The sequence below is a fragment of the Hemicordylus capensis genome, chromosome 7 (assembly GCF_027244095.1).
Source record: "Hemicordylus capensis ecotype Gifberg chromosome 7, rHemCap1.1.pri, whole genome shotgun sequence".
In the NCBI taxonomy this organism is placed as follows: domain Eukaryota; kingdom Metazoa; phylum Chordata; class Lepidosauria; order Squamata; family Cordylidae; genus Hemicordylus; species Hemicordylus capensis.
The window spans coordinates 30,069,702-30,207,901 of record NC_069663.1 but is presented as its reverse complement, the minus strand read 5'-3'; the positions used below and the strand labels follow the sequence as shown (position 1 = coordinate 30,207,901).

General features: G+C 55.3%; 5 protein-coding genes across 8 annotated transcripts; all 5 read left to right on the top strand.

The window, feature by feature from the left end:
• Positions 1-51,459: 51,459 nt before the first annotated feature.
• CSF3R (colony stimulating factor 3 receptor) lies at positions 51,460-77,894 on the top strand. 2 transcript variants are annotated; one of them, XM_053268666.1, is made up of 16 exons: positions 51,460-51,701; positions 60,281-60,397; positions 60,665-60,967; positions 63,008-63,134; positions 63,798-63,985; positions 64,264-64,418; positions 65,054-65,204; positions 65,743-65,831; positions 66,493-66,712; positions 70,086-70,283; positions 71,916-72,017; positions 74,002-74,148; positions 75,595-75,735; positions 76,031-76,121; positions 76,752-76,833; positions 77,190-77,894. In XM_053268666.1, the coding sequence occupies exons 2-16, from the start codon at positions 60,307-60,309 to the stop codon at positions 77,754-77,756; spliced, it is 2,652 nt and encodes an 883-aa protein (XP_053124641.1). In that variant the 5' UTR covers positions 51,460-51,701; positions 60,281-60,306; the 3' UTR covers positions 77,757-77,894. The 2 variants fall into 2 exon arrangements, with proteins under 2 accessions (XP_053124641.1, XP_053124642.1); XM_053268667.1 differs by lacking the exons at positions 60,281-60,397; positions 60,665-60,967.
• A 233-nt stretch (positions 77,895-78,127) lies between these two features.
• Positions 78,128-87,936, top strand: LOC128333308 (uncharacterized). The gene is made up of 5 exons (XM_053268668.1): positions 78,128-78,264; positions 81,562-83,464; positions 85,208-85,344; positions 85,825-86,015; positions 86,634-87,936. Exons 2-5 carry the CDS (start codon positions 82,648-82,650, stop codon positions 86,923-86,925), a joined length of 1,437 nt encoding a protein of 478 aa, XP_053124643.1. The 5' UTR covers positions 78,128-78,264; positions 81,562-82,647; the 3' UTR covers positions 86,926-87,936.
• A 1,367-nt stretch (positions 87,937-89,303) lies between these two features.
• LSM10 (LSM10, U7 small nuclear RNA associated) lies at positions 89,304-91,251 on the top strand. 2 transcript variants are annotated; one of them, XM_053266792.1, is made up of 2 exons: positions 89,304-89,479; positions 90,708-91,251. In XM_053266792.1, the coding sequence occupies exon 2, from the start codon at positions 90,725-90,727 to the stop codon at positions 91,094-91,096; it is 372 nt and encodes a 123-aa protein (XP_053122767.1). In that variant the 5' UTR covers positions 89,304-89,479; positions 90,708-90,724; the 3' UTR covers positions 91,097-91,251. The 2 variants fall into 2 exon arrangements, with proteins under 2 accessions (XP_053122767.1, XP_053122769.1); XM_053266794.1 differs by lacking the exon at positions 89,304-89,479 and adding an exon at positions 89,489-89,911.
• A 1,727-nt stretch (positions 91,252-92,978) lies between these two features.
• On the top strand, positions 92,979-111,869 carry STK40 (serine/threonine kinase 40). Its single transcript, XM_053267745.1, has 11 exons — positions 92,979-93,134; positions 99,454-99,567; positions 100,090-100,175; positions 100,959-101,102; positions 101,664-101,891; positions 102,441-102,493; positions 106,452-106,567; positions 107,031-107,175; positions 107,325-107,444; positions 107,938-108,022; positions 108,950-111,869. Exons 1-11 carry the CDS (start codon positions 93,131-93,133, stop codon positions 109,169-109,171), a joined length of 1,317 nt encoding a protein of 438 aa, XP_053123720.1. The 5' UTR covers positions 92,979-93,130; the 3' UTR covers positions 109,172-111,869.
• Positions 111,870-113,389: 1,520 nt separating this feature from the next.
• EVA1B (eva-1 homolog B) lies at positions 113,390-126,664 on the top strand. 2 transcript variants are annotated; one of them, XM_053267747.1, is made up of 3 exons: positions 113,390-113,507; positions 123,323-123,415; positions 124,181-126,664. In XM_053267747.1, exons 2-3 carry the CDS (start codon positions 123,349-123,351, stop codon positions 124,609-124,611), a joined length of 498 nt encoding a protein of 165 aa, XP_053123722.1. In that variant the 5' UTR covers positions 113,390-113,507; positions 123,323-123,348; the 3' UTR covers positions 124,612-126,664. The 2 variants fall into 2 exon arrangements, with proteins under 2 accessions (XP_053123722.1, XP_053123721.1); XM_053267746.1 differs by lacking the exon at positions 113,390-113,507 and adding an exon at positions 116,858-117,184.
• Positions 126,665-138,200: the final 11,536 nt, after the last annotated feature.

Sequence of the window (138,200 nt, the reverse complement as noted above, 5' to 3'; positions counted from 1 at the left end):
AAGTCTAGAGTGACATCGCAAACAGGGGGCTGTCCAGCATCCCCCTGAACAGGGGCGTGGCCACCATTCAAAGAACCCAGGCTGCCGCCCTTCAGGGGCCACATCTCCTTGCCTCGACATGCCCCCTGCGTCTGACATCAGCGGCCCCACTTGCCCCGCCCCCTACAGCTGACGTCAGGCGCGAGGGGCATGGTCTGGGTCCCGAATGGGTCCGCGTGGCCCAGTTTGGGAGTCAGATCCAGACCAGCACTGCATTCGCGGTGTGGCCAGGAGCGGCTCATCCCTGCCTTAAGGGTAGGGAGAGCCGCTTCTGGCCTCGCTGCGCATGCAGCACTGGCCCCGATCTCCCTCCCCAACGGGGCTGCGCAGCCCCATTTGGGAGCCAGACCACACCCCCACCTCGGGGGTCAGACGTGGGGGCGTGGCTAACCCCCCGCATCTGACATCAGCCGTAGGGAGCGGGTGGGCAGGGCCGCCCCGGTCTGGCTCCGCTAGTGCCCTTGAAGACCTCCGGAGGGCAACCGGCTTGCCCAATCAGCCAAACGGAGAAGGGCCACGGGTGGGGATGGAGGCCAGCTAGTCCAGCTGTCCTAGAGCATGACTCCTACCAGTCCCACGGAGTGCCAGGGGCTGGCCAGTGGCAGGCAGAAGCGACTCCTGCGTGCCGGTGGGGAGATCCGTGGCAGGGCTGTCCGGGAGCAGGGAAGATGCAGAGTCACAAGCGGCCAAGGAGGCTGGGGGGGCTGGGGGGCCAAGGAGAACAAGAGGATTCAGGGCAGGTCCGAAGCGGCAGGCAACTTATTTCTACCAGAGGCCCTGAGGCCTGCCAAATGCACTCTCTGGGAACCACTAGGCTTGACTACTGCAATGTGCTCTATGTGGGGCTGCCTTTGTATGTGGTTCAGAAACGACAGTTGGTCGAAAATGCAGTGGCTAGATTGGTCTCTAGGGCGTCTTGGAGAGACCATATTATGCCCGTTTTGGAACAACTTCATTGGCTGCCACTTAGTTTCTGGGCAAAATGCAAAGTCCTGGTAATTACCTTTAAAGCCCTCAATGGCAGAGTGTCGCCTTCTGCATGATCCCCACTGCACATTAAGGTCGCCGAGAGAGGTCTGTCTCTCTGTATAGCGCCAGCTCACCTGATGGTTACTTGGGAGCAGGCCTTCTCGGTAGTTGCTCCTGCACTGTGGAATGTGCCCCCCGATAGATATCTGTGTCCTAACATCTTTGTTGCCCTCAAAAGAGCCCTTAAGACCCTTTTTTTAAAGCCTGGCTTTTAGCAATCTTTTGATGTTTTAAATTGTTTTAACTCACTTTTTTATTGTTTGTTTTATTGTGTTTTTATTGTATTGATGGTGGTGAACTGCCTAGAGCCTTCGGAGGCAAGCAGTAAATAAATAAATAAATGGCCAGTTCCAGACTCAGCATCCACCCACCGGATGCCTCCCAAGCCGACAGGGTCTTTCCAGGTGCACCCTGCCCATCTTCCTCCTCTCCTGCCTCACCTTCAGCCATGAGGGGTGGAGGCAGAGAGCAGTGCTGGAGCTACAGGCACTCTCTGGAAGCACTCCATGGGGCGGGGTGGGGAAGGAATCCCGCCCACACACACACACACACACACACAGACCTTGCAACTCTGATCTCTATGTTCAGTTTTCAAAAGGATTGTGCTTCTCTCTCAGACAATGATGTCTCCCTGCATCTTGACCTGCATAAACCGAGAGGTAATAGAATCCCATTGAAATAGACACACTTGAATCTTACAGACAGAGAGCTTTCCATGAGGTGTTCTCTTTGGGCTGCAGCTGCAATCCGGCTGGGCCTTATCTGTCTCATTTTTTGTACTCCTTGAACAGGATTAAGCACGTTTGGTGACTCCTGCCTCGAAGAGCATCGTGCGGGATACCTGATCTTCCCTCCTGATACCCAAGCAGACTCAACCTCAGAGCTGTAGCCTCCACTCCTGGGCTTCCCCACACACAGGCCGCATGTCGAGCCATTTCTGCCACAGCAAGTCTGCTATCCTAAGCTGCAAAACCAAGCCAAAAGCTGATGAGCTGGCAGGAACCATTTCTGAACGAGGGGAGTAAGAATTTATCATCCTCTTCCCTTGAATCATCACATCGCTTTTAGCTAAGCGTGCTTCACGCAAACTTCTCTGATGCCAATTCCCCAGTGTTGCCATATTTTTCCAAAGGGGTGAGAAGAAACCTGAAGGGGATATTGAACCAAAGCATTGTAGCGTTGGAGGCTCCCTGGAGCTCTTCTCATCCAAACCCTTGCTCAGTGCAGGAAATGGCCACAGCAGCCATGCGAAGGGGGGGCAGCCCTCTTGGGCAACCTCGGGCCCAGAAAAGGCCACCACGCATGAGGCAGACTGTTCCACTGTCAAACAGCTCTTACAGTTAGAACATGCCTCCTCATGTGGCACCCGGATCTGCTTCCCTGTCATTTCAACCCACTGGCTCTTGTCCTGCCCTCAGGAGCAGCAGAGAACAAGCCCGCTCCTCCTCCTTCTGCCATATTATCCCCACTTAGTCCTCTCTTCCCCGGGCTAAACATGCCTCGTTCCTCCCACCGTCCTTGTAGGGCTTGGCTCCCAGTCCTCCCACCATCTTGGCTGCCCTCCTCTGAACTGGGTCTAGTTTATCAACCTCCTTCTTACAGCACAACACTGAGCACGGGACACACAGTACCCCAAGGGAGACGTGACTGCTCAGGAGGCCTGTGCAAACTCCCTCCGGTTCCCCTGACACAGCACTCCGTGTCCTGAAGGCAAGTTACTGAGATGACCAGGGAGTCTCCTTCTCCTGGGAGCTCTTCTTCCTCACACCCCACCTGCCCTGCCAGTTGCTTTGGCCAGGCAGCCACTCCTGCTTCTCCTTCTTCTCCTACATGGTGTTTTTATTTGTTTTATTGTGTTAAATTTTATATTACTTTTTAGTCTACATTCTTTAAAGAAAGTAATTGTAGTGGATTTAACCCAGCCTTTGTCAGAGCCAGCCAATAGAAGGGGGAGAAAAAGGCTGAATCATCCACTCTTTATGTTTTCACCCTCAAAGGCTGTTCCTTTAAACTTTCCTGTACTTAGTAGCTTATTTGCTGCCGCCGCCACCCAATTAGTACAGAGCTTAACACTCCCCATCTGGATTTGGGTGGAATTCCAGGAAGATTCTCCTTCTCTTTCTATTGGAGAAGTACAAAAACCTTTCACGTGCAAGCTTACACGTGGTAAGAAACCTTGGTAGCTGAATGATCAAACTGAGATGTGTTTGCACCAGAGTAAACCCCTTTCCAGCCCCGCTTTCCTGAGTTAAAAGTCCACCCCAAGAGGCTGGTTAAAACTGCAAAGAAGGGGAAAATAAACTTTATTCAAAATACTACACAGTTTCTGTCTGAGGCTTTCTCAGTTTTTAGTTACAGGTAAAAATACTCAGTAGATTACAAGGTTCCTTCCAAAAAGCACTCCAGCAGATATTGGAATGGCACACTTTGAAAATCGTGGTTGCCCAGTTGAAAAGAATATGGATATGGATGTAAGAAAATACAAACGCACCCTTAAAGGTTTACAGAGACTCTTTCAACGTCCTAGCTGGATGGATGGGCACAGCTATTGCTTCCTTAGCTTAGTTACATTCTAGGTAAAACAATAATAGTCCAGTTGCAAGGATATACAGAGCACACCAAAGGAAAATAAAAGTCTAACGCAAACTGACTAACCAACTGTTCCCTAGGCTAAACTTCCAGAAGCCAAAAGCTCTGGCTTCCTCCCCCTCTTAAACTCACCCCAACCCTGATGTGAGTCAAGCTTCCTGCAATCCTGTCTCTCAAGGAGCTGCAGATGTCCTTCCATGAGAGGATTGACCATGAGGCAGCAAAACTCCATTGCTCCTCAATAAGCCTCCCACCCATCCTCTCACCTCCAGTCTAGCTGCTTCTGAACAAAGAAACCCTTCCCTTGCTGCCTCATGGCCCTCTAGGTCCCACCCACCTGCTGCTGATTGGCTGAGCACCAGCCAGACAGTCAGGACAGGGTACACTTCTGGTTCACTCTTGAGGGGAGGGGAGGGGCTGGCTGCTCCTTATAGTAATCTTATGAGATCACCCAGCACACAGAGAGAGAGAGAGAGTGTCCCACCCCCACCCACCAACTTCACAATGCCTGGACCAGTATTTAAGCAAACCGGGTACGGTTGTGGGGACACATAGGGACACCCCAATGGCGTAGTTTGTGATGATGTCATCCACCCCAATTCAAGATGGTGGACATGTGGATGTTTAAGGCTGAAGTGGGCTAACTTGGGGAGATGGTAATTATCAATTAAGCTCATAGTGAAAGGAAAGTAGGCAGATTAGTTCTTACCAGAACTTGTATTGTTTTACTCTTGTTAGCTGCCCCGAGCAGTATTGTATGGGAGGAGTGGGATATAAATATTTTAAATAAAGATAAATGACTCTCCTGCACAGGGGCTGGGAGGAGCAGCAGCCACTCTGTGATGGCCAGCAGGGCTGCCGGGCCACAGCCACCTCCACCTTGCTCTCTCCGCAGCCAAGGTGGGTCAAGCCCCTCCTTACCCTTTCACAGCTGCAAGGCTATAAATCAGCTGTTAAGGCGCCTCATCCGTTTTGCTGACACAGCCGTGGCAGACCGAACGCTGCTGCTGCTGGCCAGGGGATGTGCAGGACACTTCTCACAGCTCCAACCAGTGCTCTGCTGGGATATGGTTGGTTGTCAGCAAACTCCCGTTAATTCCACCAGACTCTGTTGACAAGACAAATGATGAAGGCACCCGGGCGTCAGTCGAGTCTCTGTCACTGGCTGCTGTGGAAGGCGCCAGAGTCCAGGGCAACCCTAGAGCAGTGGGGTGGGGGCGGTCTGCTTCCCTCTGCCCTTTCCAGGGGTTTCACCACGACTGCCAGGGCAGTCTGCTCTCCTCCAGCTGGGCTGGCCAGGTGGGATGAGCAGCCGCACTCTTCCTCGAGGCTGCACTGGCAGCTTCACAAGAAACACAAACTGAGCATTTGTCTCTAACAGGACGCACAATTGTGCTCAGATCTTTGGCAGAGAATCCTCTTTAAGTCTATATGTACATATTTCTTTCCAATGGACTTCAACTTCAGGGTTGTTTCAATGATGCCTATCTTTTGGCTTCAAATTTGGAATCTCTGGAAATAATGGATTGTCTTTGTTGGTTGGCTGGAGGAGGGCCAGTCAGACAATTTGGGCACTGGCCGAGGGCCACGGCCACCAAAGGACTGACTATGAGACCGTGATGCAAGAGGCAGAAGCCACCAAGAACTGTGCTAAGCCACTGCCACAACCGCCATGGCTTACCTTGGCAGGGGGCAGTGGCTCTGGGCATTCTTTGACAGCCATTACTGTCAAAGTGTCACATGTCGGCAGGAGAAGGTGGCAAGCTCTGCTGCCCGGGCTTGCAGTCCATGCTCTGCTCAGTGGCTTTGCCCCAACAGCTTGCAGGATGCCTATTTGCCCGGAGCCTTTTCGCACACAGCTTTTACCTCGAATCTCCACTGGGATGGGATATGCACATTCGCACATCAGCCAGATTTTTGCTGAAGTCCGTGCAGGATCTTGTGGAGCACCTCACATGCAATCCGGCTTTTTACTTGCTCATTGGGCTTGTCCCGATTTATGTCTGGGGCAAAAAAAATCCTGTGTTATAGTGGAGTTTCTGAATAAAGCAATAGCAGCTGCCAGTGAAAAGTGCCAAAGGCGTTGACTTGTAGAGTCTTCACATTAAGAAGTCAAGCTGTAGAGATGCAAATAGGGAACTGCCTTGCCAAGATGCAAATACTGGGAAAACCAGTTTCCAGAGCAGCAGCAAGCTAGGTTTTGCTCTTTGAAAGTATTACTTGCAAAACCTTACAAAACCTCTGTGTATGCGTGAGGCAACTTTTTTGTACAGTATGAATCTGCTTGCTGAAGACTTTTGCCACAATGCTTGTGGCATTAAACTGAGTTGTTTTCCCCCGGAAAGGCTAAAGGTCACTAGTTGGGGGGGAAAGGTTACAGAAGACACTACTGTAAGGCACACCACGCATGTGCCATTGGGGGGAAAGGGAGAGGCAGTGTCCCACCTCCTCTGGGAAACCACTGGCCAGAAGGAGCAAGCAGTGTGGAGGTACACAAAAGGAAAATTCCCGGGGAATGGAAAAGAGCCTGTGCCTGTGTGAGTGGCCCCATGAGTCCCCCCCCCCAGTTGAAATGCAGTTATTCTTATGCGAAGAAGTTCTGCTCACCAGATACACACCACCCTACAGCACAAGCTTGAAGCTGTGTGTGCAAAGGCAAACTGGGCCTTCTCCTGCCACCTGGCGGCCGCAGCACACACACCCCTCCACCCACCCCTCCCCTTTCAGGCCCAGCAGGAGAGAGAGTGAAATAGCTGTCATTTTCACAGCTGGGATTGAAACATGCTGTGAAATTTCCAGGTCCGAAGCATAAGCACCAGGGAGGGAACGGGAGGTTTCCGCTTCACTCTCTCTGGGGAATTACGCCTGGCTGGCTAATGGGCCTGATGTGGCAGCAGAAGAGAGAAGGCCGGGAGGAATGAGTTGGGAGGCCGGCCTGGCTCCTCTCCAAAGGGCAGCAGCAACGGAGAAGGAGCAGCACCCAGAAGCAGCAGTGGTGCTCTGGAAACAGACAACCCGTTCCCCACCCATATCTTGGAGGGGGATCTGCCATGCACAGGTGCCCCAATTCCCAATGGAAATTGCCCTGGGCAGTCCCTGGAGGAGTGTGGAGCCTGCACCACTGCAGGCAGGCAAGCCAAGCTCATGCCAGGCAAACCTTCCTGGCCCAATTCTAGCCAGGAGGGATGCCCCACACCTGCTCCAGCAGGGCCCACAGATCATGGCCCCTCTAAAGCTATAGGCCAGTTATAGGCCAGTCTCCAATCTCCCATGGTTGGGCAAGGTGATTGAGGAGGTGATGGCCAACCAGCTCCAGGCGGTTTTGGAGGAAACTGGTCATCTAGACTCATTTCAAACTGGCTTTAGAACTGAGAACTGGGGTCATCGCTGGTGGACTGAGTGACGTCTCCAGCTACAGGAGGGTGCTGCAGCCAATGCAGACACACCGCTATCCCAGGTTCCACGTTCCGGGCACAGAAAGCACATTCCCGACAAAGGCCTGGCTCTGAGGCCTAAACTGAATGAGCCTGATCTCGCCAGAGATTGTCTTGGCCCTGGAATTCCACACAAGCCCCACAACCACGTCAAGGTAGTGCCTCACTGGGGGTTGTTGTTGTTGTTGTTGTTGTTGTTGCTGTTGTTGTTGTTGTTGTTGTTGTTGTTGTTGTTGTTGTTGTTGTTATTATTATTATTATTATTATTATTATTATTATTATTATTATTATTATTTCTTGTTTACACAGTCAGACAGGTGTTATTGACTGGTTTGTTTTATCCAGACATCGAATCCTTCCCAAGGACCTGGGATGGCTGAATTTTATTGTAATTGTTATAGATATTGTCGCAGAATATAGGCTGTTCCCAGTAAAGCTGCTTTTTGTAATTGGCTGATGGTGATTTCTGTGGCCCCGATGGTGTTGAGGTGCTCTTCAAGGTCTTTTGGAACTGCACCCAGGGCACCAATTACCACTGGGATTATTTCGGCTTGGCGTGGTTGTGGGGCTTGTGTGCTCTGAGGAAGGTGAGAGCTATGCCAGAGGTCCAACCATACTGGACAGGTCTCACCAGAGGAGCCAGACAAAGAGTGCCTCTCCCATCAACAATATGGTGAGATGTAACTTTAATAAATCTATACCGGATTGGTCATCGCCCGGGTCAACAAGGACCGCGCCAGGTGCTATAGTCCCTGGACATCTGGTGGCAAGTGGGCAACCGGACTCAGGATCTTCAGTTGAGCAACCAGGGCTGAAGACAGCAAAGTTACTGGAAGAAACGTCGCTTAACCGAAAAAAAATATGAAAAATGCCAACAAGGAAATTATTATTATTATTATTATTATTATTATTATTATTATTATTTTACATTTATATTCCACTCTTCCTCCAAGGAGCCCAGAGCAGTGTGCTACATACTTAAGTTTCTCCTCACAACAACCCTGTGAAGTTGGTTAGGCTGAGAGAGAAGTGACTGGCCCAGTCACCCAGCAAGTCTCATGGCTGAATGAGGATTTGAACTCGGGTCTCCTCGGTCCTAGTCCAGCACTCTAACCACTACACAACACTGGCTCTTTTCGGCAAGAGAATCCCAAAGAGGTTTACACACAGCAAAGTGATAGGGAAATGGTTTGCTGTCCCCAAAGGGCTTACAGTCTAGGCATAACAACAAGCTAGGCAGTGTCAGCAAGAGCCCCTGGAGGGATGCTGGACTCAGGCTGGATCAGGCCAGTTGCTCTCCCCCTGCTGCCAAATAGAAGGTGCCTTGGCCGAGCCAGCAGGGGCAACGGGGTGCAGGGCTTGCATGCCAGGCCAGGCCAGGGGGCTCCACTCTGGGGCCACCTAGGGTGCCTGCAGGAGGCTCCCACAGCTCCCTTTGGGCCGAGAGGCTTCCCAATCCAAGGTTGTGGCTCCCAACATTGGCACCAGTTGGATGTCTGTGGAGAGATTTCAGGCATTGAGGGAAATTCACAGAAAAGTGCCAAGGCAGCTCTAGGACAGATCCAAGAGCTGAATTGCCTGGTAGGAGCTGTGACTCCCTAGACCCCCAAGATTTGGGTGCTCCTTGTTGGAAGTTAAGGACTTTGCGCTGTCTCTCATCTCAGACAGTGGAGGACAGACTAGTAAGTCAGAGGGCTAGAGGGTCAAGACATTGGTCATCCCTTCTCCACTGCTCTGATACTATCCCTTTGAAATGTAGATTGCTAATCTCAGGGACTAACTTCCTTCCTCTCCTCTCTTCCCTACCTGCCCTTCTACCTTGCAACATGCAAGCAAGCTCCTCTCCCTGCACCACATGTGCAGAGAAGATGCAGAATCCATCTGCATCCAGCTAGATAGATAGATTAGAGATCCTAACTCCTCACTTTCCTATCTAGAATGGAGTTCCTTAATAAATGCCTTTTATATTGATTGGAAACTATGAATTGGCTCCAAGTTACTTTACTCTCAGCATACACGCATGCCTAACTAAATGCCGCTGTGTTGTGCCTCTGTGCACTCTGATATAATGAGAAAGGGATTCTCTCACCACAGAGAATTTCCAACAGGTTATGGGAGCCCAGTATTTTGAGCTGCGTGTACTGCAACCAGAGAGTTAGGTTTGTTCCAGGAGATCCAGTGAGATCTAGCGTGGACACTTTGAATTGCTAATCTACAGCAATTGCTAATCTACAGCCTTTTGGAGCCAGTGAGGATGGCTACTTACCTAGAGGGAAAACTCAGGCTGACTATCCTGAATGCAGACAACTATTTGGAATGGAAAACCAGATTGAGGTTTGCACTGAAAGCAGAAGGACTCCAAAAAGTTACTGAGGAGGACCCCCACCCCCGCAGATGGAACCACAGCTGCTCAGAAAACTGCGAAAGAAAATTGGCTGATCAAGGATGCAAAATCTCAAGTCCTTATCGCAGCTTCTGTGAGTAACAATTACCTTTACACCATATGTGATCTTGGAACCTCAAAGGAAATGCTAAGCAAGCTAGATTCCTTGCATATGAAGAAGGGGTGGGCGTACACCTTTAACTTGAGAAAGAAAATGCAGGATCTCCAGTATAAAGATGGGGACTGTTTTGCCACATTTATGGGATTTTGGGAAGATTTCTGTTTTCAATTTAAAGAGGCAGGGGAACAATTTACAGAGAGTCAGAAGCTGGAAGCTCTGTTCCTAAGCATGCCCCCCAGCTATAGCAGTATAATTGGCCAATTGGAAACCTACACCAATCTAAGCTTTGAGGAAGCAGTACAAATATTATCTTCTGAAGCAAATAGAAGGAAAGTTTTGAATTGTCGCTATGAAAGTGAATTTGCAAGTAACTTTGCTCTTAAAGCAACAATTGGTCATTCCAGAGGAAACCCAAGGTGGGGAGGAAATGCTGCAAGAGGAAACCACATGGGGCACCCACATTTACATACAAAGAGGTCTGGCTTCATTGCCACCAAGGAAACTCAGTCCAGAGAGAGAGGTCACATGACCGCCAGCAGAGAGACTGCTCCTGAAATGAGGCCAACTGGGACGACTAATGCCTTTAGATGTTTTCTATGTAACCAATTTGGCCACAAGGTGGCAAACTGTCCCATGAATCAGACAAAGGATTTTAAGCACACAGAAAAGAATTCAAACAGGAATTTTAATCTTTGCTTGATGCAAAGCGATGAAAAGTTCATTTTTGATTCTGGTTCTTCTGTTCATATTTCAAATAATCTGGTTTTCTATACTGAACTGTTTGATATTCCTGAAGAGACTGTTTATTTGGGCAATAATACTACAATTAAAGCCAAAAAGAAAGGCAGAGGAATTTTGTATTGCAAATTGCTGGATGGATCTGTTAAACAATTTTTCTTAAAGATGTTTTGTATATCCCTGACTTCTCAAGTTCCTTTATTTCAATATCCAAGCTAGAGTAACAAGGCTGTGAACTGTATATTAAAAATGGACAATGTGTTGTTACCCAGAATGGAGAAGTTTGCCTTGTAGGCTCTAAATCCTAAGGTCTTTACAGTGTGGAAGAGCAATCTACAGACAGAGAAAGACCAGCCCAGTCCAAACCTGAGGCATACCAGCCTAATGAAGTGAACCTTGCTAAGTCGTGCCTGCATGAAAACTGCTTGCAACTGTGGCATAGACGCCTAGGACACAGGAGCTATGAGTCAATCCAGAACATGAAGGAAAAGGGATTAGCTAATGGCATTGATTTTGTACCCTGTGACATTGTAACTAACTGTGTTTGTTGTCTTGGGTCCAAAGCAGTTTACAAGCCATTTCCTAAGCAGAGTGAAAGGAAGACTGGAAGACCCCTGGAGCTGATCCACAGCGATATATCTGGACCACTACCAGCAACCATAGGTAATCAAAAATATTTTCTAACAATAACAGATGATTTCTCATGATACACGTGTGTATTTCTACTAAAGGAGAAATCACAGATGCTTGAGACAATGGACGAGAATATATATCCAACACCACACAGCAGTTCCTGAGAGAACATGGAATCGTGCATCAAACCACAGTAGCTTCCAACACATCACAGAATGAAGTGTCAAAGAACAGAAGTCTACTGGACATGGTAAGATGCATGCTTGCTGACGCACACCTCTCACAGAAATTCTGGGAAGAAGGCATCATGACTACTGCATACATACAAAACAGAACGCACACAAAGCCTTTAGGAACAACACCATATGAACTTTGGCATGGTCATAAGCCATCCATGACGCATCTGTGTGTCTTTGGAAGCACGGCTTACTCATACATCCCAAAGGAAAAAAGGACTAAGTTAGGGGCTAGGGCCACAAAAGGGATTTTTGTAGGCTACTCAGCACAATCCAAAGGCTACAGAATTCTGGATCCTGACACCTACAAGATAACCATAAGCAGAGCGGTGTATTTTGATGAGAATGAAAGAGCTACACCTTCAGAGGGGGCCTACACCGAAGCAAGCAACCAGACCAAACACCCTGATGACTGGATTATGGTTCCTGATCTCAGAGGAATTGAGGAGGAGGAGACAGCAGATCCAGATCCAACCACAGTCGACACAGAGACCCCCAGCGATCCACCAGAGGTAATGGGAGAGACCACAGAGGGTGAAGTGAGGCAATCAACGCGCTCAAACAGAGGTGTTCCAGCTCCGAGACTGTCCTACCTCACAAGAACGGCAGAACAACCAGAACCTTCATCATGGGAGGAAATATCCCAGCTACCACAACCAGAAGCCCAGAAGTGGAAACAAGTTGCAATTGAAGAGCTTGAGGCTCTACAGAGAAACAAAACCTGGACTCTTACTACGTTACCTCAAGGAAGGAAAGTTATAGGCTGCAAATGGGTTTTCAAACTCAAACATGATGCTGATGGTGAGATTCAGAGCTACAAAGCCAGATTAGTAGCAAAAGGATATTCACAGAAATATGGAGAAGATTATGATGAAACCTTTGCACCAGTGGTTAGACATACCACAGTAAGGACTCTGTTAAGTATTGCTGCTAGCAAAGGAATGCATGTTGAACACCTAGACGTGAAAATTGCATTCTTGCATGGCAAACTAGAAGAGGACATTTACATGCAACAACCACCAGGTTTCTTAGAGAAAGGCAAAGAGGACTATGTATGCAAACTGCAAAAGAGCATTTACGGTTTAAAACAGGCTGCCAGAGCATGGAACATAAAACTAAATGATATGCTGCTTCAAGCAAACTTCAAAAGAAGCAACGCGGATCCCTGCCTATACACGAGGTGCACAGATGGCAAGTGGACCTACATTTTGGCTTATGTTGATGATATGATTTTTGCCTATGAAAATCCAGATGACAGCAAGGAAATAATGCATCATCTGAACAGAGATGTGGAAGTCAAGCAACTTAGCAACATTGCACACTACTTGGGTATTCAAGTACAAAGAGAGAAAGATGGAAGTTTCCTCAAGAACAGAAAATTAAAGACTTGATAAACCTGCTCAGACTGGAAAATGTGAATCCTACACCAACTCCAATGGAAATTAACTACATAAAGCAAGAAGATCAAACTGAGCCACTATCTGACAACCATAGATATTGTGAAGCATTGTGTAAGCTTCTATACATTAGTACACTCACTAGGCCAGATATTAGTACAGCAGTTGGCTTACTTTGCAGAAAGACTGCATCACCAACAGTCAAGGACTGGAATGCAATTAAGAGACTTGTTAGGTACCTAAAGGGTACTGCACACTTTAAGCTCAAGCTACCAGCTAACAGTCAACCAAAACTAGAAGCATACGTAGATGCAGACTGGGGTGGAGACCTCACAGAAAGGAAATCCACCAGCGGTCACATAATTTTCTATGGAGATGGAGCCATAAGCTGGTCAAGCACAAAGCAAGACATAACAGTATCATCATCCACTGAAGCGGAATATGTATCAGCTGCACAGGGCTGTCACGAGATACAATGGCTGTGTCAACTACCGAAGGACCTAGGTACAGATGTACCACAGCCCATACCAGTGTATGAAGACAACCAAAGCTGCATTCAACTCTCCAGACACGAAGATGTAAAGAGGCGTACCAAACCTATTGATGTGAAGTACCATGTAGTGAGAAGTCTGCAGAAGCATGGACTAATCAAGCTGATCTACTGCCCAACAAATGAAATGCTTGCAGACATACTCACTAAGCCACTACCAGGACCCCGCTTTGAAAAGCTGAGAGAGAAAATGAATCTTGTGAACTGAGTCATGAGACATCGAGAGGGGGTGTTGGAAGTTAAGGACTTTGCGCTGTCTCTTGTCTCAGACAGTTGAGGACAGACTAGTGAGTCAGAGGGTTAGAGGGTCAAGACATTGGTCACCCCTTCTCCACTGCTCTGATACTATCCCTTTGAAATGTAGATTGTTAATCTCAGGGACTAACTTCCTTCCTCTCCGCTCTTCCCTACGTGCCCTTCTACCTTGCAACATGGCAAGCTCCTCTCCCCGCACCATATGTGCAGAGAAGATGCAGAATCCATCTGCATCCAGCTAGATAGATAGATTAGAGATCCTAACTCCTCACTTTCCTATCTAGAATGGAGTTCCTTAATAAATGCCTTATATATTGATCTGAAACTATGAATTGGCTCCAAGTTACTTTACTCTCAGCATTCACGCATGCTTAACTAGATGCCGCTGTGTTGTGCCTCTGTGCACTCTGCTAGAATGAGAAAGGGATTCTCTCACCACAGAGAATTTCCAACACTCCTGAGGATGAATCAAAGGGAAGGGCCACCCACAGCTGCCTCCCCCCTCCAGGCGAGCTGGCGTCCCAGCAACTTCTGAAGTGACTTGTGGGGCTGCTTTTGCTACCCGTGGGTGATGCCTGTCGTGAGCAGGAGGCAAGAGGGTGGCCCCTCGTGTACCCCAATCAGTGGCTTTGATCAATGGGCAAACTGAGAACGGAGTTGCAGCTGAGCGGGTCACAGTGCTGGCCTTCAGGGGGCTGTTGTTGGCCATCTCCTCTCGCCCCGCCACCCCACCCTCTCTCAGTCTCTGTTGTCCTGTTGTCCTCATCTCACAAGGACTCAGTTGTCCTCTTGTGGCTCCTTTTCAGTTCAATCAGCTGGAGCCTGCATTCAGGGAGAGTCTCCTCCAGGGATGAAGGAAGCCGCCTTAGACAGAGTCAAGCCCTTGGTCCCTTGAGCTCAGCAGCAGCTCCACTGACTGGCAGCGGCTTCTCCAGGGCTCCAGCTGGGAGACTTCCCAGCCCTGCTGGAGACCTTCAGCATGCCAAGCAGTTGCTCTGCCACTGAGTCATGGGCCCCTCATCCCCACCAGAGGACGGGGCTGCTGCAACCCACCAAAGCGGCTTCCATCGGGCTTTCCCTGCTCCTGGCCCAGATCTGTACAAGCAGGAGCAAGGAAGCACCACTGCTGAGAGTCCCCTGGCCACCCCATGGCGCACGCCAGTTCAGAACTTGGTAACCACCATACTGAAGTCCCACCAGAAGCGGCCTCTGTTGGGTATGCAGAGCGGGGAGGGGGGGAGGCAAAGGCAGGCCCCCAGCTGGCCTAACAAGGGAATGCTGGAGGAGCTATGCCTCCATTGCCAAACCACAGGAAAGGCCTGCAGTCAGTCCTGTGCCTGGTTGTCTGCTGCCGCCTCTGGGTGCATTGCACCCCCACCTCTCAGGATAACTAATAGCTCCCTTTTCACCTGAGTGGACCAGCAAGTCCAACAGCTCTCATTAAAAAGCTGTTTGGGGCACGTGAAGGAGGGAGGGAGGCCTTATGAGCAAGTGAAGATGGGCTGGGAGGGTGCATTCCGCTCCGTTCTTAGAGCAAAGAATTGTGACAAGACGCAGAAAGCAGACTCGCTGGGACGAATAACTTCCAAGATCTGTAATGTCGCTCGACGTCTCCTCAGCACGTGGCTTCAGTATGTTTTATTCATCCTTCTCTAAATGGTTTCCAATGTTTTGTCAGGAGCAATTTGCTGTCGTACAAAGCATCGATTACAGCTGCCATGGGAGTTACTGTTTGGTGTCACCACTGTGAAAGATTTAGGAAGACTCATTTAGTGAAGGACAGAGAAGTACGTTTGCCAGAACTATCAGCCTTTGGGATTGCAGCAACAAGGATCAGACCCAGATGACCCAAATGGCTCTCGTGGCCTCAGGGCTTCCAGACCAGTGTTCGCTCTGCCAGGGATTCCCAGACGTTGTTGACTACAACTCCCATAATCCCCAGCCATATGCCATCGCAGCTGGGGATCATGGGTGCTGTAGTCAACAACATCTGGGACTCCTTGTTACAGGAAACAGTTTCAAACCTGGGACCACGAAACCCATCAGAGTCATCCGGTTCTGATATTTGCCCCAAGTCCCAAAGGCTGATCGTAGCTCCAGCCACCTCAGCTCCTCACAATATGACCAGAGGAGATGCCTTTGCCTTCCTCCTCAGACTCAGAGGACCAGTCTGGGCCTGGGTGGAGGATTCCCAGCCTCGTGGGAGTCACCGCCTGAGCAACAGAGCACTGCCCCTTCAAGCTTGGGCACCTCCGGAGGGCGGGGCAGGCAGAGGGCAGAGGCAGAGACAGGCACTGCGGAGCAGAGCTACCTGAATGGAAGCATTTTGCTGCTATTGAGCTGCTAATCTGGAAAGCGCCCTGGCGGAGGCCCTGCACACAGCCCTGGGAGCTGTCCAAGTCCTGCTCCTGCCCTGGGAGCTGGCCTTGGTCCTGGGCCTCTGTCGGTTTCCTGCCCTTTCACGCCAGCCTCGGACTCCTGGAACCCTGGAAACTCCTGCCTGGAATGGGTCAATGGGCCACATTCTGTCAAAAGGAACACACACTGGATTCTGCAACCCATGTCATTTATGTGAAGCAATTGCGTGTACAGGGCTGACCTCCTTTTGCAAACTTTACTCTGCAATAGTTATCACTTTTTATTCGGAGGCAGAGCCACCATTGGTTGAATGGTTTTAAAGAACCCGGGCCACTGTCCCCAGGGACCACGCCTCACGGCCCCAGACATGGCCCCCACGACTGACGTCAGGTGTGGGGGATCTTATTTTGCTCCGGTTTTAAAGGCAGGGAGAGCAGCTCCTGGCGTCACTGCCAATGCAGCAGGCATAGGCGGAACTGGGGGGGGACAGGCAGGGCATGTGCCCTAGGCACCACTGAGGTGGGGGCACCATGCCAGTTCCTGCCACCCCCACCCCATTGCCCACCTGCCCAGCCCCAGGGCCCCTCAGCCACTTGCATCCAGCTCCGGCCTAGGATCAGAGCAGCCTGCAAACTGCAGAGCTCTTCTCTCCCCGCCTCTCAGCTGATCGGTGGGTGGGCGGGGCTTCCAGAGAGGCCTCCAAGTAGGCCTCCCTGAAGCCTGAACTCGGCAGGCCCCAGCAAGCCCGGAAGGAGGTTGGCAGAGCTCCCTGCAGCAGAACCTCACTGCAGCAGACCAGACCATCCAGCACAGCTTTTGCCAGGTAGGCTGTGAATTCCTTTTTGTGGTTACCCCCGTATATAGGGATCTGCTTGCCATAGGGCTTTGATATGGGTGGTGGGGCAAGACGGAGAAGTCTCTGAATATTTAATTTAAAACAGATTGAAAAATGTGCTGGCTTTAAAAACAAAAACTATCTAAGGCCTATAAGTGGCTTGTTTCATGTCAGAAAAATACAAAAACTTCTGGAACAAATATTTATTTATTCATTCTTTCTTTCATTGATTTATAAATGCACTTATGTTCAAGTTGTTTTGCAACCCAGAAGGTCTGAGTGAGAACTGTGAAGCATGTGTTGTGCTTTTATTTTATTTTATTTTTCTTGTGTGTGAACTGCTCTCCAATAACTTGCAGGCACTTCAGGGTAAATCTGGCCAACATGTGGATGCAGCACCTCCACTCTAGAGGAGATGTGTGTTAAAGCACTTTAGAAGCCTGATGTGAAAAACCTCCTGGAATCAAACTTGACTGAATTTGTTCAGAATTCTGAGAAAACAAGCATAGGCTCACCCTGCATGGTTGAAAGTCTCCTTTGCTAATCTGCAGCGAGGGGGCCATTTTAATAATTAGTGTTGCTAGTGTGTTCTAGGCACTAAAAGTAGCACAAATATATAGTACTCAATGTATATCACTATATACTGTGAAGTGTGCATGTGTGTATTCAGTGAAATGTATTTCCAGGCAGCATACTTATTTTGAAATATCAGACTTAAATCCTTGGGGGCCTGGGATGTGTGGAGGCCCTGGACTTTGAGGGGCTGGGGGCCCATTTTAAAATCTCATCTTGGCCCATTCCAACCCTGCTATGCCCCTGGCGGTCACTACACATGGGTTTCTGCACAACACCTGCACAGAAGAAACTTCCATGTAGAAAATGTGTCTCTTGTAAATTGACCCTGAATTTTCCATCCATGACTGGGATATTTGAGAGTTAGAGTCAATAATAAAAGAACAGCACACTGCTTGTGACAGGAAGGGGCAAATTACAACGATTTCTTAGTCTGGCAGGGGCTGGTTTTGGCCCTGGCAGAACTTGGCTGTCTGCTCCTGTTGCAAATGCCTCTGTCTAGTGTGGCAAACTAATGTATCCTCCTCCCTCTTGGTGTCAAAGTAAGCACGAGTGTGGTGAATGCACATATACCCCATCATGAGCCAACAGTCATCATAAGACAAAGGCTGGCAGGAATCATCCACTGGTTTATAGACCCACCACCACCACCTTCTTCCCCTATTTTGCTAGTGGCTATTTGGGTGGGTGATCCTCTAGGACAAAGTCATGTTTTTTAAAAAGAATGAGATGAGACAGAGAAAATGACTCTTGGAATCCTCACATAACTCCTGACTGTTGTTCAAGGTCTTTTACAGAGATGGCTCATGTTTTCAGGTTCTGATCAACAACCATGCCTAGATGGTACAGTGTTCCTTTTAAGAGGGATTTCCAGATATTGTTGACTACAAGTCCCATCATTCCTGTTTGGACAGGGGCGCAGTTTCAGTGCTTGCCCTAGGCGCTATTTTCCCTCGTTACGCCTCTGGCAGCAGGGCCAATCTCCCTCCAAATGGGGCCTTGTGGACCCGTTTGGGAGGGAGACCGTGCCCCCATGTCTGGCGTGACTAGCCAGCCCCCTGTTTCTGATAGCCCAAACACAGGCCACCACCAGCCTCCCTCCGCCACTGCTTTTATTGTTTATTTTGCTTTTGCTTCTCGTGGAGCTCTGCGGGGCACTGTAGCCCTGCTCTCTTTATGAAAAGAGGAATTTTTCTCTTTGGAAATATTTCATTCAACAGGGCAAGAGGCACTGTCTAGCTAGATAAGCGTTACATTAATTCCAATTTCAGCACAGATTCCAATGGGAGATTTTATGAGCATCTTCATGATGTTTAAGCACATTATGTAAATTTTTAGTGCCATCTGCTGGCCATCTGTTGACATTGTGTGAAAAGGCCATGCCTTTATCAAGTCAGAATAAAAGTTGTAGTAGATGGAGAAGTCATGAAGTTAAGCAAGTGAATACTGCTCTAGTGCTTGCCTCTTCTGTTGAGTCACTACAGGTGTCAGGGAGTATTCAGCTGGGATCACAAATTGTGGTGCAACACTCTGGCAAAGCGCTGGATCAAATCCCACCTCCCACCCCCGCAGGCCCTCCAAATCGCCCCTGCCTGCCTGCACACAGTTACCATCTATGCCCAGCTCATCTGGATTAGAGTTTCACTTGGGGGCCAAACCCCATTATGACAAAACTCATAAACAGTGTCATAAACAGCCAGAAATTGGGGTGTTCGGAGACATTGTCTGCAGTATTATTCAGAGCTGCTTCTTTGGAGAAGGAAGCAGATTCTGCTCCAGCTGCCCAAGTGGAGGGCGGCCTGCCTGCCTGCCTGCCTGCCACTTCGACAAAGCTAACCGCCTCCTTTTGAAACCACTAACAATAATCACCAAATATCCTGCCCTGCCTGGAATAAATAAATGCCAGCATTTTACTATTGTGTTGGGTATGTTTACTGGAGTGGTGTAAAAATATTAGCGTCCTTTGCTCCTGCAGCCCTGCCAGGTGCAGATTAGCGGCTGAGCCGAAAATGGATCCCCCCTGCAAACACAAACACAGCATCAGAAGTCACGGGGGCAGCATTTCCCGATTCTCAGTGCTCTCCCAAAGGCAGTGCCAGTGGCAGAATGGCTTTTCCTTGCCTTGCCAAGGGCAGCGTGGAAGCAGCCTTCTGGAGGCAACAGCAGCCATGCAGCAGAGTTCCTCAAAGTCCAGGAGAAGCAGGAACCATCCTAGGCGGCCTCTGGGGCAGGTGGAGACCACAGGCTCATCCAAAGGAATCTGAGAAGGGGGTTAGAGAGAGTTCAAACAACGCTAGTGTGGAACAAGTTATCTGCAGGTGAGATAACACTTTATAGTGCTACAAACAGACCTTCCCCTTGGAAACAAACATACCACCGCCTTTGTTCTCAGAACTCAGTCCTAGAGCATGCACACCCGGTGGCTCAGCTGGCACAGAGCAGCTGTTTGAAATCTCCAGAGTGCGTGGCTGGCCTCCCAGTCCTGCCTGCTCCTCACACCCGTGCTGCCCCTCACTCATCTCCTGATGGCCACCAGTATGCCAGCTCTTCACTTCTCCGGTGAGCTCCTCCTCCTCCTCTCCTCCTCCTCCTCTCCTCCTCCTCCACTCCTCCTCCTCCTCCTCTCCTCCTCCTTCTCCTCCACTCCTCCACACTACTACTCCTCTCCTCCACTACTCCTCCTCTCCTCCTCCTTCTCCTCCACTACTCCTCCACCTCCTCCTCCACTACTACTACTACTCCACTACTACTACTACTCCTCTCCTCCTCCTCCACGACACCTCCACTACCCCTCCACTACTACTCCTCTCCTCCTCTCCTCTCCTCCTCCTCTCCTCCTCCTCCTCCACTCCTCCTCCTCCTCTCCTCCTCCTTCTCCTCCACTCCTCCACACTACTACTCCTCTCCTCCACTACTCCTCCTCTCCTCCTCCTTCTCCTCCACTACTCCTCCACCTCCTCCTCCACTACTACTACTACTCCACTACTACTACTATTCCTCTCCTCCTCCTCCACGACACCTCCACTACCCCTCCACTACTACTCCTCTCCTCCTCTCCTCTCCTCCTCCTCTCCTCCTCCTCCTCCACTCCTCCTCCTCCTCTCCTCCTCCTTCTCCTCCACTCCTCCACACTACTACTCCTCTCCTCCACTACTCCTCCTCTCCTCCTCCTTCTCCTCCACTACTCCTCCTCTCCTCCTCCTTCTCCTCCACTACTCCTCCACCTCCTCCTCCACTACTACTACTACTCCACTACTACTACTATTCCTCTCCTCCTCCTCCACGACACCTCCACTACCCCTCCACTACTACTCCTCTCCTCCTCTCCTCTCCTCCTCCTCTCCTCCTCCTCCTCCACTCCTCCTCCTCCTCTCCTCCTCCTTCTCCTCCACTCCTCCACACTACTACTCCTCTCCTCCACTCCTCCTCCTCTCCTCCTCCTTCTCCTCCACTACTCCTCCACCTCCTCCTCCACTACTACTACTACTCCACTACTACTACTATTCCTCTCCTCCTCCTCCACGACACCTCCACTACCCCTCCACTACTACTCCTCTCCTCCTCTCCTCTCCTCCTCCTCTCCTCCTCCTCCACTACTGCTACTCCTCTCCTCCTCCACTACACCTCCTCCTTTCCTCCTCCTCTCCTCCTCCTCCTCCTCCTCTCCTTCTCCTCTCCCTTCCTTTCCAGCCTTCCTCAACTGCCTCCACCCTGCATTTCACACACTTTGGCAATGGTTGCTCAGTCCCTGCTGCCTGGATGCCCCCTCCTCTGACATCAGCCAAATTTCCAGAACAGCAGAGCCCCATCCGCTACCCTTGTTTGCCCCAATATTCCACAAGCTCCAGTTGGCCCCTTGACTGGCCTCATATGATCTGAAGAGAAACCAGGTTGACTGGGATATATAAACCTCCTTCCTTTCCAGGGGAAACACGGAGTCCTTATTTATACCTAATGTTCAACGTATCTACAATCTGTGAACCAGGCCCACACATTCATTCAACAGATGTACTCTAGTACACATGAGTTGTACTCTGCACCTTTTGAGGGATCCAGCCCCCACGTTAATGCTTAGAATTAATGCATGTGGTCATTCACACAAAAATGTGTCTCTTCTATAACATATAGTAGCCTTCCAGGCCTGGAGATGGCAGCCTGGCAAGGGTGTATCTCCCGCCCTCCCCTCGCTACTTTCCTCCTTTTGACCTGCTCAGCCCCCGACATCAAACCCGAGACCCAGAGGAATCTGGCTGCCCTGCTTATATGCTGCATCTCCCCCATGTCCCTCCCTGCCTCCCTCCCTCCAGGAACAGTCTTCCTGGAAAAGGAGCAAGGGGACCACAAGGAGAGCAGCCCGGTGTCACTTGGGAGTGTCTGCCCCAGTTGGGGTGCTGTCTCTTGGCTTGCCTCGAGGGTCCGCTCTGGATGGAAGTGGGCCTGTTTCTCTGAGGCCACTGCCTGTGGCCCCAGGAAACCAGCGAGAGCAACTGCAGCGGAATTCATCAGTTAGGCAAGCTTCACTTGCTAAATTCCTGCACTGGAGCCTGATATCAAGGCACAAGAGCTTAGCCAGAAAGAATACAAGCTTAGGTGCAGGGGAACAGAGGGACTTGGGGGTAAGTGACAAGGGGGTGCAAAGAAGGGACAGGGGCAACATTTCACATCAGAGTGTCATGAACCACTCAGATATTTGGCTGCAGAACTTCCATTGCACAATTGCTAACATGGTAATAATGAGCAACGGGCTTTGATAGCTTGTTTAGCTGTTTCACAGAGTGGCTTTCACAAGTGGTGGTGGAACTGCAATGACTTGCATGTTTAGCACGAAACAGATGGAAGTGTTGAACTGATGGGGAACAGAGAGTGCAGCGTTCTCAAGGTCCACATACACATATGTGGGCCGTTGCCAAGGAAGTCCAGCATGATCACATTTAATTCTAAAAAAGAAAGCTTTTCTTAAAATGAGGGGATGAGTTAAAAGGAGCTGAAATGAAAAGGCAAAGAGCATGAAATCCCTCCTTGCAGATTCCTTGCAGGTTAACTGTCACAAAACTAAAATTATGATGTTTGCAAAATCCCCTAAGAAGTTGAATTGGAGTACTGATGGATTTAAAAATGAGCAAGTTCATCGCTTTAAATCTTTAGGGATAGTTTTCCAAGCAAAAGGCAGTTTAACTGCGTAGAAAGAGTTTGTAATGCAAAATGCCCAAAGAAGTGTTTCAGCAATCCTGGCCCTTTTTTAATATAGAGCCGGTGTCAATGGAATCTGTTCCCAGGGAATTGGTAGGACCTTGAGCTACGTTTTAGGCTGGGGGAGGGGGCAGGGGGGTTAGCTAGCTTGGAATGGAACAGTCCCACCTTCAGAATAAATTGGCTCAAAACTTTGGTCGCGGAAAGTTCAAAAATAAAATAAGGTTTATTGAAGACTTTTGGGGATACATGAATGGTTAATGAGCAACAATATTAAACTAGCAAGACTAGCAAAACCAACAAGTTAAGTATGTTACAGCAGACAAGGAGGCAATTTGGCTTGAGTTTCTGAATTAAGTTCACCCAAGACTGACCAGAGAGAAACAGACAATTCTGAGTTTTAGGAGAAATGGAGGGAAAGGGAGAGTTTTGATAATCGGGGTTATAGACTACCTCATTCCTTCCCAGAGGGATGTCATGAACCCTTGCAGTTTGGTTGTTACCAAGAGGCTTATCTCCTCCGAGGCAGGCAGGAAGGCAGGAGTGAGAATCCAAGAACCAGGCAGAGGTCCAGGAGCCAGAGAAAAACCAAAAACGGAACAGAATCACACAGCCAGGAGTGCTGGATAGTCCGGGTTAGGAAAAGGTCTGGGCTAGAAGCAAAAGGTAAAGCAGGAGCGAGAGTCAAAGCAAGGCAAGATGGAGGTGCCTATGTCAAGACATAGGAAAAAGATGGTGGATCTGAGGAAGTATCGGGAGATGAGTGACCCCAAGACACACGAGACACAGAACATACATGGATTGATGGTGTCTTGACTTCTTATACAAAAATCCTTGCCCAAGGACATTATGCTGATCGCACCTTGCAAAAGTGGACAAGAGGGAGTAAGGACGGGGTACAACATTGTTCTATTCAAAAGGCTCTTCTTGGACAAAGGCTAGGGAAGGTCTGGAAGACCCACGTAGGAAGAAGCAAAACGAAAGCATCAAAGATGATCTCTCATGTCAAAGATGATCTTTCGTGTCTTTTCGGAATATCTGGGAGTAGCTAAAATGTAAACGAGCTAGCTTCCCCCATGGCCCTGAGTCAGCCATTAACATATTAATGTGAGTGAAGGAGAAAGCCTGTTGATTTTCTTATCACTCCTTCCTGAGAAGGTTCTATCTTGACCTGATCCGCTGTGCCAACAGAGGGAGAATACTTGGCTAATTCTTTAAAGAATAGCTCTTGATTAAACCATGTCTTCTCCAGCTTCCCACCTGTAAGTTATCATGGGGTGAGAGCACAGGGATATCCTCCTCCAGTCCTGAGCTCTGAACCTGACCTAAGAGTTCCTCCTCCCAGGCTCTAGGCATGGTCTCTCTTTGACAAAGACTGTTCCAGTCAGAGCAAGGCAGTTTGTATGATGCAAATAGTATCCTGAGGGCGTCAGGTGTTTCTACAGAACATTCGTTTCTTCTTTTAGTGAGTTGGGTTCAGTAGCTGCACCAAGAGGCCGGCACTCAGGTCTCTTCAGCCGCATTCACATGTACACTATGACCACAGTTAACCCAGACAGGGATGTAGCTATAATTGAGCGAAAGGGTTCAAAGAACATGGGCCCCCCCAGCTCCTGAGGGCCTTCCAGGGCCACCCCTCCCTATTTTCTTCATTATCTCCCTCACTCTGGGCGGCCGCCAGAGAGAGAGATGAACACGGGCCCCCTCCCCACTAGCTACGCCCCTGAACCCAGAGTTAAAATCCCAAACTCCAATGTGTGCTGCAGACATATAGCAAACCGCCGTTGGCCTAACCAGAGTAGAGGGAGAGAGGAGGAGCCCCTCCCTGACGCGCTCGGCCTCCCAGCCCAATCCCAGCCAGCTCCACAGCCAGACTATGGGCTAAGCCTCATCGCATCCGCTGCTCAGCCGTGACGGGCTATGGTCTCTAGCAGGGCGTGCCTCTTTGGAGCCCACCCTTGACAGGGGAAGAGCACTGGAAGCTCTTTAAATGCCCTGCAGCACCAGCGGTGCTTCTGCCACCGCCACCCCCCGCAAGTGGCCCTGCACCCCGGAAGCAGCAGGCAAATTCCAATTCCTGCAGGGTTTGGGGCCGGGGGATCCGCTTCTAGTTCACAGTTGCTGGGATGGGCTATGCGGGGGGGGGGAAGGATGGTGGGGGGGGTCTGCTCCACCATGACCAGGGAAGATGTCTTGGGGGGAGACCCTGGCAGAGCACTCCAGCCAGACCACTCAGAAAGCGGCAGCCCAGCTGTGCCCCACACTCCGGAGAGGCCAGCTCTCTGGGCCAGCTCTGTGCAGGCCTTCTCTCCCCACCCATGGACTGCGAGGCCACGATCTGAGCCGCCCACATAAGTGCCAGGGAATGCAAGGGGGCCCTGACTCTATTTGTCGAAAAACAGGGAGGGAAAGCACCCCAGCTTCCCTCTCCCCAGACCCCTCTGCAACCGAGGACATCCGCACACTCCATGTGCCACGGCCGGGCCACACGCACGGCTGGGAAATTGCACCCACTCACGTTTTGAAATCCCAGGTCCGGTCCATCCGTGTGCCATATGCAGATAAGTGGGTGTGGGGAATCGCGGGAGGGGGGCCACTTTTCATGGGCCCCTGCCCCGTCCCTGGGGCCGCTGGGTTGATGGCAGGCAGGGGCTGCAGGCGAGGGCAGCCAGGTGCAGATGGCCAGGCGGGGGCTTGTTTCCAGTTCCTCGGATACTCCCACTCCCCGCTTCCCAACACACGGCTACACAGCTCTGCTTGGACCACCCATGGCCTGACTCTCTCCTGAGCGGGCGTAGTCCACGTGGGCTTCCAAAGCCACCCTCATCACAGAGGAAAGACCCCTCCAAGAACTGCATTGATTCTTATCCTGCTGTCCCTCCTCATGAGTAAGCCAGGGTTGTAACCCCCTCCTCCTGGGAAGTGGCTCGGTCCCACTTCCCCACCCTTTCTTTGTTAAAAAAAAAATAGCGCAGATCCCCCTGAAACCTCCCCACACTCTTCCCCTGTGTGACCCTGTAAGCACCCAGAGAGCATCTAGACGCCCCCTTTCCCCTTGCCCTGGCATGTGTGCTGTGTTGGTGGATGGGTGGACATTGGTATGGACCTTTCCACCTATTCAGAATTCCCGGTCCGTCTTCCCACCAAATGCAGAGCTGAAGGTCCAGGGATGGATGGGAGAGGGGAGCCCCCATTCTCCAGAAACCACCAGAGATGAGGATGGCCGTTCCGGGGCACTGGAAAGGCTCCACATGTGCACATGGACATGCAGGCAGGCAGGGGCCCAGAATTGCAGCAGCTGGTCTGCAGCCCCCCAAACTAGAAATGTGACCCCTGGGATAGCACTCCCTGCAGGTGAGAGCCAGAAGCCATCCTTGCTCTATTCGGAGCACCCATGGCCTGATGCTCTCGTGAGGAGGGAGCTGTTAGGTGGGGAAGGGGATGGACTGCCCTCTTGGATCAGTTTGGCTGTTTCCGGCCGTTCTCTTCTCTCCTCTCCATTCCGACGGTCCATCCCATGAGCTGTCTGAGGGTGTCCCCATGGCCTGTCACTCTCATGCCCGGCCACTGAGCCCTGAGTCAAGTGGCTGGATCCCTGAATCAGTTGACCCAAGACTGCCGTCAGTGACCGGCCCCCCCTTCCCCAGCCTCTCTGCGGACTTGTCTGCTCGGGAATCCTTTGGGGGGGGGGCTGCCTTTCAGACCCTGCCAATAGCACCCCCACACAAACCCTTTGCAAGCATGGATGGTGCAGGCGGTGGGCTGCAGAGTGGACCCTTCCAGCCCTTTGCCATTGCTGGGCCAAGGCCAGCATTACGGCACATGTAGAGTTCCAGGCGCGGTGATTCCCCAGAGGAGAGCGCCCCAGTTTCCAGCTTCCCTGGGATGGCTGCATCGCCCCTGGAGGTCACGGACAGGAGTGCACATCTCCCCATTGGTGGGTGGCTTGGCAGGGCACCGGGCTTGGGAGTGGATTGGCGGCAGCCCTGACCCATGGGCCCCTCCCTGCACGGAGCATCCTCCCTCGCTCCCCTTCGTCTGCCACTCACCTGAGAGAGCGGTCCGTGGGGACCCCAAAAGCACACCCCTCACTCCTGTGGCATGAGTGGCTATTTGCCAGGATAGTGGAGGTGGGACCTGCAGGCAGAGCGGCTGTGGGCCCAAGGAATTTCTCTATCACTAGTTGAATGTAAGTGACCCAAAGCAGTTTACAAAGCAAATAATACCCCAACAATCCATAACCAAGAGCAATCAAAATTGGCAGCTAACAATTAAAACCAAGATGCCTGTGAGAATTTAAAATGTCTCCACCTGGCCCTGGAAAGGTAAGAGCAAATGTACCAGAGTGCTTTCCAGACTAGCGGCTCAATAGCAGCAAAATGCCTCCATTCGGGCAAGTCGCATTGAAAACATAAACAGCAGGGGGAGCAGAGTCTCACGGAAACCAACAACCCAAAAAACAGCAACTTTTTCACGCCAGATATACAACATCCTCGCTCTATATTGCAGCAATTAAATTTGAAACAAGGCATCAGCAATGTGAACAGCACCCTGCTGTCTGTGTAGGGACTGTGGTGTCACGATGCAGGAAGTGTGGAAGCACCCTTCCGAGATCCGTCCTGACCCCGTTGCAGGGTCTAGTCTGGAAAGCACCCAGGGGAGCCACCCCTCTGGCAAGGCGAGGGAGCTGCAGCTCTGGCGTCTCTCAACAGAGGCTTACTTATGGCCTATCACCGCAAGAACTCACCATGATGGGCTCTGACCAGGCCAGGCTGGTGGTCACCCAAAGAATCTTAGATGTGGAACATCAGACAGACCAAAGTTTCATCCCAAGGGGAGTCGTGCTGGGCAATCAAATCCTGAGCACACGCCCTGCTAGATGTCTTAACCAGATTACGTTGACCAAGTATCGCAGGGCGTTTACCCCAGCAGCAGTGCTTGAAGGCAGATTTAACAAGTCCCGTGTGCAGAGCGCTTTTGTCCCTGTGATCCAGGAGCTATAGAATCAACAGTGCATGCTCTGCTATATTGTAATTTTTATAGGGACATCCATAATATGCACATTACTCCATATTTGGTGAATTTTCCGGGCTGCTCCGATGATTTCTACATCTGCTACCTTTTATCATATCCTGATGACAAGATCTCTTATGCAGTTGCAGTTGTTCTGCCTAATTGCCAGCAGAATTCACAAGGCCAGGCTACGTAGCTGAACAACCAAGCATCACTATCTACCGAGGGTAGCTGTTAAAAACTGAGTCGGTTTTTCTCTTCTTGCCTTCCTAAAAATGATCTTATTTTTATTTATTATTTATTTTTTTACATTTATATCCTGCTCTTCCTCCAAGGAGCCCAGAGCGGTGTACTACATTCTTGAGTTTCTCCTCACAACAACCCTGTGAAGTAGGCTAGGCGTCTTGGTGTTTCCCCTCAATACGTTTGAATGTTTCTAGGGATTTTTAGGGATTTTATGTATATGTATTTTTATTTCCTTTTATTTATATGCTGGTCAGTGCCAGAATTAAGAATTACTACTACTACTGCCTCGACCACTGAGCGCGCCCCCCCCCCCGCAGCCAAGGGCGCAGTGGGCTCCCCCGCCCGGCCTGCTTCCCTGCCATTCTGCAACAGCCTGCCAGCTTTCATTACCCAGCAGGGAGAAGCCATTGCCTGTGACAGCCCTCGCTGACTTCCCACTGATCACAGGGCGCGCCTAGCGCCTGGCTGCCATCACCGCCTGCTGAGCGGCTTGGCTGGGCCTTTCACTGGGGACACAGGAAGCTGCCTTCTACCGAGTCAGAGCCTTGGTCCGTCTCGCTCAGGATTGTCTACCCAGACTGGCAGCAGCTTCTCCAAGGTGGCAGGCAAGAGTCCCTCTCAGCCAGGAGAGCTGGTCTTGTGGCAGCAAGCATGACTTGTCAAGCATGACTGTGGCCAGTCTGGGGATGATGCTCCATTTCCCCAGGGTCAGTTCCTGGGCTGACTGTGGAAACAAACCCATCTCCGTGTGGAAGGCAGAAGGGAACTCTCTTCCTGCACGCATCTCCCCAGCAGCCAGCAGAGCTTATCCTCTACATGTTGTGCTGCTCAGTCTAGAGATCTTGGGGTTAGGGTTGATCTGGCCTGCAGACCAGATCAAAGCCAAGCATCAAGTCAGTCTATGCAGGGCAGTCCAAGGCCAGTGTGGGACTAAAGGACTTTCCCCCTATCCAGACATCACAGAACCTGATTCAGAAGTACTAATCATGTGCTGTACTAACTAAGTGAAATGGAATGTCACTCTGTGCATGCTCAGAGGATCTCTCACTCTCCTTGGCTTACCTTAAACTGCAGGGAGTGAGAGGAAAGTCCTGGGTTATTCACAGTTTCCAGACCCCCTGGATGGACCACTGGATGACAAGGGAATTAAAGGTATGCTCTAGAAGGATAAAGAGATTGGAGAGGCTGAATTAATTCTTTGCATCTGGCTTCACTACTGAAAATGTAGGGCAGATACCTGTCCCTGAATCAGCCTTTTCCGGAAGGGAGTCTGTCTGAAGAACTGAGGCAAATGGAGGTGATGAGCGATGAAATTCACGCACTGGCCACTTCCGGCACGACGCTGACCAGGACGGCAAGGAGGCACGCTACTGCCCTGTGCCAGCAGTTTTGGACACATTCATGGAGAACATGGCTATCAACGGCCACTAGCCTGGATAGCTGCCTATTTTCCTCAGGATAAGAAGGGGCATGCCCTGAATTCCAGGTGCTAGGGGGCCCCAAGAGGAGGGGCCAGTTTCTCTCTTTTCCTCGCTTGTGAGCTTCCCAGATGCATCTGGTTGGCCCCTGAGTGGGGCAGGAGACCTTTGGCCTGATCCAGCAGGGCTCTTTCTCATGCTCTTATGTTCTCCCTCAGTGTTTTCTGGCATAATTTTCTGCAAGATTGCCTCCAGAGGAAGTTTCATCATTTCCTTGTGCTTCTCTTTTGTTCCCACTGTTCTTGGAAAATGAAGAACACCATATTGTTGTACAGGATTACTCAGAGGTTGTCTTTGTTTACTGAGAGTGCTGGGGTTGTCCTCTGATCGTAACCAGCAAGGCAGTGGCGGAAGCCGGGCCCTAGGCTGCAGGGGAGACCAGCTCAGCCACAGGCCTCCCGTGGGCCTTCTCTGGGAATCGCCCTCTCACGAGGCGGCACTCCCTCTCCCCCTTCTGAGCCCCAGCCTCTCCCGCTGCACCGGGGAAATCCGCGGAAGTGAGCCATAACGACTTCCGGCCAGGTTCACCAGGTCCTGCCACAATCCTGTCGCTCCATGCCACGGGAGATCCACCACACTTTCTTCCCATGAGTCAGTTGCTTGATGTTTGGAAATGTGGCCTGACCCTGCTGCCCCGCTGCCCTGCACAGCCCTCTTTGACTTCACCTGCAAGGGGGTCACGTCGGATCTCGGACGGGTGCTTCCACATTCCCTGCGCTGCGGCACCGCCGTCCCTACGCAGACAGCAGGGTGCCGTTCACATTGCCAATGCCCTGTCTCGAATTTAATCGCTGCGATATAGAGCTGGGACGTCGTATATCCGGCGTAAGGAAGTTGTCGTTTGGGGGCGTTGTTCGTTTCCGCGAGACTCTGCTCCCCTGCTGTTTATGTTTCAAATGTGACTTGCCTGGATGGAGGCATTTTGCTGCTGTTGAGCAGCTAGTCTGGAAAGCGCCCGGGAAAGCCATGCTGCTCTCCAGCCGAAGAAGATCCAAACGGGCATCCACGTTTTCCTGGACGGCATCCCAGTGGCTGACCTCTGACCAGCAGCTGCTCCAGACTTGTTCTTTAAGCAGCAAAATGTTAAGAACAACTCAGGTGAGGCAAAAGGTCCCCAAGCCTCTGACCTCTTGCCTCTTGCCATGGGCCAAGCTTCTGGGTTGCCACCGAAGGCTCAGACCTTCTCGCTGTTTAAGGTTAACATCATGCCAGCGAGGAGGCCTTGCCTCAGCTTGCATGGGGGCAGCATTGCCTGCGGACCTCCTGGGAGGGGAGGGAGGGACCCTGGGCTCTCTGGCTGGCTTCGCAAAGAAGAGCACGCCCACTCCTCAGTTCCTCCCCCGCCTCCACCAGCCCCATCCACTGGGCAGGCACTTCCTTCCTTCTTGCTCAGGCCAGTGCTGGCCCCAGGGCTGAACTTGAGGCGTTTGATGCTTGGAAGGAGGCTTTGGCGTCTGACCTCGTGATCAAAGGAAACAGACCTCGCACAGTGGCTACCATGCGGCCCCACTTGCCCCCAGCCTAATCCCATGCATGGATCCCGGCCACCTTGCAGCCTCTCCATGTTAAGTGGGGGGGAGATGACTGGCCCCATCCAGCCCCAGCACAGCAGCCTTCCTGTGGCTCTTGCTAGTGACTGCTTTGCATTTCTCTTTAGACATGAGTCCTTTGGGGACAGGGAACCGTCTCATCACTAATGGCAGGATTAATATTCTCCCCCCTGTAAACTGCTTTGAGAGCTTTTATTGAAAAGCGTCAAGGAGGGAGCAGCAGCCATCAGATGAGGCTGGCAGGGTTAGGGAAGCAGCCCCTCCCTCTCGGGTCCCCATTCTCTTTTGCATAGGTTGGCTTGCATGTTTTCCTTGTGGCCAATGGCCACACCTCCTGACTGTAATCAAAACACACACACCCCGCTGCCCTCCTGGCTCTGTTGAAGTCAACAACACACACACACACACCCCACCGGTCCCCAGCATGTCAGCCCTCCCGCCTGCTTTGGCAGCCGCCTTCCAGCTGTAAACTCTCACTCTGCAGCCCTAAGATTCCCCTTCTTGCATTTCTTTGGGCAGAGATGATGTTCCTTCCGGGTCTCTTCACTGGGGCAGGAGGACTTGCATTTTCTGAAGGGAGCCTTCCTCCCTTGTAGAGCTTGCAAAGAAATGCTCCTTTTCTGCAAGGAAAGCCTGCTGCAGACTGCAAGTTCTTCCCGAACCGCCCTCCTGCACAAACTGGCCCTCTCCACCCCCAGCACAGCACTTCTTCCAGCGACTGTTGCTGGTGTCTGTTTGATGTTTCTTTTTAGATTGTGAGCCCTTTGGGGACAGGGAGCCATCTGATTTGTTTGTTATTTCTCTGTGTAAGCTGCTTTGGAAACTTTTGTTGAAAGCAGTATATAAATATTTTGTTGTTGTTGTTGTCAAAGAGCCAAAAAGAGACCAACCCAACCTTTGCTTCAGGGCAGCTTTTGATGGGAAGACTTACATCAGTGCCTTACATTAATGTGACTTACATTAATGGGAAGACTTACATCAGTGCCTGCTTTGATTTATCTCCAAAAACTCCAGGGTAAAACAGACGAAATCTGGAAGAAAAAGCCTGATTTGTGGGGGGGGGGTGCTTGCACCCGGCTTCCTTCCGTGTGAACAAGCACCCTCCCTGCTGGAGACGGGAGGAGATTGCTGGCTGCTGCCCCACAATGGCGCTTCTGCCTGTCCCCAGCAGCCAGCCTCCCCTTTGGCTCAACAGCTGGCTGGATAAGGGGCACACTACGGGAGGGAAGTGGTACGGGGTTGCATGTGGCCTCACCTCTGGAAGCAGGCAGCTGTGCCGCAAGCGGGCCCAGTAGGAGAGGCGGCCAAACAAGGGGGCGTTCTCAGCCCCGCTGCTCCTTGGATGTGTGGTGGCCTGAACCCCAGAGCAACCAGGAACGGCCAGAAGCGGCACTGGGGGGTGGGGTGGGGCGGGGGGTGTTCTCCTGAGGATTCCCCTTGGGCCTTGCTGGGATTCCAGGGATTCTCCGGGGGCTGAACCAGGGTGGATACTGACAAAGGGCACGACGGGTGGGAAGAGGGCTAAGCGTGTGCAAACACAGGTCCCACTTCTCCCCGGCAAGCCCCCTTCCCTGTGCAGAGGCTTGTAGCCCAGTGACAAGCCCTACAAGCCCAATTCAGGGCTTGTAGCCCAGTGACCCAGTGAGTACCAGTCGCAGGGGAGCAACTACAGCAGGAGAGGGGGGACACCGTCATTCATCTCCTGGCTGAGTGGTTTCCCAGGGGTCCGGTGGGCCACCGAGGGAGGGAGGGAGGGAGGGAGGGTGCTGGACTAGAGAGTAGGGTTGCCAACTGTCCCTCATGACGCAGGATCTCCCTCATTTCAGGGATGAAATGTTGGTCCCTTGAGGGACTGCATTTGTCCCTCATTTATTCGGTAGCATATAATCCAATTACCTAGATGTCAATGATGCCCAGGCTCTTGATTACCACGGCATACACCTTCCAGTCAGCCCCCCCCTCCCCCCGCAGCCAGCCCCCACAAACTTGTGTCCCTCCTTCTGGCAGTGAAATGTTGGAACCTACTAGAGAGGCAAGTTGGGCCTGATCCAGCAGGGCTCTTCTGAAGTTCTTATGATTATACTGGACCCTGGAAGCAGCACAGGACTGAAATTCAGGGCTTGTAACCAAGTTCCCATCTTACTCTACCAAAAGCACAAGGAAAGATTCTCTTCGCCCAAAGAGAGCAGCCTTCCCATCCTGTTGGGACTCCTTGCAAAAGTGGGGGAGCAGCGGCCCCTAGTGGGCAGGAGCGGGAAGGACACGGCAAGGGCCTTCCTTGAGTCCATGAGTACCTAAAAGCCTCTTTCAGCGGCTTCTCTCTTCATGGGGCCCTGCTGACATTTCACCCCCACATGTCTTCTTGATATGGGAAGAGTTCCCAGCAACCAAGTCACAGATGAAGAGGTGCTTGAGGTATGGGGGTCCTCTTCTGTTTCAGGCGTGCCCAGGACAACTGACAGCAAAAAGGTGGGAACAAGTGACAACACTCCACAATTGTTACAGAGTCTGATGCTGAGGTGTCCAGCAGCTCCTCTTACGTGACGACCCTGGATCAGTTTCAGTTGGTGACTCCTGAGGATGTGGACAAGTTGCTCGGAATCTTGTAGCCTACCACCTGCCCGCTTGATCCTTGCCCGACATGGCTTATACTATCTGGCAGGGAGGCTGTTGTAGAGGGCCTGGTAGAGATTATAAATGCATCTCTGAGGGAAGGCAGGATGCCTCCTTGTCTTAAGGAGGCAGTTATTCGAATGCTCCTGAAGAAGCCTACCTTGGATCCCTCAGAGTTGAGCAACGACAGGCCTGTCTCCAACCTTCTGTGACTGGGCAAGGAAATTGAGAGGGTGGTGGCTTCACAGCTCCAGATGATCTTGGAGGGAACTGATTATCTAGACCCATTTCAAACTGGCTTCTGGGCTGGCTATGGGGTGGAGACTGCCTTGGTTGGCCTGATGCATGATCTCCAATTGGAAATTGACAGAGGGAATGTGACTCTGTTGGTCCTTTTGGATCTCTCAGCAGCTTTCGATACTATCAACCATAGTATCCTTCTGGAGTGTCTGTGGGGGTTGGGAGTGGGAGGCACGGCTTTGCAGTAGTTCCGCTCCTACTTCACAGACAGATTCCAGATGGTGTCTCTTGGAGACAGTTGTTCTTCAAAACCAGAACTTTCCTATGGTGTCCCTCAGGGCTCCATATTTTTTTTTATGTTGTTTAACATCTACATGAAACCACTGGGAGAGATCATCAGGAGATTTGGTGCAGGGTGTTATCAATATGCTGATGACACCCAAATCTATTTCTCCATGTCAACATCATCAGGAGAAGGCATAACCTCCCTAAATGCCTGCCTGGTGGCAGTAATGGGCTGGATGAGGGATAACAAACTAAGACCGAGTCCAGATAAGACAGAGGTACTTATTGTGTGGGGTTGGAACTCAGGAGATGATTTTGATCTGCTGGTTCTGGGTGGGGTCATGCTCCCCCAGAATAAACAGGTATGCAGTTTGAGGATGCTTCTGGATCCGAACCTCTCCGTGGTGTCCCAGCTTGAGGAGGTGGCCAGAAGTGCCTTCTATCAGCTTTGGCTGATACGCCAGCTGTGTCAGTTTCTTGAGATGAATGACCTCAAAATGGTGGTACATCTGCTGGTAACCTCTAGGCTGGATTACTGCAATGTGCTCCATGTGGGATTGCCTTCGTACGTAGTCCAGAAACTGCAGCTGGTTCAGAATGCAGCAGCCAGGTTGGTCTCTGAATCATCTAGGAGAGATCATATTACTCCTGTGCGGAAAGAACTACACTGGCTGCCGAAATGTTTCTGGGCAAAATACAAAGTGCTGGTTATAGCCTATAAAGCCCTAGACAACTTGGGACCTGGGTATTTAAGAGAGCGTCTTCTTCACCATGAGCCCCTTGGCCAGTTAAGATAATCTGGAGAGGTTTGTCTGCAGTTGCCGCCAATTTATTTAGCAGCTCCTCAGGGACGGGCCTGTTGGAGATGAACTTCCAGTGCATCGACCTTTTGCACCAACTGTCCTAATGACCACGAGGGGCATTGGGAGTAGAGACAGTGAGTCAGGGTCTCCCTATCTGTCCCTACTCTATGACCCCCGAACTGACTCTGCAGCACTTTCTGTGCTGAGTCACAATCCTTCCTTTCCTCCTAGAGAGCAGATGGAAACATCTCTCTCTCTCTCCTTACCTATTCACTATGTAGTCCTTTAGATTAGAGATAGGTCTTTCCTAAGTGTATTTAACCAATAAATGTTTAGTGTTTAGTCACACAAGGATCTCCATGTCTTTTCTCTAAATAGCTGCAATATCCAAACCATCCTCTGCTACCTGCTCTGTCACTGGAGTCTGTGCTCATTCCTTCGTGCTCTGCTGTTTTACCTATTGTGGGTAAAAATCAACAACCTCTAACAGGGCCTTCTCCGTTGCTGCCCCTGGACTTTGGAATGCGCTCCCTGTTGAAATAAGAGCCTCCCCATTTTTGGTAACTTTTAAAAAGGCACTGGAGACACACTTATTCACCTAGGCTTTTAATTAGATTTATGATTTTAATGTTTAATGTTGGTTTTAAATGATTTTAATGTTAATGATTTTAATTGTAAACTGCCTGGAGATGCAAGTTTTGGGTGGTTTGAAATATCTTAAATAAACAAACAAATAAAACAAATAAACAAAATGAAAGGAAGATAGAATACAAGCAGAGGAAAAGAGCATCAAAGACTTCATCATTATTAAAACAAAAAACAAACCCAGAAGGTTTTAAAGGTCTGGGCAAATGAGTGGACCTTCCCCTCTTGCTGGGGCGATTTAGTGCCAGGAGAGGAAGGGAGGCAGTGGGGGGAGGGAGCTGCCCCCCCTCCTTCAAGAAGGGCCCTTCCCTTGGCCGCCCTACGCTAGACCCCCGGAGGGGGCTGGGATGGAGACTGGCCTCCAGAGCAAGCTGAGCGTGAGGGTGGCAACACCAGACATCTGGCAGCTCCTGAGGCACTCAACCTTTTAGGTAGTCTTCAGATTAAAGCACTTCTATCACAAGAGTGGGGACAAAACTGGGGTGAGGGGCGCCTTGGTCTGGCTTATATGGGGCATGAATAAATACAGGGTACAAGCTTAGATCATCCGACTTTCCAGCCCCCTAAAACTTCTCCTACTTTTGCACGCCGGCAATGCGGCAGTCATCTTGTGTAGGTCAACTGGCCTGGCAAGAGCTGTAAGAACTCTAATCCATTGCTGTAAGGAAAATAGGCTGGTTCTTAATTTTCATAAATCAAAAATCATGATGTTTGCAAAAAGAGTGAAACTGCAAAAATGGATTGTTGAAGGAAATAGAATTGAGCTGGTGCCAAACTTCAAGTCTCTCGGAGTAGTTTTCCACCCCATGAGGATCTGGAAATCCCATATGGAGCATATCATGCAAAGAGCATCAAGGCCCTCAATGGCTATTAAGAGGTTGTTTTACACAAAAGGAGGAGAAATAGTTCCAGCAGCCCTGAAGCTTTTTGAGGCCAAAAACCCTGGCCCAAATTCCATATGGGGCACAAGTGGGTATTTATATCAATTGAGATGACAGAGTGCAAACAAAATTCTTACAGTCCATTCTTGCTGCCCCTAGATGTGTATCTAATGCAGCACTTAGACTGGAGACCAGGATGCCCAAAATTGAGGTGAGAGTTTGGAAGCACACAATTAACTATTGGCTTAAGGTGGAGTTTTTTCCTTCCAGATTAATTCCGTTAGTTCTTCTGGATGATCATTTGTCCAGATGGAAATTGGAAATCACCAAGAAACTACTCTCATATGGTCTTTCAACAGCCCTATCCAACCCTTATTTCCCTGGGATATGAACAAGCCCGCAGCAGGTATCCTTTCAGCGGGTGGATAATATTGAACATCAAAATGAAGTTAATGGGATGTCTCAGAGTGTGCGGGGTCGGGTGGTAAATGCTGCTTGGGAACCAGCAAACTATTTAACAACATTGACTTTCTCTAGGCTGCGGAGGGAGTTCTTTAGGGCCAGACAGAACGTGCTCCCTTCTGCACTCCTGCCGGGCAGGTCCTCCCAAGTGCAACTAGTGGAGAGAACCTGCCCATGAGGGTCCGAGGAAGCAGAGACAATACAAGATGTTCTGTTCTATTGCCCCTCATAAAAGGACTCCCGCACAGGGTGTGTCACCTCCCTTCTGTCGAGATATCCGGGTAGATTGGAGGGGTTTTACACAGATTTTTTGCTTTCAGATACAAACCACTCAATAATCTGCATGGTAGCTAAATTTTGTGTAGCTGCAGTGAAAATATGCCAGCAAATGACTTCATCATGATCCAGTTGATTGTAATATTTTTATTTTGTTACTGTTCTTAATGTATGTATTTGATCCTTGATTGAAATAAAGTTTGATTTGATAAGATTTGAGAGCCAGCGTGGTGTGGTGGTTAGAGTGCTGGACTAGGAGCTGGGAGACCCGAGTTCAAATCCCCATTCAGCCATGAGACTAGCTGGGTGACTCTGGGCCAGTCACTTCTCTCTCAGCCTAGCCTACTTCACAGGGTTGTTGTGTGTAGAAACTCAAGTATGTAGTACACCGCTCTGGTCTCCTGGGAGGAAGAGCGGGATAGAAAACCTAAAATAATAATAACAAAATAATAATAAGATTTGGGTACACATCCGTTTGTAACACAATCAACTAAAATGAGATAACTTTTATTTTTACAAAATATACAGTTAAATAAGATTACTGATGGTGTGATTGTCAGCACAACTACAACCTTGAATGTGAATGAAATAATAAGCACCCCACTCTTTTCTTCTTTTTCTTTTCTCCTTTTTCCTCTGCCTGCCCAGAGCATCACCACCCAGGTCAAGCAAACCCCCTGCCATCAATATTTGCTCGCCTGACTCAGTCTTAACACCACTCAATGTGGCTAAATTCTGTGCCACAGCCTGCAAGGCCGAGCAAAAGGTGATTCAAGAGCTTCATCGTAGCTGCAATTTTAAGGATGAAAGTATTAAGGATAATAGTGTGCCCTGAGAGGGAGGCAAGGAAGGAGGCATCCAGGCCAGGGACCTCCGCTTTTCCTCAGCTCCTGGAAAGACCAACTGCCCGAGACAACTCCTTTTAATGTTCTGTAATTTGCTTCTTTTAATATTGTAAACCACTTTGGGTGCCTTTGTCCAGGCAGAAAGGTAGTATGAAAATGTAGTAAACAAATAAATAATAATAATAAATATTTTTATTTAATTAAATATTGGGGGCATTATTTATTTATTGTATTAATTTAACATATGTTTATACTGCCCAAAATGTACATCTCTGGAGAGTTTACAACAAAGCAAAACCAGAAAAAGTTTTTTTAAAAAAGTTAAAACAAAATGATAACAGAAAAAGTTAAAACATTACAACAATTTAAAAAATGTAAAACAATATTTTAAAACAGTATTAAAACTATTAAAACAATAGTTAAACAAAAGGCTGGGTGAACAGATGCGTCTTTAAAGACTTTTAAAAAGCTGTCAGAGATGGAGAGGCTCTTATTTCAGCAGGGAGCATGTTCCAAGGGACCCAAAGGAGGAATGCAGCTGGGTGTCATTACAGGCCCAATTGCAGCAGCAGCAGAGAAGGGGCAGCAGCCACCAGAATGGCGGATTAGTACTTAGAAGGCAGATGTATAAGGTGGAGAGTAGTATAGACATCTTGTAAATTAACTTGTTAATTAAATTGTTAATTTTGTTGTTGATGGCCTTCTGCTTGTTGATTCTACTGTGACTGGTCAGCAACCGTGCAAATAAAGCGGCCTCTCTGAGTGAGCCTTCACACCGTCCATTTCCTGACCCCGGACTCCAGAAGCCAGCTGTTCCACTACCTCACCTGGATCAGCGGCAAAGGAGGAATGCAGCTGGGTGTCATTACAGACCCAATTGCACTTTGCTGCAAATCCCCAGATGGCCTCAGTCCACGGGTTTGACGTAGATGCCGCATATGTCGGGAGACGAAACAGGCCCCTGTGGAAAACTACCTGGTGCCCTTTCGGTTGCTCCTAATAGAGATCAAGACAGAGCTCCCTGATCCCTGATCAGGTGGCACATCAATAAAAGGCAGTGGGTCACTTCAGATGTTGTGGACATGGTCCTCTAAAAAGGGGTTCCCAAGAGTGGGTCCTCAAGGGCTTTTGGACTACAACTCCCATCATCCTCAGTCACAACGGCCAAAGGGAACTCCTCGATGGGAGTTGTAGTCCAGCCACATTCAGGCTTGGGAACCTCTGCTCTCAGCCATGTGCCACAGGCTCATACAACCTCCACTGGCCTCTCTGACACCCTGGTTTGATAAAACCATCGACCCCCGCCCAGTGTAATGGCAAACTGCTTCTTGCCCTGAGAGGAAGTCAGGGAGGTAACTGGGACATAAGCGGGTGTGTTTGGCCAGCCCGTGAGCCGTACGTGCCTTGACTGACCCCCAAGCAGTGCTCCCTCTAACAGCAAATCCCAGATGTTGTTGACTACAACTCCCAGCATCCTCAGCCAAAGCCCACTGCAGCTAGGGATTCTGGGAGCTGTCGTCAACAACATCTGGGATTCCCGCTGACAGGCAACCCTGCCCACGAGGAGTTCCAGGGTGTTTGTCCACAAATTTGGGCCCACTGGCTGCCTCTAGGGAATGGCACCCTCTTGAGATGAGAATCCTGCTGCTGTTCCTGCATGGTCACGGAACCTGGAATAAAGGAGAGGCCCACCATCCAAGAGCTCCTGATCTCATTTAACACCCCTGAGGTTGAGGGCACCCCAAGGGAGCCAGGCGGGCCTGTGACATGGCGCTGTCTGAAGCCAAGCCACCATCGCGGCAGCCTTTCCTTCCTTCCACCCCTTCGTTAAGATCACATCCCCCATCCCTCCCTCCCTCCCTCCCTCCCTCTCGATTGGCTTTCCTTCCTGCGCAGGATGGCCTCCTCCATATCTGCCTCTGAGAACTGGACCACAATCTGTTGCCTGGGACAGACTACCTTTCCCTCCCCCAGGGATGGCTGGCCCTCATGGACCTCTGCCAGACCATAAACTGCAGCGTGTACTCCAGGAGATGCAGTCTGATGGGTGCTGAGTCCTGCTGGGCTCCTGCCCGGATGTTTCCATCACGCATCTTCTGCCGCTGGAACCTCTGTGGCCTTTCACAATCCTGCAATGGTGGAAAAGCCTCACTTCCCCTTTGGAGGTTCCTGCTCATACTGGTAATGGAGAGAAACACGGTTGCCACACACAGACACTCTCACAGGTCCAGCTGCTGCTCCCGGCCCTTGGCCCCTGGGGTGTCATCACCCCACCTTTGCTCCAAAAGAGAAGCGGATGGCCCTGCCTCCGTGCTCCAAAGTTATGTGGTGGTGAAGAAGCTGGTGCTGAAAAGGTCCAGCCCAGTATTTCTGCTCCCAGGATGGCTAGCAATTAAGAACAACTAGCTGATCCAGCACAGAGCATCGGAGCCCCTCGTTTGCCACCGCTGCTTTCTCCCCCCCCCCACCCGCCCCGCTTTTTTGCCTGCCGGCAGCCGCCTTCTTCTTCTTCTTCTCCTCCTCCTACTCCTCCTCCTTCTTCTGCTTCTTCTTCTTCCCGCCCGCCACCCAGTCACAGCCACCCACCTGCCCGCCTACTGCCCGGTCGCAGCCACCTGGTCACCCGGCTGCTGCCCATCGTGTCTGCCAGCCCACCACTCTTTTCTTCGGCTGGCCGGCCGCCGCCGCCACCACAGCCGCCATTTTATGCCCTCCCACCCGTCCTGTGGCTATCCAGCAGCTCTCCGAACTCTCACGAGAGCTGCCACACGTGGGATTAGCCACGGGTACATCTTAGAAAATTAAATATATAGATTGTAGTAAAACACATCAAAACAGCAGAAGCAATAGAAGCATCACAGAGGCAGGCTGAAAGCCATACGGACTTGAGGCCTGTTACAAACCCTGAGAAAATAGAAAAAACTTTGCCTTTTGCTAGAAAGGTGGTGGGGCCACCACTTGGTGGGGCCACCACTTGGGTGGTGGCCCCATTGCAAAGCAGGCGCTTGGAGAGAGCAGCCCAAAGGCAGGCCTCCCTCCCGGAAAAGGTTCCCTCTCCAGGTGCCGCCCTCCTCCTCCTAACCTCCAAAGGCAGGGGCACCCATTCTGCAGACAGATCCATGTGGCAGCCCACCTCTGCTCTGGTGGGATACTTGGACTATCATTGCATTTGTAAGATTCTTGTTTCTTGACGGACAACATGGTCAAAATAAGTCTGTTTCAGCAACTGGGCATCATGGTTTGGGGCAGAACCATTACGGGCTCTTTCTCTGGCTGTGGTGGTGGCCCCATTGCAAAGAGTTGGAGCACCTTCCCTCTGAGGGCCTTTCGGAGCCTTTTGCTTAGGAGAAAAGACACCCGAGGAGAGATGTGCAGAAAGCGTCACTCCTGCTCTTGTGTTTATTATTATTGTTACTATAGATTATTGTTATTATAATTACAAATATTGAAGTGCTGCTTTTCAACAAAAACAGGTTCGCAAAGCGGTTTACATAGAAAAAGAGAGAAAATGGTTCCCTGTCCCCAGAGGGCTCACAATCTAAAAAGACACCTAAGGAAGACACTGCTAACAGCTGCTGGAGGGATGCTGGGCTGGGGAGGGAGAGGGCCATTTTCAAGCCACTTGAGACGTGGTTCCGCTTTTTTGTTGGCAACCCACGCATGCACCTGTCCCCTGATCCCAGGACAGCTAAGTTGATTCAAGAGCCTTGGAAGAGGAACTTTGTCAAAAGGTTTTGGGAAATCCAGCTTCCACCTGCACTCCTCTATCCATATGTCTGTTGCTGGCACTGGAAGGACCAATATGGGACATAGATTGGCCTAGCGAGACAACGCCTATGTTCTCTTATCAAATCCCTTCTAACTCTCACTGGGTGGGGGCGGAATATGTTGGAGGGGAGAGCTGGTCAGGTGGTAGCAAGCATGCCTTGTCCCCTTAGCTAAGCAGGGTCTGCCCTGGTTGCATCTGAATGGGAGACTTGATGTGTGAGCACTGCAAGATATTCCCTTCAGGGGATGAAGCCGCTTTGGGAAGAGCAGAAGGTTTCAAGTTCCATCCCTGGCTTCTCCAAGATAGGGCTGAGAGAGATTCCTGCCTGCCACCTTGGAGGAGCCGCTGCCAGTCTGTGAAGACAATTCTGAGCTAGATAGACATAAGAACATAAGAACAGCCCTGCTGGATCAGGCCCAAGGAAGCCCATCTAGTCCAGCATCCTGTTTCGCACAGTGGCCCACCAGATGCCGCTGGAAGCCACAGACAGGAGTTGAGGGCGTGCCCCCTCTCCTGCCATTACTCCCCCGCAACTGGTACTCAGAGGCACCCTGCCTTTGAGGCTGGAGGTGGCCCACAGCCCTCTGACTAGTAGCCATTGATAGACCTCTCCTCCATGAAGTCATCCAAACCCCTATTAAAGCCATCCAGATTGTTGGCTGTCACCACATCCTGTGGCAGAGAGTTCCACAAGTGGATCACGCAATGTGTGGGAAAGTACTTCCGTTTGTTGGTCCTAGACCTCCTGGCAATCAATTTCATGGAGTGACCCCTGGTTCTAGTGTTGCATGAGAGGGAAAAGAATTTCTCTCTCTCCACTTTCTCCACACCATGCATGATTTTATAGACCTCTATCATGTCTCCCCGCAGTCGTCTTTTTTCTAAACTAAAAAGCCCCAGGTGTTGTAGCCTTGCCTCATAAGAAAGGTGCTCTAGGCCCCTGATCATCTTGGTTGCCCTCTTCTGCACCTTTTCCAGTTCTACAATGTCCTTTTTAAGATGTGGTGACCAGAATTGTATGCAGTACTCCAAGTGTGGTCGCACCATAGTTTTGTATAAGGGCATTATAATGTTAGCCGTTTTATTTTCAATCCCCTTTCTAATGATCCCTAGCATGGAATTGGCCTTTTTCACCGCTGCCGCACATTGAGTCAACACTTTCAACGAGCTATTCACCATAACCCCAAGATCCCTCTCCTGGTCCGTCACCGACAGCTCGGATCCCATCAGCATATACTTGAAGTTGGGGTTTATCGTCCCAATGTGCATCACTTTACACTTGCTAACATTGAACCACATTTGCCATTTTGTCGCCCACTCCCCCAGTTTGGAAAGATCTTTTTGGAGCTGCTCACAGTCCGTTTTGGATTTCGCTACCCGGAAGAGTTTAGTATCATCTGCAAATTTGGCCACATCGCTGCTTACTCCTGCTTCTAGATCATTTATGAATAAATTAAAAAGCACCGGTCCCCGTACAGATCCCTGGGGGACCCCACTTCTTACTTCCCTCCATTGTGAAAACTCTCCATTGATACCTACCCTCTGTTTCCTGTCCTTCAACCAGTTAGCAATCCACACATGTACTTGTCCCTTTATTCCATGACAGCTAAGTTTCCTCAGGAGTCTTTGATGAGGAACTTTGTCAAAAGCTTTTTGGAAGTCCAGGTAGACTATGTCAACTGGATCACCTTTATCCACATACTTGTTGATGCTCTCAAAGAAGTCCAAAAGGTTGGTGAGGCAAGATTTACCTTTGCAGAAGCCATGCTGGCTCACTCCCAGCAGGGCCTGTTCTTCTAGGTGCTTTACAATTTTATCCTTGAGGATGCTTTCCATCTATTTGCCTGGAACAGACATTAGGCTAACCGGCCTGTAATTTCCCGGATCGCCTCTGGATCCCTTTTTGAAAATCGGTGTTACATTTGCTACTCTCCAGTCCTCTGGTACAGAGCCCAATTTCAGGGATAAGTTAAATATTTTAGCAAGGAGGTCGGCAATTTCACATTTGAGTTCTTTGAGGACTCTTGGATGGATGCCATCCGGCCCTGGTGATTTGTTAGCTTTCAGTTTTTCCAGACAGTTTAGAACATCATCCCTTGTCACTTCTATCAGACTCAGCTCTCTAGCCTCCATCCCTAAAAAGCCTGGTTCAGGAACAGGTATATGCTCAGTATCCTCTGCCGTGAAGACAGACGCAAAGAACTCATTCAGCTTCTCTGCAACCTCCATATCCTCCTTAATAATCCCTTTCACTCCCTCATTGTCTAATGGTCCAACCGCCTCCCTGGCAGGTTTCCTGCTTCTGATGTACTTAAAGAAGTTTTTGTTATTCCCCTTGATACTTTTGGCTAAATGTTCCTCAAACTCTCTTTTTGCCTCCCTTATTGTCTCCTTGCATTTCTTTTGCCAGAGTTTGTGTTCCTTTCTGTTCTCTTCGTTTGGACAGGCCTTCCAATTTCGGAAGGAAGTCTTCTTCCCTTTTATGGCTTCCTTGATGGTGCCCGTTAGCCATGCTGGCATCCTCCTGGACTTAGTGGTACCTTTCCTCCTTTTGGGTATACAATCTAACTGGGCTTCTAGTATTGTGGTTTTGAGTAAACTCCATGCACTCTGGAGTGAAGTGACTCTCCTGATTTTCCCCCTCAGCTTTCTTTTCAATGGTCTGACTCAGTATATGGCAGCTTCCTATGTTCCTATGTTCCTAACCCACCTGAATTTTTCAAAAAGGAGCTGTGTTCAGGCAGGAGTCTAGTCTCTCGCACAAAGAACTTTCCCTAAATAATTCCCCCCAAATCTGCCCCCACCCCAATTTGCATCTATCATCAGAATATTTTGATCAGAGCACATGTGATGTACTTAATGGATTGGGGATAGCCGTGTTCAAATCACAGCTCTGTCATGGCTTTGGGCAGATGGTTTCCTCTTTTAGGCTCAGTTGCCAATCCATAAAATGGGAACTTTCTTGTCCTAATGGTATGAGATTGTCGTGAGAATGCTCTTGGAGAATAGAAGAACGTGCATTCCTCATAGAGACCAGACATTTCATTGGAACTTGCCATCCAACGACGGCACAGGCAAGAATAAAAAGGGAGTGTTCTGGAGAGCTCAAATCCAACAGTTTCGGCAAGCATCCATGGGGAAGAAATGTGACGTCAGAGGTCTACAGTCCACCACCCCAGTGATGACAGTAAATGTCAACCCTCTTTGGGAAGAACTTGCCTCAGGATGTTGTTTGTCTCGGTCTCCATGGCTTGAAAGCCAGGAAAAGGAAGGGGAAGGCCAGACTCTTGGCAAGACGGACACTTTCTTCTCGCTAGCCCCTCAATGCATCTTCTTGCACATCACCATTGTTACCAAAAAAAGAGAACAAAATGAAAGTCCTGTATTTCCTGGGGAAAAAAACCAGGCCTCAAAAAATTGCATCACCTTTCTAAACCAAGGCTGATAATTGTAGCACTGACTCATCTCTGCCCAGTCAGTGGTGAATGTTCTGATAGTAGCAGAGAGAAATCATGGAGGCCGGTGGGGGCTGGAGGACATCGGGAAGGTGCTGATCATTCAGCTGTGCGTTTTAGAAAAACTGAGTGGGCACACATGTGCTGCTGGGTCAGGCAAAGGAAAATGAGGAGGAGCAGGAGGAGGAGTTTTAGAACAACTCACAGGTTCATTCTGGAGGCAGTTTGAGGAAACCTGAAATCCTATCCTCAGGAACTTTTGCAGCATTTGTGTGCTGGTTGTGGAGGGCACCATTGTGTTGAAATGAAGAAGGAAAGGAGCAGAAATTTTAGGAATCTGACCCACCTTACCCTGGGCCTTGAGAACTTCAAGTTCTGAACCCAGAAGGGGAGTGGGAAAATGTTGGTGGTCCTACCACCGAGTGGCAGCCCAAGACCCCAGCATGCCTGAGGCAGGGCACTGAATGCCCCCTGTCATGGGGGCGGGGTGTGCGCGTGCATGCACCCTCCTCCACCTCCTCATTTTCCTTTGCCGCTGCCATTGTAGAAGGTGCAAGGTAAGCAGGGATTTCCTGGTGGTTTTTGTTGGAGAAGGGCCATACTAACATAGCTCTAGGGGACATCAGTCTCTATTCCAGAGAGGGGTCTGGGTGTTATACGAGTGAGGTGGTGGTGAACAGCTTCTTCCAATACTGGAAGATGTGCTGGGACTCAGGTAGCCATTAGAATGGAATTATGCAGGAGCTGAGTTGGGGGAGGAGCAGTTGTGGTGGCATAGCCCAGGATGAATAATAACAGTAATAGCTGACAAACTTCAGAAACCACTGTAGGTCTTTTAACATAGGAATAGAGGAAGCTGCCATAGACTGAGTCAGACCATTGGTTCATCTAGTTCAGTATTGTCTACACAGACTGGCAGTGGCTTCTCCAAGGTTGCAGGCAGGAATCTCTCTCAGCCCTCTCTTGGTGAAACCGCCAGGGATGGAACTTGGAACCTAGATGCTCTTCCCAGAGCGGCTCCATCCCCTGAGCTCACAATCTAAAAATGAAATATAAAAAGTAAACACCAAGAACAGCCACTGGAGGGATGCTGTGCTGGGGTTCGATATCATGACCTCAGAGAAACAGGTGTTTGGATTTAGGAAAGAGCCGGGACAAGGAGAGGCCCAGAGGGGCGCAGGGGTTATTATACAGCCTCACTCCTTATGGCTCAGGTGCAGCCGAAGAATCTCTTTCCTCTGGGCCAAACCAGGAGTCAGGAGGCAGCAGCAGAGGACCGAACACCCACCTTTGGGGGTTAGGCAGCAAGGATGAATCCCAAAGGGGTCTGGTCTCATGTCACCAGCTTCTCATAGCAGTGAGGCGTGCTGGTCAGATTGGGATGGTAAGGAAGGCCAATCTGGAAGCTGAGAGCAGGAAGGGCACGGCAAGCAGGACGCTGCCAGATGTTCTAGTGGGTCAAGTCCATCGCCCAAACAGCAGGTGGCTCCAAGGCATAGAGACTGAAGGAAGCACGCTAGTTCAGGAACCCGGGACCATATCGCCCAAAATGTGCCCTGAGGCAAAAGGCTGATTCCTCTTTCTTCCTGAGGAAGGGAATTCCTGTGGACCTCAAAAGAATCCATTGTCTTTGTTGGGTGTGCTCGCATAAGCACAATCAGGGGCGTAACTATTATAGGGCAAGGGGAGACCATTGTCTCAGGGCCCCCTGCCTATAGTAGGGCAAGGGGAGACTGTTGTCTTGGGGGGCCCTGCCCCCAAATCAGGGCACCCCCCCAGAGACATGTGTCCCCCACCCAACACCCAGCTGAGCTTCCTTGAATAGAGGAAGGCCGTGACGGAGGGGGGGATTTTACAATTTTGTCTCTGGGCCCACTCCAACCTTGTAACAGCCCTGAGCACAATGACGTGGAAAGGTCGAGAACAACCTCTACGTAAAAGGCCTGCATGGACGTGCCAGGCCTGACCAGTCAGGGCGGAAGGACCCAGTAAACCGATCAGTGTTTTAAATGAGCGCCTCTCCTGGGTTCCTCTAGGCCACCAACCTCTCTTCTTGGGGAGGGGAGCAGCGTTCACAGGGCCTGATTTGCTTTCCTGCTGAGATGATTAGTTTAGCTTGCTGGAGGCAACCAAGGAGGGGAGGGAACAGGGTCAGTCTCTGGACAGAGAGGCCTTGAAGTTAGCTCGGAAGCTCGGAAGCTCGTGTCTGCTTAGACATTCCCAATAGAGGCAAAGGCGCGAGGCTAATCCCCTTTCAGCTAATCCCCTTTCAGTTCCCAATGATAGCTGGTGAACCTGGGGGTGATTGTCCCACTGCTTGCTAAATCACCTGTCCCCGTATACCGATAAGCCCGCAATCCCGCAAGGCTCTGAGCATGTTAAGAGTGGGAACTACAAGCCCTTCATCCCAGACATGGGCAGAGAGGCTTCTGGGAGCCCGCAGAACAGCTGGGCTGACAACACTGGAGAGGAGCTCAGCAGGTCAGGAGGAAGCAGATTCTCTCAGGCTGCAGGTCTGCAGGGTTGCAGAAGGGCTCCTAGCCTGGAGACTGGACGCCAGGCACCAAATCACCAAGGGGGCAGGTGGTAAACCCTTCTGGATCTGCATGCCAGAGCCGACACTCAGAAACAGCTGTTGAAACCCAGCAAGGCCCAGAGACAAGGGTTGACGTATGTTTCGTAGGGCCACACCCTTCCCTGCCTTACTCTTGAGGAGTCCTTCTGCTGCTCTCGAGGGGGTCCATCGGAGGGTAGGCCTCTGGCAGTGAGCTGTGTGCCTGCTTTTCCTGCTTTGGATCTCCTCCCTAGCCTGATGGCATTTCCAATGTTGGGGGTGTGGAAGGGGCTCTTGGGATGCAGGGGGCGCAAAGGGCCTTCCTGGGGGCAGCCTCAGGCACGGCTGTTCCCAGGTTGCTGAGGCAGGAACTTCATTCTCGGGGATTAGTGCAGGGTGGGTGGAGATAGATGGGTCTCTGGACAGAGGGCCGGTAAGGTGAGGGGGCCTCAAGGATCAAAAGGCCAAGGGGTCATGCGGCTCCCTCCAGCTGCGGAGGTTCTGAGGGTTGTGGACAGGATCCCAGGGGCTCCTCAGCTGGGGCGTCTTCATCCGACAACATGCCAGCCTCTTCTCCTTCTGAGCCACTAGACGCACACCCTGCCTCAGAACCAGTCCAGGTCCAGGGTGTGAGAAGGACACAAAGCCTTTCTGAACAGGATCTGCTTGGTCGGAGCACAGCTCCTCACACATCCTTGGCTCCAACAGTCAGATAAATATGGCGAAGCCAAAGCTGTTCAGTGGCTCAGACTGAAGGACTTGCGAGCAGCTCTCTCTCCTTTGAGCCTGAGGTGTTGATGGCCCTTGAATTGCAGCCGCCAGCCGGCCGACAGTGCATTGGCTTCGCAGCATGAGCAACGTGTCTGTCTTCAGCTCATCCCGCTCAGCAATAATTTGATTACCCTCCACTCTGTTTTCTTGGTTTCTGCCAGTGCGCACTCAGTCACTGCAGCCTGACCTCATTTTCTTCTTGCCCCTCTGTCTTGCTGGGATTTGATTTGGCCAGGGCATGGCTCTCTCCTCGGAGCAACAGATGCCACCTCAAGGGCCCCGCGGACTCATGCTCCCCTCACCTCTGTTGCCGGTGATGGACAGAAAGCCTTGGAGATGGCAAGAGCAGAGGGCTCCCCTCCTCCTTTCTAAAGGCCCAGCTGGGCTGGCCACCTCTCCCCTGCTGGCCCCTTGGAAGCAGGGAGGCTCCTCGGCGGTGTCTCATCCACCAAGCTCAGGGGGCCACTCCAGCTCCCCTCTCCCTCTCTGAGGCTGCTCGAATCAGTCCGGACGGCCCTGCGGGAGTCTTGCCCTATTCTTCCAAAGCATACGCCAAGGGAAGGGTCCAGCTTCCAAGCAGAAGCCAAAGCAGCAGCAGCACCACCACCACCACCACCACCACCACCACTCGGAGGTTCGCTGCCCATCCCCTGCTTAGAGGCACAAAGAACCAAGTGTCCTGTCTCCAGATGGGAAGATTACACGTGCCCTGTGAGCATTTTCCTCCCTGTGTCCAAACGCCCAGCTTTTAGACCAGCGGGCCAATACTGAGCAGCCACTGACTGTTCTAGCTGCTCTCCTTTCTTGTGTTTCTTGCCATTTTGTTGGTGTTTTGATCTTGCATCAAGTCCTTTTGTAATGAAGGGCAGGACAGAAATCTATTCAAGACAGAAAATCAAAGCATCTGCTTCCTAAATGAAAACAAAGGCATTGGCGCCTGCCCTCTCCTTGGCATATCTGCGGAGCTGACTGGTTGAAGAGCCTCTGCCGGCCCTGACCCTGACCCTAACCCTGACCCTAGCCCTGACCCTAGCCCTAGCCCTAGCCCTAGCCCTAACCGGCTAACCCTAGCCCTGACCCTAACCGGCTTCGTGCTCCGTCCTCACGAGCCCCTGCTCAGTCTGGGCCCTCCAGGGCCTGAGGTCTGGCAAAGGCCCCTCCACGGAGGAGGAGCCCTGCAAGGTGTCCTGCAAGGTGTCCTGGTTTGGCTCAAGCTCAGTCAGGCCGTTGCTCTTCAGGGCCACCATCACTGCCACAGGTCCAGTTGTCTGTGTGGAAACTGAGCCGGACACCCCAAAGAAGGACTGCCAAGGGGAAGGGAGCTCCGAGGGGGACGGGCAAGGAGGACTTCTGGCTCGCCCTCGCCCCAGTCCAGGCACGGCAGGAACCTTCCCTTCCGTCAGCAAATACCCCACAGTACACAATCCTGTAACAAACAACTGCCTTGTACAGGAAGTGACACCATCCCAAATGTCAGGAAAGTGGCCTGGAATTGTGCAACTTGATGGCTTTCACAATCACACCCCATTCCAAGGACATAAACAGACAGCTCTGCTGGCCCTTCCGTATCGGGGTGAAGCCAAGAAGTGCCATGTCAGATGCTGAGTGCAGAACCCTGGTCAGATGATCTCTGTGGAGCTATCGGCCGGAGGCTGGCCGGGGGGGAAGAGCAGCCTCCGGCCCACAGGTGTCCATTCACTTGACACTCTGAACAGGACCTACTTGCAAGGGCTACTCAGGGCCGTCCCCTCCAGGTGCTGATTTCCTTGCAGATGCCATCCGCATGGGGGAGGTTGGCCAAGCAGGCGCCCAGCCCTGACCTGACCAGAACCCTGAAGAGGCTGCAGTCCTTTGGGCGAGAGGGTGAGGTGGGCCCCGGAGGAGAGGCGAAGCGATGGAGCTTCTCAGGAGCCGAGAAGTCCTCCTTTCTGGGACCAGCACAGATGCCCACCCCACCCCCACCCCAACACAGTGTCTGAACTTTCAGCCGGAACCATCTAAAAGTGTCTGAGATTCCCAATAACAAAGCTGAGGTTTTAATCAGCAGTTCTGTTGAAAACAGAATTTTTCTTTTGTTACCAGTCACTTAAAGATGCCAAGTACTGGAACGATGCAGTATACCAGTTCACACCATCGTTAATAGGACAGGATAAGCGTTTTGCCCAGCCTTGGGAACTGGGAGCCCCTGTCCCCTCTAAGGCGTGCACACGTGCATGCACACTCACAGGTTTTCTGATGTCCACTCAGTTCATTTTAGATCCCGCTCAGGTTGAATCAGGAAGGCCCCCTTCTGAATGCACACGGTGCGCACACACTGCCTTGACAATGCTGCCCAGAACAAAACTCATTCCGCACAGAGATGTAAAGAAGTAGAGAGAACACCGCTGGGGGCGCTGGGGGCGCTCCTGAAGGTGCTCCTGATTTTCCGTGGTGTGCTAGCAAAAAGCTACTGTAGGTAGGAGTGGCGGGGGAAGTGATGGTTTGTTCTACCCAGCACTGGTGCCCAGCTTTTAAAGGAGGGAGGAGGGAAAGCCGTCCTGCCCAGCGCCTCTCTCACAGGCAATCACTCCCCGCTCCTCCTGCCCAGGTTTTCGCAGGCACATGGCTGGAAATCGGGGGAGTGCCCGCAGCTCCCAAAGGAGGACACTTGTCCCACCCCATTAAGGATCTGCCCCCCACCCCCACCCAGTCCTCACCCAACTGGCCTTCCCCTTCCCTTGCTGCTGCTGCTGCTGCTGCTGCCCTGCTCTTCACCATTCTGGGTCTGAGCAGCAGCCAGGATCTCTGTGAGCTTTCTGACAACGGCAGCCTTGCCAGAGACAAAGGTCCCCCTCCCCAGGGAGTTGGCAGCCCCTTTTGAGCCTCGGGGGCACAGAGAGAATCGTGCAGGAGGGATGCTCCTTGCTCCGGAGCCCAGGCCAATCAAGAGGCCTCTGAGCCCCCAGGAGAGTGACCAGGCTGTCCAGCCAGGCCCAGCCCCTCCCACGCCCCCCCCCCGAAGAAGAGCAACCACGTGGCCGCCTCTCCTCTCACCGTTTCTGAGCTGTCCCAGCGGGTGGGAGCCAAGGTGACGATTATTGCCACACCGCTGGTGCTGCGCAAGGTCCCTCTAGGGCTGCAAGTGTTGGGAAAGCGGAGACAGGGGCCATCTCTCACAGCCCTGTGAGGCGCGGGGGGGGGGGTGTCTGTGTGTGTGTGTGTGCACGTGCCAGCCACAAAGTTCCTTCCTTCCTGAGAGCGGGCTTGGACACATCATAACGCCTCTGGGGGAGAAGACATTTGCAGTGATCTTGCTCAAAGAGAGAGAGAGAGAGAGAGAGAGAGACGGAGGGCTTCAGCGCACAGCTTGGTGCCGGGCGGGTGGCCTTCCGCTTCTCTTCTGACTGGGGGCAGGCAAGTGCTCTCCAGCGCGCGCTCTTCCCCGAAAGAGCGGAGTCGGTGGACGCCAAGCAGAGGTAAGTCCTGGGGGTCCCCGCCCGCTGGGAAGTGTGCACTCGCCCCTCTGTGCACGCGGCCACGTGCCTGGCCTGGCTGCTCAGCGAGGGGCGGACTGTGCATCCTTGGGAGGTTCTGTGCCGACTGTTCCTCCTCCCCACCCTGGGGGCCACCGGTGCGGCGCCTTCCTATGCCAGAGGCTCCCAAAGGCAGGGGCGTGGCACAGCCAGGGTCCCTCTCCCTGCGGGGTGTCCCAAGCTGCGGTGTCTGGGTGCTGGGTGATGAGGACCATGTGGCACCCGACCCGCTGCCGAGAGAGCCTGGAGGCCGGGAAAGGAGCCCAGGGAGGCGCCGAGAGGTCCTCCTCAGCGAGGGAGCTGCCGCAGGGGAGCAGGAGCATCGCCTTGTGAGGGATCAGGGCCATCACTCGGGGCACCGGCAGGCAGGGCAGGGGGGTGTAGGGTTGCCAACTGTCCTTCATTACGTGGGGTGAAATGTTGGCATTTGTCCCTCTTTTAGCTGGCAGGGTGAGCAGCTTCTTATTTGGAGACGTTTGGGGTTGAAAAGTGGTAGAACTTGAATATGTTCTCAGTAATAACAATCATGCTGACATTATTCAATAGCATATAATTCAGTTACAATGATACTCAGGCTCTTGATCACCACTGCATACACCGCCCTCCCCAGCCAGCCTCCCCAACTTGTGTCCCTCATTCTGGCAATGAAATGTTGGCAACCCTGGGGAGATGCCACTCATCGCCCCCCCCACACACACACACACCCCGTGGGTCTCCCTCACTGGTCCTGTGGCTCACTGCCTCTGCATGTGGAAGCCCCCACCCTGACCGGCCTAGGTGGGCTCAGCTTCAGTCAGGAGGCTCTGGCACTGGCAGGCCTTTCCCCCGGGCCAGGGCCACTGCGAGGGCCGCCCATGGACTTGACTGTGTCAGGCACCAGGAGCTCAGCTGACCCCCAGGTTCCAGCATGGGGGCCTGGGGGGGGTCCCTGTCCTCGCCCCTCTTCCTGGTAGGCACTCCATAGCTTGCCCAAGCCAGGCTGGTGAGCCAAGGGCCCAGCAGGAAGTGGGTTGTGGCAAGCGCGGCTTGTGTTGCATCTGAAGTGTGTGGCCGTTGTAATTGGAGAGTGGTGACCCTGACCCCCACTGACCCAGGGCTCAGGTGCCTCCACCTCCACACCCCGGGCGGGGAGTGACTCATCATATGCCCATATATATCCTGCCGGGGGGGGGGCACAGCTCTTTGCCCTGCTCTCTGCGCCCAGGCTGGCAGCTGCATTGTGATGCTGCCACTTTCTCTGCTGGTGGTGACTTATTCTGGTGACTCCATCGATGAACTGCAGCTTGAGATGAGGGATGCTGCTGCTTTCCCTTCTGGTTTTGTGTAAAGCGGTGAGCTTGGACTGCCAGTTCCTGCAACACTCCATTGTGATTTTGCCTAAAGTGTCACCAGATGGACGTCAGTCAGGAATTTGGCCAGGGAATAAGATGGCAGCTGGGGCCCGTTTGCGGATGGCCTCTCTCCAGCCATTGGGAAGTGACACTGGGGGGGGCGGGGGGCAGGTTTTGCAGAATACACGTGGAGAGAGCCCTTGGGCTGGAGGCAGCTAAAATGTGAGTGCGGCTTTGCGGGGTGGGGGGAGCGGTTTGACGGGGCGGGCTGAGGGTCTGATACGCTGCCCGGCTGCGCTCTGCTTGCATATTGGCCATCAAGCCCTGGTGACAGAGACAGCCTCCTTCTCCAATGCTCTCTCGTCCACACTGACTCAGCCCTGCCCCGAGAGGTTCCCACTGCTTGGGGAAGTGGGTGGGTGTGCAGAGCCATCTCTTTTCTCCCGATCAAGTGACCACGGTGGGAGAGATCGTGGCCCAGCCGCTCAGCCAGGGCTGGCGCTAAGCCACAGCACGACTCTTCGGCCTCCTGTGCCTCCAGACACTGCCCCCCCGCCCCGCATCTCTGTCTGCCAGTGGCCGCTGGACCACACCAAAAGCCTTCGAGGCCAGCAGCCCGTTTCCCACAGAGGCAGCTCGCCCGATCCCTTGATGGGATTTATATCTCACCACCATGAGCTCAGAGGGGCTTACAGCGCTTGTCCCCAAAGGGATCGCTGCAATCTAAAACGCCAGGGGTTTCAGGAATCAGGGAGGTCAACTGACACTGGAAACACAGCATCTATTTAAAAGAGGGGGAGGGAGGGAGGGGGAAAGAGCCCAGGGGGTGGTGACCACTGTCTCTAAGCTCAGCCCAGGAGGCAAGCAGATGGAGGGGCCCAGCTCACAGCCCCCCCCCCGCCCGGGGGCCTTCCAGGCCGAGGTTTATTCTCTTTCTGGCCATGGGTGGTTTCGGGGGCATCGGCGGAGCAGCTGCGGTCCATCCTCCCCCTGGTTCTTTCCCCGTTACGTTCACTAGGACACCAAAGCCTGCTCAGAGCCACGTTTGGACCGACCGTAGCCTGCTTCGGCGAGGCCGGTGCTTTTCTGCATGGCTGATGATGGAACTGGGCCCTTTCCAGATTGGACACTCAGCAGGGTCACTACAGGTCCATTAAGTGTCCTTCCGTACTGCCTGTGTGTCGACATCGCTCTCCCTGCGCTGCCAGCAAGGTGCCGTTCACATTTCGGATGCCTTCTTTCGGGTTTTATTGCTGCGTCACAGTCTTACAATGTTGTGAAAAAATAGGTGTATTTTCCCGTTGTAGGGAGTTTTGCGCAAACTAGAAACAACTGCATCCCCTGCTGGTGGCTTTGCGCAACATCCTTTATTTACGGTTTCAATACGATTCTGCCAAGGCAAAGTAAATGACGGCTGTATTACCCTGTAATCTGGAAAGCACCCTGGGCATGGCCACTCACCACAACACACCTTCGCCTCCCCTCCCCAGGCCACTCCCCTTCAAGCCAGTGTCTTTTGCAAGATTTAATTTGAAGCCTGGCCAGTTTCCTGGCTGTTACAATCTGGGAATCAGCACCCAGACGGGGCGTGGAGGGAAGCCGCCCACTCCAATCCTCCTGCTGCTGCTGCTTTTTTCCAGGGTGCTTTCCAGATGACAGGCTATTCAGCAGTAAAAATGCTTCGGCATGGCAGGATTGTTTTGAAAACGTAAATAGCTTGCACATCCCTCCTAAAACAGGAAAATACAGCTATTTATTTGCGACGCACATGCAGCGTTGTAGGACTAAAACACAAGGATAAAATACAGAGAAAGGCATCGTAAATGTGAAGAGCACCTCCCTGACAGCAGGGGGACTGTGATTTTGAAACACAGGCAGCACAGAAGCACACTCAACAGACACAATGTGACCCTGTTGTAGCGTGTAATCTGGAAAGTGCTCATGGGCTGGATACAGTGACAGGCAGCCTCTGGACATGGAGGCTCCACATATCAGCCCGTGATGACTGATCGTGTGCAAGCGGCACCTCTTTCTCCTGAAGGCAGGGCCAGGGGTGTAGCTATAACTGAGCAGATGGGTTCAAAGAAGCCGGGGGGGCAGCTCCTGAGGGCCCCCCAGCTCCAACCCTCCCTATTTTCTTCATTATCTCCCCCCCTCCGAGGGGCCACCGGGGAGAGGGGCGAACATGGGCCCACACTCCCCTAGCTACGCCCCTGTGCAGGACACACACACCCTTTGAAATCAAGTGAGCGCCTGCCATCGTGGGGCAGCAGTCTGGCCCGTGTCTGCTTTCAGAGCTAGGTGAAGCCGGGGGGGTTTTCTTACCCCCTGCTACCAAGCAAGCTCAAGTGCAGTGGAGCATACTCAGTATGAACAAAGGAAGCTGTTTTCTTTTTATTGCCCACAACTCCTGTAAGACTTTCTTACCTCCTTCAAAATGGGAAGAAAACCAATCCAAATTTTGCAGAAAAGCATCAGAATGTTCTGCTTGTGTTATATTTTTTTTGCACCCAAATAACTCTGAAACACAAAGAGGGATCTTGCATGGCCTGGATATCAAACTATATTATTATTTATTTACACAGTCAGACAGGTTTTATTGACTGGTTTGTTTTATCCAGACATCGAGTCCATCCCAAGGACCTGAGATGGCTGAATTTTATTGTCAATGTTGTTGCTGTTGTTATAGATATCGTCACAGAATGTAGGCTGTTCCCAGTAAAGTTGCTTTTTGTAATTGGCTGATGGTGATTTCTGTGGCCCCGATGGTGTTGAGGTGCTCCTCAAGGTCTTTTGGAACTGCACCCAGGGCACCAATGACCACTGGGATTATTTTGGTCTTTTTCTGCCACCGCCTTTCAATTTCAATTTGTAGATCTTTGTATTTGGTGATTTTTTCTATTTCTTTTTCTTCTATTCTGCTACCCCCTGGTATTGCTATGTTGATTATTTTCACTTGTTTTTCTTTCTTCTCGACTACAGTTATATCTGGTGTATTGTGTGGCAGATGTTTGTCTGTTTGTAGTCAGAAGTCCCATAATATTTTTACATCTTCATTTTCTACCACTTTTTCAATTTTATGGTCCCACCAATTTTTGGCTACAGGTAGCTTGTATTTTTTGCAAATGTTCCAGTGTATCATCCCTGCTACTTTGTCATGCCTTTGTTTGTAGTCAGTCTGTGCGATCTTTTTACAGCAGCTGATTAGGTGGTCCACTGTTTCATCTGCTTATTTACAAAGGCGGCACTTGCTGTTTGTTGTGGATTTTTCTACTTTGGCTCTTATTGCATTTGTTCTTAGTGCCTGTTCTTGCGCAGCCAGTATTAAACCCTCTGTTTCTTTCTTCAGGTAACCATTCTTAAGCCATTGCCAGGTCTTGGTGATGTCTGATTTTCAACTTATATTGTGCAAATATTGACCATGCAGGGGCTTATTTCTCCATTTTTCTGCTCGCTTCTTGACTTGTTCTTTCTTGTAGGCCTGCTTTGTTTCATTGGTGTTGAATAGTTTTGCCTTATAGACCATTTGAAGTGCATCTTCTTCACTGTCCTTGATATATTCTTCAAGGCCTCTTTTCTCCTCCTTTACTGTTTGATGGACTTGCAGCATTCCTCTTCCACCTGAGCTACGAGGGAGGTAGAGCCTATCGACATCACTGCGGGTGTGCAGAGCATGGTTGATGGTCATGATTTTCCTGGTCTTACGATCCAGCGTCTCTAGCTCTGCCTGGGTCCAGTCTATTATTCCTGCAGTGTATCTGATAACAGGTATAACCCAGGTGTTTATGGCTTGTATGGTGTTCCCGCCATTGAGTTTGGACTTGAGGATTTTTCTAACTCTCCTGATGTATTCACTTCCAATTTTTCTTTTAACTTCAGTGTTTGCCATGTTATCAGCCTGGAGAATGCCCAAGTATTTGTAATGTTCTTTCTCTTCCAGGTTCTTGATCTTGCTTCCATTGGGCACTTCTATTCCTTCTGTTTTTCTTATTTTCCCTCTGTTCATTATTAATGCAGCACACTTGTCTAGTCCAAACTCCATTGCTATATCGCTACTGAATATACGGACAGTGCTTAGCAGTGATTCAGTTTCTGACTGGGACTTTCCATACAACTTCAGATCGTCCATGTACAGCAGATGGTTGATTTGACTTGATGTTTTAGATGTTTGGTATCCGAGGCCTGTTTTGTTGAGTATTTGTGAAAGTGGGGTCATGGCGATTACAAACAACAGAGGGGATAGTGAGTCCCCTTGGAAAATGCCTCTTCTAATGCTAACCTGTCCAAGTGTCTCGCCATTGATTGTTAACTGTGTACTCCACATGCTCATTGCTTTTTTTATAAATATCTGAATGTTTTTGCTGACACCAGTTGTTTCTAAACATTTTAGTATCCATGTGTGAGGCAATGAATCGAAGGCCTTCTTGTAGTCAATCCATGCAACACTTAGATTGGTTTTTCTTCTCTTGCAGTTTTCTAAAATCATTTTGTCAATCAGCAGCTGGTCTTTTGTGCCTCTGGTGTTCGGGCAATTTCCTTTCTGTTCAACTGGAAGCTGTTTGTTAGTTAATAAGTGTTGCATGACTTCATCTGCTATTATTCCAGTTAATAATTTGAACATGGTTGGCAGGCAGGTGATCGGTCTATAATTACTTGGAAATGCACCTTTTGCTGGGTCTTTCATGATGAGATGAGTTTTCCCAGTTGTTAGCCATTGTTCAATATCACCTCCTTGCAAAATGTGATTGAACTGTTTTGATAGTTGTTTATGAAGGCTTGTTAGGTGTTTAAGCCAAAAGCCATGCAGTTCATCATCGCCTGGCGCAGTCCAATTTTTCATTTTCTTTGCTCTTTCACTTATTAATTCTGGTGTTATTATTAGATCTTGCATTTGTTGGTTACATTTTTTGACCTCTTTCATCCAGCCTGCTTTTTTATTATAATCTATTGGATTGTCCCATAATTTCCCCCAGAATTGCACTGTTTCTTCTTTATTTGGTGTTTTTAGGTTTCTTGCAGTTTCTCCTTCTATGCTTTGGTAGAAATGTCTCTGATTCGACTGGAATTGGAGATTCTGCCTGTGTTGTGTAATTCTGGCTTCATACCTGCTAATCTTCTTTGACACTGCTGTTATTTGCTGCTTTATTATTTCCAGGACTTCTTTAATTTTCCTTGAATCTAGGTGGTATTTTTGGATCAGATACTGTTTGGTGTACTGGAGATTTTATTTTCTAATCTAATCTTCCATTTAGGTGATGTACTGCTTTCTTTTTTTACAGGTCCACTGATCTTATATCCGAGCTCTTGTGTTGTTATTGTTGCTGCACTGTACATTAGTTGTTTGTTTCTTGCAAATTATTGGTTGTTATTTCTGCAAGTGCAGCATTGACATCTTTTAATGCCTGAGCAAGTTGGGTTTTGGCAACTGTTTTAGCGCTGGAAGTCAAACCCTGGTGGTTGTTTGGTTCATGTGCTCAGTTATTTTTTGCTTTAGTTCTTGTTGCTTTTCTGTTAAATGGCATTTGGGTTTCTGAGGTGAAGGCAAAGGGGTGGTTGCCTATTTTTGATTTTGAAACAGTTCAGCAACGGTGGCATCCTCGATTTCCAACACCTCCTCCACCTGCGCCTGAGCAACTTCTTCAGTTGGTGGTAATTCTTCTTCCATATCTTGAGCCTGTGTTGCTCTTTGCAGTTCTTCCAGCTCAATTCCTGTGAATACTTTATTTTTTATTATGTATCTTCTCTGGTCTGCTAGCCTTTGTTCTGTTATTTCTGTATCTGGATGCCTCTCTTTCCAAATTTGGTACATTCTTTTTAAATAACCTCTTCTAGTTGGACTAGACTTGTAATAGCAGATCATTATTTCCCTGTTGGCAGTTTTCGTATATTTTTTTCGGTTAAGCGACGTTTCTTCCAGTAACTTTGCTGTCTTCAGCCCTGGTTGCTCAACTGAAGATCCTGAGTCCGGTTGCCCACTTGCCACCAGATGTCCAGGGACTATAGCACCTGGTGCGGTCCTTGTTGACCCAGGCGATGACCGATCCGGTATAGATTTATTAAAGTTACGTCTCACCATATTGTTGATGGGAGAGGCACTCTTTGTCTGGCTCCTCTGGTGAGACCTGTCCAGTATAGTTGGTCCTCTGGCATAGCTCCCACCTTCCTCAGAGCACACAAGCCCCACAACTTGTGCCTCACTGGGGATGATGATGATGATGATGATGATGATGATGATGATGATGATGATGATTTTATTAAAAATATTTCTATACCGCCCAAAACTTGCATCTCTAGGCAGTTGCAATCCAATCTGCTCCTCCCTGTGGCTCATTTGCAATGCTATTAAGTCCAAACTGAACAAATATAAAGAGTCATTTCCCCTTCTGTTCCCATTTCAATATTGTTATCTTATATTAAAGAGGTTTCTTGGTGGGGAATCATTTTTTAAAATTGCATTATTTGAGTCTCTGCTGCCACCAGCAGAACAGCATCCTTTTTGTATATTACTAGAACTGGTTGGAAGGGTTATTTTTTTCCAGACAGCAAAGCCTGTATGTGCTTAAAGCAAGCATAGTTGGTGAAGAGATTTGTGCAGTGCACAAGTTTGCAAGTGATTGTCTGTGAGCGCTATCCATGCGAAAACCAAACCAGAAAAAGCAAACCTCACAGATAATAAAAAAAACTGCACCACTGCCCCTCCCAGGGTGAAGCAGGGAGGAGGCGACAGGCTATGAACCCACCCCCCGCCCCACCACCACCCCACCACCTCCTGTGAGCTTCCAGGCTGAGCGAACCCAGATTTCCCTGGCCCTGCTCTAACCCTCTGGCCAGGATGCCACCACGCTGGCTCTAAAGCTGGGCTGCACAACTCTGGCCCTCCAGCTGCTGTGGGACTACAACTCCCATCATCCCTCACAAGTGGCTGCCGTAGCTGGTGATGGTGGGAGCTGCAGCCCCACCGCAGCTGGAGAGCCAGTCCGGTCTCCGATGGCCTCTGATTCCACTCTTATGGGCGGGAGGGGGGCAGCCTGTCTCCGCTTCCTCCCCCCACTGGCCTGGCTGCCAGGTATGTTCATTGCCACCGACTTCAGCCGCATGAGAGGGCTCTCCCCGACACAAAGGGGTTGAGAACCTCTTCGGACCCCGGACGTGGTGCAGGAAAGCGTCAAGATGCCTCTCTGTGAATTCCAGGCCATGTCAGAGCCCTGAGCGAAGCCATGGCGGCAGCAGCGGCAGCTACGCAGGAGCGCTGGGGGAGGCGGCTGCTGCTGCTGGGGTGCTGCCTCGTCTCCCTTCTGCTCCCAGCAGGTGAGTTGCCGGCTGAGTCCAGCCAGCCCCAGACCTCCAGGGCACAGGGCAGTGGCCGTTAGGGGTAGTCCTGGTGGGGTCAAAATGCCCACCCCCTGCAGGCGGCTTCGAAAGGCCCCTTGGCCCCAGCTGCAGCAGCAGCAGCCCTGTGGGTCCGTGGGCCCCCTAGGCTGTGGAGAGGAGGACCAGGCCCCTAACCAGCTGGCTAACTCCCCATGCCCGGCTCTTTCCAGCCTTCTGAGACGATGTCCTTCCTCCCTCCCTTAGCAGGGGCCTCATCCTGCAGCAACCTGGCTGTGGAGCAACCCGTCGTCCTCTTGGGAGCAACAGCCACCGCTTCTTGCACCATCTGGAGAAACCGCTGCCCCATTCCAGGGGATGGAGACATCCAGATGGTGTGGAAGCTGGATGAGGAGTCTCTCCAGGGGACCCAGTTCAGCCCTGGCCCTGGCGTGGAAGTCTCCAACATCACCGTTGGCCCGCTCCACAGGAACGTGACCACTCTGAGCTGCTGCATCAAGAGCAAAGGGAGCCTGCAGATCATGAACCTGACGCGTCTCCATGCCGGCTGTAAGAAGCATCAGGGCGCTCGCGGGGTCTGGCACGCCCCCCCACCCCCCAGCCACTTGGAGCAAGTTGTGCTCTTTGGAGACAAGAGAAACCAGGGCCGGTAGCAGGCTTGCTGTCTTGGAGTGGAAACGCCTTGCTGGAAGAGCAGGAATGAATGTTCAGAAACTGGCAGCATTTCCAGTCTTGCCCTCCCAATTTGGGTGGGATTTTCCCACCAGCAACAAGCCAGCCAGTGTTTTAGAGGGACTGGCCTCTCTCCATCCATTGGCAGCAAACTCCCCGGCCACCCCTGCAAAAGCAAAGGGTGTGGAGCCTTCAGCAATGTCACTTCTGGGAGGGGGGAAGCAGGGAGCCCCTCCTCGGGCAGTAACACCTCAGGTGAGGGCTGGGATAGGACCACCTGTGTGGCCCTATTTGCCCTCTGTGTGATGTGTCAGCAAAGAGAGCAGAAACAGTTGTTCTGAAGAACTTTCACAGAGTTGCAAGTCATAACTGCAAAGAATATTTAATTTAAGCTTACATAAAATAAGAAAAACATAGTAAAACCAAATCATGCTGGTTGAGAAAGTTGGGTTACATGTGCTTGGAATAGAAAGTGAACTCAGCATGTACCTGCTGTTAGGTGGGAACTAAGTAGCAGATCAAGGGTCTCCTCCCTTCAGGAGCTAAGGTAAAATCAACCCTTTACTTTCTGGCTAGAAATAATCCAGTACCTATCGCAGTCCCTACAAAATGCTGGAGGCGGGTACGATGCCGTTGGACATCCACTGTAAATTGTCAAATACTGAAATGTGGTCGCTGGGTGACAAATACGTCCACCCGAGTCTTTTTAGGAAGGACACTGTAGCGGATTAAAGCCTTTGTCTCAGAGCAAGCTCACTTGAGTGAAAGAAATGCTGAATCATCCCTGCTGAGCTGCATGACTAGGCTTTTCCTAAAACTATCCTGTAATTATCAGTAGGTTCAAATGGCTGCCACCAAGCACCCTAAAATTTTCAGAGATCCGGACCAGTGGATTGGGTGCGGTAATCCAAGGTCCCTCTGAGCACATACAAAAACCTTCCACATGTAACCTTACACAGGATGAGAAAAACTGTTAGTTTCTGAGCGTCTAAGGATGTGTTTTCACCAGAGAACTCCTCCCTTTGGCCCCCCTTTTTTCCTGAGTTAAATTTTTAAATTTAAATTTTTATAGAGTCTTTTGCAATGCCCTAGGTTGAATGGGTGTAGGCTTGTTTTTCTCATTTCAATTACATTGCTGGCAACTATAATAAAACAGTATCAGAAATATGTGAAACACACACACAAAGGAATATAAGTTCTGACGCAAAGTCTGACTAAAACTTTCCCCTAGACTAAACTCCCAAAAGCCATAAGACCTGGCTCCTTCCCTTCAACTCACCAACTCCAGCTGAGTATCAAGCTTCCTTTCACCCACCCACCCCGCCCCCTGTCCCCTGTGGAACTTGAAACCACAGAAGGTTTCAAGTTCCCTCCCTGGTTTCTCCAAAATAGGGCTGAGAGAGATGCCTGCCTGCAACCTTGGAGAAGCCGCTGCCAGTCTGTGAAGACAATACTGAGCTAGATAGACCAATGGTCTGACTCAGTATATGGCAGTTTCCTCTGTTCCTATGTTGTTTCAAGAACCTGCAGGGTCATTTGGTGAGAGAAATCTCCATGCTGGCTTCGGCCATGAAGGAGCAAACTCAATTGCCCCTCACTAAGCCTTTCCGTACATGCTTCTCCAACAAAGAACAGTCCTTGTTCCCAGAATTCCCTGCAATCTCTCTCTCTTGGACACACCCACCTGGTGTACTGATTGGCTCCCGTGGAGTTCACCAACCTGTCAGTCAAGACAAGGGTTCACTCCCTTTTAACTCTTTAGGGGGGAGGGTGGCTGATCACTACAGACACATACAAAGCATTTAGCAAAACTTTGCTGCAGGGACTGTGCAATGACCCCCTGATACAAGTCAGAAGCCCACCCCCACCCCCATCCTGCTCACACCCTTTCCCTACACCATGGTCTTCTTCATGCAGATCCTCCTTCACAACCCCAGAACATCAGCTGCATCATGAACGCCACCACCATGAATCTGACGTGCCAGTGGGCCCTTGACCAGGATAGCCTCCTGACAGGCAGCAGAATTACCCTGAAAGGCTTCAGGTGAGGAGAAGGAGCAGCTGGCATGGGCGGGGGGCAGGAGGGCAAGGAGAAAACCTGGCCAGGTAAGTTTCTGACCTCTGGGCAGCAGGCAGGACTTCTTGGGGTGAGGAGGGGAGTCGGGAGTCTCTGGAAGGATTGCAAGTAGTTCTGGTGCTTTTTTTAAAAAAAAGCAACAACTGAATTGCGGCATGTTTTGCAACAGAAGACCATGTGCCTGGCTGGGCTTGGATGGTCTCCACACTGGCCTGCCAAGACCTAAGCCCAGATAGACTAGCAAGTCGAGACAGACCTCAGAGGGGTTGGGTTTGCGTCTCATCGTTTAAAGTGGCTCGCAGTGGGCTTTCTCTCGTGTGCCCTGATAAGCCCTGAGGAGGATGTGAGTTCTCTGAAGAGGCCTGTTGGCTGCTGCTGCTGCTGCTGACCTCTCCAGTCACGCCACCACGTGGGAAACAAATGGTCTGCTGCTGGGCCTGAGTCCAGCGACTGGCCCGAGAGATGCAGTTGGAAGAATCTGAAGCTGCCTCACCACCAAGGGAGAGAGCCAAGTCCCGTCTCCTCCCCCTGGTGTCCCAACCCACCAGGCCTGCTGCAGCTGCCGGTGGAATCGCAGCTGTTCTTGCGGGGTGAGTTTTTCACGTGGCTCCTTGAACTCTGGGGTTGCAGGAGCCGGCGGGATTGTGACGTCCGCCTGGAGGCCATCGCAGATTGCATCCCACCAGCGGGCCAGAACTCCTGCACGTTTCCTCGCCAAAGCCTTCACCTCTACCAAAATATGATCTTCCAGGTGACGGTGGAGAACGCGCTGGGGGCTGTGGAGTCAGAGCCCCTGTGCACAGACCCGATGGATGTAGGTGCGTGCGTAGGGGGGGCATGGCCGATGCATGCCCAGACGGGGGCCCTTCCTCCACCTGGAGGGGGCAGCAAAGTCTTTGGCGGGCATATTGTCTTCACACCCGCCTGAATGCACTTGCCCTTCATTCGGCACCGGTTACAGTGACTGACGCTTTGGGGGAACTGGAGCTGCAAAAGGTGCAAAGGGCTGGTCCTTATTCCTAGGAGGAGGCAGGAGTGGACCAAGGGGGCCCCCAGTCTGTGCTGCTGACCCTTTGCCCTTTGCTCTGCATTTCAGTCAAGCTGGACCCCCCGGCCCTGTGGGAAGTCCAGTCCGTCCCGGAGGAGACCGACTGCGTGTCTGTGGAGTGGGAGGCGGCGACAGGCAGCGTCCACATGGAGCTGGCGTGTGAGCTGCGCTACCGGCCAGAGGGAGAGCAGGGATGGCAGCTGGTGAGTGTCCTGGCAACCCAGCCCCGCCCGCTGGTGGCCACCAGGTCCTGCTGCCTGGCGGAAGGACAGAGCCGGCCCTCCGCCTCCAGGAAGCCCAGCCTCCTGCCCGGCACCCTTCTGCTGCCCAGCGGGCTGGCGGGCTGGCAGTGGCTGCTGCTGCTGGTGCCTTCCCCCCACACCTCCCACCGGAGCAGTTCCCTGGCAGCCGGTTGGCGTGGCAGGCTTCTGTGCCAGGCGTTGTCCTCCCTCTCGAGCTGCTCCTGTTGTGGGAAACGGAAGGTGCCATTACCGAGCAATGGCGTGGAGCCAGAGAGCAGGGCCTTCTCCCCCGGCCCTGCCGCATTAGTACCCCCCAGCAGCTGACCCTGGGCCCTACCCCCCCCCCCGTGTGGCTCTCGGAATGGGTCAGTCCCTCCAAGCCGGGAGTGTGGGCATGGCTCCCGCCTGGCCTCCTCTCCCCCCACTGGCTGCTCCAGGAGCAGAGCCAGGCTGGGACGCTGACGCTGCTGCTGCTGCTGGCCAGGCTGGCCTTGGTCAGTCAGCGGACAGACTGCCTGAGGTCCTCCTGGGTGACTCTCTCCTCCTCCTCCTCCTCCTCCTCCTCCTCCTCCTCCTCCTCCTCCTGCTGCCTCCAGGTCCACAACATCACCAGCTCCAGCCCGAAGGCCCCGCACTGCGGTTTGTTCTTTGGCACTCGCTACCAGTTGCAGATGCGTTGCCAGAGGCTCCCAGCCAGCTACTGGAGCGAATGGAGCCCCACAAAGCACTTCACCACCCACGAGAAAGGTGGGGGGCCCAGCCGCATGGAGGGCACGGGGCCAGCACAGAGACCCTCCCCAGCTGCCAGCTGTGAAGCTCTTGGGGCAAGTGCTGGGGGCTCCTCCTCTCCCCCGCCCCAGCTGGAGGGTGGATCCGTGTGTGCCAGGAGCCGTTGGGACTCTGCTCTGCCCCCTGTTTCCCATGCCGGTGGGGGGGGGGCCTGCCCTAAACCAGGCTGGCAGCAAGGCAAGAGTCCTTCTGACTCTGTGCAGAGGGGCTGGGCGGCACTCTTGGCCCCACACGTTCCTTTTCTCAAGGCCAAGAATATCCCGGAAGGGGCCAGCCTCTCCCGCCTCGGCCATGGCTGCCACTGCATCCTGCCCCCTAACCCTAACCCTAACCCATGCGTGGGGCTCAGAGGAGGGAGCAGCCGTGAGCCCACCAGCACGGCCAAGGGGCTCCTGGGAGGGAGCGTCCAGCTCTCCATTGTTGCTGGCCTCAGGGAAGCCTGAAGCCGGCTGGCCTGGCCAAGAGAGCTGCTCCAATGCCTCACTTTCTCCCCCAGCGCCCTCAGGAGAGCTGGATGCCTGGTGGAGGCGGAAGCCCCCTGCAGGGCCTGCGTCGAGAGCCCAGGAGGTGCAGCTGCTCTGGAAGGTGAGGAGAGCCCCCCACCTGCCACCCACCCAGCTGGCCAAGGCTCCTAGGACTCCTCCATTCCTGCGTCGGGGTTGTCTGGGTGTGAAGTGGGGGGGGGGCTGATGATCCATGCTGGGCAAGGGCTGAAAAAGCCTTCTGGGCCTACCCCCGTTTGGCAGCACTCTGTTTTTAAAGAGTAGGGTTGCCAGGTCCCCTGGAATTTAGGGTCGCCCCCAGATTTTGGCTCCTCCACCCGGCAGCTAAATTCCACCCGGATTTACACAGATTTCAAATGCCCGGATTGCCCGGATTTTACTCTGGATCCGATCACATGGGAGGGCAGAGAAGGAGGGGAAAGTATACAAATCTGTCAAATAAATAAACAAATTCAATGCAAATTGGTTGCTGCATACTTTGCATAATATGCAAAATAGGCCACCCAGATTTGGGAAGCCCGAATATGGCGACCCTGTGAAGAGCCTTCGTGGCCAGGCTTGCCAGTGGCAGGCAGGGAGTGTCGGAGTGGCCTTCCCTTCCTCTGGGGCTCCAGGCTGCTCTGGCCCTCTGCCCATCGCCTCCCCTGGGGATCTTAGAGTGGCCGTTCGCAGCAGACGTGGGGTGCTGAGCATCAGTGGTGGACTCTCAGCATTCCCAGCGCTGGTCTCCCCTCTTCTTGCAGCCTATGAAGCCCAACGAGGCCAACGGCAAAATCCTGGGCTACTGGGCCACACTTAGCACCAGGACGCCCGGCCAAAAGCGGCCAGCCACTCTCTGCAACACCACGGAGACGCACTGCACTTTCTCCCTGACACCGGGAGCCCTGATGAGGATCCATCTTGTGGCCTACAATAGCAGAGGCCCCTCACAGCCCACCCTGGTCTCTTTGTTTGAGAAGCAAGGTAGGAGCCTGCTCTGTCCAGGGAAGCCCCTCCCTCTGCAAACCCCTCGCACAGGGGCAGCGGGAGCTTGGCGGGGCCGGCCGGGGGACAAAGCCTGACCGGTGGCTCCCCCACCCCCTGGGTGTTCTCTTACACACATGCCCCAGCAACACCTTTTCAGCGATTCCACCATCCGCTGAGAGGGGAAATGAAACACGGCCAGGGCTGTGACAGCCCCATTCTCAGCATGAGCCCCGCCCTCTTGCATCTGATATCAGATGCAGGGGAGGGGCCAATGCCTGGCTGGGGGGGGAGGCCAGCGTCTGGCTGGAGAGGAGAGGGGAGTTCCTCACGCTCCAAGCTGGCAAACGCTGTGCTGGCCAGCTGGGCACGGGAGGGGAGCCCTTGGGGCCTGGGGACAATTGTCCCCCCTTGCTCAGTTGCTGCTACGCCTCTGCCCTTGCCAAATGTGAGTGTCTCCTGCCAGCAGAACTGAGCCACTCTCTCAAGAATAGGGTCCTCTTCCTGACCTGAGTCAGCTGCTGTTGGGAGCCCTGGAAAATCCTGGGGACTGGGGTGGCCCATGATCAAGCCCAGCAGCCCGGGCACTGGAGAAGTCCTGTGGGCCACCATCTGAGGGGCAGTAACATCATGCAAGCCAAATTGCTTGTGGAGAAACATCCATGATGGTGTGTTTTTTTAATGAAAAAGATATTTCCTTTAATTTCATTTGGATTGTTTGTTTTTAAGAGGCAATACTGTATGCATTTCTATTAAAAATTGCTGGTTAAAAGTAAATCTGACTGCTAGCCTGTTAAACCTCCATTTAGAATTCCTTAAAGTGGATTCCATGGTCCCCACCATAGGACAGTAACAGCACAAAACCTACTAGGGTCTCAAAATGATGCTAGTGAACAAGAAAGAGCAACGCTCCTCCACAAAAACACTCTCTCTCTCTCTCTCTCTCACTCTCTCTCTCTCTCTCTCTCTATATATATATATATATATTCATATTCTATTCCTCCATCTATTCAAAATAATTTTAATCAAAAAATCAATAGATTAAATAATATGGACCCTCAGTCTAAACCTTCACTGTATAGACAATAAATAGCATATGGCCATAAAAATAACACAAATAGAGACCATATAGATTAATCCTATATAACATGCAATCAATGCCAAACAAAACCTATATAAATAATGAACAGTATATGTTCTCCTGGGAAGAGTTTAAAAAAACCCGTCACAAATATATATCAAAAAAACTTATATCATAAAAGGTTCCCAAAAGGGTGTTCAATAGGAGTGCTGAGCTCCATGGAAATTCACAGACTTCTCTATCCGAGATATACAAGGATCTGTTCTCGGAGGGGCTTGTCCTGCTGTGGTGCGGCTCCAGGAGATCCTCCATAGTCTTGTATCATGAGCCAAACGCGTTTCGACCAACCCAAAGTCTTCATCGGTGGGATTAATTATGGTGACACAAACTCCTCCTCCTTGTAGTCCCCAGTGGCCATTTAGAAATGCAACATTCCATTTTCTTTCTTCAAAACCGACGGGTGCTCCTGAGCATCCTGCCTTCCTGGTAGTTCTGTGTTGGTCAAGACATGTTCCAAAGGATTGATAGCGTCTCTATTTGTGTGATCTTTATGATCATATGTTATTTATTGACTCTACAGTGAAGGTTTTGACTGAGGATCCATATTGTTCAATCTGTTATTACGTTTTTATCTCATTAAAATTAATGTGAACACATGAAGAAATAGAATATATATATATAAAATTGGGGAGTCTCTTTCTTGTTAACTACCCCCCCCTTTAGGAAACACGTTGTGTTAAAAGCTGCTTTTCCATGTAAAAGAAGACCTACAGTGGGGGGGAGGTCAACCCTACACACACACTCACACAGCCCTGGCTCCAGGAGATGCCACCCTGCCAGCTGCACCCAAGGGGGCCAGCCCTGGCTCCTGGTTTCAGGCCCCCACCCCAGCCAAGTGCCCCCTTTGGGCCTCTCCTCCTGCAGGGGGTGCTGGGGATAGTCACTCCACCGGCAGCCCCACAGAGGCCTAGGCAGGCACTGAAGTGGCCTCCTCAGCAGTGGCCTTCTGGGGGCCCTGGACCCTGCCAGCCGCCCCACGAGGATGCCGCTTCCAGGCCCCCTGAAGGCCGTTCACTGAGCCCACTGGGATGGTCTTGTCTCCTCCTCTTCTGATCTGTTTAACTGGCTGAGTGTGCAGTTGGCTCAGTTCTCAAATGGCTTCCTAAAGCAAACTGGCTGGTCTCCATTTTAGGAAGACACAGAAGACACTCTGGGCCTTTGTTGCTTCTGGAAGGTCCTGGGCGCTTCAGAGTCTCTCCACTGGCAAAGCGGCAGCCCCAAACCACACCGGCCACGTGGAGCAACATTTCTGGCCAGTTGGTGGCTGCATGATGTTTCTGGGGTGGGGGTGGGATTGGGGCCTGGCAAGAGGGTTGTTGTGCAACAGAGGAGGAGGAGGAGGAGGAGGAGAAGTGAAACAGAAAGCCACAACATTGCAAAGGAATAGACCCTCCTCCGAAATATTAGTGCAAAAGGTCTATTTCATTTCAAGCTAATGGGCTAGTATGTATTGGTTTGGGGGTCATAGATGAAGCACCATGAGAAACCTGATCACTCTGTTCTCGCCGCCAGACTTTGTTCCTGGTGAACTGAACCCGCTGGGTTTGAATCCACCCACCCGGCTTGTGAGCAATGGGTGTGCTGTGTCCGTGGATTGGGACCCCAATGGGGTGCTAGGGGCTCCCCGCTCCCAAAAGATACCCCAGGGGGCCTCTGACATTTAGAGTGCTGCCGGGACTGACCTGGGCCCCACCCCGTGAAGCTGCTGGGCGAGGTTAGCCAGGGTTATGGGGCTGCTGCCCTGTCCTCCCCGGCTTGCCTGCCCCAGAGCTGCAGCCAGGCAAAGAAAGGAGAGCGGCTTCACGGTCCAGCCACGCGCTGGAGGTGCTCCAGTCTGGCAGGGCCACCAATCTGCGCCTGCTGCCCTCCGAAACAAGGCACTGGCAATGTGAACGGCACCCTGCTGTCCGCATAGGGGCTGCGTAGGGACTGCGGTGCCACGACACAGAAAGTGTGGAAGCAGACTCCCGAGACGCAGGGTCCTCCAGGCAAGACCAGCCTGAGGGCCGCTGGCCATAGCCAGACTGAAACTGGAGAGGCTCCTTGCCAGGGGGGATGCCAGCTCTCTGGGGTGGCCGCCTGAGGGCACAGACCTTGGGGGTCCACGCCTGTCCCTGGATCTCTGGCCCTTCCAAGTAGCCACAGCTGCAGCCAGGCCCAAGCCAGCTTTTCGGCTTCTGCTCCCTCCCAGGGCCGCCTGTCCGTCTCACCATTTTCTGATGCTGTCTGCAGGTCCGCCTGTGCCCAAGATCCGCGTCTCCCCTCACGATCGGAGCAGCTTCTGGGTGAGCTGGGACCCCCCGGGGGCACCAGCCACCGGCTACGTCATTGAGTGGCACCGGGTGACCTCAGGGGACCCCCTGGGCGATCGTGACCTTGGCTGGACCAAGCTGCCGGGCGGAGACCTCACGCAAGCCTTGATCCAAGCAGGTGAGACCAGCAGGGAAGCCAGGGCTTTCGCCCCGCCCAGGTCTTCACGGCAAGGGGGCGGGGCAATGCAGCCCAATCCGTGTGCCCCCTCCCCGCCCATGACTGCTTGGCTGCCCCTTTCCTGAGCAGGGGAAGCCCCATATGGGTTCCGTGAGATCCGCACCCCATCCCCTGTGGATTCACCTCCCCCTTTCTCCATGTATAGGGATGGAGCCGCTTTAAGCCTCAAAAGAGGTGCACAGGCAGGGCTTCCCCAGCCCGCACAACCTCCCCAGGGCCCAGAGAGTCTCCTTCCTGGCCTCAGAGCTGGGAGGGGGGAAATACTCCTGGCAGCGAAGTGGGGGAGCGGACTCCCCTTGCCCGCACACGCCTTCTTCTGCCGCAAAGCCCTCCTCTTGTGAAGAGAGCAGACAGGGCAGATGCCTCTCCCGCCCCTCTCTGCCCACCCACACTCCCAGGAAGGGAAATGTTCAGTGCCTGCAGCCTGTGGCTACTACTACTACTACTGCTACGAATATTTATAGACTGCTCTTCAACCAAAGTTCTCCAACAGTTAACTTGCAATACGCCTATTTGCATTAGAAATACGTTTAACTGAAAATACATATGATTTCTTACTTAAACATGTTCAGACATGCTAATGTACAAAAACACAAGAGCAGTTACATAGTTCAGCATTACTAAATTGATTGTGGTGATGCAAATGGCCTCTGTGCATGTGCTGAGGTCATGAAAATGGCCTCTGCACATGCGCCGAGGCCTGAAGTGGGCCGCAGATAGTCTGGACTGTCGTTTGGCTAGCAGGCGGGAGGCTTGGAGGAGCCCCCGCCACTGTCCCGTCCCCCCCCCCCCCCGGGGCCTGCAGAGATTCTTAGTTGTAGCCGCTGCCACAGGCTCGAAATGAAAGGCACAAGGGCTCTTTGGATCTCCCCCCCCCCCCCCGCCCTATGTTAGGACTCCTCACTGGATTGCCCTTCACAATTATACCCCCGAACCAGCCTGTAAACCAGTTCAGCCAGATTCAGTGTCCAAACTGGACTGGACCCAAAGCTGGAATAGGCTGGGTCGGTTCAAATCCAATCTGGATTTGTACCAATCTGGCAAAATCAGTTCCATGAACATTCCTAGTCCTGCCTCCTTCTGCAATCCAGGATGTTTCCCTCCTCAATGTAACATCACCTCTTAAGACAACATCACCTTAGAATCGTCACAGTCATACAGCACACACTCTCAATGGTCATTTTTCCATTTCTCCAACCAGTTACGTAAAACTTGAAATTTAGTCACTTTCTGCAGTCGGGGGACCCTCCTAATGGGAGGCCCTCAGCGGCAGCTTCCTTAGCTTGTGCCTAGATCCAGCCCTGATGCTGACATTAGCAGAAGCTGCTCCCACTAGTTCCGGGCCCAGTTTTTGCAGGGTTTGGTTCCTGCATCGGAAGCTGCCGCTGTGACAAGAGAGAACCAGGCTCCTGGGATCCAGACTCCTTCCTGGCCCATCTGGAGGCCTTGGCGTGCCTGCCCAATGCCCAGAGGGGGAGGCCCTCCAGACCCCACTCCCTTCCACCCTGCCGAGGTTCCAGCCCTGTCTGTGTCCCCTCTTGACAACTGCCTTCTTCCCCGTCTCTCCTGCAGAAAACATCTGGCCGTACCAGCCGTACAACATCTCCCTCTATCCCCTCTATAAGGACGGAGTGGGAATGCCCCAGCATGTGGCAGCTTACACCCTGCAGAAAGGTACTGCCGCTGCCTCCCGTGTCCGGAAGGGCCCACCGCCAGCCGACCCAGCTTCTGCATTCTAGTGGTGCAGGATGTGGGGCTGCAGTGTGCAGCGTGCAGCTACACATGCCTCTGCCCTGCTGGGTCCGTTCAGTTGGGGGCTCATTGGGGCTCCAGTTTATTCTGATTGATAGATTTAACTATGAGTCACTACACTATTAGTGAAAACACTTTTCATGCAGTTGAACGATAATTGCAACTACTTTATAAAAACATAGGAAGCGGTCTTCTACCGAGTCAGAGCCTTGGTCCATCTAGCTCAGCATCATCTACACTGACTGGCAGCAGCTTCTCCAAGGTTACAGGCAGGAGTGCCTCTTAGTCCAAGCTGGACATTTTCCAGACTACGAGATTTGCAATGCTGAAAGTGTTGCACAGTGTCACGGAATGAGGCAGTGGGTTGAAACTGCGAGCACAGCGATTCTCAGATGGTATTATATGCAACGTGACAAGGTTTTGCCCGTCCATATTCCCCGTCACTGCAGCAGTTTTTCCAGGCAGGGAGTGTCCATATTCCACCTCTGGGACGCATTCACTGGCCCCTCCTCCTTCTCCTCAATTTTGGGCCAGCTACAAAAAGCAGCTTTACTGGGAACAGCCTGTATTTTGCAATGATATCTCTAATAATAACAACAATATTGATAATAAAATTCAGCCATCCAAGGTCCTTGGTAAGGACTCGATGTCTGGATAAAACAAACCAGTCAATAACACCTGTCTGACTGTATAAATAAATAAATAAATAAATAAATAAATAAATAAAAGAAAGAGGAGGAGGAGGAATGGTACCCTGCTGACAACACAACGTTGCCAATGTCATAACATGGGCAAAATGGAGGGGCACTTAGTGACCATGTTACGAAACTCTTACAGTACGTAATCTGGAAAATGTCCCCAAAGGTGCTGGGAAAGGAATCTGGGGCCTTCTGCATGCCAAGCAGATGCTCTTCTCCCAAGCTACGCCCCCCGCAAGAGGAAGCTCTTCCAGCACTCCCATGTATCCCATTCAAATGCAAGCCAGGGCAGACCCTACTTAGCAAAGGGGACAATTCATACTTGCTACCACAAGACGAACTCTCCTCCCAAGAGTGATTCAATGTTGTTAAGCTACCTTTATCAGTGGTTCACTACCATAGTTTAAATGCTAATTATTTCCTTTTTAACTTTTACTTCACTTTTTTAAAAATTCAACTTGTACAGAAGAAATTGCTCAGGTTATTTGAATAAAGTAAATGTCAAATGTCTCTAAATTCAAGTAAACTTTTTCTGTTACCAATAACAGAAAAAATGTTGTGATTTTCAACCTGGAGGTGGAGTAAGTAGTTACAAAAACATATAGTTGAAACAAACTACTATTTTGCAGCACTTACAAAAGTAGTTCCAATTTACATTTACTAAAATGTAGCTACATCTACATTACATCTACTCTTTACATTAAATTACATCTACTCTTCCGGTTAGAGTAAAGTAGCAGTGGTAGTTATATTGTAAGGAGTGAGTGAGCCCCAATGGTGGGGGGCGTGGGAGGTGCAGGCCAGAGGTGGGGTCCAAAGAGACATTATGGCTTCAGACAGAAGCTCCGGCTGCCCCCTGCACAGCACCCAGGTCCCAGAGCTCAAGACCCCCAAGGCCTATTCCTGCGTGGGTGTCGTCAGGGCTGCTTGCCCCCCTCCCCAGGATGCCACATGGTCCAGGCGCTGGGCGGTGGTGGCTACTCCGCCGTGTGGGAAATGGTGCTGCCTCCTCCACCCTCTTCTCCTCCACGTTGCTTCTGGGGATCAGTCCTAGCAAGGCCTGGTTGGGGTGACCCCCTGCCCCCCCCCCCGCCACCGGGCTATTGCCCAGGCCTGGCCTGCCCACTGAGCCTGGGTAGATGATGATGATGATGATGATGATGATGATGATGATGATGACGACGACCCCCCTCCCTCCCTTCCTGCAGCTCCTTCTGAAACCCCCAAACTTCAGGCCTGGAGCATCACTAAGACGACAGCAGAGCTGCACTGGGAGCCCATCCTCGTCGAAAGGCAGAATGGCTTCATCACCAACTACACCATCTTCTGGATCGGGACCGATGAGGACATGAACAGTGAGTCCCAGCCGCGGTTCAGTCCTATTCACGTGTCCCCCCCCCCCCCCGAGGCAGGGAGAAGCCCCCCAGCGCCACACCTCTGGGCAGGGGGAACAAAGGCTGGAGGAGGCAGGCCCTGCTTTTGCAAGCTCTGGAGCTGGTTTGGGAGGGGCGGCCACTCGGCCAGCTTTGCGTTCTGCTTCCCAAACGTGTTTGGCTCGAACAACCCAGACGAGTCTGGTGGCCCCAGAAATTAAGACTCCCCTGTTTAATTCTTGAGGCACAAACTCTCTAAAGGCTGCGACACTTTGGAAGTGCCACATCCTTTGTCCACTCACTTGTCAGGAGGAGCCCCACCACACCCTGGCCACATTCTTGACTCTCAGTGTTTTCAGGGCTGTCACGTTTTTCTTCAGACCCCATTTTTGCACAAAGACTCCTGAGGCTGTTCAGGCCTCTCCCTGCTTCGCATCAAACACTTCTTCATTGCAAGCTGAGCCCATAGGGATGAACTGGCCCCATAGCAGAAGCCCCTGTTTCTGCAGGGACGGGCTCCAAAGGACTCCAAAGGACACATGCACGTCTCTGCCCTCGATGCTGCAGTCACCGCATGGTAAACATGCCGGGCCGGGCCTCACTGGCCATCCCAGGAGGTTCCTTCCTTCCGCCTGTTCATCAGCGAGACAGCCGGGCTCCAGGAAAGACCCCTTTGGCTTTTTGCACTGGCTGCTTCTGTGATGGAGCTGCCAGCCCAGCAGGGCAGCAGGAGCCCCAGGCGCCCTCCCTGGCAGCAGCCCCACGGCCAGCCATGCCCACCCCAACAGCCAGAGAAGTGGAGGGGAAGTGCCGGCACTCCGTCCCTGCGCGCCCCCCTTGGCGACCCCCCCCGGGCTCTTCTTTCAGGGGCCTTCCCGGGCTCAGCCAGTCCAGACGCTGCTTGCCAGTTTGCTCTGGCTTGCTGCCTCTTCCTCTTCGACACTCACTTTGGGCTCCTCTTGGAGCCGGATCTTGCCCAGCCCTTCCCCATAGTTCCCTGCCCCCCCACCCATCCCACCCCCAGTCAGGAGCAGGCTTGGGGACCCTTCAGCATGACCAAGAGCGCAGGGCCCCACCCCCCACCCCATTGCTCCACCTTCCTGTTATCTAGGTATCTATCTATCTATTTATTTGTCCCATTTATATACTGCCCCAGATAAAATCTCTGGGCAATTGACACATTAAAACACCACAATTAAATCAACAGAAAACAAATTAAAATAACCTTCGGTAGAACTTTAAAACATGCTAAAGGACAAGCCGGATGAAAGAGAGGTGTTTTCAAGAGGCGTTTAGAAACAGCCGGCGATGGGGAGGTTCTGTGTGTGGGCAACCCTAGAGAAGTCCCACTCTGAAGAGCAGTCGCCGCCACCCAAGGAGTGCCTCCCCGCTGGGTCTGCATGTCCCCCCTTCTGCCTCCCGCTCCAGGCGCCGTTGTGAACGCCTCTGAGGACACCTTCACCATCACCGGCCTGTGGCCCGCCAGGAGATACGAGGTGCACATGATGGCCTCGACGGCAGGCGGGCAGACCAACGGCACCACCCTGATGCTCTACACCAAGGCCATGGGTAAGGGGGGCCCTGGGGACGGGGTGGGGGCGGGATGCGGGCCTTGAAAGAGCCCCCCAGCAGAAGAAGAGGAGCAGGGTGGGGGGTCCTTTTTGGCCATGTGCGTCAGAGCCACCACACACCCCTCCCCCTCCCCCAGCTTTTCTTGGGGACCAGCTGGTGGAGGCTGCTAGGTCTTGGGCACAAGTCATGTGGGCCCAGGCGGCCCGCAACGCAGGGCCCTTCCCTGCCAGGTGGACCAGCAGCCCCAGCGCCACACCCTCTCCCGTGGCTAACTCCCTGCTCTCTGTTGCAGATGGCACAGATATACCCTTTGTGTACGGGCTCACTGGGCTGCTCTTGCTCATGATTATTGTCCTGGTCATCTGCTTCCAAAAGAGCAAAAGGTGAGTGTGGGACGGAGCTCAGGGCTGGACCCCACAGCTGTGGGGCAGACACTGAGCTGATTTCCAGGAGACACAGAGGGCCTCAGTGACGCCCTCGCACCCATGCAGGAGCTGAAGGTCCAGCACCACAAAACTCCCCAAAGAGCAGGGGAGCTGGGCAGGAGGACAGGGGCCACCCTAGCCCCAGCCAGGCAGCAGCACTGGAAGCCGCTGAGAGTGGCAAATTATCTGCCACTCTCATCTCTGGGAAAGATTTCCCTTCTGAGGCCTCCAAACGGAGTGTGCTCAGCACAGGCAGCAGCAGCAGCAGGCAGCTCTGGGGCAGAGGAAGGTCTTTCCCCCGCCTGCCCGGAGATGTAAAATAAAGACATCAATAAAATGGTAAAAAGCTAAGCTCCAGCTCTTGTAGAAGTGGAGGGATGGAGCAAAACGGGCCGTCCCTCTTCTGCTCAGAAACGATTTTCCAGCCACTTTACGTCATATGCAGATTAGCCACCCGATTTGGGAGGGCAGGATAGGGCCACCCTCCGCTGGGCGATGGGCTGGGGATTCCCGCCACCCTCTGTGGCAAGCCCGGCAGGGGCGCCTTCCCCCCCCCCTCACCAGCAGCCTCTCTCACGTGACCCGCAGGATGAAGACGCAGTTCTGGCCCAGCGTGCCCGACCCCGCCAACAGCAGCCTGGGCCGGTGGGCGCCTGCCGTCCTGCACCAGGTAAAGGCTTGGCCCGGCGCGCCGCCACTGCCGCCTGTCTCCTCCTCGCTGCACTGGGCCCCGCCTGCATGTGGACCCCGCAGCACCTGCAGTGGCTGCATCTGCAGCAGGCACAGCTGGGGACGGAAGGCCGGCCGGGCGGGCGACTGGGGGGAGCGAGCGGGCCGGCCGGCCGGGCGACTCTGGCGGGGGGAGAGCCGAGGCGGGGCGGGGCAGGGTCTCCGTCCTCGCCCGCGGCGGCGGCTGCTCCAGAAGGGAGCGGCCGCCGCGCTGGGTGGACCCAAGAGGGCAAGTCCCGGAGGTGGTGGGCTGTGTGGCGGCGGGCTTCTCCCTAACCGTCCCTTGCCCTCCCGCAGGAGAACCTGCCGCCTCCCAAGGCCTGCGAGCTCAGCCCGGTCGTCGTTTCCGCCCTCTTAGTGGCCGAGGCCGATGGGAAGACGCGTCTCTGCTGGGGGCAAGGCGAGCCCGCCCAGGAGGGCTGCCCAGGCTCCCCCGAGCGCGACGCCCACGACGCGGAGGCCCCGCGGCCCAGCAGAGGCCCCCCCGCGGCGGCCCGGCGGGCCTCCTACATGAACAGCGCGGAGGCGCTCCAGTATGGGCTGCTCCTCGGCGGCGGCGGCGGCGGCGGCAGCTACTGCAGCCAGCGGGACGCCTCGCCCTGCCTGGTCTCGGTGCGCCCCGGCTCCACGCGGCCGCTCCTGGGCAGCAGCCTGGCGGCGCTGAGCCCGGTGCTCCTGCCGCCCTACGAGAACCTCCTGTGGCCGCTTCCTCCCAGCCCGCAGCCGGAGGGAGGACCCGCCCGCCGCCGCCGCCACGTGCAGGAGGAGGAGGGGGCGGCGGCGGCGGCCCTGACGGATTTCCCCTTGCTGCGGGGGGTCATGCTGGACGGGGACGAGGACCTGAGCCACCTCCGGGGCCTGTAGGAGCGCGCCCTCCGCCCTGTGTGTGGAGCAGGAGGGCCCTGCCAGGGCGGCCGAGGCTGCGCTCCGTGCTCCCAGAGGCCCCCAAGAGCCAGACGGGCGCCCGGATCGCCAGAAGCAGCCGGGACACTCGCGCCACTCGCAGCCCGCGGCCCCCAAGCGCCTGCCTGCTGGCCAGCGGGCCCCTGCTGCCGCCGCCGCCACGGGCTGCTCTGGCCTGGGGCCTGGATGGAGGCCCACTGCACACCTCCGCCCCACTGGCCCCCGCCACTGCCCTGCCTGCTCTCTCGGTGCTGCTGCCAGTGGCTGCTGGAGCCTTTCCACGCCGGGTTGTTACCCCAAATCTCCTTCGTTCACACACCGGCCAAACGTACCCCGAAGTCCCTTCCAGCTCCTTGGACCCGCTTCTGAACCGGAGAGCGGGCGGGGGGGGGCTTCCCTTCCCTCGTGCCCGGAGTGTCCTTCAAAGTGGCTTCGCTCAGCATTGACCCTGGAGCTCCAGAAGCCGCTGGTGAGTTAGGCTTGCATTGACCGTCACCCGGCACTCCGCTGGCCCCCACCTTCCTCTTGCACTGGAGGAAGGAACCCTCGAGGGTCTGCGTCCCCAAGAGAGCCCCCCGGAGCAAGGCCCATGCATGGTTCAGAGGAAACAGACCTGCCCCGGAGCAAGGCCCATTTCCTGGCCCAGAGCAGGGGGCCTGTGCACACCGTGGCTTGGCCCTCGCCCAGGGGTGTCCCGGAGGCCCTCCCAGCCCAGAGCTATGCAGACTCACCTGTCTGAAAGGCATCCTCAGACGCGGGCAAACCTGGGGCAGTGGAAACCGGCTGGAGAACTCCCTCTGTTGCTGCTGCTCCAGAAAGGGGACTCCAGAAAGGGTGGCGTAGTGGTTAGAGTGTTGGACTAGGACCGGGGAGATGAGAGTTCGAATCCTCTTAACCATGAACCTCACTGGGTGGCTCTGGGCCGGTCACCTATCTCTCAGCCTCACCTACCTCACAGGGTTGTTGTGAGGCTAAACTTAACCAGCTGCACTGCTCGGGCTGCCTGGAGGAAGAGCGGGATGCAAACGTGATGCCCCTTGCCAGGCCCAGTCGGCTCTTGCTGGCAAGAGGGCTGGTTTGCCTGAGACTGGCAGTGGAGGGAAGGAAGGAAGGGGGCAGCGGGGAGGGGCGGGTCTCTCCCAAATGCCAGAGTTTGGCACACAACCGTTTCCAACACACTGCCAAAGTGCAGCTTTGTAAGGGTGCATATATACTCCGCATTAAGTGCAAATAATCAAGAATGAAACAAGCAAATCATGCCACTAGTGATGTTGTTACCAGTTAGAGTTTTGGACTAGGACTGAGAAGACCCGAGTTCGAGTCCCCACTCAGCCATGAAGCTCATGGGTGACTCTGAGCCAGTCCCTTCTCTCTCAGCCTAACCTACCTCACAGGGCTGTTGTGAGGATAAACATAACCATGTGCACCGCTCTGGGCTCCTTGGAGGAAGAGTGGGATAGAAATGTAAAAGTAATATATTATAAATAAATAAATAAGTGCCGAGGCTGGCGCTCTCCATGACAGCAGGCCCCAGAGCCATGCCCACCCCAACAGCCAGAGAAGCCAAGAAATGCCAGCACGCCTCCATTCCTGGGGGGCCCCTCCACGACACCCCTGCAGGCCACGGCCTGTCGGAAGGGCACCTTGTGGCTCCAGCACTGAAGTGGCTGCACATGCCCGCTCCCGCGAGGAGGCCGGAGTAAATCGCCCTCGGGAAAGCCTCCCTCCTGCTGCTGGCAAGAGAAGCAGCGTGTGCCATGGAAAGCCGGTGGGGCAGCGGGTGCGGTGGGGAGGAAGAGCCGGGCCCGGATGACGCAGCCGTTGCACAAGCAGAGAGGGGTCCGGGGGGGGTCAGGTCACGGGCACAGGCTGCAAGCCACCTTCACACATTCACGCCCCTCCCTGGCACCGCTGGGGGCGAGGCAGCGAGAGGCTGTGTGGGCTGCCCATCCGCCTGCCTGCCACTGACACGCTGGAGGGTTTAGCCGGGCGTTCTGTGGCCCCGAGGAGGACTCTGGCCTTGTGCCTGGAGGAGGAGAAAGTGGCCCGGAAGAGAGCTCAGCTTGCAGGCAGCGTCCGCCAGGCCCAGATGCCCAGGGCTCCTTGGCAGTCCCAGCTGCCTCCACTTGCTCCTCCTGCTTCCTCTCGGGAGCGCCACACCAGTGTGGCCAGGCAGAGGGAGGCGTTGGGTCTGCAGCAGCATGTGGGGGGAGCCCTGGTCAGAACCTGGAGGAGGGGTTGGCTTTTGCGTCTTCAGTCCTCCCAAACGCCACCGGTGTGGTTTGCACCGAGGGAGCAAAAAGGGTTGCAAGGAACCCAGAGGTTGGGGGATTGCTTTCTTCACACTTCTTCCCCTCTGGGTTTCTTTTCCCCTTCATATAAGTTGGGGGCTCATTTTTTACGTTGTCTTTTATTTCTTCAGTAGGGTCACTAAATGGCATGTTTAAAAAAGAATGAAAATGTGGGGAGTATATTGATTTTAATAGCTGCTATTCTTCCTATCCAGGACAGGTTATACTAATCTCATCTTGATAGCTGCCATTGCATTTTATTAACTAGATCTCCATATTATCAATATTGTCTTTGATAAGTTTTCTGCAACTCTTAAAAGACCTTAACACCCAAGTATCTCACCCCACTGCTTTTTCCACTTGGCATATTTCCACTTGCTTAAACTCCTGTCCAGTGTCTCTTTCAATGCAGCTTCCCATAGGTTCTGACTTGCCTTTGTTATTTTGATACCCAGAGATTTAAACAAATATACCAAACATTTTTTTTTTTAAGTTCAGCAAATGATTCCCAAGAATTAGACATCCAGCATCATCAGCATCTGGTGCATGGGTTTGCAACTTTAGGTCCCCTGGGCATTTTCCAGACTACAAGGTTTGCACCAGTTACAGTGTGGCAAAATATGAAGGTATGAGACAGTGGCTTGAAATCACGGCTACAGCATTTCTTGATGTGTTTCTCAATGCATCATGACAGGGTTTTGGTCATTCATACTGCCCACCACTGCAGTGGGTTTGCCAGGCAGGGGGTGTCCATATTCCACCTGAATCCCATTCACTGCTCCTTCCTCCTCATTCTCCATTTCAAACCAATAGGGTCGCAGAGGAGGCGGAGAACTGCTGACGCAACAAACACTAAACTTTTTTTAAAGAACGGTTTAAAACTTTTTTACAAAATTCTCGGTGCCTTTGCACAAAGTGGGGAAAGTAAGAAACATAAGAACAGCCCCACTGGATCAGGCCCAAGGAGGCCCATCTAGTCCAGCATCCTGTTTCGCACAGTGGCCCACCAGATGCCGCTGGAAGCCACAGGCAGAAGTTGAGGGCGTGCCCTCTCACCCCTTAAAGCGCAGCTTAATCTGCTCTGCTTTGCACTAGCAAGAGCATAAGCTAAGGCTGAAAGTGGAAATGAAACGGAGTGGAAATAGATTTTTTAAAAATACATATCAAATTTCAGAGACAAATGTGACTAAAAGTTAAGGCCGCAAGCTGAAATGAGGAGATTGGGCCCTTGTGCAAGAACTGGAGTGATAATATTAAAAATATATATATGTGGCCTTACATATCAACAGATCCTTGATCTGCCGAATGAGCCAGCCAATCCACAGCACACAAAAAAGGAGGAAACATGAACATGTCCAAAAAACAAGTCTGATGAAAAACAAACACAAATGTGATCAAAATCAAAAGCAGATGGAAATGAGGTTGCACAGGAACCTGGGTGGAATTTTTTTTTTTTTTTTAATTTCATTTCACAGAAAGATTATTTCATGAACAGGATGGAAAAGAGCTGTAAAAATCAACAAATTTGTTGCACTGCACTTGGAACTGTCCACACCACACTACACCGCAACACATAGACGACGGGGCAAGCCTCCCACAATGGGAAAATACAGCTACTTTCCTGCAACGCATAACCTATGCAATGTTATTGGGCTACAACGCATCAATAAAATCCAAAACAAGGCATCACAAATATGAGCAGCACCCTCCTGACAGCACGGCGGCCGCGATGTCAAAACACGGGCAATACGGAGGGGCACTTCGCGGACCCGCTGCGAAACTCTTGCAGCGCACAATGCAGAAAGCGCCCTGGAGAGGCTGAACTCCAACGCCCTCTAGGGGGTGCTGTTTTCTGAGCTGTCTTTTATGGTTTTAAGATTGTACGTGTTTAATTGTTTTTAGTATTTCCGCTAGATGTTTTAAGATTTCTACTGGAAACCGGCTTGGGATACTCCATGCATGTAACAGTCAACTAAAAAACCATTCCCAGCTACAGTAGCCTGGGGATGATGGGAGTTGTAGTTGAACAACATCTGGGTACCAGCCTCTGCTGGCTCTCTCTCTCTCCCTCCCTCTCTCCAGGCTGGCCCTGTCCACCCTAATGCTTGCCTTTGCTTGACGTAGCTGGGGGCCGTTGAGTTTTAATGGGAAATGGCATGCTTCTAAAAGCAGCCAGTGGTGTGAGGGGGGGGTGATGATGCATCTGAGTGCAGCCTCTGAGGGCGCCCTCCCTCTGCAAACTGCAGCCGGCTCCCTGCACGTGCCTCCAAGTCTCTCGCTTGAAACTCTGGGTTTCAGTCCCGCAGCGCAGCGAGGCAACGGCCCCAAGGGACCTGCGTCAGGAAGCGGAGCCGGAGACCGGAAGCATTTGGAAAGCGACTCTGGCTTGGCAAAGGGACGTCCACGCACTGCTGGCTGGAGGCGGCGACAGACAGAACTGGCCCCTCAACACGGAGAGAGACGCCGCCTGTCTTGGCAGTGCCCGGAGGTTGCTGCCTCCCCCCCCCCCCGCGCCAGCGAATCGCCTTTTCGAGCCGTGGCAGCACGTTCCATCGCCTCAGATGATGGTTCCTCTGAACGGCCCCCTCCTCACGTGCACAATCATGCAGCTGTGGGGCGGCACATCACGTGGTGTGTGGGGCCGAGCAGACGCAAGGCTGAAGTGGCCCCCTCTGTGGGCTGAAGACGCCCCTCCTCCCTTTGCTCTGTGTGGAGCGTCCGGCCAAGCAGCTTCATGGGCCAGCTCGACTGCAGTCCTAGGAGCGGGAGGAGCCCCCCTCCCTCCCTCTCGCTCCCCCCCCAACCACGACCCCCCCCCCGCTCCAAGTTCTATGAAGCTCCGAGTGGCCCCGCTGAAGCCGCCCTTGCCTGCGTGTGAAGGCAGCCGAGAGCGTGTGGCCAGAGGGGCAGGGTCTGCACCGCTCTCTGCCTTGCCAAATGTCTCCACAGCGCAGGCACTGGCAGCGGGCGGGGGGGGGGGGGTCACGCGTGGCCAGGGCCTCCCTCCCCACCTCTCCCTGGGCAGCACCCGGCAGCACAGCCCTTCCCCACAGAAGAGGGCCTTTCCCAAGAAGCCACCAACGGCTTCCTCGCCACCTCCGCTCAGCTTACGCCACCCCAGGGCGGCAGGCTTGCTCAGCCGGCAGCTGCAGGCCAGAGCGGCTTCTAGCCAGAGGTTCCACAGCCCTGCCTGCCTGCCTGCTGTGCCTGCAGGCCGGCTGGCTGGCGGTGGGGTGGCTCCAGGCTGCCAGGCCCTTGCCCGCACCATGCCTCCGCCTGTGACTGGCCAGCCCCAGGCCACCATCTCGCCCGCCACCCAGTCCTCAGAAGGCAGCTGGAGCTCCGGCAGATGCGACTTCTGTTCAGACTGCCCCATGTGTGAGTTCCTCCTCCCCACCTTGCTGTCTGTGCCTGGAGGGGGGCGGGGGGAGAAGCCGGTCCGCTGGCTTGCTCAGGCGGCTCTGCCCATGGATTTCCCCGTTGCTCCCAGGCAACAAGGGGGCCAAAGGCGAGGAGGCCCCTGCTGCAGGCTGCCATCCTGCTCAGAGCAGAGGGGTTTGTGCGCAGGGCGGCAGCCTCGCCGCTCAGCCCTTGGCGGGTTTACTCTGGATGAAGTCTCTCTCACAAGGTGTCAGGATGGCAGCCTTCGGCTTTGGGGGAAAGGGAAGGAGGAGCAGACCAGAACGCTGCAGCTTTGGGGAAACCTTTGCTCATCGGAAGCTGGCTGGGACCCAACAGGCAGGCCGCTTCAGGCCACCCAGGGGCCCTGGGCCTTGCTTGCACAGCAGGAGTTCTGGCTGGCTTTTCTTCCAACAGCAGAGGCCAGGGCCCTGCTGGCCCGCCCTGCAGGGTCACCCTCGCTTTCCCAAGTGCTCTCATTTCAGAAGCAGTTGGCTCTCTGGCACGGCCAGGAGCAGCTGCCTGTTGCCCCAAGAGCACAGCACCGCCAAAGCCCCTCTGGGGGCACTGAAGTAGTAGTTGCATCCACCTAGCCCAAGTGTGCTTGGATTCGGGGGGGGGGGCATTTTTAGGGAGATTGCTTAGGCTTGTCAGGAAAGGGGATTCTCTTCCAGTATGAGAGAAGAAGGATGTGTGGTGGTGTTCTTTGAAACTCAGTAGAGGTTTAGCAAGGAAGGTTTCGGTTTTCCCCTTTTGCTTGGCTTCCATAAGCATTCCTTTTTAAAAAGACAGCTAGTCTACACTTAATACCTCTTTAGGAATAAATTGCCTGGGGGCTCGGTGAGCAAGTGTGAGTGGACATACTGTACATGCATCGTCCCGCCGCCACCAGGAAACCTCTGCCCAGGTGGATTTGGGAGAAGGTGCCGCTTGATTTGGCACACAGAGAGTCCCAGGCTCCATCGCTGGCATCTCCAAGGCATGTTCTAGACTAGCTGCTCAACAGCAGCAAATACCCTGCTAACTGGGCAAAGAGGCACCTTTTAATGTGGTGATTCTCTTTATTGAGCAGGGGGAGAGCAACTGGCCCGATCCATCCCCAGCACAGCATCCCTCCAGGGGCCGTTGCTGGTATCTGCCTTATGTTTCTTTTTTAGATTGTGAGCCCTTTGGGGACAGAGATCCATCTTATTTATTTGTTATTTCTTTGTGTAAACCGCCCTGAGCCATTTTTGGAAGGGCGGTAGAGAAAATGAATAAATAACAACAACAATAAAATGGCTCCATTCAGGCAAGTTGCATTCGGCATGTAAACAGCAGGGGGAGCAGTCTCATGGAAACTGACAACCCGAAAAAACAGCAACTTTTTTACATCGGATATGGGACGTCCTAGCTCCATTTCACAGCCATTAAATTCGAAACAAGGCATTGGCAATGTGAACGGCACCCTGACTGCGGTGTCACGAAGCAGAAAGTGTGGAAGCAGACTTCCGAGACCTGCCGTGACCCCGTTGCAGGGTCGAATCTGGAAAGCGCCCAGGTAGGGCCAGGAAAGACCACCAGGCGGTGGTCCACCCTTCCAGCCATGGTCTGATTTGGGATACATCGTGCACAGATACAGACAGCAGGGATAGTATCTTCCGCCCCTACGGAACAGCTTATTGGGCTCCCAAACGGTCCCAGACGGAAACTTGTCAGTGTGTGTCCTCCTTCCTTTGGCAGGCTGTGTCGGATTCTGCTGCCCGATGGTCCTGGGCTGCTACGTGTCGCACAAGTACGGAGAGCACTGGTGCTTGGGGCTGGTGCCTGGCGGCATGACAGCCTTACGGACTCACATGCGGCTCGCCTATGGCATCCCGGTAATGAGATCCTTTCCCACTCCGCAGGGTGGGGCGGCTCTGTGTAGCAGCAAAAGGAAAGGAGGCACAGGTCCCCCGCCATCCCGGCGATTCCTGGTCCCTATCCACCCAAGGAAGTAGCCGGAGCCCTTTTGCAGACAGAGCTGGCTGGCTGGCATCAAAAGAGCTTGCTCGAAGGGGGCCCCGGGACCCTCAGCTGCCAGCCTTCATTGTCCTCCACCTGAACTATTTGGAATTACAGCCGGGGAGGGGGGGCAGGGTTGCACCCTGGAGTGGGCGTGGGTGTGGCCTGGGAGTGGCTCTACCTGCCAGTGGGCGGGGCCTCACCCCTGCTCCACCTGCATCACACGCAGGCAGGCACTCAGTCAGGAGTCCACCGGCAACCTTGCAAATCTCGTGGTCTGGGAAACAGCCAGGAGTTCTCGACGGAGGAGGGAGGTGCCTCACCCCCCTCTTTTTCCCTTGGTTTGAATCATGCAGGGTACGGTCATCAGGGATGCCCTGTCCATGTTTCTATGTGGCTGGTGTGAGCTGTGCCGCATGGGCCGTGAGGTGTCCACCCGCTCCCGAAGTCAGAAAGCAGAAGCAGGTCCCAAGGTGGGTCTTGAAAGGACAGTCAGCATTTCCTTCACAGGGGCCAAAAGCCTAGCTGGACTTGGAGGGTCTCTAAGGTAGGTCACTCACCAGAAACCGGCCCAACTGCCAAAGGCTGCCACAGGAATTTGCACTCTCTTGTTTTCCTAAATGTTGTTTTCACTGTGCAAATGAACAAATGCTCAAACTGAAGCATCCAACAGAAAATGACTCTCTGCCGCTGTGTTGGTCGAGACTTCCGGGGCATGCCCTCATGCTTCAGTAATTGCATGTCAGAAGCGCCCTGCAGGATCAGACCGAGAGCCACCTTCCCCTCCTGCACGCTTCAGTGGGAGAAGGGGGCCCCCTGGGCAGGCGACCAGGGCCAGGGGCTTTCCTGTGGTTGTCCCGCAGAAACGGGTGAGAGACCTGCCTGCCATAAAAGGTGAGCCTAGCTGTTGGAGCAGGCCAAGGGTCTCCCCCACAAGGCCCGGCTGGATCTCTCCGAGGGGCCCACAAGGCAGCCCTCTGCTGCTGTCACCCTCAAGGACTCTTGGTCAGAGGTAGACTCCCCCTGAAGATGGAGGCTCCACAAAGCCACTATGGCTGCCAACAGACTCCACCTCCAAACAGCCGTGGTGGCGCATTCCATCGGTTAACTGTGTGAAGAGGTCCTGCCCAGCCCCCTCTCACTCATGCCCTTGTTGTTCCCACAGGGTCGCCCAGACAAAGACAGGAGCCGGCCCGACCCTCTGCGGCACTCGCACCAATAAAACCCCGCTGAAGCTCCCTCGTGTCTGGGGTGGGTGGGGTCTATGCAAATCAGGCGGCCGGGCCGGGGGGGGGTCTATGGAGGGCTGGCTGGGAGTTTTCCACACCTGGCTTTCAGTCCACCTCGCCTCCGGAAGGAAGAGGGGGCCTTCAGATATCGGCCAGATTTACCCCGAAGTCCCTGCGAGCTCTCGGGCAGCATTTCACACACAGTTCAGGTTTTTCCTTGCATGTTAGAGTATAGCCCCATTTATAGCTGGGATTTAAAAAAAAAATTGCATCTTTGGGGGGGGCAACTTTGAACTCGCAGTAAAGCCTTGCAGAAAACCTGTGGTGAAGCCTGCTGTCTGGGGAAGCTCCTGGGGACCGAAGCCGACCCACCTGCAAGCGGCCATCCCACTGGCTCCTCGTGGCCGCGGGGGCTGGGGCGGAGGCGGTGTGGACCAGCAATCCACACGTGTACTTGTCCCTTTATTCCATGACAGCTAAGTTTCCTCAGGAGTCTTTGATGAGGAACTTTGTCAAAAGCTTTTTGGAAGTCCAGGTAGACTATGTCAACGGGATCACCTTGATCCACACACTCGTTGACACTCTCAAAGAAGTCCAAAAGGTTGGTGAGGCAAGATTTACCTTTGCGGAAGCCATGCTGGCTCACTCCCAGCAGGGCCTGTTCTTCTATGTGCTTTACAATTTTATCCTTGAGGATGCTTTCCATCTATTTGCCTGGAACGGACGTTAGGCTAACCGGCCTGTAATTTCCCGGATCGCCCCTGGATCCCTTTTTGAAAATCGGTGTTACATTTGCAACTCTCCAGTCCTCTGGTACAGAGCCCGATTTCAGGGATAAGTGAAATATTTTAGCAAGGAGGTTGGCAATTTCACATTTGAGTTCTTTGAGGACTCTTGGATGGATGCCATCCGGCCCTGGTGATTTGTTAGCTTTCAGTTTTTCCAGACAGTTTAGAACATCATCCCTTGTCACTTCTATCAGACTCAGCTCTCTAGCCTCCATCCCTAAAAAGCCTGGTTCAGGAACAGGTATATGCTCAGTATCCTCTGCCGTGAAGACAGACGCAAAGAACTCATTCAGCTTCTCTGCAACCTCCATATCCTCCTTAATAATCCCTTTCACTCCCTCATTGTCTAATGGTCCAACTGCCTCCCTGGCAGGTTTCCTGCTTCTGATGTACTTAAAGAAGTTTTTGTTATTCCCCTTGATACTTTTGGCTAAATGTTCCTCAAACTCTCTTTTTGCCTCCCTTATTGTCGCATTTCTTTTGCCAGAGTTTGTGTTCCTTTCTGTTCTCTTCGTTTGGACAGGCCTTCCAATTTTGGAGGGAAGTCTTCTTCCCTTTTATGGCTTCCTTGATGGTACCCGTTAGCCATGCTGGCATCCTCCTGGACTTAGTGGTACCTTTCCTCCTTTTGGGTATACAATCTAACTGGGCTTCTAGTAATGTGGTTCTGAGTAGGGTTAGGGTTAGGGGCAACCCTAACCCTAAAATGTCTGTGTTAGACTTCCTTGGTGATTCTCTCCCCGCATGTACTGTATGCTGAATTTGATGGCACTATGATCACCCTAAAGGGTCCATGACACTGACATCACACACCAGGTCCTGGGTGCCACTCAGAGTTAAGTCCAAGGTTGCCTTCTCTCAGACGTTGCTGGAGGGAGCACCCCTTCCCTTCCTGGCGCCTGGCAGGCTCAGTGCTTGGACTCGGCTCCCCGGGCGTTACTCTACAGGAGCTGTGCAGTTTCATGGCCATGGCCTTTACGGACCGGGTTCTTCTCTGCCCGCAGCCCAAGCCATCCTGCTCAGCACTTGCAGCCACCCGGAAGCCACCAGCAAAGATTTCCTCCAAGAGCCACCAAGTTGATGGAACTTTTTGGCAGATCCTTGATGGAAGGTTGGGTTGCAGGCATCCCATTTAGGGGCTGACCAGGGATCAGGGGTGTGGCTACAGTTGGGGGGTCCCTGGTCCCGTCCCTCGCCCCCCCCCCCACCATCTGAAGAAGGGGGGGGGACGGTCCACCTCCGCCCGTGGCGGCCCGCGTCTCTCCTTCTCCTTCCACACCAGCAAGGGGGCCATTTCTTAAAAGCCACCTCGCGAGTGCCCGCGTGATAGTGAAGCCGGGGAAACGGGGCTGAAATGGCACGAGGGGGTGAGGGGCGGGTCATGACACCAAGCCCCCCCCCCATCCCGCCACCGCCCTCCTTCTCCTCCTCCTCCCCCCCACGGCGGGCGGCGGGGCGTCTCTCTCTCTGCCGGCCAGCCAGCCCCAGCTGGGTCCTCCTGGGGGGAAGCTCCCTCTGGCCGCCCACCGCTCCGGGAAAGGCAGGAGCCGGGATCCCGCGCCGCTTTCCATGGGCTTCCGCCCCGAGGAAGAGGCAAAGGGTGCGGGGGTCACTGCGCCTCCAGACAACAGGACGGACTCCTCTTGCGCTTTCCTAGCTCTAGGCTTGCCTTCGGCCTCCCCATTGGTCAGGCTTGGGCTTCACTGCGTCATCCTCCGGGCAGAAAAAGCGCACCTGGCGGGAGCCAATCACGACACCCCTTCCACCTCTTAACTCCGCCTTCCGATTCCTCCAGGTCAGTGAGGTGCAGGCGACACAGCCAATAAAATGGAGCCTTCATCTTTCCCCCGGATTGGTTGAGAATTAACGAACCGTGGTCGAAGTTTTTTCATGAGCCCGCCCCACCAGCCTGGCTCTAGAATGCTGCGCATGCGCCCTGTTGCTGCTCTCTGGCGTGGGTGGCTGGGTGGGCGAGAAGTTGAACGTGGCTCCAGGTAGGTGACCGGGGGCGGCGGCGGCGGCGGGACCCTCTCGGGGTGGTGCAGACCCGGCTGCTCTGGCCGTGCCCGCAAAGGCCTGCAAGAAGCAGCTCCGCCGCAGGGGTGCTGCTGCGCTCCCTCCTCTCCAACCCGAACAAGAGCTCTGTTGGATCTGGAAGACCGTCTCCTTTATTGGCGGCATTTGCTTTCCTCCCAGGAGAAAGGCGGCGCCGAGGAGGCAGTGGAAAAAACATAACCTCTTCTTGCGAAAGATGCGAAAGCCGTGTGGCCCCGGGCGGGGGTGGGACAAGAGCTCCCTGGGCCGGAGCCCCCTCCCAGCACTGCCCGCGAGGGCGCAGGAGGGCGCCGCCTTCTGCCTCCCCGCACCCCGCCGTTAGTTGATCTCCTACGCAAAGGGCTGCCACCCAAAGTGGACTCCCTTCCGGAGTGAGTCGTACTGAACACAGAGGCGGCTTTCCGTCGGAGTGACTGTGCGTCAGGTTGTGCTGGAAGTAACTGGCATCCGTGGGCGGCAGGGGGTCGCTGTAATGGAGCGGATGGGGTCAAAGGACCCTGCCCCCCCCCCAGCTCGAGCCCTCCCTATGTTCTTCATTATCTCCCTCACTCTAAGGGCCCACGGGGAGAAGGGCAGACACAGGCCCCTCTCGCCTAGCTATGCCCTGGTTGGTGGGACCGTTTCTGCTGGCAGATGCTCAGAGCTCCAGAGAATCGCCCTTTGAAGGCTGCATAGGAAGCTGCCATATACTGAGTCAGACCGTAGGTGCATCTCGCTCAGTATTCTCCAAGTGGCAGCAGCTTCTCCAGGGTTGCAGGCAGGAGTCTCTCTCAGCCCTATCTTGGAGATGCTGCTGCCAGGGAGGGTGCTTGGAACCTTCTGCTCTTCCCAGAGCGGCTCCATCTCCAAAGGGGAATCTCTTGCCGTGCTCACATATAGTCACCCATTCAAATGCAAACCAGGGTAGACCCTGCTTAGTAAAAGGGACAAGGCTCATGCTTGCTGCCACAAGACCAGCTCTCCTCTCTGCATCACTGACTCAGCCAGGCTGAGTCTGGAGGTTTCATCTGACCTGACTTGCATATTTCTGAACTTGTTCATTCCCACCACCCCCAACCCCACCCCTAAAAACAGAGACTTTTAGGGCCCTCATTTCTGTGCCCTCTGGCACTAACCCTGGCACAAGCATGGACTTCTGACCTTTCCTTGTTGCTGTTTCTGCTCCAGCCGTCCGGCCACACGCCATGGAGATCAGCCACTCCGTCAAGGAGCGCACCATCTCGGAGAACAGCTTGGTGATCCTGCTGCAGGGCCTCCACGGCCGTGTCACCACGGTGGAGCTGCGGGACGAGGGTGTGGTGGTCGGCCGCATCGTCAACGTGGACGCTTTCATGAACATCCGCCTATCGGAAGCCACCTTCACTGACCGCTCCAGCCATTCTGCCTGGCTGGCCGACCTCTTTGTGACGGGAAGGAACGTTCGCTACGTCCACATCCCTGAAGATATGGACATCAGGGCCACCATCCAGCAGCAGCTGCAGCTCATCCACCGAGTCCGCACCTTTGGTGGCCGAGACAAGGGGAGGAAGGAGTTCCTCAGGCAGAGGGACACATGAGCCTGCCAGGACCCTGGACTCGTGCTGGACGTGCGCAGCGAACCCCTTGAGCCAGACGACGAGGAGGGGACCTTTCCGGGGCTCTGCCTTGGGGCTCTGCCTTGGCCAGTCCTCCCTCTTCCTTTCCCCAAATAAACTCTTGTTTCAAGCCCTCATCCGCCTGTGTGAAAACCTCCATGTCTGCTCTCCCACTTTGCAGGCAGCTAGATTATGCTGAAAGCAGCGGTGGGAGAAAGCACAAGGCGGCTCTTTGGAAGGGGCGGCAAACACATGTAATCAATAAGTCGCGGAGGAGCGCGAAGGGCCAGGCCTCTAAGCAGCGCTCTGGAACGCGGCTGCTTTCAGAGCCTAACCTCAAGGGGCCAGGCACACTTCTCTTAGGAGGCCCAGCCCCAGCCCCAGCGGCACTGTCCCTCGTACTTGGCAGCTGTTGAGGGAGGAGGGCCTCGGAAGACAGCCGAGGGCTTGGGCCAGCTGCTAGGGCAAAGGGGGATGCCATGGGGGGCGGGGAGGAGGCCAGTGCAGTCTCCGGGCGCCATTTGCAGGGGCCACAAGTGGCGCTTCTGCTCATCGTCCCTCTCCTGGAGCTTGCTGAAGCAGCATGCCGAAGTGCCGCAGCCTGTACTGGCTGCCGGGTTTCATTCAGTGCCCCGAAAGCACATGTGCAGGAGGAGGCCCAGAGTCTGGCAGGGCCTGGGGGTCAGCAGCCACACCTGGCCGGCCTGCAAGGCCTGCTTGCAGCTGCCCTGCTTGCAGCTCCCTGGGGCCTCGTGGGGCAGGGGAGGCCTCGTTTCCTTGGCACCAGCCACGCTTGAGGCTTGGGTCGGGAACTGGGGTGCAGCTGCCCACTTGCTCTGCAGAACCTTTGCTGCCAGCTGGTGAGTGGCCAGCCCTGCTGCCTGCCGGTGCTGCCCGCTGTGCCACGAGGTGCTCCAAGTAGGATATGGGGGTTGCGGGGCCAGGATCTCATCCTCCCGGCACAGAGTGTAGTAGGCTTGAGTGGCTGGCTGGGTGCCCTTTGGTTCAGGCTCCAGAGTCTGCCATGTGGCTTTGAGCCTCTCCACAGCTCTGCTCCCTTCCTCGGGGCTTTGGGAGAGGCCCCAGCGCCCAGCTGCTGAATGTGAATTTCCTTCGCCCTGGGAAGAGGGTGGGCCATGCACCACAGTCAATAGGGAAGGGGCTTTAAGAGGAGGAAGGCAGGTTCTGTGGGGACTAAGGAGGCAGCCTGCTGTGCTGATTGCAGAAAAGGAGAGAAAGGGAGAGTGGGTGTCAAAACACATGCTCCCCTCCCAGAAGATGACTAGCCAGCTCCGTGGAACATGACGCCATTTTCAGCTCCTGCTTGTGTCTTGCGCAAACCATTATTTCCCATGTAGCAGGGAGTCCCGCAGGCCTGCCTGAGAGCCAAGTTTCTATCTTCAACTCCATGGTGAGGGGCTGACCGGAGAGGGGAATGGGTCTGGGAAACGTGCTGGATCGGGTCTCAGGGCACCAGGGTGGGCGCGGCCTGTGTTGCAGCGCCGCCTCCCGACCAGCAGCAAGCCGGTCCCGCTAGGGACACCCCTCCTCCCTGTGCAGCGCCCCCCCCCCGCCCTCACCTGGACCTCCCCCCCCCCCCGCCTGCCTATGGAACTGCTCAGGACCCTCAAACAGCGGCCTTAGCCCCAAGAGGGCGCCCGCCGGCCCTCCCCACCCCGATGCCTGGGTTCTGCCTGGGCCTGTCAATCACTCCCAGCTGAGGGGCGGGAGCCCCACTCGCCTGCCAGTCCACGGCCTCCTCGGACGCCCCGCCCTCTGCGCCTCAGGTGGCTTCCCCTAGCCAATCAGAGGCGGCGCCATCTTCGAGGCCGAGGCACAGGCGGAAGAGCCTCTCAAAGCCGGAAGTGGCGACAGGGGCCGGGTTGGTCAAGCCGGGAGGAGGCGGGGGCTGGCGGCAGTGACGCGAAGCTGCGTCACGTCCGCCGCCAGGCGGGAACCGAGCACCCGAGAGGGCTGGGACGGTGGCCGGCGGGGCCGGGCCCGGAGGCGGCGGCGATGGGTGAGCAGAGGAGGAGGAGGAGGGGGCGCGCCCGCCAGCCGGGAGGGAGGGAGGGAGGGAGGGAGGGAGGGGCCCCGAGGGGCGGGGGAACGCAACCCCCCCGCGGCGGCGGGGCTGCAGGTGCCCGAGGCGGGCCCTGGGCGGATCAGCCCCCCCGCGCCCAGCCGCTGGGTCCGCCGGGGATCGGGGCAGGCAGGGAGGGCGGCCGGCCCGGAGGAGTCGCCCCCCCGCCGCCGCCGCCGCCGCCTATGGGGGCGTCCGCGCAAAGGGCTCCTCGGCGCTCGTCAGGCCTGGCCCGCCCCGGGGCTTGCGGGGTCCGCGCCGCCGCCCCGCCCTGCCCTGCCGCCCCCGGCCGGGAGGGGTCGGCTGCCCGGGCCCAGTCGCTTGGCCGGCCGGCCGGCCTTCCTGCCGGGGCTGGGCTGGGCCCTGCGGGGCGCCCGGCAGCCCCCACCCCAACCCCAAGCCCTCCTGCCGGGGCTCTGCAAAGGCGGCGGCGGCGGCGGCGGCTGCTAAGAGGGCGAGAAGCGGCGGGGGAGCAGCTTCCCTGCCTCGCCTGCGGGACCGCGCTTCACTCCGGCGGGCGCCCGCACGGCGGAGTCCTGCTGCAGCTGCTGCACCTCCCGGGGTGGGCTTGTGGCAAGCGGAGCCCCAGCGGCTTCCCCGCCCGCCGCGGCCCGGTGTGCAGGCTCTGCCGGGAGAGACCGAGCTCCATGCGGGAGGCCTTGCGGGGGAGGGCCGCCCCCCCGCCGCCCCCCCCCCCGCTGCTCCCTCCCTCCCAGCCGCCTCTGGGGCGCCCCAGATCAAGGGAGAGCAGCGGCCTCCGTCCGGCTCGGGCAGCCCCCTGGGCGCCGTGGCCTCCTCGCCTTGTGGGGAAGCCCGGGAAGCGCTGCCTGGGGGCCCTGCAGCCCCCCTCGAGCTGGGCCCCCTCAGCAGCCCAGGAGTGTTGGGCGGGTGGGGCGCCCCATGCAGCGGCCTTGCCCTCCGAGGTGGGTGCCGGTGGTTCGAGGGACGTCGCAGCCCCGGCAGGATTTGGTGCTTTGGGAACTGAACGAGGCTTTCCGGCTCCCGGGGTCGCTGGGCAGTTGTCTGAGCAGAGTTGCCTTTAGCGGGGATCCCCAGGATCCCCAAGCAAAAGCCGTGGCAGCTGGGGATTCTGGGAGTCGTAGTCCACAACCTCTGGGGATCCCTAGTGGAGGGGCGGTTGTCTTCGGTGGGCATGGCGGGCTGGGATCCTGGCGAGTCTCCGGCTTCCCCTTCTGCACACTTGTGCGCCCGAACCCTGCCTGGACTGTGGCCAAAGCTGCTGCTGCTGCTGCTTCACAGGGTCCTGCCTGCGTCCCTGGGATAAGCGGGGCCCAGAGGAGCCGGATCTGTGGCCCACGTTCTCCCCTGGGAAATGCCGAGCTTCTCCGGTGCTGTGTTTTGTATGGACCCGAAGGGGGGATGCCCCCACTTCTGACTGGGGGCAGACGTAAGCAGGGGGGTGATCTTCAGAGCCTGCCCAGTGTGTGGCGCAGCTGCTGGTTGCCTGTCCCAGCTGTAGCCTTGTGGGGGGGGGGGGGCTGTGGGATTTATGCAGGATGGTGGCTGAGAGGAGGTTGGCGTTCTGCTCCCCGGGGGCTTTGCCCCTCCCCATCCTCTTGCCCTCTCCCTGGGATTTGCAGTGGTTGCTTTGCCAGTGGAGAAATGCTTTGTTGCGATTCAGGTGGGACACTTGGGGAGGGAAGCATTGGCTGGTGCGTATTGTGCAAGTTTCTGGCATGAACTTACTGAGCAGTCGGCTGGAGCTGCGGGTTGGGAAATCAAGGAGCTTCTGTCCTCCTTGTTGCCAGTGGCTAACTCTGCTTCTGTGGCCATGTGTGCGAAGGGGAGGTGGGCCGGCCCCTGTAAATGCAGCCAGTGCTGTGCTTGGGGCAGGGGAGGGGAGACGCAGAATCCAGCCCAGTTCTCCTCTGCAGGGCCCTGCTGGTATTCTGAGAACTCTAGCACGTGTGATTATAACATTCTTAGCATGCTCTCTGGGGGAAATCCAGTAGAAGTCGAGAAAAACAGAGGCCCCAGCCCAGTCTGTCTGCTCCAACAGGCAGTAAATCCAAAGACAGCCCTGCTCCCCGAAGCCGGGGGGCTTCCACTGCATTGTGGTCTCTTGGCAATGAAAGTGTCGTGCCGGGAGCATTGAGTCACACGCGGATGCCAAGCAAGGGGGGAGGGGGGAGTTCTCCTTCCCAGTCCTGAGAGAGCCCTGCTGGATCCGGCCCCCCAAGGAGGCCCATCTAGCCCGGCGCCTCGTTTCACACAGGGGCCCACCAGATGCCTCTGGGAAGCAGCCCACAGGCAAGAGGTGGTGATGGCCTTGGCCCAGGGTCACTCCGGGAGCCGCCTGAGTCAGTGGCACCCGTACCTGCAGCCTTTGGAAGCTGCCGTTCCTCTGGGAAAGCCCGGAACGGCCGTGCGGGATTCCCAGGAGGGGCACCAGTTGGGGCCAGGCTTGCTTGCCTCCAGACCATTTGCTGGTCGCACAATTGGCAGTGCCGCTGCTCAGGTCCTTTGCCTGATGGAGGGCCTCCCTAAAAAGTTGGGGTGGTGTCATCACACAGAGAACTCGGCAGAAACTCTGGGCCAGTTTCTGCTGCTCGCGAAGCTGGGCGTCCTTGCTGTGCCTTCCCTTCCGCCTCTCCTCTGGCCAGCATGACACCTGGTCTGTGTGCAGATCTCCCCCTTGGAGTCCCATCTCTTTGGGGTCTTGCACTTTCTTTTAACTGAGTTTCACGTGTCCCGGGTGCAAGTAGAGCCCAGAGGCCGGCCGCTCCGCTCTCCTGAATGAGTCCTGCAGCCGGGAATGTGCACCATCTCTTGGTGTTTCAAAAGCTGTCCGGTGCAAGGATCACCAGGACAAGCTGCACTTCTGATTGGGGAAGCTCTGACTTCAGTGTGGTGAGAATTCAGCCTGAGACTTGTGGGGAAATGCGGCTGGCTCTGAATGTGGCCGTGAACCCGGGAGGGGGCTCTTCTGCTGAGCCTGGGAACAGTCGCCAGATGCAGTCCAGGAGCAGCGTCTGAGAACAAGACCTTCCTCTCCTTGCCGGCCCCGCGGGGCAAAGTGTCCTTCCGACTCCTGCCTTCTGCCTAGAGGCTGGGAGATGGCAGAGGGCCCTGGATTGCTGGGGTGGGGCTGGCTCGCCCTCCTCGAGGCCGGCCCTGGCCTCGCCTGCCTGCCTGCCCGCCCGCCCCCACTGGGTCAGAGAGGTGAACCCTCCTTGCGCCCGCCTCTGAGCTCAGCTGGCCGCGCCCGCATTGCTTGCCTGCCCCCCCGCCAGTCTCCCACCCCCCCCCGGTGCTGCAGTCTCCTTCAAGGTAAGTCCTGGGGGCCAGTGGCAGCCCCCGTCACTCCGGGGGGATTGTGCAGGGGGCCCATGTGCCAAGCTTCAGCGGGAGCAGAGCACTCTGCGCGGCCGTCCTGGCTCCCTGTGGAGGCCACCTTTCCCACCGTGCCGTGCTGCGCCTTGTCCAGCACCGGGGAGCCCTCTTGCGCCCCTGCCCTGTGGTGGGAGGCATGCCCCGCGTGCTGGGACGTGCCCGGCCCTTCTCAGTGGCTTCCTCCGTCTCTCGGCCGGGCCCCCCAGCACAGTGCCTTGCGGAGGTCGGCAGAGTGGGAAATGGCTCTCCCGCTGAAGGTGCCCCCGTGGCCCCTGCTTGGGAGATAGTGGCGATGGCTGGCCTGCTGGGGAAACGGGCTTCTTCCTTGGAGCGACATCCAGGGCAGGCGCATTAGTTTGGGGACAAGGTGGACAGCCAGGGCACGTCTGTGTGGTGAATGGGGGCTGACCGTCAGCCTGGTTTGCGGCTTGCGATCTGGAGGTCGTGTCTGGAGAGCCGCTCTGGGTCTGGAAGCAGCCAGCCTTCCCGCCTGGCCTTGAGCAAGCGCTGGTCAGAGTCCGTGCGGGTTTGGCCACGCAGGGGCAGGGAGCAGCCGGGGCCTCTTTGCGGGAGGCTGCAGTGGGTGCTACCGCCGGGGCGCCCGGGAGAGGCGGCTGGCCCCTTTGCTCCGGCTCAGGTGTGGTGGCTGCTCTGCCGTAACCCTGACCCTTTCGGCCGTGCAGAGCAGGTGGGGGCCTCCCTCTGGAGCGGCGTCCGGCTCCCGCGGGCCGCTTCCCTGCCCCCCAAATACCCCCAGGCGGCAGCACCTCCGCTTGGCAAGCGCCTTGGCATGGCAGGTCTTCACCTTGCGAAACGCAGCCGGGGGTGGCGGGTCCTCTGCAGCGCCAGACGGCCGTGGCAGGTCCTGCTAGGGGGGCTTCACCCCGCATGGTTGCCCCAGGCGTGGAAGCCTTGAGACGCAGCACTTTCTGTGGCCGGGGGGGTGGCTGCTGCCCCGTGTCTAGCAGGGTCTCTCTTGGAATCGCAGCTTGGTGGGCGGTGGGCCGGGAGTCTTGGGGCTGTGCAGGCATCTTCCTTGCAGCCTGTGTGAGGCTTGGTTGGGGCCCTTTCAGCACCCCCCCACACACACACCCCTCTGCGTGTGCCGCTGGTTGGTCGTCTCGGCACAGGCGGTGCCAGAAAGGCTCTGGCCTGGGGAGAAGGGCCGGGGTGCGGGACAAACCGCAGGCTGGGGCCCCCCGGGAGCTCGTGGCGGGTGGCGGGGGTCAAGGTGCTCTGGGCAGCCTGCAGGTGGCCACGAGGGGCGGGGGGGTGCTGCTGGTCTCTGGCTCTCCTCCTCGGCACAGCCCTGCAGGATCAGGCCCAAGGAGGAAGCCCATCTAGCCCCGCCTCCTGTTTCCCACAGGGGCCCACCTGATGCCTCCGGGGAGCCCACCGGCAAGAGGGGAGGGCAGGCCCCTCTCTCTCCTGCTGCTGCTCCCCCCTGCCCCTGGTCCTCGGAGGCCTCCTGCAGCCTCTCGCCCTCCTCGCATCGCCTCGGCCACCTGCCCAGGCTCAGCCCACGCTTGGAGCCTCACGGAGCCCCCCCCCCCCCCGCTTGGCTTCCGCACACAGCACTCCTGGGAGACTCCGTTGGCCCCTCGCCAGGCCGCCTCCTGGCGCTGCTCCATGCTGGGTGACGCAGGAGTCTCCGGGCAGGAGTGACTCATCAGCCCTGCCTGCCTGCCTGCCCGGTGGTGGCAGCAGCCTGGGAACTCCTCTGGTGTTGCTCTGGGTCGCGCTACGCCCGGATTCTTCCCTCTGGGCGGGGGGGGGGGGCGTCATCTGTGCCCCTGGCCTGGGTGGGCTGGCCGTCGCCCTCAGGCCATTCCTCCCCCCCACCGGCCCCTTCCCAGTTTTCTCCCAGAATCGCTCTTCGGGGGTGAGAGGAGGCCGGGAAGTGGGCCGCTTGCAGGGCCGCCAGCAGAGCTCCGCTTGTCCTCCAGAGACGTTGGGTGTTGCCCCGGCGGGTGCAGGCTGCTGGGGAGGGCAGGAGGGGCTGGCTGAGCCGCTGGCCCTCAGCATCCCATTCTGTTCTTCCAGCGACGGAGGCGCTTTTCCTGGGATTCTGCATATCTGCCGCTCCGAGTGGCTTTAGTAAAACAACTCCAGCAGTTGCCATAGAAAACTGCGTGGCTCCCTGTCCCCAAAGGGCTCGCGGTCTACAAAGAAGTGGGAGGGAGGCCCCGTTCCTCTCCCCGCTGCTCGAGGCCCGAGAACTGCCCCCTGAGGAGGCGCCTCCGCTCACGGCGCAGGGGCCCTCCTTGGACGAGCACTCGGCCCGCAGGCTTCGCTCGCGCAGGGCTGGGCAGCCTTGGCCCTCCCTCCAGCTGTTGTTGAACTACAGCTCCCATCATCCCCAGCTGGAGGGCCAAGGTGTCCCCCTGCCCGCCCGCGCTAGAGAAGCCTCTTGCCCCAGAGGCTGCCCCAGCATTGGAGCAAGCGGGGGCTGGGGGCGGCTGAGTCCGCCCTGCAAAGAGGCCTCTTGAGAGGCCCAGCAGCTTGAGGAGAGCCCCTGCCCAAAAGTGGCCCTGGAAGCCAGCTGCCCCCCGCAGAGGGTGTTGGGCAAGGGGGCCATGGAGAAGCCAGGGCGTGGGCGGGGCCAGCAGCAGCAGCAGCAGCAGGCTGGCTTTCTCCCTTGGACTTGCAGTCACGGGCAACGTCTTGGGCTGCAGCAGGTTCTGTGCAGAACCAAAGGTGCCCCCCCCCCGAGCCCCCAGGCTCTGCCCTGGGAGCCGTGCTGCGTCCCCGGAGCTCTGCTGGGCCCGGCTGCCTTTGCAGGGTAGCTCCGCGGCAGCCCTTGAGGCAGGGGAGGTGTGGAGGGGCCCCCACAAAGCCTGGGTGGGACAGACGGGGGCTCCCTTGGGTCCTCCCTGAGAGTGTTGGGTGTCTCTCCCTCCAGAACTCAGGATGAAGCGGCGAGCCTCCGACAGAGGCGGCGGGGAGACATCTGCCAAGGCGCTCTGTGCAGGGATTTCCAGCACCAACGCCAAGCGGGCCGGGCCCTTCGTTCTCGGTGAGTGCGGGGTGGGGTCCTCTCCCTCGCAGCATTGCACAGGAGAATGCGGGGGGGGGGGGGGACAGCTGTTGGTGACCCTGCAGCTTGCTTGCACTGCACCAGGACACCCTCGCATGGCTTCTTCCACCCTTGAGGTGGAGACGGGCCCTGAAGCCAGTGAAGGCTCCTTCCAGGCTCCCAGAAGGTCTTGCCTGCACGTCTAGAGGATGGTTTTGCTGTGGGGAACTTTCACGGAGGAAAGCAGAGCTCCCTGGAGACCCAGCCAGCGCCCAGCCTGGCTGGGTGGTGGTGCTCTGTCCTCCGTTGGTCGCCGTGGACATTCTGGGTGGCTGCCCGGGCTGAGCCCTCCCATGTTTCCTTCTGCTGTGGCATCGGCATGGTCTCCAAGGGGAACTGCATGATGGCTGGGGTTGGGGGCCCGCAGCAGGAGGCAGCGCTTCAGTCACGCTCCAGGCTGGGTGGTGGTTTGAGAAGGTGCAGAGTGAGGGACTCCTTGGCGCTGCTCTCCTGTGTCCCCAGGGCCTCGCTTGGGGAACTCCCCAGTGCCGAGCATCGTCCAGTGTCTGGCAAGGAAGGATGGCACAGACGACTTCTACCAGCTCAAGGTGAGCCGGATGTGGAGGTGCTGCTGCAGCCTGTGGCCGGGTCTGCCCGCGTGATGGCGCGGCTGCGTTGGCGTGCTTGGGCCGCAGCAGGAAGTGTGATGCGCGGCTGCAGCTGGAGAAGGGAATGCGGCTCTGGAGGTGGAGCGGGAGGAGGCCCTACGACCCCACTGTTGCTCCTGGCACCGGGGACACGGGCAGAGCCTGGGGGGTGGAGCAGAGCGGCCGTGCCTTCTCTAGGCTCACTCGAGCACCCGGAGCGGACTTCCCCAGTTCCCCCGGGGGTCCAGCAGATGAGGGTCTTTCCCAGCCCTTCTGCTTGAGATTCAATCCACCACCCGCAAATGTGGCTCCATTAGAACCCTCAGGCTAACGATAATATAAAATTGCAAAGCGTCAGCTTGAAATTATGCGCTTATGCAATAATTTTGCAGCAAGCCTGCGCCCCCGCAACCCCCCCCCCCCGGACCTGCTTTGGCAGGCGTGAGTGAGGAACAAGGGGGCTTTTGCTAACCCTAAAGAGCAATGCCAGCCTCTCCATCTGTCCTCCTCGGAAGGAAGTCTTAACAGGAGAGGGCAGGGGCCAGGGCCCGCCCCCTGCCGGTCTCCCCCTGCTTGCATCTGGCAAGCCGAGAGCCCCCTTCCGTTTGTCCAGGGTCCAGCTTGAGCAAGGGTTAGGCGTTCCCGGCCTCACTGCCCTGTCCGCCCCGGTGTGGGGCCTGAGGTTTGGGCTTGCGGCTCCCTGGAAGGGGCTCAGTTCTCCGTCTCTCCTCTCCACTCCCAAAGATCCTCACCTTGGAGGACAGGAGCGACAAAGGTGCGGAAACCCAAGAGGAGCGCCAGGGGAAGATGCTGCTGCACACCGAGTACTCCCTCCTCTCTCTCCTGCACAGCCAGGATGGGGTGGTCCACCATCATGGCCTTTTCCAGGTACTGGCGGGGGCAGCTGCCGGCCTGAGCCCTGCGCGGGTTCCCAGGCCCATCGGGGCCCTCCTTCTCTTGAGCCCGGAGGCCTGTCTTCCTGCATTCCTCGGAAGCCCCCGCAGGCCTTCCTCCCTTGTCACTGCTCGCGGGGGGGGGGGGCCTCCCAGGCTTCCGAATGGCTGCTCTGGGCCCGTTTGACAGCAGCTGGCCTAAAGCAGTTCAGGTCGGCAAAATGTGTGGACCCCTGTGCGGGGGGGGGGGGGCGGGAAGAGCCCCCGCGCTCCTGCGGCTGCCAGCAGGAAGGCTTTCTCTCCTGCCTCTCCCCGGCTGCCATCCCCGTGGCCTCGGCTGAGTGCGCGAGGTGGCCAGTCTTGCCCCAGCCGCTGAGCGGAGGAGGCTCCGTCCGTCTCTGCTCCACCCGCACCACACGGGGGTCTGGCGCTGAGGCCTGCAGGAGGGTCGTGGCCCGGCCTGGGAGGCTGGCCGCCGCGTCAGCAGCCGGGTGGAGGAAGGCAGCCTTCCTAGCAAGCCAACGGCTGCCCCTCTTTTCTCCTCGGGGCTTTGCAGGACCGAGCGTGTGAGTTTGTTGAAGACTTGGAATCCAGCCGGATGGTCCGGAAGATGAAGAAGCGCATCTGTCTGGTGCTGGACTGCCTCTGCGCCCACGACTTCAGCGACAAGGCAGCCGACCTCATCAACCTCCAGCACTACGTCATCAAGGAGAAGCGCCTCAGCGAGCGCGAGACAGTGGTCGTCTTCTACGACGTGGTGCGGGTCGTGGAAGCCCTCCACAAGGTGCTCTTTCTGCACCCCGGTCGGGGGGGGGGGGGCGGCCCACAAGGCAGATCTGGGCAGGCGGCAGCTGCAGGTCTGGGGCGGGTGTGTGTGTCGCAGTTCTATGCAAGTCGTAATGTGGAGATCGGAAAGAGCCAGAACAACTCCGTATTGAGGGCGTTGGGGGAACTGTTAGAAGAAATGGCATGTCATCTTAGCACAGTTGGACTAATGCTTGAAAAAGTGTTACGGCACTCGAATATTCTCTAGAGGAGCTTTAAACGGCACATTTCAGGCACTTGTTGAAAGCAAAGTTATTGAAGCCGGTGTAGCTGCTGGGTTGGGCGTGCCCTGGGAGCCCGCCTCTGGGGTGGCTGCCCTGCCAGGCCCCTGAAGGTCACCAGCTGCGGTGTGGGGTGGGCTGGAAAGAGCTTCCTGCCGCTTTCCATTTTCAGCAGCTTGGTGGGGCGGGGCAGAGTGGAGCTGAATCCTGGGCTTGATCCCTCTGTTCTGCCTCTGCTGAGAGAATCCCGTTGCTCTCCTAGTAGAAATCCTCCTTTGTCTTTCCAGAAGAACATTGTGCACCGAGACTTGAAGCTGGGGAACATGGTGCTGAACAAAAGGTGAGCTGCTCCTCTTCTGGGCTGTCTCCCCCCTCGGCCATCTCTGCAGCTGATGGGCGGGCGGGCGGGCGGGCCGGGGTCACGCCGCAGAAGGCAGAAGTCTGCCTGTCTCTGATCCTAAGCGGTGTCTGCCTTTCAGTCTGTCCTCACATATGTCAGAGAACAGCCTGTTCAAATATGTTGCTACTCTGAGGGCAGCTGAGAGAGGTCCTGAGGCCTGTCATCACGGGGGGCGGGAGGTTGTCTGGTGTCTTGTCTTGTGGGCGGCGGCAGCAGAGAGTCCTGGCGGAGGTTGGGGGGGGGGGATGGCGTTGGTCTCCCATCAGCCTAGACATGTGTTGCCAGCCCGTGATCTGCTGTGGGGGACTGCACAGCCGTCCCGCTTGTGAGGCTGCGCTGGGGTGACTTTGGAGCAGTCCTGAAGGAGGCTTTGCCACCCAGGTTCCTCACGAGAGCCCCATGCAAGCCGGCGGCAGCTGCCCCACCTCCCCTCCGTGGGTGTTCAGGTGGGTCAGGGCAGCTTCAGTCAGGATTGCTGCTGACACGATGGTCCTCCAAGTGCACCTTAAAGGGCGCCTTTAATATCTGTGGTCCTGGAGTCTGCCGTTTGCTTGCTTTTTCACATCAAGCCTCGATTCTGGCAGGAGCTTGGACCAGCCCCTGAGCAAACGGCTGAACAGGCATTTATTTAGACATGGAAAGAGTCCTAGAGTATTCGGAGGAGGGCCCGGCAACCTTTTCAGTCCAAAGAGCCAAACCACGTCAACATTCAGAACAAGTGATCAACCCAGAACACCCATATGGCTGACTGAAAATAGATCTAATTTAGTATACTTGTGGACCGCCCCAAATTCACATCTCTGGGTGGTTTACAACAAACATAAAACAAATCTAGAACAGCTTAAAACCACAATGCTGTTTTTTAAAAGAAACTTGGGTGAATAAGTCTTTTAGAAGCTGTCGGAGATGGGGAGGCTCTTCCTTCAGCAGGGAGCGCCTTCCAAAGCCTCAGGGTAGCAACAGAAGCTCCACCCTGAGAGGCCACCAGACCAGCCGGTGGCAACTGCAAACGGACCTCTCCAGATGAGCTCAGTGGGTGGTGGGGCTCATGACGCAGAAGGTGTTCTCTCAACTCCCCCGGGCCTACGCTTCTTAGGCCTTTATAGGTTATACCCAAATATTTTTTTAAAATTTCTTTATTTCTTTATTTCTTAAAGTTATATACCGTTTTTCATTAAAGCAATCCTAAGGCGGGAAATATGAAACGTAATATTATTGATGATTGACATGATAATGGAAGAGAAGCATTTTAGCAGGTGTTTCTTCATGTAATCCTTGTCGGTGAAAGGCTTCCCCTTGCAAAGGACGCGGTCCGGGCCTGCGAAACTTGCAGAGGTTCAGCTCCCGCCTGGTTTTGGCCGTCCTGCCAGCCGACGGTTTCGTCCAAGGTTCATTTTTTCGCTGCAACTTCTCACAGGCTTTTTTGCGTGTGTCACCCTTGGGACATCTTGTAGCAAATGCCTGCTTTGTTAAGAGATGCTATTCTAAATTAGATTTTTATTTTTATTTTTTTGCTTGAGGACAGTCTTCCATTACTGATGAGAGAGTGTGGAGATACTGGCCTATCCCCAAGTGCATGCATAAGTCCATCTGCTCCCATTGGAAATTTCGGTAGCCGTCGTCTTTCACTTCGCCATTTTTCCTGTTGGAGTCAGAGAATTCATCATCACATAAGAACAGCCCTCCTGGATCAAGCCCAAGCCCTATGTAGTCCAGCCTCCTGTTTCACGCAGTAGCCCACAGGCAAGAGCGGAGGGCTTGCGAATGATGATGGTGGAAAGAGTTCTCAGCCAGTCATATAAAAAGAGAATATACATCTGGGCAGTAGTGTATATTTAGTTCCAGTAAAAAGCCGTTTTTTCCAGCTTTTCAAAATAATGCTGGTGCTGTCGTGGCCACATCGTGCTTTCAGAATGGCTGTTACTTTAGCCATGGTCATAACATGCCAAACTCCTCTGGACTATCTTCCATGGAAGACGGTCCTGAGTTCTTCCAGCATTTTATTACCAACAGACATGCCCACCGCTAACAGAGTTTGCCAGGACTGTGTTTCCTGACTGAACTGTCTCTCACATTCAGTTAGAGAGCCTGTGGATTTTTAGCAATGGTGTCACCTGTAATTGCCCTTTATTTGACCCCAAAGTTTCTGAAACTGCTTGCAGGCCCCCTGAATATGTGTAAAACCTGCTGGAGATGCAGCTTATTAATATGGACCATTGTTTTGAGGTCGTTCTCCTCAAGGAATAGATGCAGCTGTCGGATCAGCCTAAGCTGGTAGAAAGCACTCCTGGCCATAGCCTCCACCTGATATACCAGCATGAGGCCTGGGTCCAAAAGTACTCCCAAGCTGAGTACCTGTTCCTTCCGAGGAAGTGTAACCTCATCCAGGACAGGAAGATCTAACTAATCCTTCAAATTCGGAGCCCCTACAAATGAGCACTTCCTTCTTGCTTGGATTCAGTTTCAGTTTGTTACCCCTCTTCCAGCCCATTACTGCCTGTAGGCAGGCATTTAGGGAATGCATGTCATTTCCTGAATATGATAAGGAGAAATAGATTTGGGTGTCGTCAGCATACTGAAACACCCTGCAACTAATCTCCTGATGACCTCATCCAAAGGTTTATTAAAAAGCATTGGTGACAGAATAGAGCCCTGAGGGACTCCGTATAACAGCTCCTGTTTTGAGGGGCAGCTGTCGCCAAGCTCCACCATCTGCAGCTTGATAGGAGCGAAACCACTGCAAAGCAGTGCCCCCTATCCTCAGCTCCCTCAGGCGATCCAGAAGGATACCATGGTCGATGGTATCGAGCGCTGCCGAGAGAACCAGCAGAGTCTGTTTCCCTCTGTCGATTCCCCGGTGAAAGTAAGCCATCAGGCTGACCCTGGCTGTCTCAGCTCCATAGCCAGCTCTAAAGCCAGCTTGAAATGAGTCGAGATAATCAGTTTCCTCCTAAACTGCCTGGAGCTGCTCAGCCACCACCCACTCAATCAATTATAGCCTATAAAGCTATGAATAGCTTCAGCCCAGGGTATTTAAGAGAACGTCGTCTTCATTATGAGTTGCCCCGCCATTGGGATAATCCAGGGAGGTCTGTCTGCAGTTCCCAGCAGTTCATCTGGTGGCTGCTTAGGGACAGGCCTTCTCCATCGCCGCCCCAAAACTTTGGAATGCCTTCTCTGCCGAAATAAGAGCCTCTCCATATGACAGCTTTCAAAAAGGCCCTCTGGACACACTTGTTCATCCAGACTTTTAATTAAGTTTGTAGAATCTCTTCATTGTGTTAATTCTGGTTTTAATCTACATTACATTATTATAAACCACCCAGAGGTTTATTGTAAGCTGCCCAGAGAGGTGAGTTTGGGGCAGTGCATGAAGAGACGCCCAGAACTGCCGCTGCTGCTGCTGCCCTGAGCCCGTCGACAGGAGTGGCGGCCCTCTGGGGACACGCAGCATTGCCTTTCGCAGGCGGGGCATTGGGGAATTGTTAGTCCTTTTCTAAGAGGCGGGGGTGGGTGGGTGGGGGTGTGTTTGTGGACTGACTCTGCAACCGGGGCGTTTAGAGGCCTTGGCATCGCTCATGCAGGGTGAGTGAGTACTTAATCTGTTTACTGGCAAAGAATCTCTTGGGGTTTCCGTCAAGGTTGTAAATGAGCAAAGTTACGTTTCTTAGTTGGAACACATCAAGGACGCCACCACCACCACCACCGCCACACTTCCGATGCTCCAGTAGCAAAGGTGCCCACTGACTTGGGGGGAATGTCCGGCCAGCTGGAAGCCCACTCAGTTTCGTTCCCCCTGAGCCTGGTTGCTGTGGAGCCTCCAAGCTGCCTTCAGCCTCTGGGTCACTCGTGCTCTCCGCGCTGCAAACCCTGCTCATGCCTGCCTGGTTCTCCCCAGGACCCACCGGATCACAATCACAAACTTCTGCCTGGGGAAGCACCTGGTGAGTGAGGAGGACCTCCTGAAGGACCAGCGTGGGAGTCCTGCCTACATCAGCCCTGATGTCCTCAGTGGTAGGCACAGCCGCCCTTCCTGGGGCTCGGGGCTCCTTCTCCGTTTGGCTGAGGGCCCTGCTGCTCCGGACCCTTTTTGTGAAGACAGTGCCTGCTCACACCTGAGCGGTGGGCCCGGGGCCTTCTCAAGCCACATGGCATCTCTTGGCAATCCAGCCCCCCGGTTGTCTCGACAGCAGTCTTGGGCGCCTTGCCAAGGGAAGGGCCTCCCTGCTTCCGCTCTGTGCTCCTTGGGCCCAGCCCCAGTTGCCTCTCCCTTTGCCCTCCTTGGCGGCCAGCTCCCTCGGTTGCCTCCTCGCCCTGCCCTGCCCGCCCCCCGTGGGTGCCTCTTGGCCCAAAGAGCGCTGCTCTGCTTCAGGGGAGGCTCCTTCCCTGCGGCCATGAACTGGGCCCACGAGCTGTTTTGCTGGCTGCCCCTTGATGGCCCGGCTGACTCGCTGACCTGCTCCTCCCCCCCCCACAGGCCGGCCGTATCGGGGGAAGCCGAGTGACATGTGGGCGCTGGGGGTGGTCCTCTTCACCATGCTGTACGGCCAGTTCCCCTTCTACGACAGCATCCCTCAGGAGCTCTTCCGCAAGATCAAGGCTGCAGAGTACACCATCCCTGAGTGAGTGAGTGAGTGAGCCAGCCGCCCTGGGGCCGGCACGGGGCCCACCTCTGGGGCCCCTGGGAAGATTTTGACCCCTCAGGCAGCGGGGGGGGGAGTGGGGGGCAGGAGCTTCCCCGCTCCGCTTGACTCCTGCTCTTCTCCAGCAGAGATGGACGGGTGTCGGAGAACACGGTGTGCCTGATCCGGAAGCTGCTGGTCTTGGACCCCCAGCAGCGCCTGACGGCCTCCGAAGTGCTCGACTCGCTCAGCTCCATCATCGCCTCGTGGTGAGTCGGGGAGGACTCCTTGGCCACGCAGGGAAGAGCAGGGCAGGCCCTGGGCGCAGTCGCCTGCTGGGCAGCGGGGTCTGGTCCGGTGCCAGGCGGAGGCCGTGGGGCTGGGAGGGCTCTCTCCAGCGGGAGAGGGCTGGGGGCTCTGCCCTGGCTGGCTCCCAAAGCACAGTCCACAGTCCCTCCTGAGAAAGACGCCTGGGGCTCCTGCTCCCCTCTCTGCGAGGGGCCCCTGCCCTGGCTTAGGCCAGCGCTGAGCGGAAGAGCTGGGAGCTTCTCATCCCCAGAGGGTGGCCGTTCAGCCCCGCTGCGCAAGAGCCCACTGGGAGTAGCTTCAGGAAGGGCTGGCAACGCGCCCTGCCCCATCCAAAGGCTCCGCGGGTGCTGAATGAGTGCCCCACCCGCCCCACTGATGCTCAGCATGGCCTCTGCTCCGGTGGGGCTGGACTTGGCCTGCCCTGAGACTCAGGCCTGCCTTTCTGCCCCACAGGCAGTCCATGTCTTCCCTGAGCGGGCCCTTGCAGGTGGTGCCCGATATCGACGACCAAGTGGCAAATCCGGAAACTGTGCACGAGGTGAGGCCAGCTGGCAAGCCCCCCCCCCCAGGGAGGGAGGGGGGTAGCCCTGTAGCCTGCCTGGATGGGGGGCCCCCTGTGCCCCTGTGGGTCTCTCTGTTGCTGCTGCTGCTTCTGTGTGGCTTGTCTTCTGCTCGTCCGGGGGGGTGGGGGGGCCCCGCTGCTTTCGGCTGGGTGGTGGGGATTGCAGCCTCTCGCTCGCTCGTGGGGTGGGGGGAAGAGACGCCCCCGGCACGCTGCCCGTGGAGGGTGCGGCTTGTGTCGGCCTGTGACCCCTGCCCAGCCCTCAGCTAAGGGGGTGGGCCAGCGGCAGGAGCCAAGGGCAGGCGTCTGCCTTTCCACCCCAGCCGGTGCGGTGCTGATGTGCCGCCGCTCTGCAAAGCCGGCTCTCCGCAGCCAGCCGAAGCTTCAGCAGACCGTCCGCCTCCCTGGGCACCAGCCTGGAGTTCCCCTCCACGGGGCAGTGAGGCTCCCCCTCCTGCCAGCCGCTCGCTGCCGCCGCCGCCGCCTCCCCCCTAGGAGGACCGCCCGCCCGCGCTGCTCTGTCCTGCCTTGCTCCCTCCCAGCATCCCTCCGCCCCTGGGGGCCCCTCTCTCAGGAGCTGCTGCTTCTGCGTAAGAGGCGAGCTGGGGAGGCTGGGTGTTCCAGCTCCGCGGAAGCCCAGAGCAGCGAGACGGCCTTTCCTCTCCTCCTGGGGGTGCTTTCCGGGGCAGAGACCCCTCCATCGTCTTCTCAGAGCTGACTGCCTCGCTTTAAGGCTGCTGGGCTGCTGGAGCCAGATCCGGGGGGGGGGGACCACCACTCCCCCTTCTGGCCCTGGCTGGTGGCATGCGCTCGTTGGGGGGCACTGGAGGGTGAGGAGCCGGGGGGGTGGGGGGGCGCTGCTGGGTCCGCCCTGCTCCCTGACCGGGTCCGCCCTTTCCACAGGCCAAGGTGACGGAAGAGCTGTGCTCCCAGTACGAGTTTGAGAACTACATGAGGCAGCAGCTGCTGCTGGCGGAAGAGAAGAGCAGCCTCCACGAGGCCAAGAGCTTCCTCCACAAGCGGCAGTTTGGCAGCGTGCCCCCCGTGCGCCGCCTGGGCCAGGACGCCCAGCCCATGAGCCCCCTGGACGCAGCCCTCCTGGCCCAGCGCTACCTGCGGAAGTAGCCGGCCCGGCCACGGCCCGGAAGCCCCGGCCACGGGGCCGTCTCCTCCTGCCCTCAAGAGTGCAGAGGGAAGGCCCCCCCGAGTGGCCGGTCCTCACTGCAAGCCGAGACAGTGACTCGAGTTCCAGTCATGGCTCTGAAATCTACCTCTGTCTTTTTCTTCTGACCACACTGTCCTCTGGACTCAAAGGAGGAGCGTTTGGCAAGCGTGGCCTCAGCCGGCCACTGCAAAGACCAGGAGGGCTGCACTTGGCGCCGTACGGTTTGAATAAGCTTCAGGGGTGTGAGTGTGAGTGTGAGTGTGTGTGTGTGTCCCCCACGTCATCAAAGTGACTGTTTCGCAAGCCGCCTCCTGGCCGTGCATGTCCTCTTCTCTCTTGGGATTCCTGGGAGTTCTGATTTTGGTTTTGGTTTTTAAATCAGTCGCTTCTTGCATCAGTTCTGGGGCTGCCCCCTTGCCCCAGTGGTACGGCTGAAGGGATAAAGCTGTGATAATGTGAAAGGGGGTCTTTCCCCCAGGCTGCCCTCCCGGGCCTGAACGGCCTCCTGGTCTGGCCACTGTTCTCCCTCCCTGGCGCTTGGGCGTTGGTGGCGGCAGCGGCAGCGGCTTGCCCCGAGAACAGGTCAGTTTCTGAGCCTCTCTCTTTGGACTGGATGCCGCTCTTGCCAGACAAGCTGTTCTCGGGCAGCCCTCCCTGGGATGGGAAGATGCCCCAGCCTTGCCCTCGGGGGGCCTGGCTCTCCCTGGCACGGGGACTCCTTCTTTCGGCCCTGCAAGGAGACGTGGCCTCCAGGAAGCAGAACTGGCCCGAGGCAAGCAGGGCCCTTCTCGGCCAGGAGTGGGCCAGTGTGGGGGAGCCCTCCAAGCTGAAGGGGGGCCGTCTGCTTAGGTGGAAGAGAAGGGCTGGCACCGAGCGCTCTTCTGCCAGCGTGAATTCCACAAACGTAGGGATGCCTGCCTGGACGTGTGTCTGTCTGTCTGAGAGCGTGTGGATTCTCCTCCGTTAAGGGCCTCGCTGGCAGGATGCCGTCTGCAGCCCCCCCCCCGTCATTGAGGTGGGAGGGCAGGAGACTGTGCCGTGGCCCTTTGGGCCTCTTCTCTGTGCTCTGCTGAGAAATGCCCGGGGAGGGGGCTGGAGTGGCCCTGCCGGCGATGGTGGAGGATCGGGGCTCGGGGCCGCCCTCCGCGCATCTTGGCCGAGCAGGCAGATGCTCCTGCTTGCGAAGCATCACTGGGCGCTTTGGAAATCCAGCCTAGCAGGAGCTGGGCGAATGCACACTCAAAGCCTGGCTCTGCTCTGGCCGGGAGGCGCGGTGTTGGAAACAGCCAGCGTGGCCTTTGGGGCCCAGGGGGTCAGGCCCTCCTCCTGCACGGCGACCCTCATCCTTGGCCTTTTCTCTCAGGGCGCAACCCCTGCTCCATTGGAGCCCGGGGGGGGGGGGGGGGGCCTGCTTCCCTGTCTCCTTCAGGAGGTGCGCCAAGCGAGGTCTGAGCTCTGGGGCAGCTTCCGGCAAAGGGGGTGCTGGCCCAGTGCTCGTCCCGAGGACCCCTGGGTGGCACCAGCCCACGAGTGGGGGGGGGGTCCGTGCATGCGCGGATTCTGCATGGGGCTGCAGAGAGAAGCGGAGGGCCTGCTCGCCTCTCCCCTCCCTGGAAGCACCCCCTGGCTTGGTCAGCGGAAGCAGGCGCAGGGCCAGCAGGCCTCGGTCAAGGCGCTCAGGCCCGGCTGTCCCTTAGCTGGGGCTCCCAGCCAGGGTTCCTCCAGCTGTGGCTGGACTACAACTCCCAGCATCCCCAGTCTGTGATGTATTGTGCTTGGGGATGCTGGGAGTTGTAGTCCAGCCACAGCTGGGGGATCCTGGCTGCCCCTGCTGAACTGCCGCCTCCTTGATCCTACCCCAGGTTGTGGGGCTCCACGTGCCCCCTCATGCTGCTGTCAGGCCTGGGGCAGGAAGCGCTGCAGTGGGGTGGCAGAAGCAGGAGCTGTGCCCACGGCCCGTTGTGGCTGCCACTGGCCTTGAAGGGGCTTCTCGGGAGGTAGGCAGCCGCCCTTGGTCGGTCTTGGTCAGTGCTGTTGACACTGCCTTCCCAGCCCCTCCGTGGCGATGCTGGCCGGGAGTGAGGCTGGGCCCCTCTGCCTGCCCAGCAGGCACCCCCCCGGTCTCCGTCCAGGCCCCGATGCCCACCCCAAGGCCTGCTCAGCTGCAGCATGGAGGCTGCCTTGGCTGCCCTTGGGCGGTGCTCCTGTGGGGCTGTCCAGGGAGGCGTGGCAGGAGGGGGGGGGCGTGTTCCTCCCTTGCTTCCTGCCCCGGCCAGAGAGTGCAGCCCCCAGGCCTCCCCCCCCCGCATTTAACTCTTTCCTCCCAATGTAGCGGGACGTGCGTCTGTCTTGGTCCTCGTCCCACCTCAATAGAAATAGCAATACTTCAAGGACTGTGTCGAGCGGGGTGTTTGGCTCATCTTTGACGCTGCAGTTTTTAAAGCAGACTGGAGAGAGAGGGGAAGGGAAGGAAATCTGGGTGAGGAGGACTCTGTGAGCTGCTGGGACTTCTCTTGGTGGACACAGGCTGGCCAACACACCGGAGGCGACGATCTTATTGTAAAAAATTGCAAAGAGAATTTGTATAGAGACCTATTTTTGTATTACATCCAACTATTCCTGCATGTCAGCAATAAAATTTCATAATGTAGACCGAGATCAATCTCTCTGTGTGTGGGTGCCACGGGGTGTGTCGCACTGGAGCATGCCAAAGGGGCAGGGTTTCACCTGTGGAGGGTGGATCTAGCAGGGAGGGCTGACCCTTGGAAGCCAGAGGGGTGCATGAGCACAGCAGGCCAGAGTGGGCCGTCCGCGGCGGCGGCGGCTGCTGCTGCTCTGCCCCACAGCCTGCGACGCTGCAGCCACCGGCCTGGAAGGGGTCGGGGCTTCTTGGTGCACAGCCCTGCGTGGGTATCCCCTTGAAGGGGACGGGGGAGAGGGGTTAGCAAGCGCGGTGCTGCAGCCGAGGGAAATGGCCTTCGCTGTTGAGCGCCTTTGGCGTCTCTGCGTCTCCAGCAGCAGCAGCAGCAAGAAGTGTGCAACCAGGCCTCGTGCCACTGGAGGGGGGGGGGCTGCTTTGTGGGGGGGGGGGACCCTGTGCCCAGCTGCTCCGGGCAGGAAGGCCGAAGGCCGGCGGGTGGTTGCAGCACCGGAGCCAATCCCGCCTCCTGCACTCACTGAGCTGTGCAGTGGCCGGGAGGGGTCCGGAGGGGACGCGAATTCCCCTGGCAGCGACCTAGGCTCCGATTCGCCTCCCCCGCTCGCGCCCAGAGCGGGAGTGAAACGACAGGAGGAGACGCAGCCCGCCCCGCCCCGCCCGCGCCCGGCTCGCCTTTCCTCCAGTGGGCTCTGTCTGATCCTCGCCCCCGCCACAGCCCTGGGAGGGAGGCTAGCTGGCCTAGGGTGGGTGGCTGGTGCTTCCGGACCCGGAGGGAGCCGGTTGGGGGGGGGGCACAAGGGGGCGCCTGGAGGCTGGAGCTGGGTCCGAAGCCCAGAGAGAAGCTGCTGCCTGCTGGCCCGCCTCCGGCCAAGGGGGCTCGCTGCAGTTGCCCCGGGCGGCCTTGGACTGGCCAAGCCTCGGAGGCCTTCCGCAAAGCGCCGCTTCTCCTGTTCGGAGGGCCTCCTGCTGGCTGGCGAGCGCCGGCAGCTGCTTGTCCGCGCCCCCTTGCAGGAGGGGAGCCTCCCTGGCCGGCAGCCAGGCTGAGTGAGGCGCGCGCCTCCGCGCCGAGCTGAGATGGGGGGCGAGCGGGGGTCCCCAAGGAAGGGTCCGTGCAGACGGGGGGCGGCAGGCTGCGTGCCCCAGTGAGGGCGGAGGGCCTCGTTGAAGTCAGCGGGCCGTCTCAAACCCGCGTCTCTTCGCGCCGGGTCTCGTTCACACACGCGCGCACCCCTGCCTTGCTCCGAAAGGCTGCTCTTCCAGACGCCTCCCCCCCCCGCCCCACTGTGAATGCGTCCCCCCCGACGGAGGAACGTTAAACGGTTGCAGAGGCAGTAAGACCACCACCCCTTATTGCAACGTGGGGGCGGGGGGTGTACTTGGCCGGGGTGACTTTGGCGGAGGGTGGCGAGTCGTGTGCCCGCCCTTAGAAATAGAAAGGAGGAAACCGCCTCGGCCCCCGCACTGCCCCAGTCTCGCTGGGTGGGGGGGGGGGGCGCGGGGGGAGCTCTCTGACCCGCCAGCCCCCTGGAAAGCATTTCCTGTTGCTCAGCCACGTTAATGGGACCCACCAGCAGGCCCATCTCGGCTCCTCCACCCTAGCAAAGGCCCTGCCGCGGCTCAGCCCCACCGCCAGTCAGGTGAGTCGCATGTCACCGGGGCGGGGGTGCTGCTTGGCTCGCCAGTCTCCTCTCCCCGCCCCCCCCCGGGGAACCGGACAGCCAGCCCGCGGGCGCTGGAGGGCGGGGGCCGACGCTCTGGGCCGTTTTCCACCCAGCAGAGTCTCGCCGCCGCGGCAGAAGAATCCCAGCCGGCCCCCTGATCTCTTGTGGGGGTCGCCTGGAGGCGGGGGGCAGCCCCCGCCCTCCCCCCACGACGCACACGCAGCACCCCCCCCCCTCCTGGCTTCGGGGTCTCCGAGCCTCTCGGCCCCCCCATCCCGGGCAGCTTTTTACAGGCCTGGCAAGAGGCGTTTGTCCGCCCGAGCCTGTTCAAGGGAATCGCGGTTTTCAAGTGCTCCCGTGTCTGTCTGAACTCGTGTTCTGCTGCTGCTGCTGCTGCTGCTGCTGCTGCTGCTCTTGTAAACCGCCCAGAGACGCGCGTTTGGGTTGGCGGCACGTTTGCCTAGCGGCCTCCCGGGGAGAGGGAGGCCTGGCCCTGGCCCCTCTTCAGAGCGAAGGTCCTGCCCTGCCCTGCCCGGGCTCAGCCCTCGCCGTCATCCGTCCTCGCCCCACGAAGGGCTCCGCTGCGCGGTGGGCTGCAGTGACGCCGGCGCGGGGCGGGGAACCTCCTCCTCGGACCTCGCGAAGGGGCGGCAGGTTCAAGCTGCGGCGGCTCCTCGCTCTGCCCACCCACAGGAGGAGGGGAAGCCCCGCCGCCGCCGCGGCCCAAGCTGGCCCTCCGTGCGGGCTCCGTCGCGCTCTGGGCGGCTGACCTTTGGCCCCGCAAGCGGCAGGGAGGGCTGGACGGACGAGGGCGGTCTGGAGCTGCTGGCCGGGCCCGCAGGCAAGCAGGCCGGTTGCGATGCACGCCACGCCGGCGGCGGGCGCAGCGGGACTGTGTGGACCCGACGTCCCTGGCAGGACACGGAGCTGAAGCCGCCCGCCTTCCTCCGAGGAGCTGCTGCGGCCAGGAAAGCGCGGCGGGGCGGGGGCCTCCTCAGCCCTGCCGGAGCGGCGGCGGCCGCCGGGTGGGGGCGGGACCGCCCTGCGGACACCCGCCGCAGATGCCATTTTGCACACAGCAGCGCACACACAAAGCCCGCCGCTCCAGCTCCTTTGCACAGGCGCAGCGGCAGGAGTGCCTGGCTGGGAAGTTGGCCATCCTCCGCCGCCCTCCCCCCGGTCCCTGGGCTTGCTTTAATCATTAGCCCGAGTGGTGAGCCCCCCAGCAGGCACGAGGAGTTGTGTGCAGAGGTTAGGCGAGAAGGGGGGGGCTCAACTGGCAAGAGGCGGGGGGGCGGCTTTCAGGCTGGGCGGCTCACGTGCTGCTGCTGCTGCTGAGCCCCGGCCAGGATGGTGGACCCCTCCAGGGCCGGCCAGGCTCCTCCTGGAAAGAAAGCCCTCCGGCCTGGCTGGCCTCCTACTCCGTGATCCCGCCCCCCGCCCCGTAAAGCTGAGCTGCCCCGCCCGGTGTGGGGCGGGGGGCGCTTCCCGAGACGGGGGGGCGCTTCCCCGCGCCAGCTGGCCGTTGTTGCTGGAGGAGCCGCCGGGCTCGTCCGGATCCTCTGCTGACGTGCCCCATTTCTAGTATGTATGTCTCTCTCCATCCTTTCATCCACTCCGACATCGCTGGCCGCGAACCAGGACCGGCTGCCCGGCCTCCGCTCCCGCCTTTGGCTGGCACAGCGGAGGGGCCCGCGCCGAGAGGGAGGCCGCCCGCCCGCCCGCGCGGGCTCCGGATCCTTTCCGGCCTCGGGGACCGTCTTGGCCAGAGGCGGCTTGGCTTCTCCATGGCAGCAGCCGGGGTGTCCAGCTCCCCCCTCGGCCAGGAAGGCCACTGGGTGGGCAGCCTTGGGCCGCCAGCCACTTGCTCTCAGCCTGGCCTACCCCACAGGGGTGTTGGGATGAAATGGCGGCGGGGGGGGCAGGAGGGAGAATCTTGTATGCTGCCAGGAGCTTCTCGGAGGAAGGGGGGGCTGGTGGTTGTTTTTTGTTTTGGTTTTAATGTATTTAAACGTATTTTTATGCCGCCCCAAACTCACGTCTCCATAAGCAGTGGCTCTGGCCTGCCCCGAAAGGGGAGGGGCTGTGGTTACTTAGTGGGGAGGGGGACCCTCTCTGCGTATGTTCAGAGGCAATCTGAATTTCTTCCAGATTAGCCCTGGCCCAAGTGGAAGTCATCACAGACCCGGGCATGCGACGGGTTGTTCCAAGGGGCCTGGGTCTGGCGCCTATTGCTGAGGAGGGGGCTCCGCTTGCTGCCTGCAACTCCCAGGCCCAGGCCACTCCAGATTCACCCCCCCCCCACCCGCGGAGGTGGGCAGGCCCCAGGCCCGAGCGCCTTCCTCTCGCTGGGTGACACTCAAAGGACACAGGCAGCGCGCCCCGCCGGTGCACTGGAACCCCCCATCCCAACCTGGCCACCGACGGTGAGATGGGATTGGCGGAGAGAAGAAGGGGGCAGCCCTGGGGGGGGCTGAGTGCCCGAAGGCACGTGACGCCCACGGTGGCGCGGGAGGGGTCGTAGCGGGTTTCCACCAGGGCGTCCCCCTGCTGCTGCTGCTGAAGTGAGCCGCCGACTGGAGGCGGCCTGGCTTTCTGGGAAGATAAGCACGGCCCTTGGGGGCGCGGGTGGGTGTGGAACTAGCGAGAGTGTGGGAGCCGGAGAGGCCGCCGCGCTTGGCTTTCGCGCCTCCTGGGTCCAGCAGCGTGTCAGGTGGCTGCTCCTTCCCCGGGGGGCGGGCTGCTGCTGCTGCTGCTGCTGGCGGTGGGGCAGCGCTCGCCAGAGTGCAGCCTCGTCGTCGGTTCTCAATGCCAGGATCAAGAGGAGCGCCTCTGAGCACGCACAGAGTACTTTGCCTCTTCCCCGAGTCGTTGCGGCTCCCACTTAGTCGGCGCTGGGGAGCAAAGCTTCTGGCTCGCCCGGGGGGGTGTGGGGAGGGGGCCTGGCCCCTCTCCTCCTCGCGCTGGAGTGTGGCCAAGCGAAGGCGTGTGGCCAAGTGAGTGTGGCCAAGTGAGGCGCCGGGCCAGCGAAGGAGCGCTTTCTCTCGCGGCAAACAGGGCGCCCAGCCCAAGTCTGAGGGGCTGCTGTCTGTGGCCTGCGGGCCTCCCGCCGGCGGCCCCTGCCTTGAGCAAACACCAGCACTGGCCCGGACCGAGGGCGCGCCTTTCCCGGGATGGTTCTTCAGCTCATGGCCCCCGGCCCGGCCCAGCCCTCCGTTGGGGCGGGGGCTCGCTGCCGCCTCGGGGGTCCCGGCTGGGCTGGAGCAGCAGCGGCGGCGGCGGCCTCTCCCTCCCCCCAGCCCAGCGCAGGGGCTCGCTCGCGCGCGCGCGCTCTCCGGCCGGGCCAGGCTTCCTGCTCCAGCCAGGGGAGGGGCGGAGGATTCGGCGTCCAAGGGGAGCCCGGCTGCTGCTCCTCCCGACGACAGTTATTTACTGTTGCGCTCCCAGCTGCACGGACGGAAGTGAGCGGCAGTTTCCACTCGCAGCAGCAGCTCCAGCTCCAGCTCCAGCTCCAGCTCGGTCCAGCCTGGCGGCCTGCTTGGGGTGGGCGTCGACTCGAGGGCCGCCTTGGGCTGCTCTCGTCTCTCCGGAGCCTCGGGAATCGGGATGGGCAGAGGCGAGCCGCGGCAGCCGCGGTCTTGAAGCTGCTCCTGGTAAGCCCCCGTCAGTGAGTCGTCGGTGCTGCCCTCAGCAAGCGGAGCAGCCTCAGTCTGCGGCCCACCTTGGCCGGGCCGGGCTGCGATGGGGCTCCCGGCGGCGGGTTCCCGGAAGGCGGAGCGCCTCTGTCCGCACGCGGGCTCTGCTCAGCCGGGCCCTCCTTCCCCGCCCTCTGCCTGCGGCTCACTTGGCCAGCCTCGCCGCCGCAGCCGCGGAGTCTGGCCTCAACTTCCTCTCTCGGGGCGGGGGCTCCGTTCCTCAGAAGAGACTGCGGGACGGGGTGCGAGCTGTGATGGCCGGCACCCTCGAGAGCCCGTCTCTGGGGCGGTGGGGAGAGGCCTCCGCAGGGGCGCAGGAGCCCTTCTTGGGCGTAGAGTCTCGGGCTGGATCTGGGCATAGAAGCCCGGGCGGCGCAAGGTCTCCACCCTGCAGATGCTGGCCTACAACTGCCGTCACCCCGGACTGTTGGCCGCTGTGTCAGCCCGGGAGCGGTGCCAACTGTCGCCCTGCTGCGCCCGCTGGAGAGTCAAAGCCCTGCAGCGAGGAGGAGATCTCGGCAAGAGCCTTCTGAACCTGAGGGAGGCTGGAATCAGGGAAGGGCCTGGCCCGGCCCCTGCTTCTCCACTGCAGAGCACTATGGAAAGCCCCGTGTTAGGGCTGCGTCTCTCTCCCAGCTCCCTGTATCCAGCCTTGGCTGAAAACATCTGTGGGGGAAATGCAGAAAACTCCTCAACCTTGCAGCTGACTTCCTCTCTCTCTCTCTCTCTCTCTCTCTCTCTCTCTTAGTGCTTTTGCTGTTCTATGGAGCCCACAAACAAAACCCTCCCTTGAAACCTGCACACACGCTCACCTCCTCAACCCCAAGCCAAGGATGTTTGTTGTGCTCCTTGAAGGCCTGGCTGTTTGCGGGAGATGGGGCGGGGAGCCCTGGAGGAGGCGACCCTTCCCCTGGGCCTGTGGCCACTTGCAGCTCAGCCCTGTCCGTCCCCCCCCCCCGAAGCAAAGGGGGCCCTTGGCCAACTCCACTGTCCCTACAGCCCTGGCTTCTAGGCAGAGGGCCACCCCCTGAGTCCCAGTTGCAGCAGGGGAGCAAGAGCAGGAGGGAGGACAGGCCCCTTTCAGCTCCTGCCTGGAGGCTTCCTGTGGCACCTGCTGGGGGGGCCACGGTGTGACGCGGGAGGCTGGACTGGATGGGCCTCCTTGAGGGGCCTGATCCAGCAGCAAGGCTGTTCTGATGGCTTCCCTGGAGCAACAGGCCCAGCAGCGGATGGCAGGCCAGTGCTGCAATGCCGGCCCTCCAGCCAGGCCCCAGGGATCTCCTGCCAGGCCGGGTGTCCCCAGGTGCTCCTCCTGCATGGCTGAACCACGCCGGCTGCCAGTTCCCAGCCCCAGGTGGGTTTGCAGGTGTCAGTGGGGAGGCGAGCGAGGCCTGGATTTGCTGGGGCATCCACAGTGACTAGTGGCTCCCTCCCCCCCTTTGCAGTTCCTTGCCCCCTTCTTTACTTGTTTCCTCCTCCACCCGGGCATTTGGCAGAATCTTCTGGAATGTGGGGGGAGTGTTTGGGAGGAACCATTTCCCCTAAAGGATCCTTGTTGATCCCCCCCACACACTGTTTGGTTTTAAAAGGGGGGGGCAAAATGTCCCTTCTTTTTTGTTCTGAATTCACAATTGCTTTAAAAAACAATTAAATTGAAATCATTGTTTGAGGAGGGAAAAAAACCCAGAACAGGCCATCCAGGAGGTTTTCTGATCTATGATGCCTCCCATACTCCAGTCAACATTATGTTTGGGGTCATGAATGCACATTTTATGTGCATAAAAGAAAGGAAAGGAAAGGAAATCAAAAAAATGTTTGTTTGTTTTTGCTGGCTCCTTTGTTTCCGGGATTGCCAATATTTCTGCCAGTGGTCACCACACTCCCAGGTACTTTGCCCTCCCTCTTCTGCTGGCCGTGTGAGGGGCTTGGGGGCCCCTCTTGTCTTTGAATGCCCTGCAGAGGCCAGTGAGCCCCTAACCCCCGCTGAGCTCTGCATCCCACCCCCATCGGAGCTGCTGCAAGGGGGGCAGGCAGGACAAGGGGCCTCCTTCTCAGTCGCGGTGCTTGGCCTTGGGGTTGTACAGCTGCACACACACACACACCACATTCCTTTAGAAGGAATGTAGAGATGGGCTCTTTCAAAGGAATGTTTAAGGTCTGGCTTTCGGCTGCTGTGGGGTTTTTTTGCTTTGGTAGAGGTCTCGGTTGCTCTGTTTTCATGATGGATGCTTTTGATCAGCAGCGGCTTGTCATAATGAGTGGGGGGCTGGGAGCAAAGGAGGCAGTTTGGGTGGCTCCTCTCCTCTCTCTCCTGCCCCACCCAAGAGCTGCGCTGCCTGCAGGCTGGTCCGCTAACAGCACAGCCTTACCTGATGAATGGCCCGCCTGCAGAGCGCCTGGCTCTTGGGTGGGGCAGGAGAGAGAGGAGCCAGCTGAGCTGCCTCCTTCAGAGACCCCTCCTCCTGCCCATTAGGGCGCGCTGCTGCAGCTTGTAGGGGATGTGACTCCCTTGCTCATCAGTGGACTGTAGGGTGGTTTATTTTGTCCTGTTTTGTTTGTGAGCTTGGAGTTCCTCATGTGACTGGAAAGCGGCAGCATAAATGAGTCAGGACATTCCCTCCTCTTGGAGCTGGAGAGGGCACTCTGGTGGGGCAGCCCCACCAGCAGCAGCAAGGGAGTGATGGGCGATTCCACTCGCACACCCCTCTGCAGCGATGGAGACTCTCTCGGGGCTGCGCACTTCGCAGGCAGCCTGTAAGTGCTTTGCCTGTCCACTGGAGGTGGCAGGTGCCCCCCTCTGCCAGTGGACTGGCCTGGTGCTGCTCAGTTGCTTCTCATCCACAGGTTGCCAAGGCTCTGGGGAGTCCTGCACTCGGGTTCTGGGAGAAGAGAGCTGGCCTTGCGGCAGCAAGTGGGACTGGTCCCCTTAGCGAAGCAGGGTCTGCCCTGGTTGCCTATGAATGGGAGACTCGATGTGTGAGCACTGGAAGATCTTCCCCTCAGGGGATGGAGCTGCTCTGAGAAGAGCATCAAGGTTCCAAGTTCCCTCCCTGGCAGCAGCATCCCCAAGAGAGGGCTGAGAGAGATTCCTGCTGCCTGCCACCTTGGAGAAGCCGCTGCCAGTCTGTGCAGACAATACTGAGCGAGATGGACCAGGGGTCTGACCCAGTAGATGGCAGCTTCCTATGTTCTTATGTTCTGTGTGCAGATGTAGGCGGCCCTCGCTGGAGCATCTCCTCCCCAGACCTTTCTCAAGGGGCCACCAAGTCCAGCCCCTGAAAGTGGGTCCCAGAGGAGGGCTCGCCCGGCCTGGCTGGGCCCCATATCCAGTCCCTTCAGCAGACCATCAGGCTCCACGAGCCGTGCCTATGGCGCTGCTGCAGCCTCTTGCCAAAGAAGAGGCCTCTTGGCCGCTGCCCGGAGGACAGAGGAGGAGGCAGTCCTGGGGAGCCCCAAGAGGCCGCTGAGGGAGGTCCCTTGTTATCCGGGCGACAGAGGGGTGGCTGCACGCGTCAAGCCCGCCCACCTTCCTGCTGATCCACGTGGGAACAAATGCCAGAAGAACCCGGGGAGGGGTCTTGAGACGGTGACGAGGGTCTGGGGAGGAATGTGGCGGACACAAGGGGCGGCCTTGTCTGTCTTCCCTGTTGAAGGCCAAGGCGCAGGGAGAGGAACCAGGCGCCTGGGAGGAGACCGCGTTGTCGAGAGAGGGCCAGGAAGGGGCCACAGCCTGTGCAGCCGGCACCAGGGGCTCCAGGCAAGAGATGGGGGGCCGGGCTCACAAACCTCATCGTGGGGGGGGGGGGCGTGTCTTAAACTCAACCTTGAGGAGGAAGCCCGGAATCAAAAGCCCGGAATCAAGAATCAAGGCATAGACCTGCGACAAGGCAGAAGCCTGGTGGAGGAAGCGCTCCGGAAGGCACAAGACACTAGAGGCCGGCCATGTGACCAGCCTCCTCTGTACACGAATGCCAAAGGCCTCTCGCTCTCTATGAATGCACAAAGTCTGGGGAAGAAACGGGGGGACTTGGCATCCCAGCCCAGGAAGGCCAATGTGACCGGAGAGGCACCACTGATCGTTCAGGATTGGAATCGAGCACTGGAAGGGCAGAACGTCTTCCAAAGGAATGGACTCCCCAGTGAGGAATGGGGAGTTGCTCAGGATACAGACGCCTGTCCAGAAAGCCAGGGATCTGAGGGTGGGAGCCCCGCTGGGCGGAATAAAGGCAAGGCCGTCGTCATGGCCCAGGGCAAGGAAGACGGTCAGAGAGGCAGGCGCTAGGAGAAGGGGGGCTCTGCGCTGTCCTGACACCTGCTGGAAGTCTGACTCTGCCCAGAGTGGGAGCTCCAGTCGGTTCGTGGCTTCCCTGGGCTTCCTTCCGTGGGCTTCCTTCCGTGGGCTCTGCTGCGCTGAAAGTGGCCTCATGGGAGCAATGCCAGCACTGAGCCCGCTGCGGTGAAGAAGAGCTCCCGACTCCTGGAATGGAGCCTCCTCCGATGCCTCCTGAAAGGGTACTGAGGCAAGGAGCTGGTCGCTCCTCGGCTGGGCAGCAGCCGCCTCTCGGGGGAAGGAAGCGGCACTTCTCATCTCCGGGCGGCTTGGCAAGCCCTGCTGAGTTTCTCAAGGAGGCTGATGAAGTGGCGCAGCAGGCACACCTTGGGCAGTGCCAGGAAGCTGCCTCCACCGAGTCTCAACACGGGCTGGCAGCAGTGGCTCTCTCAGGGGCCTTTCCCAGCCCTCCCCGGAGTGAGGCCGGGCCCTTCTGCCTGCCCGGCAGGTGCTCTGCCACGGAGCCAGAGTGGCAGACAGAGACGGGTCTCCGTCCAGGCCCCGATGCCCACCCCAAGGCCTGCTCAGCTGCAGCAAGGAGGCTGCACCGCCTGCCCGTGGGGGTCCTCCGGGGCTCTGCTGGGTGGGAGCTTCACGGAGCTTGGCAGTGAAAGGGAAAGGCCCCCCGTCTCTAGGCTCAGAGGCACAATGGCCCGACAGACTCTGCATGAGCGGTGGGCCTGCCCTTTTGCCAGGTTTGGCTGAGTTCTTAGGTCTGCCGCTTGTCTCCTTGACTTTTGGTGATGGGAGGAGGGCCCTGTGTTTCCTGTCAGGAGCTGGAGAACTGAGGCTTGGATTAAGTGACTTGCCCAAGGCTTGGGGAGGAGTCAGGGACTGAGGGGGCGATGCCTCTGATGGGGCACTCTTGAGTCTTCCCAAAGACCCCTCCATTGGCTCTGCTCTGGGGGGGCTGAGCTTTGGCCAAGGCCGCCATGCCATAAATAGCCACCGCCTGGCAAGCAGTGCTGGCGCTAGGCGGGGTGGAGGAAGTGGAAACATCTGCTCTCCAGACAGCAAAGAAGCCTCTTCCTTCCCACCGCTGAGGATGCCTCTTTCCCTGTCAGGGGCAGGAAGTGCTTGCGAGGAGCTTGGAGCTGGGGGGGGGGGAGAGGGGAAAGCTTGCTCTGCGTGGGGTCGGGCAGGATGAGGCCGAGTCTTGGCTTGGAGCCAGACCCCTGGGCCGGGAGGCTCCAAGGGGCAGAGTCTGCCTCTCTCTCCACGCACCCGGAAGCAGCCTTGGAAGTCCGCTGCAGGCTGGGGACGAGGCCTCCTCCTCACGGCCAGCCTCCCGCCCTCAGTGGCTCCCTCTGCTTGCTGCCACCGCCAGGCTGTGTCTCCCCTCTGAGAATCCCAGGACAGGCCCTTTAATTCCAGGGGAAGTGGTCCTGTGGGGCGGGGTGGGGGCAGCAGTGGGGCTTCGGGCCCCAGCCCCTCTCGCTTGGACACGTGCTGCCCACCCCGCTCCCTTAGCCCTTGGCCAGTGTCCTGGGCTCTGCTAGCATGGGGTCCCATCCCCACCTCCGGGAGGATGGGGGTGCAGGATGGCCAAGGGGGCCCTTGACGTCTCCCTGCCGGCCGTCTGGTGCTCTCTTCTCAGGGTTTACTGTGGCTGGGCGGGGGGGGGGGGGGCTGAAGGACGCTGCTGGGGCCCCTGGTTCCGGCTTCGCCTTCTGCGGAAGAGGAGGAGGAGGTTAGGGGCCCTGCTGCCGCCACCACCACCAGGGCCAAAGCAGCCTTTCCCCAGGATGGCTCCCCTCTGTCTCCAGGTGCTTCTGCCGCCAAGAGCGTCGCCATGGAGTCGCACGACCGAGAGATGGAGTTCCTGAGCAACAGCATGGCAGCCTTTGCACACATCCGAGGTGGGTGCCAGCCCCAGGGGGCCGGGGCAGACGTGGGCCGGGCTGGGCCGGCTGCTGAGGGTGTGAGAAGGCGGCCCATTGTCCCCACTGCTGGGGGCCCAAGGAAGCCCCCCTCCCACCCTTGTTCTCGGAGGCGATCGTGCCAAATCCCTGTTTGCCCCCATTTGGGCACCCAGAGCCTGCCAGCTGGAGCCCCCCCCTTCCTGCTGCTCCACAGGGACAGAAGAGCCGTCCCGCGGGATCAGGCCCCTTGAGCCCAACGCCTGTTCCCCACAGTGGCCCACCAGGTCAGGCCTCTGGGGACCCTCCAGGGAGAGTTGAGACGGGCCTCCCAGGGCGGGAGGGAGGAGCTTTGCCAGGGACCGTCCGTCTGGGAGCCAAACGGAGCCCACGTGGCCCAGAGAGGCCCGGGCTCCCCTTTGCCCCACTGCCTCTGCCTCTCCGCTCTGCCGCTAGAAATGCTGCTGCTGCCCCACATCCTGTAGTCCCCCCATCAGAGCAGATGCTGGCGGGGAGCGGGGAGGGCCCCAGTGGGGGCCCCGGAAGAGCTGGGGTCACAGACCTGTCCTCCTGAGCCATCTCTGGGGGTGGGCGGGGGGGGGGGAGAGAAAGAGGTGGCCATGACCCAAGAGGTGGGGAGGCGGCCTGGCAGTGGCTGAGCAGGGCTCTAGCCTCGCCTCTGGCCTAGTCGTGGGCTGCGGGGCGGGGGGGGGGTCTCCTCCTGCTCCCAGCGTGCCCTGAGTGACCGGCTCCCTCCTTGCCTAGATCACCCCGAGAGCTTTGGCCTCTACTTCGTGCTGGGCGTCTGCTTTGGCCTGGTGCTGACCCTCTGCCTGCTGGTCATCCACATTTCGTGGCAGCCCCAGGCCATCCCCCCCAGGCCCCGCCCCAGCCTGCACCACCTCAGTGAGGAGGAGGAGGAGGAGGAGGAGGAGGAAGAAGAGGAGGAGGAGGAGGAGGAGGAGACCCTGGACCCCGGAGCCTCTGAGCCCGCCGCAGTGCCCCTGACAGAGCTGCCGCTGGAGCCCCACAGCATGCCCGGCGGGGCCCTCGCGGTCAACGTCTTTGCCTCGGCGGAGGAACTGGAGCGTGCCCAGCGGCTGGAGGAGCGGGAGCGGATCCTCCGGGAGATCTGGCGCAACGGGCAGCCGGACCTCCTGGGCACTGGGACCCTGGGCAGAGTCCACTACTACTGAGCGGCCCGCCTGCTCAGCCGGGCCCCCTTGCTTTGGACAAGGACGGGGGGGCGGGGGCCAGCCAAGGAGGCTCCCCAGGGCCGGGGCCTCTCCTCCTGCTGGCCGCCCGCTGCCCCTTCCTGCCTGATGACGCCAGCGCCCCGGGAGGGGGGCCCCTCCGCGGCAGGCCCCACTGCCAAGCTCGTACATGCCCACGGCCTGCAAGAGATGCTCCCCGGGGGGGGGCATCGCTGCATGTGGCACCCCCAGGCAGGGCTGGGAGAGGCTGCTGCCGGTCCGTGTAGACTCCGCCCAAGGCAGCTTCCTAGGCTCTGCGCTGCTCCGGCACCCTGGGAGCCAGGCCAGCAAGGAAGGCCGGCTGGCAGCAGGCGCCCGGCGCTGAAGTGCTGCCTCTTTCTCCCTGCCGGTGGGTGGCGCCTGCGCACACACACACCCCACGGCCCCCCCCGGAGGCGCATGGCCAGCAGAAGGAGCCCCTGGGCCGTCTCTCCTGCTGCCCGAGGCTCCGCTTCTCCCTCCCCTCCTCAGGGTGGAGAAGCTGCAGGGCTGGGGGCTGCTCTTCCATGCCGGGTGGGCGCCCCAGGCAGCCCCCTACCCCAGACCAGCCAGAGGGGGGGCTCACCCCTCACATGGGGGGCAGTCTTGACCACTGGGCACTGCTGCTGCTGCTGGAAGTGGCCCCTTGTGCTGGCCAGGGCCAGGGGCCAGGCAGAGGGGCCCCATGGGCAGAGGGCATCACCCCCCCCCCAGGTGGCCAAGCGGCAGCTTGTCTGTTCTGGAGCTGGGTTTGGGCCGGGTCCCTTCCGAGGCTCGCCTTCCGCGACCCATTGGCCGGACCTCTGTGTCTCCTTCCGCTGGGCTGGAGTCCGTCGACTTCCCGTCTCCCAAGGTGTGCAGCAAGTGAGCGGATGCATGGAGGCCCCAGATGGGGCGGTGGGGGGCAGAGAGAGGCTGTTGGGCTCACGGGGGGGGGTGAGGTCTTTGCCTTTCCCTCCTCTGTGTCTCTCCCCCCCCCCCGCCCCGCAAGGAGAAGGTTTGGCAAGTCCCAGAGACCTGAGGCCGGCCACCTCCTCACCAGGTCCTGGGAATCCCTCCCTGCTCCAGCTGGGGGGTTCTTGCTCAGTCCTCCCGCCTGTGGGAAAGGCCAGCCTTCCCACGCTCCTCCTGGCTGGCTCTTGGGAGGACAGGCTGCACCAGCCGCCCGGCAGGGGAGAGTTTGGCTGGGGGGGGGGGCTGGTTGGGGGAAGAGTTTCCCCCTTTGTGGCCATGAGTCTCAGTAGAACTCGAGGAAGCCTGTGGGTCATTGTGCTTGGGGACGGGGGGGGGGGGGGCGCAAGGGCCGGCCCCTGCCGCTCCCTCTCCCTCCTCAGCCTCAGTTCGGCCTGCTAAAAATAGCCCACCCTCTCCTCCTACCTTCGCCTGTAATTGGAGCCAGATGTTTGCCAGATGTTTTTCCTGCAGGCCAAGGGGGCCGCCAGAAGGGCTGCCTGGAATGCGAGGGGGAGGGCGGAGGCAGCCTCAGTTTGCAGAGGAGGGGAATCAGGCTGACTCCAGTGCTTTAGAAATGTGGCAGCGGCCGCCACTGGGGTCAGGCCTGCCTGCCTGCCTTTGAGCCACCCCGCCTGTCTCTTGGGAATCCCTTCCCCCTGCAGAGACCCCCTTCGGAGCCCTGCCTCCCCACCCCACCCCCTTCTGCAAGGGTTGGGCTGCCTTGGCGACATCTGGGCTCAGCAGACTTGGGGGGCAGCGGCCAGAGCCCTTTCCATGCGGAGGCCTTGGCCCACTCCCCAACAAGCCTCCCTGAAGAGCAGGCAGGTCTCCGGCTCAAGCACCCAGAAGAAGAAGAAGAAGGGGCCAAGGCGGCCCGCCCTGCCCCACAGCCTCTGCCCAGGCACAGCAGCAGCAGCAGAGGGGGGGTGGGGAGGCGTCCTTGTGGCCCACGCCTGGGAGCAGGTCAGCCAGGCCCTTCCTCGGGCTCTTCCAGGCAGCGGGGCCGAGGAGGACGAGGCGGTGTCATTTTGAACACTCTCTGTGAATAAATGGTCTTTTCAAACTCCTTTTGTTCTAATTTGGAGGGAAATAAACCAGTTTCTTCCTAGATCCAGCTGCTGGCACCTGGGATGTTGCCCTCCTGCCTCCTGTGGGTTTCTCAGTTTTATTATCCTAATTTGTGCACAGCCACCTAATGGTGCAGCGGGGAAAATGACTTGACAAGCAAGCCAGAGGTTGCCAGTTCGAGCTGGTATGTTTCCCAGCCCCTGGTGGCGCAGTGGTAAAAAACTGCCGCCCTGTAACCAGAAGGTTACAAGTTTGATCCTGACCAGGGGCTCAAGGTTGACTCAGCCTTCCATCCTTCCGAGGTCGGTAAAATGAGTACCCAGAATGTTGGGGGGCAATATGCTAAAATCATTGTAAACCGCTTAGAGAGCTCCGGCTATAGAGCGGTAGATAAATGTAAGTGCTATTGCTATATAGGGCAGCAGCACTATAAGAAGATGCTGAAAGGCATCATCTCATACTCTGTGGGAGGCGGCAGTGGTCAACCCCTCCCGTATTCTGCCCAAGAGAACCACAGGGCTCTGTGGGTGCCAGGAGTTGACACTGACTTGATGGCACCCTTTACCGAATTTGTGCACAAGTTTGGACTGGCCACTGTCTTGCAAGAGTCTCCATGCCAGGGTGTCCAGGCAACTGTGAGTTTGCAAAAGGGACTCAATAAAACAGGCCTGGGTGTCTGCCTGTCTGGGGGGGGGGAGTCTAGTGGGGCCCCTGGAAGGAAACCAGCTGTGCAGGGAGCAGTGGATGCATCTCTGCAGCGGCACTGCCCTTCCTCCTGGCCCACATGGGGGCAGCCCTCCTGGCCAGGAGCCATCTGCATGACTAGCCACAGGGGCCAGGGGCTCTGCCACGCCTTCAGGGGAGGGGCTTCTAGCCACGAAGGCTGGAGCTGCAGTCACTCTCTGCTCCCCCAACCACGGTGGGAGGAAGAAGGCCGCTGCCAGGCAGGTATTTCAGCCCTCTGCAGAGCCAGACTTCTAGCTGCCGGCCAGATCCTGCTCGCAGCCGTCCTTCTGGAAGGCAGCAAGTGCAGCACCAAGCTGAGCAAGGGGGCCTCAACAGCCAGAGGCGTATCTAGGGAAAATAGCGGCTAGGGCAAGGACTGAAATTGCGCCCCCTGTCCAAGCATCTGACACCCATCTTTGAGATAACTTTACCATAATATCAGCTGAAAAATACAAGTCAGGCTCGTTCATCTTTTAATATTTCAAAAACTATTTAGCAGTGGACTTAGCCAGACCAAAAAATGCTGGAAAACTACAAATTTCAGTATGCTGGGGCTCATAAAATACCCAAATACTATGTGGAGGTGTACTTGGAAAACTAAACAGAAGTGTCTGTCTAATTCTCTGCTATGCATTGTAGCATCACCATTTCATAAGTTTTAAAAATCAATGGAGAATTTGACTTTCCCCAGATACTCTGTAAATAATTAAAGAATATGCAGAGTAAACTGTGCCACTACTTTGAATATATTCTAGTATTTCAGAAAGACAGTTAAAATGAGAGAAAGAGAAAGAGAGCAAGAAACTCCCACTGGGCCTTAATATTAAGGATTTCACACTGATTCAAAGACAAACTCACCATTAATAGCCATATTAGCAAGACATCACATTTAACTTGCTTATCACAAGAAGCAAAGTAAGAGCAAATGAATACAATCCTAGCTCATAAGCTTCAGCTCAGTATTCACAAACCCTGATTCTCTGAACATAGTGCCAATCTGAATATGTGTACAGTGTCTTATATTAATTTTTTAAATTTGTTTTACCTGTAGTCCCTTTGGGGGGCTTCCTAAAGGCTGTGGGGGGTGGTTGCAAAGGTTCCCCCTCCCACCACTGGCCTCTAGGGCCTCGCAGGTACCATTTGAGCATGTGCAGTGGCCATTTTTAAAAATAATCTTTTTTTTTAAAGGCCACTGAAAACAAAATGGCCACCGTGCATGCTCAAATGGCCTCTTCAATGCCTGGCACGACCTAGGGCCTCACAGAGGCCATTTTGTTTTCAGCAGCCATTTTTAAATTATTTTTTAATTTTACAAAATGGCACCCCCCCTTCAAGTGGCGCCCAGGGCACGTGCCCTGCCTGCCCTACCCTAGATACACCCCTGCTGGTGCCAGAGGAACTCCCCACAGACACATCTGAAGGGGGAAGGGGTGCCACCTTCTGGCGGAAACTGGCAACTGGACAATGCTTGTGTGAGTGTGATCAGCCAGGGTGCTTTCCAGATTGCACACTACGACCACAGTGTCACAACGTATCCCTTCAGTGTGCTTCCGCACTGCCTGCACTGTCCCTGTGGTGTAAGAAAGACACCGTTCACATTTCTGATGCCGCCTTTCGGATTTTGTTGCTGCATTGTAGCCCTATAACGTCACATATGCATCGCAGAAAAATAGCTGCATTTCCCTATTGTCGCTTACAGCAGATTTCAACTGCGGTTTGAATCCAGCACACAAAACATTGCCGTTTACACCACTTTTTCCTTGCTATCTGGAAACCACCCAGGTTCCCTTCTGGCAGAAAATGGGCCAGGCTGCTCCTGGGTGTGTGTGTGTCTGTGCAGGCTGCTGGCTCAGCTGCTCTTTCAGTCTCCATGCATCTGTTTGTTTGAGCCTGTATTCCCTGCCTTTTCCCTCAATCAAACCCAAGGTGCTAAAAATAGAAACACTAAAATACAGCAGTGCAACTGCAACCAATGAAACCACAGCAACCAACAACTTTGAAACATCACAGAGCAGGCGGAGGAGAAACCCACTGAAAATGCAAGGCAGCACAGCCTCTTCAGGAAACATGCAAAAGGTCTGCCCAAAGAAACACATGTTCACGCCCCATTTAAAAGTAGCCTGGGAAGGTGCCACCCAGGGCTCAGGTTGCAGGGAGTTCCCAAGACCAAGGGCTATCACAGAAAAGGCCTGCTGCTCCCCTCCCCTTTCTGGGCCAGCAAAGAAGGGAGTGGGTAGTTGGGCTTTCCCCACAAGGGAGGTCTTAACTGGCGTTTGCCATTTCTCCCCACACCCGCACATGAGGTCTGTGGCAACTGGGGTGAGGTTTGCAGAAAGAGTCACAGCAAGCTGCCTCTCCGGCGTTTCAAACAGGAGGGAGTCTTGCCCAGCCCCATCTGCAGCTGCTGCCAGCCAGGGACGGCGCTTCCTTTCTGGATGCCAAATCTTCTTCCCGAAAGGCACTCGCGGCCTGTTATTCCTTCTGGCAAAGAAGCGCGAGGGCTAATAGCCCCAGAGGGCTGCCTGCCTGCCTGCCTGGATGAGCCGGGGAGGAGCAGCGGGCGGCTAAAGGTCCGACCCGGGCAGGGCGCTCCTCGGAAGGTGCTGGTTTTAAAACAGAAAAGGGCTACGAAGCGCCGGGGTGTGTGTGTGTGTGTGTGTGTGTGTGTGTGTGTGAGCCCGGATTTTCGGCACATGCTGTGCTTGGGGGTGCGCACGCAACCGGGGCGTTTCCCCACTTTTCAGATATGTGGCCGATAAAACTGGGCTTTGCTGATCATTTCTGTGAAACTTCTGAGCAAGGCGGCGTTTTTCGGACGAGACACAACTGAGAGGCGCCTCCTCGGCAATCATCGCCTCAAGACGGAACCCGCAGCCGCCCATCGGGCTGAGCTCCGCTCCCCGCTCGGTGCTTTCTTGCGAGGAGGATCGTGGGGCAGCCCCATAACCATCCTAGCTCCCAAGCTCACCGGTGCGGGCGCCTTGGGAACCTCGGTCCGTCCCAAGTAAGCGTCTTGTTCCAATGCACACGTGGTGGTGGTTGTGGCCTCATTACTGGGTTTCTCGTTTTATTTTCTGCACAGCTGCCCCGTCTCGAGGTGCCGCCGCCGCCGCCGGTCGGACGGTAGGGAATGCTTCAGCCGGCTGATCGGGAACGCCCGGTTGCGCAGCACCGCCGCCTGGCGAGGCGCGGGCATTGCACCGGCTGCCGCCTACACCGGGGCGGGGGTCGAGCTCGCCCACGGCGGCTGCTCTCAGTCCAGGCACCAGCTCCGCGTGGCTATGGCCCCGCCCACGACCCAGCTGCTGGCCCCCCTGCGCTTCCACTGGCCCGCGGCAGGGCCCGGCAGTCCAGCCCGCCCCTCGCCACTGGCTGCCCGGCCGGAGGGACCAGCTGCAGCCGCGCCCCGCGCCGCCCTCCGGTCTCCAGGCTCTGCTGCTTCAGGGGGGCCGCCCCCCCGCGCGTCTCCGCCGCCCTCCGGCAGCCGCTCCCAGCAAGCGGGCGGCCTCCCCAGCTCCCGCGAGCGAGCCCAGCAGCCGGCCGAGGGAGCCTGCTTGCCTCCGCGGCCGGGCAGAGCTGGTCTTCCTCGGCGGCGGCGGCGGCGGCGGCAGCGGCGGCAGCTCCCTCCGTGGCGATGCTGGAAGAGGCGGGCCGCTAAGTCCGGCTGCTGTGCGGAGCGAAGAAGCGCTGCCTGCTTGCCGCGTCGGCTCCGCGAGGCCCCTGGAGCCCGGCCTCGGCGGCCCCCCGCTGCTGCCGGGGGTGCTGCCGGGGCTGGGGAAGCCAGGAGGCCTGAGGCGCGCCCTTCTTCGCCAGGAGAGCTCCGGGCCGCCCACCTGGAAGACCGCGACAAGAAGGAAAGAGCTGCCGCCGCCGCCGCCGCCGGCGAAGCGCCAGCGCCCCCCGAGCCGAGGCCGCGTGAGTGGCGTGGCTGGAAGTGGACGCAGCAGGCAGCGGGGCAAGAAGCTCGCCCATCCATCCCGGCAAGAGAAGCGCCGCCGACCGAGCCCCGGGATAAGCTCGTAATAAAGCTCGTAATAAAGCTCGATAAAGCTCGTAAAGACGTGCGGCAAGCAACTGAGAGCAATGATATTGCTTAGCCTGATCAGACATCTATTCCCCCCCCCCCCGCCCCGTTTTTTTAAATGAAGGGTCCCATGTGCCCCACAGATACCAGCGTGGTGGAGTGGCTAGAGTGCCGGGCTAGGACCCGGGAGACCCGAGTTCGAATCCCCACCCAGCCATGAGACTTGCTGGGTGACTCTGGGCCAGTCACGTCTCTCTCAGCCCAACCTACTTCACAGGGTTGTTGTGAGGAGAAACTCAAGTATGTAGTACATCGCTCTGGGCTCCTTGGAGGAAGAGCAGGATAGAGAAATGTAAAATTAATAATATTAATAACAATAATAATAAAAAGGGTGTTCAGTACTTCTATGGGAGGAGAGTCTGCCAGTCTGTGCAAACCATATTGAGCTAGGAGGGCCAGTGGTCTGACTCTGACTCAGTATAGGGCAGCTCCCTATGTTCCTACAAGGAAAGCGAAGTCCAGCAAAATCAAACCAAATCAGGCCTAAATCAGGCAAAATCTGTTAAAGTAAAAAAGAGCAGTTCTTGGCCTATCTCCCATTCATATCAGAAAAGCCTGGTTTTTTTTTCCACTGAGAAGCTCAGCTGATTGATTGATTTAACCACTCTTGTGGGGCTTGTGGAGGGCTGGTGGTCTGTACTTTCTTCTCCATTTCTGGCTTGCTGGGCAGTCTCTTGTCCTGGTTACAGGACAGGTCTGGGGCTCAGTCCAGCCTGGCTTTTCTTTTTCTTGTAGTGAGTTCAGCTATTTTCCTCCAGCAATTTCTCTCTTGCAGATGGACCAACTCCACTGCAGACAGATTCTCTTTCAGGCTTCTTCTAGCTGCTCACTCTGTGCTCTGGACTCCTTTGGACACGCTCTCTGCTCTCCTGGACTTGCTCGGACTTTCTTCTGCAAACTCCAGCCCTTCCTCTCTCCAGCCAACTGACTCTATTCTCTCAAACTCTCTCTCTCTTTCTATGTACATTTTTGCCCCAATCGTTTCTCAGTCCAGCCAATCAGAACAAGCAAAAATTCCCTCCATTTAAAAAAATCTCTCCCTCCCCGCAAAAAAACCCAACTGTCAAACTACAGAAAAACAAGTATGAAATTTTGACCCTGCACCTTCTCCATGCATAGGGATTTGCACACACAGAAATCCTATTTACATAGCAATCCTAATGCAGAGGTTTTAGGAATATAATATAATACAATTCATTTATCAGGGCTTATTTACAAGAAGAGGTTTGGGACTATTAATAACAAGATGGGGACTTATTTATAGAAACCTAAGAGGTCTAGGCCTTGTTCCTCCACAAAGGGTGTCAAACAAGACTCTATTCTTGCCCCAATCTTGTTCAACTTCTACATTAATTTCGTGATGGGCCACTGTAATAAACCGGATTTTCATCATCCCAGTCTCACAGAGAGAGACATTTCTACTCTGCTCTAAACAGATGATGCAGCAATTCTCTCTAGTACCCTCAGGGGTCTCCGAAGTGCTCTGAGGGCCCTTGCCCAAGACTGCAAGGAAGACCCGTTGGAAATGAACACTCACAAAGCCAAAATTATGGTCTTTGCTAAGAGACCCAAGACACTCTCCTGGCATATGAATAGGCATAAAATCAAGCAGGTCTCATGCTTTTGATACCTGGGGGTGGTCTTCCTTGCCTCTGGCGCCAGAATTGCTCACTGCTCTCATGCTGCCATCCCAAAATTATCCCAATCAAGAGGAGGCCACTACATACTTGCAGCCCTTGAAGTGTTTGAAGCCAACCCACTGGGGCAACTCTTCTGTGGAGTCCAACTGGGCTCCTCCTCCTCCACCTTCGTCCCATTGGAGCTTGTCCAGTCCAAATTCCAAGAACAGTTCTCCAAGTGTGTCTCTAACGCTAGCCTGCCTGTGCCTAGAGGCAGGTCTGGTGAAAGTGGAGGCCAGAGTTTGGATGGACATTCTCATCTGCTGGTTAAGATTCCCCCTCCTCCCACTGCGTCCAGCCCTCCTAACACCACAGGTGGACAATGATCAATCCACCTGGGAAAAAGCTCTGACAAAAAGGCCATCCTTGGGTTGGGGCCTTCCCCTCCCTCCTACTTTCCATGGGCTACGAACAGGCAAAACCGCTCATCAAACAATACATAACGGACATGGAGCGCCAAACCGATGTAGGCAGGGTCCCAAACTTCCTCATCAATGGAAGTCTAAGAGGCATTGCATCGCCCGCTGTCTCTCTCCCGCAGCTGGAAGCGCCAGCACACAGGAGGGCCTTCGCCCCGGCCCACTGTGGTGCTCTCCCTTCTGCTGTGCTAGAAAGCAGATACAGGGAGACCCCCCTTCTCCGGAGGACATCTGTGATTCTAGGGATCATTAGGAAGGCGTTTGACAATAAAACTGCTAATATAATAATGGCCAAGACAAGGCCTTTTGGGTCTTTCTTTTCATTTGCTTCCACACTGCTTACCCCAACTTCTAGTTCATTTATGAACAAGTTAAAGAGCACTGGTCCCAATACAGATCCATGGAGGACCCCACTTCTTACATCTCTCCACTATGAAAATTGTCCATTTATTTCCTGCCCTTCAAACAGTTTCAAATCCATGAATGAACCTGTCCCCTTATTTATTTTTTTATATTTATACCCCGCTCTTTCTCCAAGGAGCCCAGAGCTGTGTACATGGTTATTTTTATCCTCACAACAACCCTGTGAGGAAGGTTAGGCTGAGAGAGAAGTGACTGGCGGCCCAGAGTCACCCAGTGCATTTCGTGGCTGGATGGGGATTTGAACTCGGATCTTCCTCCCTCCCCAGTCATAGTCCAACACTCTTACTTAAGAACCCTTGATGAGGAACCTTGTCATAAGCTTTTTGAACATTCAAGCAATACTATGTCAACTGGATCGTGCCTGCTGACACTCCCAAAGGACTCCAAGAGGTTAGTGAGGCAAAGCTCATCTTTGCAGAAGCCATGCTGATTCTTCTTCAGCAAAGCCTGTTATTCTATATGTTTAACAGTTTTATCCTTAATAGTCCCACAAACTCACCCTCTTCTTCTCCTGTTTCTTTCTTTCTTTGTTCAATTGAAAATGCTTGCTACTTCCCCTGGCCTGGTCCTCTTCTTAAAAGATTTGGCTTCCGACTGAGCGGAACAGGCTCGGCAGGAGAATCAGCGAGCATTTAGAAGGATTCTAGGGTCAATAGTAGGAAAAGCTGTTGAGAGATCTAGAAGAATCAACAGAGCCACACTCCCACTGTCATTTCCCAGTTGGAGATCATTCATCAGGAAGTTTTCCACACCTGGCTTTTAGCCCACATCTCCTCTGAAATGGACTGGGCTCATTCACATATTTGGCAGATTTACCCTGAAGTCCCTGTGAGATATCTGGGAGCAATTCACACATAATTCGGGTTTTTCACTGCTTGTTAGAGTGCAACCTGATTTATATCTGGGTTTTTAAAAAATCCACTTTTTGCATCAGATTTTGTGGATAGCGGACTTCCTGTTGGACTGCCAATGCAGCTGCATGCTTCCCTGACAGGGGAGACCGAGGAGGAGAAATTAAGGGGGTTTTGAGGCTTCAACCCACCCCCCCACGTCACCCTGGATTAAAGGGCTCAGCTTCAAGATAACCCACTGCTTCCCCCTGAGCCAGCTCTCTAATTTAGAGCTGCATTGGAGAACGCAGCTCTGTCTTAGGTTGAGCGGTGGGGGCTGGTCCAATCAAGCTTACTTCTCTCTCGGAAATCTTTTTGACCGGAGCTGGCTGGCAGCCAATCTCTACGGTTTGGATTTAATTAATTACTTAAAGTTCAAGAAGCTCACCTTTCAACGTGATTGATGACAACTTGCTGGAATTCTTCCTGCGTTTGCTGGAAAGATACTACAGAACTTAAGACCTGATCCTGTAGATTTGGATCAGACATTATCAGATATGAAACAGCTACTCCAAACAAATGCAACTACTCTTCAACAAGTTTGTTGTGATATGTTGCAAGTGAAACAGGATTTACAACAAATCAAACAAGAAACACAGACATTAAATGATAGAACATCAAATATTGAAGAAACAGTTAAGTAATTAGCACAAGATAACAAAGAATTTAAAACAAGGGTTGACACTTTGGAGAATGAAGTGGGGTCACTGAAAGATGACAAGGGAAAATTATTAGATCAAATGGCATTGTTGGACAAAAAGAGAGATTTTTAAGGTTTAGAGGTATTCCTGAAAAAGCTGGTCAAGACATCAAAAAATTACTTGGGGAGAAGCTTGCATCACTTTTGGGAATTCCAGCTGAAGAGATGCAGCCACAGATTGAGGTAGCTTTTCGTTTAAATTCAGATTTTGCTACAAGGAATAAATTAATTAAAGACTGTTTGATGCAATTTAGTTCAAAATCAATTACTGAGCGAATTGTTCAGGCTCATTTTGTTACAGCCCTTACTATTGAAACCCAGCAGGTAAATTTTTTGAAAGAAATACCACCCAGAATTCTAAGAAAACGTAAGGATTACAAATTTTTGACAGATGCTTTGAATGCCAATGGAATACGTTTTAGGTGGGAAATACCGGAGGGTGTTTCCTTTTTCTACAAGGGTAAGAAGAATAGATTCACTGAGCTCCTCAAAGCGCAAGAATTCTGACGGAAATACAAAAAAACCTTATCTTCTGAGCATCCAGCTCCCTCAACACATAATTCAAACTAGACCAGATGGATTACAAATTAAGAGACCACAGGATTCTTTCTTGGAATATTAATGGGTTAAACACAAAAGCAAAAAGAGATAGAGTCTTTCACTTTCTTAAGAAACAAAATTTGGACATTGTGTGTTTACAGGAGACACATATTAGAAAGCAAGATAGAAAATTTTTAGTCAAAAAGGCTCTAGGACAAGAATTTGTTTCCTCAGATAAGAAAAAAAAAAAGAGGGGTAGTATTTTATGTCAAACAACAATTTGAACCTAAATTGATTTTTAAGGATGATGAAGGTAGGCTACTAGCATTGGAAATTCTAATCTCTGGAATTAAAACGGTGATAATTGGAATCTATGCCCCTAATGAAAAGAAAGTTGAATTTTATAATTATTTGGATCAAAAGATGGCTGAGTTATCGAATGTCAACTTGATTATACTGGGAGACTTTAATGGTGTTGTTTCTACATCTATGGACAGAAAATCTGATATATCGGAAAGGAATTTACAAGGTAAACTTCCTAAAGCATTCTTTGATTTAGCTGAACACATGGACCTTTATGATTTATGGAGAATTAAAAACTCAAATGCAAAAGAATATACTTATTTCTCTGAAAGATATCAGTCACATTCAAGGATAGATATGGTTTGGACATCTAAAGCTATTACACCATGTATGAAAAGAATGGATATTTTACCCAGGACTTTTTCAGATCACAATCCAATTTGTTTTACATGGAAGAAGAAAGGAACGACTTCATTTCATTGGAGATCGAATGAATACCTCTTGAAAAAACCAGATGTTGTGGAGAAAGCCAAAAAGAAGTTAAAGGATTATTTTGAATTGAATTTAAATCAAGGAATGGACAATAAAATAATCTGGGATGCAAGTAAAGCAGTTATGAGAGGTTTTTTCATACAGCAAAATGCATACTTTAAAAAGCAAAGAGGATTAAAAAAAAGAGACATTATTGATGCAGATCTCCAAAAAGGAAAGAGAATTATTATGGGCCAAAGATAAGAAGACGGTCACTCAAGCTATCAAAATGTTACAACAACAACTTTCTATGTTAGTAGCAAATGAACTTGAATGGAATTTGAAGTATACTAAGCAAAGGGCATTTGAGTTCACCAATAAACCAGGCAAGTTGTTAGCTTGGAAAATTAGATCTGAGAAAGAAAAAAATTACATCTCTAAAATACTTACAAAAAATGGGCTCTCTTATGATGGGAAGGAAATAAGAGCTGAATTTTTCAAATACTATTCAGAATTATACAAAAGTAAAATAGTTGAAGACAAAAAAATTGAGCAGTTTCTTAGGACCAAAAATATTCCAAAACTCTCTAAGGAACATATAGAAATTATGAATGCTCCGATAACAATCATGGAAATAACAGAAGCAATAAATCAAAGTAAGCCCAACAAGGCCCCAGGACCTGATGGATTGTCAGCTTTGTATTACAAGTCATTCAGAGATCAAATTTTACAGCCTTTTCAATGGACAATGAATGATATTTTACAAAAAGGGATTATGCCGGATTCATGGAAGTATGCAAATATTGCAGTAATCCCGAAACCAGATCAAGACCTACTGTAACATTAGTCAAAAATTATAGACCAATTTCACTTTTAAATAATGATTACAAACTTTTTGCTGCCATTTTGGCAAGAAGAATGAAGGTTATACTAAGACATTTTATTCATGAAGATCAAGCTGGCTTCTTGCCAAAGAGACAATTGAGAGATAATGTGAGAACAGTCCTGAATGTATTGGAGTATTATGAAAAACATAATGACAAACAGATGGCGATGATCTTTTTGGATGCAGAGAAAGCTTTTGATAATGTTGTTTCGTGGCAATTTATGTGGAGATTATTAGATGGAATGGGTGTTGGCAACAACTTTATTAGGGCAATTAAGACAATTTACTCGGAGCAATATGCTAAGATTATTGTAAATGGGGAATTATCAGACAATTGTGAAATACAAAAAGGGACCAGACAAGGATGTCCACTTTCCCCATTGCTTTTCATATTGGTCCTAGAAGTGCTT

Bases quoted from the DNA above. Each gene is read 5' to 3' on its own strand.
- LOC128333308 (XM_053268668.1), top strand. From the start codon at position 82,648: ATGATGGTTCCTCTGAACGGCCCCCTCCTCACGTGCACAATCATGCAG. The intron at 83,465-85,207 runs GTGAGTTCCTCC...TTCCTTTGGCAG, and splicing joins CTGTTCAGACTGCCCCATGT to GCTGTGTCGGATTCTGCTGC. The intron at 86,016-86,633 runs GTAGGTCACTCA...TTGTTCCCACAG, and splicing joins GGACTTGGAGGGTCTCTAAG to GGTCGCCCAGACAAAGACAG.
- EVA1B (XM_053267747.1), top strand. From the start codon at position 123,349: ATGGAGTCGCACGACCGAGAGATGGAGTTCCTGAGCAACAGCATGGCA. The intron at 123,416-124,180 runs GTGGGTGCCAGC...CTCCTTGCCTAG, and splicing joins AGCCTTTGCACACATCCGAG to ATCACCCCGAGAGCTTTGGC.
- LSM10 (XM_053266792.1), top strand. From the start codon at position 90,725: ATGGAGATCAGCCACTCCGTCAAGGAGCGCACCATCTCGGAGAACAGC.
- CSF3R (XM_053268666.1), top strand. From the start codon at position 60,307: ATGGCGGCAGCAGCGGCAGCTACGCAGGAGCGCTGGGGGAGGCGGCTG. The intron at 60,398-60,664 runs GTGAGTTGCCGG...TCCCTCCCTTAG, and splicing joins CTCCCTTCTGCTCCCAGCAG to CAGGGGCCTCATCCTGCAGC. The intron at 72,018-74,001 runs GTACTGCCGCTG...CCCTTCCTGCAG, and splicing joins AGCTTACACCCTGCAGAAAG to CTCCTTCTGAAACCCCCAAA.
- STK40 (XM_053267745.1), top strand. The intron at 100,176-100,958 runs GTGAGCCGGATG...CCACTCCCAAAG, and splicing joins ACGACTTCTACCAGCTCAAG to ATCCTCACCTTGGAGGACAG. The intron at 101,103-101,663 runs GTACTGGCGGGG...GGGGCTTTGCAG, and splicing joins ACCATCATGGCCTTTTCCAG to GACCGAGCGTGTGAGTTTGT.